The sequence below is a fragment of the Chelon labrosus genome, assembly GCF_963514085.1.
Source record: "Chelon labrosus genome assembly, chromosome: 22".
Taxonomy (NCBI): domain Eukaryota; kingdom Metazoa; phylum Chordata; class Actinopteri; order Mugiliformes; family Mugilidae; genus Chelon; species Chelon labrosus.
Window position 1 is genome coordinate 17641978 of NC_140355.1, and position 127528 is coordinate 17769505.

General features: G+C 42.0%; 4 protein-coding genes across 5 annotated transcripts; all 4 read right to left on the bottom strand.

The window, feature by feature from the left end:
• Nucleotides 1-6060: 6060 nt before the first annotated feature.
• LOC311508235 (carboxyl-terminal PDZ ligand of neuronal nitric oxide synthase protein) lies at nt 6061-59950 on the bottom strand. Its single transcript, XM_084572932.1, has 11 exons — nt 59364-59950; nt 57895-57966; nt 35249-35341; nt 35085-35143; nt 27848-27956; nt 27132-27273; nt 25135-25307; nt 21763-21918; nt 20464-20668; nt 18381-18708; nt 6061-8409 (listed from the first exon to the last, which is right to left on the bottom strand). Exons 1-11 carry the CDS (start codon nt 59466-59468, stop codon nt 7845-7847), a joined length of 2007 nt encoding a protein of 668 aa, XP_084429058.1. The 5' UTR covers nt 59469-59950; the 3' UTR covers nt 6061-7844.
• Nucleotides 59951-62644: 2694 nt separating this feature from the next.
• Nucleotides 62645-70933, bottom strand: cacfd1 (calcium channel flower domain containing 1). 2 transcript variants are annotated; one of them, XM_084572325.1, is made up of 6 exons: nt 70321-70933; nt 70088-70224; nt 67123-67195; nt 66500-66625; nt 66227-66334; nt 62645-65843 (listed from the first exon to the last, which is right to left on the bottom strand). In XM_084572325.1, exons 2-6 carry the CDS (start codon nt 70194-70196, stop codon nt 65765-65767), a joined length of 495 nt encoding a protein of 164 aa, XP_084428451.1. In that variant the 5' UTR covers nt 70197-70224; nt 70321-70933; the 3' UTR covers nt 62645-65764. The 2 variants fall into 2 exon arrangements, with proteins under 2 accessions (XP_084428451.1, XP_084428450.1); XM_084572324.1 differs by having other exon boundaries at nt 70088-70933.
• A 269-nt stretch (nt 70934-71202) lies between these two features.
• Nucleotides 71203-75132, bottom strand: ptcd2 (pentatricopeptide repeat domain 2). Its single transcript, XM_084571802.1, has 10 exons — nt 74973-75132; nt 74472-74564; nt 74251-74380; nt 73654-73771; nt 73480-73558; nt 73297-73388; nt 73075-73188; nt 72907-72981; nt 72693-72806; nt 71203-72009 (listed from the first exon to the last, which is right to left on the bottom strand). Exons 1-10 carry the CDS (start codon nt 75097-75099, stop codon nt 71791-71793), a joined length of 1161 nt encoding a protein of 386 aa, XP_084427928.1. The 5' UTR covers nt 75100-75132; the 3' UTR covers nt 71203-71790.
• Nucleotides 75133-81413: 6281 nt separating this feature from the next.
• On the bottom strand, nt 81414-98713 carry map1b (microtubule-associated protein 1B; the record flags this gene model as incomplete). Its single annotated transcript, XM_084571870.1, has 7 exons — nt 81414-81569; nt 81759-81997; nt 82101-87264; nt 87508-87648; nt 88352-88434; nt 96454-96555; nt 98530-98713. The coding sequence occupies 7 exons, from the start codon at nt 98711-98713 to the stop codon at nt 81414-81416; spliced, it is 6069 nt and encodes a 2022-aa protein (XP_084427996.1).
• Between the last annotated feature and the right edge of the window lie 28815 nt (nt 98714-127528).

Genomic DNA, 127528 nt, shown 5'->3' on the forward strand with positions numbered 1-127528 from the left:
TGACGTGTTAGCTGAGTTGATTAGAGGGAACAGATTAAGTCATATTCCTTTCAGGTTACACCTGCTTACTTCAATTAGAGAGCAATCTAACAAAGAAATCCCAGGTGGAGACATGCAAACAGGTGTGCTGGAGACACATTTAAACACGAGACAAAAGAAATGGAGAAATACTTCAAAGGTAAATGGGGGCAAATTTTAAGAAGAGAAACGAAATGATGAACTACAGATGAGAGAAAGGTTAAGAGAGGACAGGACAAAAAGTAACAGGAAATAAGGAGGAGGATAAACTGGGACAGAAGGACAGTTCTTTATAAATGAGAAGGCAAATGACTCTCCAAGGTCAGGGACAGGCCACAGTTAAAGCACAGCCATCTATCTGAAAGAGCCTGATGGGACGAGGATCCCATCACAGCTGCTGTAACAACTCTGAGGCTCTTCTGCGCTTTAAGACGCCACCATCAGAAAATGATCTGCTGCTGCTGTGGGGTTTGATGCCGGGATGGTGAACGAATGTAGCTGCTACCTGGCAGCACGACCAACTGACTACAATAACACACGGGTCACCCCTTACGATAAAAAAAGGAGGACAAATTAAAAGACATAAATCAGTCACAAATAGATAAATCAATGCTTTGTGTTTATGGCATCATGTGTGTACTTCGTGTGTGTGCGTTTCTGTGTGGGGGGTTGTGTCCTTGCCCGTGCATACTTTCCTTCATGACAAGTGTGAGATTGAGTGCTGCTGTTTTTGCGTTATGTGTTTCTCTGGAGAGCGGCGCACATGCTGCTGCTTCAGCATCATCCAATCGGTTTGCTACTATAGCGTGAATGATCTGATGAATATCTAAAAGGGAGGAATTCGCTGAGCTAAAGTGTGACTGGCGGCGTTGTGTTTTGCCCAAAAACTCCCAAAAAGTGAATGTTTTTGTATGAGCAGAGCAGAAATTATATGTCTTGTTTATGAATTGTTGATTATATTCCGAATTGCACCTCTACCATTCCAGCTTTCCGTGTAGTCAGGGTGATTTAACAGCAATAGGCACAGCCATCACAATCAGAGGATGTCCAGGAGTGAAGCAAAACACAATTTGCATTAAAACATAGAGAAGAAGGGGGCCTTTCGTTTTGTTGATATCATTCTCTCGAAATGATGCTCCTTGTGCAGCAATCAAATTCCATCCCTGCCCGCGATGGGATGAAACAAATTGAGCGTGAAAACGTATCAGATTTGGAGAGAGCTAAAGCAGCACAGCCGAGTGAGCTTATACCGACTGACTCACCGCTCTGTGTCGCAGATATTATTGCTGTCACACACACAAATTAAAACCAGCCACTCTGGGTCTGGTAAGCGACAAGCATCTCATTTAATGAAAAGAGAGACAGGGCAGGAGGGCGGGGGGGTATAAGGGGGTAAAATTGCTGACTCATGCTTTTGTACAGTGTAGTGAGGATGGCATATAGTAACCATTAAACACATAATTTTACAGCCTTGTCAGACTGTTCCCTGCTGGGTAGATGTCTGGAATATTAAATGATTGATTTTGAAAAGCTTCACCACCATATCCTGCTGCTCTATACATACCAATCACAGCTTCTAAAAAAAATCCCCATTACAAAAGAATCCCAAATTCTTTATTTTTTTTTTAAATAAAACTAAATTTTGCCACCAAAATTTAATCAAAGTATCAAAATGAAGTCCTTATGCTGCAGAACAAAATGGCCTTACATGTCACGCTTGTAGCTAAAACGAATTATAACACTTGTTAAAGCAAGTTTTTCCATCTCAACAGCAAAATCGTAAGGACAACGTCATTTGTCAACAAAAATCTACATTGGAAATGTTTTTTACATGATAAATCTATGCTAAGCTACATTGAAATGTTAAAATTACTACTCTGTTATGTTTAGTGCACCCATTTCTTAATGGTTCTAAAGTACTACACAAATGTGTGGTGAAGATTATGGAATATTAAAGGGGAACTACTGTGTTTTTACAACCTGGACCTTATTTCTGGCATAAAATACAATCGTTTACTCACCCATATAACTTTGGTGTTATTTGGTGTCGTTCATCAGATATTTACATCCACATATATCCATATAGTGGGAGTGACTGGGGCACCAAAACGCAGCCTCTAAATAACGCATTATCTGCTGCGAAACTTGTTCATTTCACCAATATTTTGTTATGATATGCTAGTGCTATTCCCCGTTGAGTCCAGAGTTACCTGTTATCATCATCCAAGATCTGTAAATTGACCTACTAACCTCTGACCTGGATGATGTCATCTCTGAGCGCTGCGCACACCCCTAACAGTCGGCTTGTTTACCTGTAATTTGCTACTGCTAGTTTTTTGCAACATGGCTGAATATTTTTCCAATTCTGAGGTTGTGGACAACAACTTTGTTTATGATGGACGTCCTTACCGTTTTGAGCCAGAGTATACGGATGAGGAGCTCATTGAAAGGAGGATGCGGAGGCAGAGAGAGGAACAGCTGGCCAAAGAACAACAAACCGCTGCATGTCCACGAATAGACAACAGCTAACTCCGGACTCAACAGGGAATACCACTAGCGTATCATAACAAAATATTGGTGAAATGAGTTTCATGGCAGATAATATGTTATTTAGAGGCTACATTGCGGTGCCCCAGTCACTCCCACTATATATGGATGTACACGGATCTAAATATCTGACGAATGACTCCAGATAACACCAAAGTTATATGGGTGAGTAAACGATCATATTTTAAGCCAGAAATAAGGTCCAGGTTGTAAAAAACAGTAGTTCCCCTTTAAGAAATGGTGGGCAGCACATTGGTGTGGTGGACCCGTCCATCGACCCCAACCTCCTCCCGGTGTGCACACTGTTGCTCTAAAATTACGTCAGAGTAAAAACGCGCTGCCTGTCGTTTTGAGAAATTTGCTGGTGTAAAAAGTTGGCCCTGCCGTCGTTTCGACGGGGAAGTCACTGAGTGCAAACGAAGAATTTAATCAACATACAATGTTCATTGCAAAAAAACAGTGAGTCACTCTCTCCCGCTGTCCATGTGCATGAAGGCTGAGCTAAGCATTTCGTCCAGATGGCAGATTACAAGCAAGGTCAACCACACAGATAAACACGGTGCGTAACGAAATAATTATTCGCTGCTGGAAAATTGAACGAGGGCATGCTCTTCTAGTATAAGTTCGAGTGCTCTGCTGTTTTCGGAAACCACATGAAAACCTCTGAATTGTCAAAAAATACATTTACAACACAATGGCAAGCACTGGAAAAAAGAGAGTAAAAGTGGTTGCATTTGAGCTGAGGGAGGGAGGCTGTGGAGGTAACGGCTAATGGAGAGCTGATGGAAATGGAACAAGGCATGCTGAAAATGTACGTCTGGCCCCTGAAGGCTACAAGGGGATGTATAAGACCTGAAAAAATTCTTTGAAGAAATGCCAGCCACTTACAGGTTACACACAGTTTTGTGTGCAGTCAAGATAATGTTGAGTTTCATAATATAATTTTGAAAGTACGACATGAGTAAAGAAAAATGCAATATCTATCTGATCCACTGCTGGCTCTCAAGCTTAGTGGTTAGGGCTGTCTTATCTCTTAACTCTATTACAATATCAAGACAAAGAGACCAGGCATAAACCTGGACATAACTGGAGAGATTATTGTAGGTCTTAGTAAAAACATTTAGGACCAGAAACTGTGTTGCAACTTACCCAAAATCTCCATGATTACGTTTAAATAGTGTAATTATTGCAATCTTCTATGCAACACTCACAGGTCTTGCAGTTGCAGTGCAGGTGTCTTTGGGTGGTGCATGGGCACGATTACCTAAATCAACCACACCTGTGGATGTGGAGGTTTTTAAAAAGGCATGGCTGGAAGGAACCTGCACTCTCTTTGCTGCAGAAGCATACCTGGTCTCATTTTGTCCTATTTGCCTTAGCACAGTCTAGAAGAATTTCTTGTTATACTGCCATTTAATAATCAAAGGTTTATACCAAAAACAACTTGAAGGGCCTTTTCTTATCATATTAAAATAATCCACACAATGTTCAGGGTATGAAAACAAACAGGAACTGCAGTCTCCTGTGTTAAAGTACAATGTTTCGACAACCCGTCCATCCACCCATACCCCCTCCCTATAGACTTCATTGCTCTGTAACAGTGTCAACTGATCTTTGCTCCCATCCTGTCGCTACAGCCACTCGAGGGCTTTGTTACTTGAAAGCATATTGTTTTGCAGGTGTCGCTACAGGGACTGATGTTGTTTGGCTGCTAGAGGTTGCACAGACCATCACACGCCGCTTACTTGAACAAATTACGGGATGGCTTTTCATGTGAGGACGGACAGAGGTGCAAATTGTAACATATATACATTTCATTTTGGATATTTTTTGGGAAATCTGTGCTTTTTTTTAGCATAGTAGCTGGTCTTTGTTGCGATGTTGCTGACATCTAAGCCACAATATACCAAGGAGGATCCTTTGATTCCCCGAAAATAAACACCTCTACTCTTGTTGTGTCACCCTACATACACTTGTCCCTGGGATATATTGCAGATACAGTATGTAGTGAAGACGTGGAAGGGATTTAGCAAAATGTATTAAGTATTTTTTGACAAGTTTCCAATGATTTGTCAAATGGCGAAGTCCATTACCAGGAAAACCAATGAACCTGTGGTGGACTACCAGAAGAAAAAGTTGGGACGCAATAATCTTTGGCTTTCATTGAGTCCAACTGAACATTGATGCCAAATTTGGAGTTCCCTAAAGGGAATGGAACGGGATGTATCTGTGGACAGATTGATGGATAATCTGAAAATCTACTGCCCCCATGCTGACAACAGCTGGATAAAACCCAAAGCGAAGCTCTGTTGTATTACCTTTAATCTCCACTGGAAGCTGCTAACACGGCAGGCTTGCTAGGTGAGTTTGTCCCATTATCTGTGAACATCAGCCTCACACACAAAGCTCTGATCACTGACAGGCTCCCCCCTGTCTATACATAGACTAATGACTTTTCAGCAGCATTAATGAGCAGATAAAAGCCGATGGCCACAGATATGTGAAGGTTAACGGTCGGCGTCAACCTGCAAGCTGACTCTCTAAGGCTGGGATGGATTGATTTCCAGATCGCATGCAGTCTGGTATTGAGCAGGTTCACTGGACAGAATAAAAGCCGTGAAGAAGAGAGGAGGGGAAATGCCACACAGACACTCTGCATTATTGATTATCCAGTTGGGGAATTCCACGGTGAAGGAAGGTACCCAGGGAGAAGTGGATTCCTGCGCCACAAATAAAACAACACACTTCAGTTCTCATGTACCACAGCTCGTGTTAGCACTCCTGAGATCAAAGCGGTGCAAGGGGAAATAAAAGTGCTAACACATTAAAACTGAAGGCTTTCCCATTTGCCTCCTTCCTCATAACTGCGCCCCGCTGAGGCCCTGAAGGCATTAAGACTGTCAGTCATTTGTTCCTGCCTCGCAGCGGCCGCGTACGCCGCAGAGGCAAGCTGTGTAGGACCGACGACAACAGGGAGGAAAGCAGCTCACCTTAGAGGAGGCACCTCGGGAGCAGAGTGACAGAAAGTCTCAACGAGCCCTGAGAATGTTAATGCGGAGTTTGAGAGACATGAATTTTTAATGCCAAAAGGAAGTGTAAGGAGAAGTAATTAATGCAGAGAGAAAAAAGCGGCAAAAGAGGAGAGTAGATGGACTAATCTTGTTTCCATTCAAACAGAAGAGACTAGACAAACCACATCCTTTTCTGTCTTTCTATACGGTCTGTGGCTGCCTTATTAGGCTATGATCTGAATTCAGCTGCGAGGTAATGGTCACCACTTCCTCATCGGAACCTGTTTGAATACTAGATCCGTTTAAAGCCTAACCTTCCTAGAATTTAACACGGCCTGCAGAAAAATTAATTGCTCGCTGTGCAGCAGTTGTGTGAAATTCAACCAGAGAAGAAGTTTACCAACAACAGATTAAAATACATGCAATGACAGATTATTTTAGCAACCGAAATATTATCAGTTTCTCCCAACAGCTACGTACATAACATCTTTTCTTTTCTGCCATCGTCCTCAAGGATGCAAGGAACCCTACATTAAATAAAAGTAAATAAAGAGAAGAAACACGGTTAAGTTCTGCAGTTTTCCAACTATTCATCTTTATTATTATTATTATTTTATTTTTTTTTCATCCATGTGTTATTGCTGTTAAGCTCCCTGCCATATGGCGATGCTGAGAAAAGCCTCATTCCTGGGTGTAAAATGTTTGGCCTGCGGGCATTTTACACCTGCACCTTTGCACCCTCTCCGTCACACCTCAGCTTCTTTACCCCTTTATTTTCACTTCTACGCGTCAAAGGTGACGCAAGTTCACTTAATTTAAAACCTTGAACAAAGCAGCGGAATCTCGTTAAGCGTAAATATGTACGGCTCATCCCCCAGGGAGAAAAAATAAGGGATTAATTCATGTAATTTTTTTTATTATCTGATCTATAAAATGTTTTTCAGTTCACTGAATAAGTGAAAATCCATCAAATATTCATATCTGAGAGGAGTTTTCTTGCACTTATCAATATCATATTGACAAAAAGCTGCGTCTTTTTGGTGCAATTAGCAGATGAGCTAATCGATTCATCCAGTCATTTCTGCAACTGCACTGTACACTGGGGTATGACAAAGGAGTTACAACTATTTTCCCGCCATTTTAAGTTCGACTGCATTATACCCAAATGGAAAATAAATGCTGCGTATGTTGCCAAGGCGGCAGCTTATCCTGAGAGCTCTAAGAGAAGAAGATTTGCGGGGTTTTCACAAAGAGAGAGCTTGAGCAGAGAATATCCATCTGCCAAGCCTGTCCTCCTCCAAGGTTTTTCTTCTTATTTCCCCAATTATCATTGCATCGAGTCTCAGGGTGCATTTTTACAACAGACGCTCCTCTCAGACAGGTGCAATCCAAAGCTTTCATGGCTGTTAGCTTGTTATGTCAATGTTTGGGGGTTTGCTTTCTCCCCGTGCTGTGCTCAAAACTAAGATTAATTTAATCCAATGCAGAAATCCCTTTTTTTTGTGTTAGAAAAGTGGCTCCACGCTACATACAGAACCAATGCAATACAGCTATTTCAGTTTTCCTCAGTGCTGCTTTACCGTAAAACCTACACATCTGAAAACCCCAAAATACAAATAAAACCTTCTAAAACAACCCACCTGCCCCTGATAATAAGCATGCAACGCGGCCACAAATGGCTGCACTATATCTGCTCACTTCTATCTAACTCTCTTTTCCCTTTCACTGACTTTCTTGTTCTTTCCTTTCCACCCACGATCCAGTCAGGTGCTCTACAGGCGGTGAGGCTCTTCCCGGCATCGCCGACATTTGCACGATCACTCTGCGGGAAAAGTCTGCAGAAAATGGTGTGTCCACGATAGTTTGCACCACAGTGAAGCATCATACAAAATACCAACGTCTTAAACACGGGCCGCTAGCAAAAATAAAACGTGTTTCCTCACTGGCTTTGACTTCTACGGTTAAATTACGCGTGACTTAAACAGTGCAAGAATTGCTACATGTACTCGGCTTAACATTCTAGTCACTAAAAAGTTAGATCATTAATCTCATTACAAAAATACTAAATCTGTCCATTGGCTAATAATTTACACATTATTTTTTCAGTAGTTTCAGTATATGCTACGTCTGTACTGTGTCACAAATGAATGGAACAATTTAAGGTCCCAAGCTAGAACCCAGTCCAAATATAGAGTCTGATAGATTAAGATTAAAAGTTGATTGAAGAACATAGTGAAATATCTCAACGGGGGACATCTGATCATATTCCTAACTCCGCTGTGGAACATTAGGGTCTTCTTGGTTGCTCTCCAGCAGCTCATCCTCAGAAAAACTGATGTGAAGGCAGGTATCATTCATCAGAGAGGAGAAGGGCAGGGGGTGATCGCAGGTGTCTGAATGCGAGGTGAGGGCCGGGGCGTCGGCAGGATAGGACTCAGACGACGCGAGAACCGCTGCACATCTCTCCTCCAGGGGACTGTCACAGCCGCTGGAGGCTGTTAAAAAAGTCCCTCGGTCCCCAAACAGGTCGTCGTCGTCGCGCAGCGGGGACATCAGGGACTTGGTCTCGGAGCGCACGCCCGAGTCCTCGCTGGCCGAGCAGGAGCTGCTCTCGCCGTTGCTAAGGGAGTGGAAATCACCGGATGACAGGGAGCCGGGGGTGATGTCGGGGAACGAGAGGCTGCTGCTGCGGCTCGGGGCCACATCGTTAGAGGTGACCTCGCCGGGCGTGGGTGCAGCTGTGACTTCTGACCCCGGAGATAATGTCCTGCTAGCCCTCTTGCGGTTCATGGAGGGTGGAGGTGGGTCAAGTTTGGGGATAATCTGTTTACACCTGCCAGAGAGAGACAAAATACACTGGTTAATTTCACCGTGCGTCCAAAAACACATTTTATTCTTTTTGCTAATTCAAGTTCAGCATCATTATCCCAAGTATGGGTAAAAATAATAAGCCGCGAGCCAGTTTTGCTCTTCATCAGTCACACTATACACCATTAACCGGAGTGCACAGTGACGTAAGCTGTTACTACACAAGACAGTAGCTCTCTTTCTTTCTGGCTCCCTGCTGTTTTGGCCGCCTGGGGACTTATCTACATCCCACAGCACCCCTGTTAAGAAAAAAAAAAAAAGGAGGGACAGGGGAAGAAAGGGAGCCAAAGGCTGGGGGGGAGGGAGGTAAGGAGGCGAGGAATGAGCTGCAGGCTTTCCCGCGTCAGACACACCAGAAATAGCTACATCGCAGTCTCTGATTCTGCCACAGTAAAGCTGCGACAAGCACCAGAGCGCGCAACCACACACGATTATAGCCATTCTCTCCTAAAGCGACTCCCGACACACACCAAATAACAAGCACCGCTTCTTCCCCGACTCCTCCCATTTGCATTTTACCGGCGGGTGCTAACTTCGTTCCCCTGTGAAATCCCGTCCGTGGTTGAATCCTGGTCTGGGTAATGAACTTATGTGACCTAATGATGTATTTGCCGTCTCTTCCTCGGCACAAAGACGGTGTTGACAGCTGCAGCAGTAATGACAGACTTGTAATGGTCTATTTCGGCTGCATCTCCAGAGATGATTATCCACCATTTCCTAGACTAACAAATGGAGTAGCACACACAGCACAGCAGGGTCAAAGTGAAGCTGAACTCCAGAGCCAGGAGGACATTGTGGTGGTTCATTAATTGGTTTAACAATTTGCTCCCAAAAAAAAACTACTGAATGGGTTATCAAGAAAGATTGTTTGGTAACTCGTGCCGCTCAACAGAAGCTGACAAGCTTTGAATCCCTGAAATATCTGAAAGTGACAGCATGAGGTTGTTTTATTTTTGTAAATATCTGCAGATCCATCAGAAGGATTGGTATAAAACTTAATCAATTCTCTCTAAGACGGAAATGTAGTGAATTTGGAGACCCACTGATGTTTCCTCTTGCGGTTAACTATGATATATCAACAGATCTAGACGGCAGAATGGTACCACATTTGGTACAAATATTCATTTTTCTCCAAAGAAGAAATGTTATAACTGTCTAGTGCCATTATCAGTTAAATATATGATTTATCCAGGATGCGACAGAGGGCTGGAGTGGCCAAATAATTCCCGTCAAGCAAAAATGAACCCTTATTTACTGTAAATTCTCCCTCTATTCATCCCCAGAAGGATGCAGCCTGACACAGACACACACACAAAAACGCTTTAAAAAAAACATGAAGAACAGCACAAGGTGTTGACCTGGCCTCCAAATTCACTAGATCCCAAACTGATCAAGTATCTGTGGGATGATCCACAGAGGCCCATTCTGTCAACCCGTAGGACCCAAAGGCCCCCCAGACATCACAGGAAACCCTCAGAAGGCCCATGTCCATGGAGGTCATAATGTTATGCCTGATCAGCTTAAAGTACAATAAAAACGCGCCGCTATTTTTTTAATTTGAGCCCTGCCGAGTTGTGGAGATGTTTGCAGGTGGATCAGAGAGCGAGCAGCTTTCTATTCCTCCCTCCCACCTTTCACTCATTATCATAACTTTGACTTAGCGCTCCTCATTTCTGACACTCCTCTCTGCTTCAACGCCCTATCTCCCTCCGCTGTGTGTGTGTTTTCATTCCATTATTCAGACTCTCTTTGTAGGACTCCATCTTTGTTTCTATTCATCTCCCGGCCTCATTCAGCCTAGCTCCACCTCCACCTCCACCTCAGCTGCTGGTGCCTGCTATTTACACTTACTTTGGAAATTCCGTCTTACAAAACTACTATACAAATTGAGAATGATGAACTACTGTCATAGTAGACTCTGTTCATGCATTTTAATAATTTTCACCATATTTCTGATTTATTTTAAAGAGATATTTAAAAGTGTGAGCGGATCACGCATCTATTTGTAAAGGTCATGTAACATGATGTGAAGTGTTTCAATAAACAGATTGATAAAAAAAAAAAAAAGTGTGAGCGGTATAATGCCAAATGTTAAAAAAATGACATAAGAGGAATACTTTTAACAGCTACATTTGGTTTTATTTCTCTTAAACTGGAGCTATGCAGTACTCGACATGTTAAATCATATTGCTTTGGCAAGTACAAATACAGATTTTATATTATAAGACAGGCCGCCGCACTAAAATCCCAATCTATTCCTCTTGTAGGTGCAAAGACTCAAAGGACTTGGGTTGTACTTTTGACAATGACATGTCCCACAGTACTCATATCTTCCAGTGCTCATTATACCATAAGGCTGTAGAACATAAGCTCTCAGACGAAAGGAGATTATTAGCAGCTTACCAAGTCGGAGCTCACATATTGCCGCTGCAAAATATCTGAACGCTTACTTTGGTCTGCACTGTACCATTTGATCAGCCGCTGGTTTCTGTTAAAGGGACAGCTCACACCAAAATCAAATATATCGTTCTCCTGTAGCCTAAATTTCCATTTGTTTTGGTGTGAGTTGCCAAGCTTTGGAGATGTGGAGCCATAGAAAGTTCTGCCTCCTCTGAAACATACAGGGACAATTTTCTCTCTGCATCCCGGAAAAAAGCTAAATGGCAAACATCTGTAGAACTCAGGGTCCTATCGGTTGAGGGGAGGGGCCTCTGTGGATCATCCCACAGATACTTGATCAGTTTATGATCACCTTGTGCTGTTCTTCATGTTTTTTTGAGTTGTTCCTAAACCATTTTTGTGTGTGTGCCTGTGTCAGGCTGCATCCTGCTGGGGATGGCTGCTGTCATCAAGGAGTGTCATTGCTATGGGGTGGGGGTGCCTGGTCTGGTCTAGGTGGGTGCTACATGTCTAAGTAACAGCCACATAAATGCCAGGTCCAAAAGTTTCCCAGCAGAACACTGACTTGTCACGAGATGCTTGATGTTACTGACTTCTCCTGTCTGTGGTTTTAATGTTGTGGCTGATCGGTATATATGCTAATTGAATATAAAACCGTTCTGGCCAGGTTTATGATGCCAATAACTTTTTTATTTCTGTCAGCTATTGCCAGCCACGAACTCAAATGGGTTTGTTTTTGTTTGCTGCTCCTCTGGCTGCGGGTCAAACATGCAGCAGAACGGTATGCGAGACCTCTGATGCCGTATGCCTCAGGATGGGATTATTACATTCCCCATCTGGAAGATGGTTGATTCAGTAAAGCAAAACATGCACGTGACGAAAACACACACTAAAATGTATCAGGAACTCCTCTGCTTTAACGCAGAGAGTGTAGGACAGGCACATAAAAATGTGCGTCTCTTCTGCCTCCGCTCTGACAGTTTAATTGTTTGAGCTCAACCTCCACTGACACAATCATTTAAGAGCATTTGTTTTCTTCTGGCACACATGTCAGACAAAACAGTCAAGCAAAATATGGAAAACAGACAAAGCTGCAGTGCACAAAACCGTGACTCACTGATTACCTCAATGCTAATGTGGTTCTTAATTTGCAGAACCACATCCGCATGTAAATGGGGGTTATTATACAGTCATTAGCAGAGAAATCAGTGGTGAGACCGAGACACGAGCCCACAAACACCCACACTGCGTTCATCCACCACATGCCCAGTCCCATGCTTGTGCCACAGACACCAGTTTCACATGCTGGTTATCATGAGTAATACTCACATAGAGGGAAGAGAAGGGGCAGAGAGGAGAAGAGGAGGAGGAGGAGGAGGAAGAAGAGAAGAGGAAGGGGGCTTAGGCAGTGGCAGAGAGCTCCCCAGGCTCCTAGGGAGAGGCAGGCTGGTGCAGCAAACGATGAGAAGGGCAGGGATGGGTACGGGAGGATGGGACGCATGAGCTGTGGGTTTGTTTGAGCGGAGTGACAGACTGAGCGGGTTGAGGTCTCTTTGGGAAATGAGGCATGGCTAGATGAGGAAGAGGATGAGCAGGAGCGGCTCCTCACACCTGTACCAAAGAGAGGCGACAGTTAGAGTACAGAGGATCAGGGAGCTTTGTAAGGGAGAAAGACTAGTGATTTTAATAGCTACTGAAGTTTTAGCCAAATAGAGCCACCACCTGGTGGATTTGGCAGCATCTAAAAGATACAGGTACAGTACTGCAGGAATGTAGCCATGAGGTGGATGGAGATCCTGGTTTGGAGTATTTTTCTTACACAAGATGGAAACATAGAAGCCGCCTGAATAGATTAACAACAGTATTGTGTTTGTTTCATCAATTCTGGCGCAGCGGCACCATCTCAGGTGTGGACAATTATAGAAAATAAAAGCCTAACCATTTGCAGCATCATTGCAAGGCCTAAAGAAACTTGATTTAAGCTGCCAATTAACAGTAGAGTCTCAGGGTCTCACTTGACATTAGATGAGTTTGGTGAGTGGACTATTTTTTCCTGAAAGGCATCTTGAAAGTCTAAAGGCTCATTTAGAGTACTGCGAGATGTAGATGCACACGTAGCCAACGCCGGTGCGAGCCATTTATACTTGGGCGCTTGTCAGTCTGGCTCGCTCTGTAAAAACTCCACCCAAACGCTAGTTGGCGCTGTGTCTTTTTTTGCCAGTCAGGTTCATTTTTGTTTCCACTTCCTGTTTCACTTACAACAACGACAACTGAAACTTTTGCCGAAATTTTGCTGAAGATGAGTCGTAGAAATGTTTGTGTCTCTGCAACTCCTCAGTTAACCTTTCCTCAATGTGTTCCATTGTTGCTGATCCAAAACAATCAATTCAGCCAGAAATAGGCCCACAGAGGCTAGCTTGCTGTGATCGCGAGGCACAGGTTAAGTTTGGTGAGTTGCCACGGGTAAGTTCTTGGCCTACGTTTGTGACTTCATAATACATGGGCTCATTATCCATTCGAAAAGACCCATTAGCGACCAAGCTTTAACTTCCTGGATGATGTCTTGAGATGTTGCGTGAGATCATGCCACTTAATCTATTTTCTGAAGTGCACCAGTCCTTCCTGCAGCAAAGCACACCCACTACATGATGCTGCCACCCCTGTGCTTCGTGGTTACAGAAGATACTTAAGCTTTACACAAAGTTAGGCAGGTATCAGGAAGATGGCTTTTACATGAAAGGCACACAGAAGCTAGCTTTCTGCGGTAGCGAGGCACTAGTTAAGTTAGGAGAGTTGCCACGGGTAAGTTCTCAGCCTACATTTGTGACTTTATCTTTCAGAGTCATTATACTTGGGCTCATTGTCCATTGGGAAGACCCATTTGCGACCAAGCTTAACCCCCTGGATGATGTCTTGAGATGTTGCCTCAATCATGCTACTTAATCTTCCCTTCTCATTAGAGCTATTTATTTTCTGGAGTGCACCAGTCCTTCCTGCAGCAACAACTGTGACAAGTGTGACTTCCACTGTAAAGGAGTGCAACTGCTGCCTGAAAGGCAAGAGATAGATCTTTGGAAGTTAGGCTGTAATTCAGAAACTTACAGCACAGAACCACTGGCTTGGTCCGTGAAGGTTTGACTTTTTCAACAGCGGAGATTCGTGTCAGGCGATCCACTGCAGGGAACAGTTTATTCTTAGACTAATTAAATGTCAGATGAAAATCAATAGGGAGACCAGAGGAGCAGAGGTGTTTCAGAAGTTAAAACGAATCACCCCACTGTTTCTGAAGTACATATGACTCATAAGCACAGCGTGTTTATTTACTTCACCGTTCGAGAGACAGGAACAAAGCAAGCAATCAACAGAATGGCGTGAACACTGTCTGTGAGAAGAAGCAGCAGGAGCTCTGCAGATCAACAGGCGGCAAAGAGCGCAAGGAGCCGGCGAAACATCTTTCTTGACTCGCGTCTGATCCTTTACTGCTGAGCCTTTTAGACAAATAACAGAACCACAAAACTTCTAAAAAAAAAAAAAAAAGAGCTTAAACTCGGAGAGTGGACACTGGGCCTTTGTAAAAGCATCTTTTATAATACATAACACCTATCTGATGGTGTGAGAGATGTCGGCGTGGGAGGTTTAAGGACGTGGGTGGATGAACGGGAGTCTGCAAAGTGTGGCAGAACTTAAAAATGTATTAATTGTATTTCAAAGCAAAGCCCAGAGCCCTGCCTTACAGAATCCCTCCAGACGTGTATCTCGCAGACTAATTTTCCAACTATCCTGTCCCGCTGCGAGTCTAAAAAAGCACAGAACAACCTCGCTGCAAACCATCAAAAGAAAGGAAGGTATCCATTTCCAAGCAGCGCAATGTAAATCTAGCTGATAGTACACCGGCTCTGCCATTATCCATTACACCCCCCATCACATCCCTGCAATTAAATTACTCCGCTGACGAGATCTGCCGCTGCAGCTCTGACACACAGACCTGGATGTTAATGATGCAGAGGTACAACAAGAGAGGTAGGTGGGTCAGGAAATTCAATTATGCAACATGCAACTGTCAAAGAGAAGAGAGTGGAAGAGAGAACAGTCAATACAATACCAGAGGAAACTATGATTCACCTGTGAGTTATGGTTATGTGTTCACATAAGCTGGACGCCATATGTGTTCGTCTTTGCTCTGTGTGGGCATTGTGCAGGTTTTTGGCTGCAGGCATATTTGTCTTTGGTCTAGACTGAAATATCTCAACAACTATAGAATAGATTGACGTGACATTTTGTGCAGACTTTTGTGGCTCTCACTGAGTTTGGAGATCCTTTGACTCAGTTTTATGCTGTGGCCACAACATGTATTTTAAGCCTACTATAACTTCCCGCTTGAATCCTTCTTTCATCCGTCGGCTTTGGTTGTGCAAAGCGTGACTCACCACACAACATATCCCAAAATATGCAGCCATCGCAAAGTGCTCAAGACAATCGGCGAGCTGGAGAAATCACGTCCGTGCATGCCGTTGGAGGGTAGGCGATATAAAAGGCAGACTTTATTAATGATGTGAAGCGAAGCGCGGACGCAAGGGGGGGGGGGGGGGGGGGTGAGGCAGGATGGCAGTGGAGTGTCTGTCTGCTAGATCGCGTAGGACATAAAATCGCGGGCCACTCAGGCTGTAAACATTGATCCGCTGGGGAAATCCAGAAAACAAAAGCAAATGGAAGCAATAAAAATTGCTGCGCGGCGGGGAGAAGGAGGAGGAGGTAGGAGGAGGGAGGAGGGCAGCAATCTGACTGCACCTAAGGTAATGCAAAGAAAAATCACAAAGGCGTTGAAGTTTCCATTCCTCCTCTTGTTGTTTCCTCCTATTTTTCCAACGCTATTGTGAGATTAAGTGCGTTAAACAGCGAAAAGGTCAAAAATGTGGCTTTGCCAAGTTGCTGCCCAGTTTTATGGTCAGCTTCTGTACAGTTAATAACCTGACTTTTCTTATTCTTTTTTATATAAGACATTTGTGTACAAGCGTAACGTTTTATGATTACTATTAACATAAGGATGAAGTCACTCTCCTCTCGGGAGAGGAGACGAACAGAAGCTGATTAAGGACGAGGGGCAGATAAGGAAAAGCCACTTTACCGAAAGAACATAAACGGTACACTTCTAAGCTGCTTGAACTTTTTTTTTTAAGCCTTTGAGATAGAAAACAGAAAATGTGGTGGGATATAGTAGCTCAGGAGGAAGAGCGAATTGTTGTTATATAATTATAAATAAAGGGAAAATGGGGGTTGTAAGCCTGGCACGCAACGCGCTCCCAGATGAAACCAATATTCGGATGGAAACGTACAGTAACAGGAGGCCTCTTTTTTGGAAGAGATTTGAGGTTTTGTCTTTTTTTTTTCCCCCCTTCTCCTTGGGCTTATGTCAGAAAAATATATACAGACACACGCAGCGGGGTAGAGTTTCAGGTTGTGAAAGGATGGGAGATGGGATTGGCTGGGAGTCCGAGCTGCAGGAAACCACAGGATGTGCGGCTGGACGAGCTGCAGGCACACAAAGATGGCAGCATATCCTCAAATACACACTACTCACTACAATGAGTCAATTCCAGCTTTTTTTCCCCCTCTCTTCCCGTCTGATCTGAAATCAACTTTAACATGCTCTCCGAGAAGATTTCTCTGCGGAGAAACGCATTAAGTGTGAGAAGAAGGAGAGCAGACAGAAGAGGAGTTTGTCCTGCTTGAGAGCTCGGCTTGATTCCATGTTGCAAATGTTTTCTCTTTGTGATGGCTTTAAGGAGATTAAAACCTCATTTAAAAGTTCATTAAAAAGCGATTATATGCTCCATGTATGCGTTCACGGCGAGGGATGTGTGGGTATCACTGAGCCAAAGAATTCAGACACAAAAAAAAAGGTAAAAATGTGCAAGGCAGCGAAAGAATAAAACCTCAAGAATCCCTGAAAAGCATTCATCATAAATTATTCCAAAAAGAGATTGTTTCCATTTACCGTCTTTACTCATTCGACACGTGCTTCTCGAAATGAGTTATTTCGTGAAACCCAAACACTGGCGGGAGCTAAAGCTGATGGAGTTTCCGTGTTTCTCTTAAATCTCATTCGCTCTCGACAGCTGCTCCGATTCCTCCTTTGTTTGTCTAACCCGAACCCTTTTCACCCTGTATTCTGTAATCCCCTGATTACCGTCACACTTTCATTAGCCGGAGGCGGTTTCTGCTGAGTTGAGCAGTTCTCCGCTAATAACACTAAAAGCTACGGGATGTGTATATCGCCGTGTAGCCTGGTTACTCCAAACACAAACTGACTGGTGCTACAATAGAAGTGTGTGTGCACATAAAAAGAACAGTTCAACATTTTGGGAAATATCCAGAGGCTTAGATAACTGATTCTCTTGACATATTCGTAAAATATAAAGCTATACCGGCAAGCACCAAGAGTATAGCTTAGCACAAAGCTATGCTAGTTCTTCAAAGTTTACTAAAAAAGCTATTCAATTCTCAGTTTGTTGTCTTATAGGTCATTATGTGTCTGTGTATTTCTTGCCTGGGAATGGAAACCTCCTTATGGTCTTTATGCTAAGCTAAGCTAAGCTAAGCTAAGCTAACTTTTTGGTATAGCATCTGAACGATACTGTATTTTGGGGCTGAGGGCGATCCCGATTTTAAAAGGGTTAACAACTCCACTATTGCTAAATATCAGGCAATGATTGCTTAGCAACATACGATGAAGACACCACTTGACTCCCCATCACCCGTTTGCTCAGCTGTGACGTTCACTTTGCAACATGTGCTGCACACATTGCCGAGAGTGTAGTAAATGATGGAATCAGGGCGATCTTTGCTGCACAACAAGGTAATTTTTTAAATCGGTGCTTGCAGGATATCATTTATTGGATTAACTGGATACGGTTCAATCTGCGGTAGGTCAATAGCAGCTGATGAAGTTGGCCGACCAATACCTCACATCGGTCAGACCCGGTTTGCGTTAGCTTTACTGTAACTTCTAATTAAACTCAGAAATAATCTAAATTAACATATTTTAAACTTTTCATGATGATTAACAGGGCAAGCACACAGGAAACAACTATCAGCAACTCAGTAATATGCAGCCATTATAGGCAGGAAAACGTTTAGTGATGTGAAGTGGGTGGGTACCAAGTTGAACTAAGCTCAACTTTGTGGCGACAGGACTGATTGACGCCCATTATTAGCGACTGATGCAGTTCCTTGACATATGACGCAAACACAGAGCTGTTAATCACAAGGGAAGCTGCTACCCACGACTTTTGTTCCGACCATCAAAGTCATCATATGATAATGAACTTGGAGCGTTGGGCAAACCCAGATGGAGCGGCAGCATCTGTGCCAATATTTTCAAATGGAGTACATTGGCAACCGGAGCGTGGAATGTCCACTAGCGAGCAACTGTCAGCTACAAAGTGACGGGCAAGGGAATGGCTTTCAATGTGTACACACTATGCCAACTGAGATCATTTTCTCTCTATGCAATAAACATAAAGACAGCAGCCTTACTTCTCATCCATGTTGGCAGAGTTTCTCGACGTGAACGGGACAATCTCGTTGCAGGAGCTCTCCTTGCTGTCCGCGGTGCCGTTGGCCCTGATGAAGGGGTCCAGGTCGCTGACTGGGACCGCTGGCTTGGTGCTGCTCTCCAGGTTGAGCAGGTTGAGGTAGGACTCGGCACTGTCCACCTGGGCGAGGGAGAGGGGGGAGGTTTGGAGCGGCCACGAGGGCGTGGAGGTGATGAGCTGGTCCAGGGTCTGACTGTAGTGATTCTTCAGATTCAGAGTGAGAGACTTAGCTGATGTAGAAACTGAGCTGCATAATGACTGATGGCCATCTGGGACACAGAGAAAAACACAGACAACAAATCAAATAAAGGCCACCGTTAAAAACGACATTAATAACAATGAGAAGAGGCAACCTGCATGTTGACTTTTCTTTAAATCATGATTTGACAGAGAAGCGCTGACTCTCAGTACAGAAGGAGGAGCTGGCACGATGCCAGTCACTGCACTCAGGGCAGCCATGTTTGGGATTAGCAAGATTAGCATCTTCTACTGACAGGCCTAATATGATTAATACAGACATGAAGCGTGATGCGTCAACTTTAAAATGCACACACAATTAATATGTGTACAGATTTCTACTAGATACACACAGCTCTGCTCAGGGAGTGCTTCGTGTCATCATCATTTTTGGCTGGACAGGTCTTTCGTTTAGGCCCGTAAACACAACCCTGCTCCAGATATCCACCTTTGGGATTGAAATGTGTGCATTTGTGTACCAAAATAAACGTTAACACAATCAAAACTCACAACGAAGAACAAAGAACAAAGTCTGTGAGTGTGAGATAATGCTGACAGGATGTGGTTTTAAAGAGTCTAGAGCGTGGTGTGTAATGCAGTGAGAGGATGACCCTGGATTTTAATCGTTAGGATGATATAAAACCGCAAAGATCCCAAAGTAAAATCTCATGTAGAAATATTGACTCTGATCTGATTTCCTGAGGATGGGGTTTCAATCACCTCAGTGGTTAGTATCTGGTTTATGTTTAATCTAACTTTAAATACAATGATCAGCCACAACATTAAAACCACTGACAGGAGAAATAAATAACATTGACTATATTGTGACAATGCAATGTTCTGCTGGGAAACTTTTGGACCTGGCATTTGTGTAACCTTTTAGCTTAGACATATACCACCCACCTAGATCAGACCAGGCACCCCCACCCCATAGCAATGACACTCCTTGATGGCAGCAGGATGCATGACACAGAAATGCTTTAGGAACAACTCAAAAAACATAAAGAACAGCACAACTTGTTGACCTGGCCTCCAGATTCCCCTCCCCTCAACCCATAGGACCCAAAGCCCGACTACAGGACACCCTCAGAAGGCCCATGTCCATTATCTGATGAGTCACAACTACTGTTTTGGAGGCACAAGGGAGACCTACACAATATTAGGCAGGTGGTCATAATGTTGTGCCTGATCTGCATAAATTGTATGACTTTCACCTCAACCTCAGATTTAGTTTGTGTTTACTGCCAGTGTTAGGTAGCTAAGCACTGAGATGAGCTAACGTTTATGTGAGAGTGTCTGATTATAGTCTTTTGGTCTTGTAAATGTAACACAGGCTATATAAACTGCAAACAACTTGTATCTTAGAAACAAATGTAAATATAAGTAACTTTTCAGTGTGATCTGAAATGAGCAGTTTTCTTCCTTATTCTTTACCATTAAATTTGACATGACGTTTTTATACATTAAAAAGCCTAACTACCATCTTCAAGAATGCTTTAAATTGCTTTTCCTCAGCCCTTGAGGACAGTATTTTTTCCTCTCGGCACAGTTAAAAGTGCTAAGGGAAAAGTTCTTGCAGAGCATCATTATCACCGAGCCTAACCGGCAGCATGGGTAAGCAGGAAGTCACTGAGTGATGATGGCTCGTGTTGTGACACTCTACATCATCCAACAGAGGAGTGAGCAGCGACTCGTGTCAGGTGCGCTGCAGTGCTCGCCGCTGCAAGCGCAAGTCTATCTGACCTGACACGAGTTCATCTGAGAGACCACAATGTCCGGTCACTTACTGTGTCCATTAGCCTGGAGCTCCTGCTGCGGCTGCCCCGGTCGCGTTGCTTTTGGGGAGCGGGCCTCCAGCTCTTTCAGCTGCTGCACGAGCAGGGCCAGGTGCTGCAGCAAGTCCCTGTTCTGGAGCAGCAGCTGGTGGACGCGGGCCTGGGCCTCCATGCGAGCGGCGGTCTCTGCCGCCATCTGATCTTTCAGTAGCTGCACCTGAAGCGGGAACAAAGGGCAGGGACTCCGATCTGATATACAGCGTATGCAAATGTCTAGATCCAATATTCATTATAAGTGTAGTTTAAATTATTTTCCTTATCCATGATTGTTTTTTAGTGTTATGAAGTGTTTTAGACTATTCTTGCAAAACTGAAGCTGAAAGAAATTAGGTTTGCTACGAAAGAGTGATGAACAGAATCAGACATTCAATAACGAGGTAAATATAAATATTTTATTGACATTAATAAAGAATGCTTTATATATCCAGAATTACTACTTTTCTAGATGTTTTGTTGCAGTACAGGTTGTGCACTAACTGTCCTTCCATTACTGTGTTAGTGCTGCCCCCTAGTGGAGCAGCCTCAGTATAATAGCACACAGAAATAACACGGTCATCCCATGCAAATCACACGGCTCATACAGTGCGTTTATTTAGGACAAGCGCTATGCAAGGGTAGCTTCTGTTTGTTGCCATTCCGCCGATATTTTTTACCCTCAAACTCTCGGGCTGCGCGCTGGCTGCAAGCCTGGAGTGTCCCATGAGCACTGAAATGTCAATATTACCACAAGCCTGCAGCACAAGTCGTGCACATCTGTCCACGTGTGGAGTTTGTGCAAGAAAGGAAGTCTATTTTTACACGTTACGCCATGCAGAAATTTACAGTTGAAATAAAAATATAAAAATGAATGCCGCGCGGGATGCGTTGAATTCACGACATGGATTTAACTCATCCTGCTTCAGTGAGGCCAGATGGAATTGAAATCGGAGTGAGGGTCAAAGAAGATATATAAGGTAGACAGAAATTACTGATATTGATCAGAGATGTCCTCTCCACGGTGACACAAGTGATTTGTTACTAGCCTGCCCGGGAAGATAGTGGAAAGAGCAAAGAGTCTGACAAAGTGCTGCAACTCTAGAGAGGAACCAGTCTGAGAGCGGATGAACTGATTAGGTGACAAACAGAGAGATAACTGCATTTGGTGATGCATTATTATGCCAAAAAAAAGATTTCTCACTGCAAACTGAAGATGTTTCATAGACTCGTGTCTAAGCTTTACAACCCTTTTGCTGCGTTTGTTGTGTTTCTTACCTGTGCGACGGCCACCTGCGTGTGCTGCTGTTGCTGCTGCAGCTGCTGCTGAAGGAGCTGCAGGTAGTGCTGCGACGCCAGGGGAGTGAGAGACGGAGGGCTGCTGGGAGTGATGCCTTGGGATGTCACAGTGAAGAAGGACCGTCGATCAAAGTCCTGAACCCAGACAAAACCCAAGAAGACAAAAAAAATTAAACCAATACATTTTATTGAAGGAGAGATTACTGTGTTAACTGTGTTGGTCCTCTGAACCCACAGCGCTGACAGTCTTTCACACTAGCTACATAATAGGACCTATTATTAGACCTTGGGCACCACATGGATGTAATTAATGAACCAGTAGGAGAGAAACTTTAGTCCCAGAGCGCAAGACTGCGACTCATTGATCCGGAGCTCCCTGGAGGCCTTCACTAAAGGCTCTCCAGAACTGCAAAAAACTCTTAGCTCTTTACCATATTATATACTCGATCTCCGTCTCTCTGCTTCCAGCCTGCCTCTAAATGTCTCCCAGCGTCTCTCATGCTCATGTCGTTAGATGTTTTTCAAGACGATCTTTGCTCGCACAAATATTTCGGGGAGAAAAAGGACATTTCCTAAGCAACTTTTCACTTCTCTCACTTTCTTACATAAGTTATGTGGTTTTAGTGTGTGTCTCTGTGTGTTAAAAGCTGCAGTGACAAGATATGTTCAGACAAAAACACTGTCTAATCACACCAGGTCCTGCTGCCCTCATGCAAAATGACTTTCTCTGGGTGTAATGCGAACATCCCACCACTAGAGGGCAGACTAGCACACTGTAAAGTACAACACATTCATCTTAATGTACTCTCAGAGTGAATCTTAGCTTAATTTGATTATAATTTCATACTTTAAATTCCATTTTGATAAATGCAGAGACACAGTACAGCTTATCGATCATCGCTGTCAGTTATAAACAACGCAACCCACAGGCCAAACACAAATTAGGGACAGCTGTTGTCACCGTTCTCAATGCTGATACCTGTGATGTGGGATGTTTGTGCAGTAGTTTTAAAATGTTCCGGCTGGAGAAACGTCGCAGTTATTGTTTACTGAGACATCTGGACTGTGTGGGTGTGGTCTGACTCACAGCAATAACTCAAATGCGCCGCACGGTCTTTTCAAGTGAAGCCCCGCCAACGCTAAGAGCTTCGACAAAAACAAATACAAAATTTTAGCTGAATATTTAGCGCTCAGGTCACTGTTAATAACTTAATTTCAGGTGTTTAATTATAGAAATAATAACCACCAGCAGCTTCAATAAAAAGTAATCCAAACTTCAGGTGGTCTCGGAGGTGTTTCTGTTATTATTTTGTACCCAATACAACCCATCACCCCTGTCAATATCTTTATTTTTTCCCCAGTCTTCCTTTCTGTCATCCAGATCTTTCATATTTCTTTTCTCCCTCCCCTCTCTCTTTTCCCTCCTGTGCTTATCTTCGTAGAGCAGATGTTCGCGAACCCCTCGATGGGATTATGGTGGCGTTCCTCAGAAATCAAAGGGAACAGACTTGGGTTTTTGGGATTAGGTGTCCCCCTTACACAGCCTGCAGGAATATTCAGGTTCCCTGCTCCAATGCCGCTCTCTCTCTCTCTCTCTCTCTCTCTCTCTCTCTCTCTCTCTCTCTCTGTTGGTAGCACGGGAATAATGGTTTCTATCCCACACGGACTCCTCTGGTGACAAATTCAAAGAAATGATCATGACACGCCAAAGCCTCCAATGTTTGCATCTTTTCATCCTGTCACTGTCAAAACATTAAGAGACTTCATCAATCTGACAAATCTCAAACAGAAAATAAAGCCTGATGCTTCTACCCAACGCAGGAGTGACCAGGGCGTGTTATATCTGTGGTATCTGCTGCCAAATTGAGGCTGCTTTTAGTCAGGGGGAGCTGCAGCCACTGATCTGGTCAGGTACTGCAGCAGATGACAAAGCACTATTACCGTCCTTCCTCAGTTCTGTGAGCCATTTGGCTGCACCGTGCACAGATAATAGCATCAAAACACCACTAAAGCCAAAGCGATTAATCAGGGAGAGGGGAGTCGGTGTCCTGTAGCTACAAAGACAGACGCAGTCTGGAGCAAAGAAACCAGCGATCATTACAACGTGGATGCTGCTGCCGCTGGCTGACCTCTATTGCCAGTGTCGGTAATAAAAGGGGAAACATCCACTATGATGGGAATAAACTGTCGTACCAAAGCGGTGTTTACGATGAAGCTGCCCTTACAAATGAATCCTGCAGTAAGGTTGCGCTGACCAGCAGGCATGACAGAAAATATTGGCACAATAAAGGGGCTAGATGCTTCAGAAAAAGACTTTTCCAGTTAAAACAGATGGACAAATTGACGCTCATGCCCACGTCATGCAGCAGTGCTCCTTTAAGTTTATTGAGTGCATTGTACATTGCTATTATATTTAAAGCCCCCAAGTGTTTTAAATGACACAGGACTTGTAGGCCAGTAACAAGCCCAACACTCACCTACAAAAAGTTATTTTGTAGGTATTTTGAAGTTTGTCTCTCCCTGGAAAACTATTTTAAAATGTTGATGACTCATCCTGCACTCATGGGTGTATAATATAGGAAATTTCCCACACGTGGGATTAAATAAACGTCTTATAACAGTTTCACCAATGCAAACGGCTCAAAGAATCCTAAAGAGGAGTTTTTGAATGACAAATAAAGACTGCTATAACCTAAATGTGACACAGGCGGACTGCATTGTTCTCTGTGTAACATAACCAGAGAGTAGGGAGTTCAATTTACACCGATCAGCCACAACATTAAAACCACCGACAGGAGAAGTCAGTGACATTGACCATCTTTTGACAATTCAGTGTTCTGCTGGGAAACTTTTGGACGTGGCATTCATTGGTGTGGATGTTACTTAGACATGTAGCACCCACCTAGACCAGACCAGACACCCCCACCCCATAGCAATGACACTCCCCAGCAGGATGCAGCCTGACACAGACACACACACAAAAACACTTTAGGAACAACTAAAAAAAACATGAAGAACAGCACAAGGTGTTGACCTTGCCTCCAAATTCACTAGATCCCAAACTGATCAAGGCCCATGTCCATTCTCTGATGAGTCACAACTGTTTTGGAGGCACAAGGGAGACCTACACAATATTAGGAAGGTGGTCATAATGTTACGCCTGATCAGTGTATGTATTTTTATATAAAAAAAAAGTCATCATTGACTTTCTGATTGGAACTTTTGCGTGTAGGTACTAAAAACAGTTAGGCAGCAGCAGATCCTGAGCTAGAGTTTATTTTGAGACCTAATATTTCAAGCACAAAGCATTGTGCTTACTTCAGTCTTTTCAAGCATCTTGCAGCGTCTCACCATGATAGTCTGTCCGGGTTTGACGACGTTCAGCTCCGCCAGGCTCTGCAGAATTTCGCTGACTGCCTTCTCGCACAGCGAAGCGCCGGCTGAAGGATCTTCTCCTCCTCGTCTTCCCACTCGTTTGCTGTCCTCGTCCTCATCTTCTCGCCCTGCTCCTGTCAGTTTGCGACCTGCGAAAGGCACCGCCACGGTTTACTTTTACTTTTTGCTTGATATGGCTGTGCAGGCTCGGATATGTCCAGCTCCACAGTAAATTACTGAACGAGCATCCATCAAACATACGTGGTCTTAATTTATAACTAAACCCCACATGAATGTTATTTTGAGCAAACACTTGCCGAGTATGCTCTCAATGGATAGTCCTCTGATGCCAGACAACTCTCCATTCACCGTGCAAATTACACTCATTACGGGTAACACAGGCAATCACCCTCTCGCGTCGTCTGGTGAAAGTTGTAATCACAGGAACCTTTCCCACAGCTACCCTCCGTTCTACATGAGAAGCGTCCAGCACGACGCCTCGGAGAACGCCCCACAGATCCACATTATCTTCATGTTGTCCCTTCAGTCTGTTTACAATCCACTGTGAGCAGACATCTGTGCTGATCCTGTTTGACCACTGCAGTAAATTAATGAGCTAGTGAGGTTTGACGCTTCCATTTAGACCGTAAAGAGGCGTGTAATTCAGACTAAACAAGGGTAAAGGCAAGCTTCAGAGGAGGAGAAATGCAAACCTTGGATGAACAAAGTGACAAAAAGAAGCTTAGAAACTCCACTGTTTTCCACATTATCACTGCGCAGGGTAGATGTTGAAGGTAAAATGTGTGTTTTATTTTATCAGAATGTTTCTATGTGAAGAATGGTTGCCATGGTTCTCTGCAAGGTAAACCTTTGTGGGGCTTTTGTGACAGTCATATCTGCAGGGCTGCAAATGTTAAAGTTGAAAAAAACAAGATTTAAAATAAGATTTCATAACGTTCAGATTAAATAAAATTACATCAAACCTAACTTTTGCCTTGGACCTATTTGAGACTTGAATAGCAATGTCCTTGAAAACACATTAAAATCTCTACAACATCATTCATCAAGCAAAAGTTTTCATCTAGCCAGTCCACCACTTTGGTTCAGACTGAAATATCTCAACACTTGCTGAATGAATTGGAATGAAATTTGGTGCAAATGTCCCCAGCGCCCAGAGGATACATCCCGGTTACTTTGGTGATCCCCTACCTTTCGCTTTATCGAACTTTGTCCAAGTTTCTGAAGAAAAACTTGCTGAACTAATGATTTCTAACCAGCCTCATTTATTCTTTCCAAACATCAGATTACTGAGATTATCAGCAGCCAGTAGTGCATCTAAAAGTTGTAATAGTTGAAGGGCATTTCTAGAAAATGCACAAAAGGCTTTAGAAAGTATATTGGCTTTAGAAAAAACAGCTACTTTTCCAGTTCTATTAAACCACTGCTGAAAAAGAGGACAGAGAGAGATGACTTAATTAAAAGATATATATTTTTCTAACTCTACTCCAATTTGCACGTTATATATTTCAAGTTTCTATTTAAGTGCAAATTGAAATGTAGATAAAAAAGAGTTGGATGGCAATGCACCAACTGAATGGATGTGGCTACTGGCACAGTTGCGAAGTCTCGTTTAAACTGAGGAGACAATTTATGCCAAAAGCAGCTTTTGATAGTCTGGCAAATCATTACCAAAGAAGTTTAAAGCTTGCATCTTTTGATTTGTGCCATGTTTTACAAGTTGTGGGCTCAGGTGTCTTATCTGATAGCTCAGACACGTACTGGCGGCATGCATATGCAACTAAATGAATTGTGCAGACTCTGGATCTCAATGTGAGCTTAAATACCTTATGGTAGTACACTGTAATTATTGTGATCATTAAACTCATCCAGTGAACCATGCACAATTAATTGTGCTCTTCAAAGGCAAAATTGTGGACGGCAGATAACGGTAAACCCCATCAGGGGGTCCTCACCATTGCTGCTGGGCTCGTCTGTGGACTTGTCGCTCTCTCCGTCCGCCTGTCCGTCACCGTCCTGCTCGGCGTGCTGCAGGCTGAGCTTATGGCAAACTTCAAACGCCTGACCTACTGTCCGAACAATGCGCATGGCCTGCGTCTGGCATGGGAAAGATTTAGATAAACAGCACAGCAAGGTAATGTATATAATCTCTCAGTAACCGACGGGTTAAGATACTAGTTAATATCACTTATGTGGGACAATTTTCATTTACAGCTGACTGGTACGAGTTACGTACATCTAACGTGCAAAAACTGCTGAGACACACAAAAAGAGCTTAAACTGAGGTGAGGTAAAGAGAAGCCTGTCCGAAATGTGCAGTTGTAATCCTTGTCCTTGGCTGCATCTGCTCTGTATTCCACACAGGCTGTGGGTCTGCTGCGCCACCGAATTTTAACTAAGCCACTGGAAATTGAATTTAAGATCAGATTCTGAACCAAAATCGGTTAACCGGGCCGACGCAGTTGTAAAATGCATTCTCAGATTAAAGGTAAAGGGGGAGGAATAGAGCGGAATACAAACAGCCGCTCTTGATGTGTTAAGAAGGGCAATTTACCTCATTTTCTGCTTCTGTTTTACTGAGCTAATCTAACCATCTGCTCGCTGTGGCTTCATAGTCAGCTTCCACTTTAATAATGCAGATCTGTAGTGCGCTGCACGTGCTGAGACAAACCTTCTTCTTTGATTTGAACACGTTACATCTGAAGGAATTGTTGGAGCCATCTCTTGCAATGTAGCTGAAGATCTTTAAGTCCTGGGAGTCGTGAGACACGTAGAAAATCCTGGAAAAAAGCAAATTTAAATTATGAAAGTTACAGAAAGTTAAATTTTTTAAACATAATCCTCCCTCTTCTTCACCGCTATAACTTATTAAATACACAATTAAGGGCAAAGAAAGATTTTTTTTTTTACAGTATACTGTGTACTCATTGTGTCTTATGTTGTACAAATATCCTGCCCCGTCTGGCTCTGTCACTGCCAGACACCCTACTACACCATCACCCTCTGCAGTGAACTGGCAAGGCAAAGGGTCAGAGCTCCATCTCCATCTGTAGCTCCGCTGGGAACCAGGCAAACAAATTACGAAGGTCTACCCCTGAATCACACACTCGCAAAACCCTGGAACGAACGCAAGGATAAATACATTTATCACGCGCAGTCCCCTGATGAGGTGCAATTTTTCTTTTTCTAAATGAGATCCTCCCACAGATTCATCCATAATTTACAAACACACACACATAGAATCCCCGAGTGCACGCGATGCCGGTTTCCTCAGAGGTTCTAATGCGACGGATACAATCTGGACTCTTTGCGGCTATGTCGCTAGGAGATGCTTTCAAAGTGACTGACGCCTTGGTGTCACGTGATGCTGGCAGCGGAGATGGCAGCTTAGTTGGAGGCTCCGCAGTCGAGTAGCTTATTTTATTTAAGTGAAGGGTTACACGGTACTTCTCTCGACCTCTGAGTGACACATTTTATGTTTGAGAATTCTGAAACTACATTTGTGGAGTTACGATGCCTGGCCAGCAGCAAAAGCCCGCTACACGAAGTCAAGAGACGGCTAGCAAACCCGGCGAAGCTAGCAACGCAGCTAAAGCAGCTAACACCGCGGCTAAAAACATTTCGCCGTCGCCCCCCAAAACGGCCAACCCCCCTCCTCCTCCTCCTAATCAGATGGCCAAGGACATATCGAGCATCTATGCACTTTTAAGAGAAACATCAGAGTCTCAAGAACGCAAGCTGAACTCCATTGAGTCAGCAACTCGTGCTGTGGATGCTACACGCCTGAACAATGTTGAGTCTCGCATAGACTTCCTTGAAGACGCACATCAAGCGCTTGTAACTAATCCCCCTGCCACTCAGTCTGAGGTGGAGATCTTGCGACAGAAGCTGGACGACCTGGAAAATAGGAGCCGGCGGAACAACCTGCGCTTTGTTGGCTTCCCGGAGGGTTGCGAGGGCCCGGACACACTCGCCTTTCTACGCAAAGTTATTCCACAGATGCTGAACATTGACCTTCAGGGAGACCTCGAAATCGACCGCGCACACCGGACCCTTGCCAGACGCAGACCGGACGACCAGCCCCCGCGACCCATCGTCGCTCGCTTCCTGAGATTCCAGGACAAGGAACGGATCGCTGAAGCTGCGCGGAAGATGGGAAAGGTGCACTGGGACAAACATCACATCATGGTCTTCCCTGACTACTCCAAACTGGTCACCGAGAAACGGGCTGCTTTTAACCAATGCAAACGCCTGCTTCACGAGCGTCGGATCAAGTTCTCCGTGAGGTATCCAGCTGTGCTCTCCCTGAGGACGGCGGATGGTAGACGTGAGTTTACAGACCCCAAAAAAGCTCTGGAATTCATTCGTTCTCTGCCCCCGTGAAAGCATACTCATATTTTGCTCTTCAGTCACCTAGAACCATCCAGTTGAACTGTACACGTCTCTCATTTACATCGTTAAATACATTCTAATATGGAAGATATATCTCATTTATTATTTTAGATGGTGACATTATGGGTTCTATTATACCCATCATTTTTGGTTGTGCCCTATATACTAATTCAGATGTTATTGGTCTACTGTGGACATTCGAGTTGCTATAGCAGGGGGAACATATCATCCCCTGAGCTTATACTTTGCTTTATTTTTTTAGAATTTTTTTGTTTTATTTTGCTTTTTACTCACTCCCACCATTTCCATTAGCACTAGTGAACAATCCAGATCTGAAAAGGGCCTAATAGGGAGACGTACACTTCAGATTGACATCACTGGATGGGTAGGTATAGCTACAAACCTGTTCAGGAGTTTTGGTTATATTTTACTGTTTATTACTTACAGCCCTTACACAGTTTTGTACTGATGTGGCCCTTGCTAATTCTCAGCTACATAATTATAGCTGCGTGACTGCCTTCTTTGTGAGCTGTTAGACTGTTCAAAGTCACGGACCAAGTTTTTTGTGTGTTAGGCTTGGTGCTTTTAGTGCACCTACTGGTGACAACAGTTCATGGTCACCATGTAAGTATGTGTATGTATCTTTGTCTTTTTCTCCCATTATATGGTTTTCCTTCTTCTTTTTTCTTTTCCCCCAACTTTTTTGTTGCCCAGGATGTTTGTTGCTCAGCGATGGTGGCTTTAATGATAGGTTACATGGCCTATAAGCAGAGGTTACTAAACCTACTCCAAACTAATGATGCAGGCGGATAAAGGAAGGTCCTTGAAACTAATGACATGGAACGTGCGAGGTCTTAACCACCCTATTAAAAGGAAAAAAGTCATAACATTCATTAAATCAAAAAGATGTGATATAGCATTTCTCCAAGAGACTCACTTATTGACTCAAGAATCTAGAAAGCTTTGCAGAGATTGGGTTGGTCATGTCTCCTCCTCATGCTGGAATAGCCACAGCAGGGGAGTAACTATTCTAGTACACAAACAAATACAATTCAAATGTATTAAGGAAAGTACTGATACTGCTGGAAGAGTTTTGATGCTACTCGCCGAGATACAGGGCCATAAAGTAATTTTAGCTAATGTCTACGCTCCTAATATTGATGATCCCGCTTTCTTTGGGCAACTAGAATGCAAACTCAATGATATGGGAGATTATCCAATTTTGATGGGGGGTGATTTTAATCAGGTTATGGATAGCATATTGGATCGTAGCACCCCGTCACAGCGTCAATGCAAATCAGCCTCCATTATGCACAAAATGTGCAAAGCTTCTGGTCTAGTTGACACCTGGCGGTTATTAAACCCAACCACAAGAGATTATACTTTCTATTCCCCACGCCACAATACATTTTCCAGGATCGATTATTTTTTTGTCTCTGGCTTTGGCATCTCCTCCATAGTATCTACTTCTATCGGCAACATTTTCCTCTCGGACCATGCTCCTGTGTTTCTTTGTGTAACCCCTTTCTGCAGTACCCCCAAGTCTCCCAGATGGAGGCTCAACTCCAGCCTTCTGCTTGACCTGAATTTTAAAGAATATTTAAGGGCTCAAATTAACCTTTTTATAGAAACTAATTTGGAGTCAGCACCATCTGCTGGTGTGGCATGGGAAGCGCTCAAGGCTTTTATTAGAGGTCATATAATACAACATGCCTCTTTCAAAAAGAAATCTAACATAACAAAACAACTTGACTTGGAGAAGAAGATTCACACTGCCGAAGCTGCATTTAAGCAAAATATGACCCCCACTAATCTGACTAATCTGACCAGACTAAAATATGAACTTAATTCCATCTTGACCCAGAAGGCAGAATTCTCCCTCTTCAGAACTAGGCAAAAATACTTTGAAGAGGGGGACAAAGCAGGTAGATTGCTGGCTAGATATATTAAACAAAGAGAGGCCCAGAGCACAATAGCAGCAATTAGGACAGAAAGTGGCGCTGCTACGCGCGACCCCACAGAGATTAATATGGCATTCAGAGAGTTTTATGCAAAGCTTTACTCATCGGAAACGCAAGTCAGCCAGCAAGAGACGCATGCTTTTCTGAATTCCCTCACTCTCCCCACCTTATCAGCGAGCCAGGTAGATCTGCTTGATGCGCCAATCACTAAGGAGGAAATTGTGGATGTTATTAGTGGCCTTCCATCTAGCAAGGCGCCAGGCCCAGATGGCTTCACAGCTGAATTTTTTAAGGCGTATGCTGAGGAACTCTCCCCTCTACTTTTGCAAATGTATAGCGAGGCACTGGATAAGGGCTGCCTGCCCCCCACTCTGTCTGAGGCACTAATTTCTCTCATTCTAAAGAAGGATAAGGATCCACTAGATTGTAAAAGCTATAGACCGATCAGTTTGATTTGCTGTGACAGTAAAATTCTTGCTAAAGTTCTAGCTGTGAGGTTAGATAAGGTGATAACCAACCTGATTCACCCCGACCAAGTTGGCTTTATTCGTACTAGGAGCTCAGCTGACAACATCAGACGTTTGATTGACATCATGTGGACCTCCCAAAACTCACCCTCCCCTGCTGCCGCCCTGTCTTTGGATGCTGAAAAGGCATTTGACAGGGTGGAGTGGCAATATTTGTTCTCCACCCTGGAAGCTTTTGGTTTTGGCAGGATATTTATTAGCTGGGTCAGACTTTTATACACCAACCCTAAGGCCTCAGTGACAACAAATAGCATAATATCACAGTCCTTTGAGCTCCAGAGAGGCACTAGGCAGGGCTGCCCTTTGAGCCCTTTACTTTTTGCACTGGCGCTGGAGCCGTTAGCAGCGGCTATTCGCAAAGACCCTGACTTCCCAGGTATCCAAGTTGGCAATACTAGTCACAAACTGATGCTTTACGCGGATGATGCCTTGGTCCTGATAACAGAGCCAGAGCGCTCTCTCCCTGCTCTGCTCAAAACTATTAAACTGTTTTCTAAATTATCTGGATATAAAGTGAACTGGGCCAAATCAGAGGCTTTACCTCTGACTTCCTACTGTCCCAAGACCCTATTCCAACCTGGTGATTTCACTTGGCCCCAATCAGGTATTAGATGTTTAGGTATCCTTTTCCCCCCGTCATTGAATGAGTTGGTCCAGGTTAATTTTGAGCCCCTTCTGAACAAACTCAAGATTGATATAGAACGGTGGTCTCCACTATTACTTTCCCTCTGGGGCAAGGTCAATGTCATAAAAATGAATTGCACCCCCAAATTTAATTACCTATTACAGGCACTACCAGTGAAGATCCCTCTAAAATACTTTAAGCAATTTGATAGTCTTTGCAACAAATTCCTATGGAACAATAAGCGACCCAGATTGAACTTGAAAAAATTACAGAGGCCAGTGGACCACGGTGGACTGGGGGTTCCAAATTTGCTTTTTTATCATTATGCATTCAGTCTAAGACACTTGGTTCACTGGGCACTGCCTCCTGAAAGAGCACCCCCGTGGTTCAGTCTAGAAAGCCCTTTATGTAGTCCACTCCCCCTTATGCACTACATCACCACTAAGCTTTCATTAGAGGCACAAAGTCACCCTATTATTTCACATTTACAGTGGGTATGGAAAAGAATGGCCTTCATATTTAACTTTGACGCAAACCTCCACTCTGCAGCCTCCATATGGACTAACCCTAAACTCTGCATAGGGAAATCACCCTTTCTCTGGAAATCATGGGTCGACAGGGGAATTCTGACCCTTGACGACCTATATGCTGGGGATACACTCAAGTCGTTCTCTGATATCAAGACACAATTTCACCTGCCCCAGAATCAGTTTTGGAAGTACTTACAACTCAGACATCTGCTACTGCACACATTCGGGTCTCTTTCAACACCCCCCCCCACTGTAAGCTTCCTTACACAAATAATGAAAATTTTTGGTAGAGGCCATGAAGCTTCAGTGTATTATTCAATGGTCTTGAAATGCTCGGATAAAGGTGCATCAAGTCTTAAATCGATTTGGGAAGGAGATCTCTGTGTCTCATTCACAGACAGGGAGTGGAGTAGGATCTTACGAAACATAAAAAAGATGTCCAGGGAACTCAGAACAAGGCTTGTCCAATTCAAGATCCTGAACAGGGTCTATTGGACCCCCTCTAAGCTATATAGAGTTAAGTTGAAACAAAACCCAGACTGCTGGAGATGCCAGAGCGGGGAAGGCACCTTGATTCATATGCTGTGGAGCTGTCAAAAAATACAAGACTATTGGTTTGAGATTCATAATAATGTCACAACGATTATAGGACATGATATTCCCTTCTCCCAGAGGTTGTATATTCTGGGGGACCCATCCCAACTTGATGACATTCCTCCCCACACTGCAGAGTGGGTCCAGGTAGCACTGATGCTGGGGCGCAAACTTATTGTTTCAGAGTGGAAGGCGTCATCGCCCCCCCCTGTCAGCCTCTGGCATACTCACTTAGCCAAACTGGCTGCATTGGAAGGCCTATCATACAGACTAATAAATAGAGTGGAAGGCTTCAACTTGAAATGGGAACGGTACTTGTCCAATATGAAAGACCCTGTGCAAGATATGTGATAACCTACCCGAGTATGACACCTCGCTGAGCATGTAACACAATGCCTTTCCTGTTTGTTTGATTTTTTACCCCCCCCCCCCCTCCCCCCTTTTTTTTTTTTTTTTTTTTTTTTTTCTCTTCTTCATTGCCATTATTATTATCATTATTATTATTATTACTCCTGACTAAATATTTATTTCATTGTATTGCGGTGCTCTGTTTTATCCTTTTTTTTTTTTTTTTTTTTTTTCCTCAGACTGTTCTTGTTTTTCTTTTTTGTTGTTGTTGTTCCTTCTCTCTTTCATAACATAGCTTATTGTTTACTTTCTGTATACAAGTTACAATACTTGTCACAACACTGTTCTATAACCAACACTTTCACAAGTGTACTTGTAATGTATGATTTAAAAAACCCAATAAAATATGAATCATAAAAAAAGTGACTGACGCCTTCACGTTTCTATTGATGACTGGTTGACAGGCTCCATTATCACCGCGCACGCAGCTGACACTTCAATCGCACACACGGCACTGACACATGTGTCTGCAAACTGGACATTAAGAATAAAATCTGAGCGTGGAATACCTCTCTGGAGGAATTACCTTTAAGTGCACAAACATATGCAGTAACTGCATGCACAAGCTATAGATTATTCATCATTAAAGTAACTGCATTTGGCACACACGGGCACATATAGCGCTGTGGAGCACCTAAGTCCGGGGCGGTAAAGAACATGTGAGGACTTGCGAGGCATGACTCGGCTTCATCCACAGGGGCCGAGCTGGAGGATGTGATTTCCACTGAGAGGCTTACGTTATGTATTATGTGCCCCACACTCAGAGTAATTGCTTTTGTTAAAGCTAACGCGGGCATGCGGAGTGCCGACTGGGCTGGATATCAGACAGGTTTATGGGATAGGCTTGCTTCAGATGAGAGATGCAACTCACCTGTATATCGGATCGTGCATGATCAGCATTTTGCTCTCGTCCCACGTCCATTCTTTTCTCTGTGCATGAAACAAATTACCATTAAGCAAAGATAAATACTTTTATTATTACTGGTTATATTGCAGTAGAAAATGGTCATTTTACATTCAGTACTACTGACTTACCTTCTGTTTCTTTCTCAGCATCACCTTGACCCCGTCCACGGACACCACGATGCTGACCTTCTTCTTTTTGATATTCTTAGCCTTGAATTCATACTAGGAAAAAAAGAAGAAAGGAAAAGAAGTAGTTATTTTTGGGCTTTTATGACTTTACTTTGTGTGCTGGCAGTGGAGAGAGGGTGGGCAACATGCAGCAAAGGGTGCAGGCTGCGCCACTGAACCACTTGATTACACATAACTGAAGAAAAGTGTCTGATGAGTGAGTCTCAGTCTTACAAGGGCTTAGAAACAATCTACTTCAACAAAGCATCTCTACATCTCCACAAACTAATGTGATGAAATTTGGAAAATGTGGAAAATGCTCATTTAATATGCTTTTATCTGTGTAACAGTCCATAACGCAAACTGTATATCTTCCCGAGTATCATTGAAGACAAAGAAAAAAGACATGTTAACACTGGAGAGGATGGAATTAGCACATTTGAATCAATTTTCTAATTATTTAAAAAGAAATGCCTTTTTAAATTTTATTTATTGTATTGATCCCCAATGAGGAAATTCTTTCTTGGAACTGAACCCATCCATTTGTCCACACAGCAGCGTGTACACCCAGAGCAGTGGCACAGATGCAGGAACCGATTCGAGGTTTGGGTGCTTCCTCATGGAACCTCAAGCATGGATATAAAGCGGTTGTGATCCTGTGACCAGGCAGTTTAAAATTCTGACAATAGACAAATCTGAGTAACTCACTTCTTGTTTCACCCCTGTGTGCAAACACATGCCCAGACATTTATTCATACTGCAGACACACACTTTCTTTCTCGCTCCAACTCTCATTCTGCCTCTTCATTGTAGTGAGTGATGTCCTTCTTTGGCTTGCAGACAGAACTGAGGGCACGATCTGTCAGATTTAAAACACGATCTGCAGTGCACTTTAACATATCAGCACATTTAAAAGCTTGGCATTGAGGTCTTGCAGTAAGATAAAGTTTGCTGAGTGTTTTTGCCAGAGAAAGGAACCAATAAACCTGACTAGCTTTTAATGTCACAGCTGAGCTGAGCCACTTCCCTGCTTCTCAGAACACAAACTACCTTGCTAAATTAAACAAAATTCATGTTAAAAGGCCCTGATATGGGTTTGCAACCATTCTCTTTGCCGAGTGGTGCACAACAGCTGCGTCTGCACGGAGTGACTAACACGTTTCCACCTCGTCAGCTGGCCGGGCGCTCTGGTGAGGAACTTAGCAAGTCTGGCCTGTCAGCTCAAATCAGTGTCCCTTTTAAACATGAAGCAGCAAGTTCAGCTCTTGTTAGCTTTCCAGATATCAAGGCCCACAGTGGGACTACCAGGCCGCAGCCATCTATCATGTCGCAAAGTGCAAGTGCTTGACTTTTGAGCGATTAACCTCGGTTCACACTGTGGCCCACGCAAGGTCAAATACGAGAGCGACGCAGGGTGCAACTCAGCTGCAGAGGAAAAATCGCAGGTTTAGAAACTTAATTGTTTAGTACACCTTAAAAGTAATAGCTCAGTATTGATTTCACTAATAAAAACAGAAAATGGGCTGCCTGGCTCTGTCTGAACATAAAAAGATCAGTGCCTATAAACTCATCCACATGCTTCATCTTCCTTGTTTAATCTGTGCAAAAACCAAAGTGTAAAAAACAAAGCTGCATGATTCTGAGGCGGAACGGTCCATGAGTCAATATTCTCATCTCAAACTAAGCAAGAGAAGAAATAATTCCTCTAATCTCCTACTATTCAATTAATTTCCTTGACAGAAACATCCATTGAATGGTATCATGTGATTAGTTCATTTTGAATGTGCAACAGCTGATTTATTTAAGCACCAGGAGCGTCTGTGATCGCGCCCGCAGCTTCGGTTCGCGTTGGCGCAGCGGAGTAAATTGCAACCGAGCTGAATGAAGTGGAATGCCCATTATTACAACTGTGCACGGCGATTAATGGATTCACTATGAGCCAGTCAAATGACCGGATCCATCACTCCAGAAACAGCTGTGATAATCGCAGCGACGCGCGATGACGGTTCAACAAATGGAAAGGCTCTTATCTAGGAGGAAACGATACCGTTGTCTGGACGGAGGCAGATGGTGCGGGCGTTTGCCTGACATGTAAAATGACGGCTAGACCCAGAAAACAATCAGTGTCCAGTCATTAACCACAGTAAAACAAAATTAAAGTAAAGGGAATAAGAGGAGGAGAGGATACGGGAAAATCGGATGAAAGAATAAATGCAAATGCAAAATTAATATGCCAGTATGGAGACGACCCTGAAAAATAAAAGAGGGAGGATGGCAGGAAAGGTGAGCAGAAACAAAGAGACAGAAGGAGAGGAGGTGAAGAGACAGCTGCTGTTATGTAAGGACCTCCTGGAAGCTGTGACCTTTTTAATCCAGCCACACAATGCCACCAAAGAACAATTAGCATTATACGGTCCAGACATACCAGATATGATCCTGACATAGATTGGGTTTTATTAGTCACATGTGACGCTCGGATATGTCCGCGCCGTCTGCGAACCCAAGCAGAGTAAATAAACATCATGACCTAATGAGGTCGTTTCTGTCGTCTGTTTCCACGTCGTCGCTCTTTCTTCCGTGATCATTTTCTGCTTGTGTCTGTTTGAGAATGCCCCGCTCTCCATGCCCTGGATCCATGGTGATTAAAGTTTCAGTCTCTAATTATACAGAACTGGGTCCTGAGAGAGCTGATTAAGTAGAGAATAGGTTTAGAGAGAAAGAGGAGGAAGCGAATCCGCAGAGATTGGGAGAGACGCTAGCCGCGGTTTAATGGAAAAAATGATCGTGCAGTAACGTGGAGTAGATGAAAGGAGAGAGCGAAATAAAAAAAACAAAAAAAAAACAAACAACAACAGGTACTGAAATTAATTTGTCTCTACTGCAGTCGGCTTATGAACCCAGTGCGAACACCCACTCATGCTGAGGATAACTTAGGCTGGAACTGGACAAACTGCAAGTACAATCTAATAGGGGCACAAGATTAAAAAAATAAATGAATGAAGGGAACACCAAAGTAATTTCAATTCATCCTGAGGACAAGTAGAATTCATTTTGGTTCAAATTCATCCAATTTCACTGATCAGCCATAACATTAAAACCACCGACAGGAGAAGTGAATAACATCGACCATCTTGTGACAGTACAATGTTCTGCTGGGAAACTTTTGGACCTGGCATTCATTCATGTGTAAGTTACTTAGACATGTAGCACCTATCTAGACCAGACCAGACACCCCCCACCCGATAGCAATGACACTCCTTGATGGCAGCAGCCATCCCCAGCAGGATGCAGCCTGACACAGGCACACACACAAAAACAAAGAACTCAAAAAAAAAAAAAAAAAAACAACCAAAAAAAAAAACAGCACAAGGTATTGACCTGGCCTCCAAATTCACTGGATCCCAAACTGATCAAGTATCCGTGGGATGATCCACAGAGGCCCCTCCACTCAACTCATAGGACCCAAAGATGAGTCACAACTGTTTTGGAGGCAGAAGGGAGACCTGCACAATATTAGGAAGGTGGTCATAATGTTATGCCCGATCGGTGTAAATGCCAATCCATTGGACAGATGTTGAGATATTTCACAAGATAAATAATAAATTGAGGAAGAGTCAGGGAATCACCATTAACTTTCCTCTGGAGACCATTAATTTTATGGCTACTGTCACAATGCACTATTTTAGCCTAAACCTAAGTGGTGGACCAACCAGCTATAGGCCTGACAATGCCGTATCTACCGCAGACACACCTCATTATATGATGATTAGATGTAGATCCGAGTATGTCCAGGGCAGGGTTTTGTCCTGTATGTGTAGAAATGTGTAACAAGCAAATACGAGGAGCTTTCTTCATATATACGACACATACCATGAAAAACTACATTGAAAAATGCAAAAGCATTTGGATGGAAAACTAATTCCAGTTACAGAGCCTCAAATCCAACTGAACTTTCGTCAGGTCTAGAGCGCCAAAGTCACCAAATTAATATAAAAATCTGCAAAAAGAACACCTTTCATACACAGATGGACACACTCTAAGCTTGCACACACTTGCAATAGCTGGCAACTCAACTACCTTTACTTACAGAATGGTGTCAGAACACTCACGCAGCTCTTTTATAATTCACAGGTTACGCCGGCATTCTGGTGAAGCAAAATGGGATTTTGCAACTTCATTGCAAAGTATGAAATTTTTATATTTTCTTTGCTTAAGTGCAAAGTGTTTTGAAATATTTAGGTTTTTAATGCACTTGTATTGTTACGGGTTTTTTTCCTTGGTATCAACAGCGGCACAAACAATTAAAAGCTCATGACGCAGGTTCCCCAGAAGCCCCAGCATGTCAGGACTGAAAACATTCAGCAAGGTATAAAGAAATATTCCAGGCAGGAGCTTAGTTTACTTCAGCCTGCTCAAATGTGAAGGATTCAGAAACTTTCTGAAATACGTTTGAGAAATTTAAGGAGACAGACTTTAGGAATAATACACGACCTGTAATGAAGTGCGAATGACTAATACGTGGATTCAGCAGGAAAGAGAATGACACTGGCTTTAAATTCTGAAACGCCCTCTTCAAAGGTTCCTCTCCCAAACCATAAAACTGTGCTTAACATGCCGACGGTGAGTATTGCGGGGCTACTGGAGTATGCGAGATTAAAGCAAACAGACTCTTTCTCAGTCTGGACGTGTGCATTCAGGCCGTCAGACTCATCAGTCTTCCCAGACAGCGGAACAAATTTCAATCCTCTCTGCAATCTATTATGAACGTGTCAGACAGAATAGTGATGGCCACTGCTATGTGTGCAAAATAAGGAAGGAAGGAAGAACGGGCTCTCAGTAGGACATTTTAACTCAGCTGCTTTAAAGCGGAGACAAACATATTGCTGGAAGGAACCACGAGGGACAAAGCCATTCACATTTTATTAGTAATATCTGAGCGAGCCAAGACAAAAGGATATGGTGTGACGGTTTCAGAGCACTGTCTTTTTGTGTCATGTACAATCAACTGCGAGTGAAGCAACAGTATAATCACTGTTTAACAGCGGGAAATCAACAAGAGCTGGGGGTGACAGCTTCCAGATCAGTTGCTCCTTAAGCTCCTTCATCTTTTCTCCATTTTTGAATAGATGATTACAAGATGCACTGCAATGCATGCAGAGTGATACATTCGGGAAATTATTAATACAACAGAACAAAAGCTATAGTAGTGCACGACCTTTACGTACGTATGGTAGATTCAGTCTCTATTTTGAAATATTAACAAAGTTTTAAGAACAACACCTACGGCAGCATTCCTGCAAAAGCGCACAGGTGAGAATAAGTTTTATATCAACCAGCAACGACTGTTTGCCTGAGATGAAGAGGGAAGCAACTGCAGCGACAGAAACTAGGAGCACGGCGAAGACACTGCAGGAAAACTGGTGGTTACGGATGTAACCCAGGTTCTTTGAATTGACGGCAGACAGGAAAAACAAAACCAGCAAGACGAAGGAACTTCAAATCACACAAACAAATCAACCAGCCAGAAGGGGGAGACATACTTTCAGCACCGTAGTCTTTTGCAAATTACTAAAAATGTCCAGTAGTTAGTCTGTTTATCTTGAACAACTATCAGGTGAAAATCGTAATCAGTTTTTAACCGATATAACACATTAAAAAAAAAATACTTCATTTTGAATCGCTGTACACAAATGTAAATATATTGCGCAAAGCTCCACATGACGTGCAGTATCAAGTGATTACCACAGTCCCGAAGAAAAGCTTCCTTCAGTATCTTTTAAATCTATTAATCCCGTATAATTATCATGAGTAGGTGTAGTTGCGAAATCAATTTAAAGGAATAGTTTCCCAACATTAACTCAAGTTAACAAAGTGTATTTATGTTATTACATACATCTTAGGGCCTTTCGGGTCAAACAAGGCCATTTTTTCTCTGTGCTAATATTTATTCTGAGATGAGATGGGGCTAATACGGATCTTTGCATTTAACTATGGAAGAAAACAAATAAGCTCATCATTTAAATTCCAAATACCCACTTTCAAATAAACTGATTATCTCCAGACTTCAACTAGAAGCTTTACTCATTTCCAGTCGGAGTGTTTCACAATTATGATTTTGAGATGGATTCATAATCTTCCTGCCAGCCCAACACAAGTGGATCTTATTATTCCCAGACTCAAACCAACCAACCGCTTTCCTAGAGGACTGCAGTTCAAGGAACAGGGCCTGCAGTCATTATGTTGAAGTAATTATGCTGCAGATACTGTAAATAAATCCCCTGGCCCTAAATGGTACCTGCCAAAAAAACCTCTAAATGAAAGGCCACTGAGTCCTACTACAGTTAATTGCATTTGCTTCATGCTTGAAAGTCTGGGTTGAACAGAAACTGAAAAGGAAAAGCTGGAAAGGGACACATTTGTTTTTCTACTGCTGCTGAAGGATATTTTTAGAATGAGTAAATGAGGAGGATTTAGATTTAGCTAAACCAAAGTGTGGAATGAGAAATAAAGGGCAACCCCCAGTTTCCATCCAACAATCCTGAAAAGCAGTGGAATGCAGGGTGCATTGTGGGTCATTGATGCTCTCTGTTGTACTACTGAATCCATACAGGAGTCCACAATAGGCCCTATAGATTGCAACCTAGCAACCCCTTCATTATAATTCCCAGGATTTGGGGAGTTCCAAGGAATTTCACTGCCTTTTTCCCCAATTCTGTGCACAAAGAGATGACTGTTGGGAGCAGAACTGAGCTGAGAAACACAACAGCTGCCCAACGGCCAGGCAATTAACGTGAAAACAGATTCCTTGGAAATCAAAGTACTGGGAAATGAATTGAATTAAAGTTTTCAAATCTATTAAATATTACTCAAACTGCAAGTTCGTGTTTTGAGAAGGAAATCAATCGAGCACCTGACTCTAACAATGGTCAACAAAAAAAAAAATGCAGCTTTAATCATTGCTGCTGCTCTCAGAGTGAGTGTTTTTCTTTTTCAGGAAGGCCTCTCGGCTTCTTGGCCAGACAGGGAGGACGGAGTGACTCCCATGACGGCGGAGATGCCTAAACCTCCGGAGTGAACTGGCACGTCTCATCATTAGTCAGCAGGACTGAGTATGAGAGAGCAATTACTCGACAGTCGCTGTGGACAATCACCTTGGCCTAGATCAGGAACTGAGGGGGAGTTTGTTTTGCTGCACACTGTCTGCGTTGCGTGTGAGCCAGATAAAGAGGAAAAATAAAAAAGGAAAGTGTGTCTGTGCCAGCTGCTGACTGTCTGTACCAACGGTTAATGGTTTCTCCCTGCGTTGAAGATATTATGGATTTGTCTCCTGGGCTCTAGCCTGTTGGCAGCTTCCAGTGAGCAGCAGCAGTTGTCTCCTTAGGGAGGGAAGGTGCTAACAGGAAGCGGCCCGCTTAACGGACTGCTTAATGGGGGTTTCTCCGTGACAGCAGGCTTACACGCAAGACTGGAATTTACTGAAGGCTGTAGAAAAAACTGTGGCATTTATCATGAATTATTTTCAGCTAAAGTAGCGTTGAGTGAATAGCTTTATTTCGGTTGTGCTTTTACTGTAGTTTTCTTTTGACCTTTCTCCAATGTGTTATTCTAGACTTTAGTGACAATCTTCTGGTAAACACTTACACTTCAAGTCTGTTTGTAGTGGCTGACAGTCAGAACTGATCAATCATGGTGTGTTAATATGTGGGCACAGAAGCAGAGAAGGAATCAAAGCCCCAAACGCCACACTACGTCGGACACTTGATTGATCACCGCGCTGTCCTTCCATCTCGAATTAAAGCGGCAGGGTCAAGACGAAACCTTGCCACAAATAGAAAACCTTGAGTGCGATGCGGGTACCTTTGGAGAGGTATCAACCACACTTGAAGCAGGTTTGTAAAAGGAAGCTGCTTCGCCCCGGTGCGGGCCCAGGCAGGCTGGCACTTCTCGAGCCTCGGCGCCCTTGCAGTGAGAATGGACCCATGCTTGAGTGAGCCTCTGACATGCACATTGAAAGGACAGTCAGTCCCTGAGCGCTGACGGCAGCTACTCCGGGTTAGTCGCATGGGACATGGAGGAAATACAAAGGTACAACCTGAGCATGCCAAACACTTGCTCTCAATGACAAACAGACAGAAGGTGCAGCAGGAGGGGAGGTTATTTACCTAATTTCTTAACTCAAGAAAATCCCCCACATCCGTAGTGAAGCAACAGTGAAATCTTATATGTGTTCTGGACAAAAGAACTCAGATGGGCATCAACTTGTTTAAAAATAGAGAAATAAGGTGTGTCATGACGATTAAAAAGATGGAAGAAAGCCAGGGATGCACCAACATGTAGAGTCCTGACAGGCGATTGTCATTTCACTGCCTATAACTGCATAAAGAGATGGTGGCAATGTCTCTTATAGACCCAGATCTATATTGACTGCTTCTGTATTGAGTGTAATAATTAGACTTTGTCCAATGGTTTAGCTTTAGCGTTTCTTCAGAGGTACGCATGCTGTAAAAGACTTCACACCACAAAGTGTTAACCGTAAAAGGAACTTTGATTGATGAGGAGAATAATCACAGTCGCAACCCTACGAATGATCATAATTAATAACTCTGTGTCATCTATGTTGACAGTGATGCCTGCCACGGTTTCCTAGAGATTTCAAATGGTTGTATATCATTCATAAAGTGCTTCATTGGCTTGACGTGCCTGATTGATTTAGCCATGGGTAAACACCGATCAGCCATTAAAGCCAATGATGGATGGGGTTAATAACACCGGCCATATTGTTAGAATGCAATTTTCTGCTTGGAAACCTCGGGCATTCCTGTTGTTTTGACACATACCACCTACCGTACCATGGTTGCAGCCCCACAGCCCCGCCACACAGTAAAAATTGATCAGGAACAGCCCAATCAACACAACAAAAGGTCCAAGGCTTTGAACTGCACACCAAATATCCCAGTCTGACTGATCTGATCTGTGGGAAGCGCTGGAACAAGATCAGCTGAGGTCTCACCCACAACCATAGACTGAATACCAAAGGATCTACTGCCTCCGTCCAGTAGAAATGGTTTAGGAACACCTTGTGCTGTTACAACCATGAAGAACAGCACAAGGTGTTGACCTGGCCTCCAAATTCACTAGATCCCAAACTCATCAAGTATCTGTGGGATGCACTGGAACAAGCCTGAGCCAGAGAGGCCCCTCCCCTCAACCAACAGGACCCAAAGGCCCCCACTAACAACATTCTGTTGCCAGACACCACAGGACACCCTCAGAAGGCCCATGTCCATTCTCTGATGAGTCACAACCGTTTTGGAGGCACAAGGGAGACCTACACAATATTAGGCAGGTGGTCATAATGGTATACCTGATTGGTATATATGGTGTATATTGTAGTAAAGAAGTTACTGGGGGTCAAGATCTGAGTGATAACGTTCTAAGGGATATTGTTAGGCACTGGGGCAACAGAGCATCCTGCAGAGAGAGGTTAGAATACAGTAGAGGCCACAGTGATGCAGAGATGCTGAGTGTGCCTCTGTCCAATGCAGTAGTCTGGCAAAGCAGCAATCAGAGTAATAGGATTACTGGGGCGAACGCTGTCAGATCACAAGCCATAAAATCCCCTTAGCACCCAGTGCAGGAGGGGGGCTACATCACCGATCTACATCCATACCGGACACTGTTACAAGGTTTATACTGATACAGTTAACTTCATAAACCCTAATTCAAAGTCGTGATTTTGAGGTTTTAAACGGACACAGGTTGAAAGATAATCAGCCCTACACTGTTGGGTGATACTAATGATTAAGATTAGCTACAGGAAAATGATTTATAATCATTTAACTTCGATACACAAAAACAGATCTGTTAGGAGTGGCCTCTAATTACCTGGACATACAGTGTTGGCGCATAGCGTAGCTGTACATGTCTATCATCACAAAGGGAAACATGAATGGACAAGCCACTGGGGAGGCTGCGTGTACACGATGGCGTGAATTCAGGGAGAACAGACAGTAATAATTAAGTAGGAGACGAACCACTTTATAAAACAACGCCAGGTTTGAGGTCAACGCTTAGCCACATGCTATCCCTATTTTAGGGGGGTAAACGTGGGGTGTGAATCAGGGCCGCCATCTGTGCCTTACAAGAAAAAAACATGTCCCAACCCCCCCAACTTGGAAGAGGCTTTAAGAGTGTGTGAGAGCTTTCATAAAGCTCAAACATGAGTAGCTTAAATCTTTGTCTGAGAGGGCCGAGACAACTCCTCATGCAGCCCACTACACCGACTACAGAAGGTCGGGCAAAGGGCAAAGTGTGCGGTCACATGGCGCTGACTGATGACAGCTCCTCTTCAGTTAATGCCGTCCGCATTTTTATTTCAACCTGCTGCTTCCTCCTACATGTCAAGGTTAATATGCACTCGCACTCAAGTGGGCCGCTTAAATCATGGCACAATTCACACCGTATCTGGAATATAGCGGCAGAGTGAAACGGCAGTGTGTCAAGTGGGAGTCACGGGCGGGCACAGGAAGCTATTGAATCTGGCCCGCGCTGCATTTAATTAAACTAATCAGCGAGCTTATTTTGTGTTTTCATTCGATTGGTCCTCAGAGGCTCTGTGTGATTCTCCATCAGTAAAACACTGCAGCAGATTAGAGGCAATCAAATGAATCAAAAACACTGAATGCCTATTGTGACGAATCAAAGGGCTTTACTGCAGATGAGCAGTGTTCAGTAGGCAGTGTGATAACCAAGATGATCGCTGCATTTGTGTTATTATCCAGATATTATCCAGTTATTATCTATTGCCAAGACTACCAGTCTACAACCATGCCAGTCCAGCTAAATTCAAATGTAAGGTTGCTAAAATGCTAAGTCAATGTCACCATGGTTATTTTCTAATTAACAAGAGAAAGTTGGTCATAAAGGTACAAAACAGACACTTCATGAACAGTAAAACCCTAGATGTCATTCCCATGGTGGTGCTAGAGGGAAAATCAAGAAAGTTCATCCTCTGGGCACAATGAATGGACAGACAGACTCACACTTCAACGTTAGTTTGCATAAAACTGCCGACAACAGCCACCCCTGATTCAGTTCTGTATGTGAACAAGAAGCGCAGACCTCCAGGAATGGTTGGCAGAGGTTTGGCGATGTCTCATGTTCCCTGTAACTGCGACCGAAGGTTGTTGGTGAAGGTCAGGTAAAACAGGATAATGGATGCAGATTAATGGTAACAGGATAATGCTGAACCTCCTGCACTTGTCTGATTTACCTAATGTAGGTGATGGCGACGGAAGAACAGACAGGAACAAAGTCAGAGATCTGAGGGGATCAGGGCTTCATCAAAAAACCCCAAACGCATAAATAAAAGTGAGAAACCAGACCAGTCAAATGCAAAAATAACACTGAAATCCAGTTGGGATCAAATTATTCAGGAAGCGTGAGAAAACATGAGTTTAGGAAACCGAGTTTCCGCTCCAAAAATATGCTAATGCCTCCAGTGCATGTGATTAGACGGCTTACGGGCTGTCTCCTCCCTCATTATCCATTCAGTTTTTCTGCCCTGATGGGTTGATGCGAGAAAAGATAACAAAGGGTGCAGCAAAACAGCTTTGGAAACTTTCACTGCAGAGCTGTTTGTTACACGAATAAAAAGCAAAGGGAATCACACGACATAAAAACACCAATCAATCCACACCAAACACAAAATAGCTCCTATTTCTGTTGAAAAGCTATTCTGTGACAGACATTAATGCGTGGTTTGAGTTTGACGGGCAGGAATATGATCCTCCCTGAGACCAATACGTTGAGTGACAGTCACATTAGCCCTGTCATTTGGACGCGGCTGTCCTGTTGGTGATAGCAGCGGATAGCAGTCACGGGGATGGGCAGCAGCACTTTGCTCTCAGATCATTTTTCAAATTAGGGAATAATAGGGAGCAATCACCGGGCCCTCGACAGGATGAAAGCTAACAAAGCTAATAGAGGCATCCATGAATTACGCATCAGTCAAACTCGACGCATTAAATAAAGTTTTAAGGGGGAGCGTATTTGTTGCACATAGAATATTTTTTCTTCATGAATACTGCATTGGATTCCACACAGACATTGGATCACCGTTCTCATCCAACTCTCGAAATGACAAAAGATGATCAGGAAAGAAGCTGTTCCAACTGCAAAATCACAGTACAGGTAATTGAGTAATGGAGGTTTTGACACCGGGTTGTCAGCAGCGACTTAACATCAACTTGAGCTTAGAGCTTTTAAACCCCAAATGCCTCCTGCATGCCTAAACCAACACAGACCTGACACAGCAGACGAAGAACACACAGTAAAGGTAAGGAAGTGAAACAAAAAGAGAATGAGTGTGTGGGGAGGTTGAACGATTGGAACGAGGGAATGAGACCTTGAGGCTTTCTATGTAGCACACTGGAAGAAGATGAGAGAAAGCATACACACATACACGCATGCACACACATACACACACACACACACACAAAACTCCAAATCACATTTAGAAGTAGGGCAGCCCATCCTGCCAGCTCAAAAGCCTGCAGCACTTTCCTCAATCATTACCCAACAAACGACACCATAATACAATGGGCCCAGTTTATCTGCATTCTCATGCTAAGAAAGAAAGCTGCCAGGCTGAGACGCACAACTTACAAACCTAACACATGTTTATTTTAACAGGGATAATGCACATCCGGTGAAATGCAGCGCTGAATTTGTGTGAATGTGAATCAAGACGTTTAACTTTGTGTGTCTTCCAAAGCCGAAAACCAATTATGGAATGGGAAAAAGTGCTGGTTGTTTGTTTAGGCAAACTTTGAATATAAATGTGGGCAAGAGAATATACATTCATCAGCCACAACATTAAAACCACTGACTGGATAGCTGAATAACGCTGATCATCTTGTGACAATACAGTGTTCTGCTGGGAAATTTCTGGACCTGGCATTCATGTGGATTTTACTTAGACCTGTAGCACCCACTTAGACCAGACCAGGCACCCCCACCTCATAGCAATGACACTCCTCGATGGCAGCAGCCATCCCCAGCAGGATGCAGCCTGACACAGACACACACAAAAACGCTTTAGGAACAACTAAAACAACAACATGAAGAACAGCACAAGGTGTTGACCTGGCCTCCAAATTCACTAGATCCCAAACTGATCAAGTATCTGTGGGACGATCTGCAGAGGTTCCTCCCCTCAACCCACAGACACCACATCCAAAGACACCACCGGACACCATCAGAAGGCCCATGTCTATTCTCTGATGAGTCAGAACTGTTTTGGAGGCACAAGGGAGACCTACACAATATTAGAAAGGTGGTCATAATGTTATGCCTGATTTATCCTTTCATCACATATATTCGTAGAAAACCCCACGTGGCCATAGTTTCTCCAGCCAGGCCCAACTTTCCATCCCAAACCTGAGGATGACTTGAGACAGACACAATTTGGTTTGAGAACGTGTTTCCAAGGAGACCCGAGGGGCAGCCTGACATTTTGCGGTTAATTCAAAGCTGCAGAATAATAGCAAGAGGGAGTGAGAGCACAACAGAGCCATTCATCAAAAGACGCACCAAGCAAGGCAAACCGTGCAGTTGAACAAATCTAATCGCTCCGTTGGGTCAATCCGGACGACCGGGGAAATCACCAAATTCAGACGCAGCAAAAAGAAGAAGAGGACAAACCGTTGCGGCTCTTATCGTACACAGACAGGAACAGACCCCGATGATAAGAAAGAGTTCCCCTTCCTCTTCCACTTTGAAATATACTATGTCAGGACTCTGAAGCTTAACCACAGTGATGCTAATATCTTATTTTAGTATGTTATCATGCTACTATTCAAACACAAAGTACAGCTAAGACTGACATACATCAAAACAAGTCATGTGGTCACGAAGTACTGAGCGAAGAGAGAAATAGGAGAGTTTAAAGACATGGACAACTTTTACAAGGTCCAACTTGTTGAAGCCTGACCTGGACAAGGCTTGTGGAGGACTCCCAGTCAGCAGTTATGAGTGTCTACTAACAATCGTGTGGGGAGGAGGAACAAAATATGACTCTGCAACAGGGCGTTGGGAGATGTACTGCAGAAAGTCTACTCTGCAGTGGCTCCAAAGCACTCTAATTTCAGTCCTGTAGATTTAAAGCTATAGCCAGCAGCCACTTGGTTTGGCTTGGAGACAGGAGTGCACAGCTTGTCTGGCTCTGTCTGAAGGTAACACAGTCTATTTACCAGCATCTCTGAAACTCAACAGTTTTCTTGAGATTATCCTGAGTTTGCCCAACGAAACCTTGAGTTGTTCTCGTATTATACTATACACTGATCAGGCATAACATTATGACCACCTTCCTAATATTGTGTAGGTCTCCCTTGTGCCTAAAAAACAGTTGTGACTCATCAAAGAATGGATATGGGCCTTCTGAGGGTGTCCTGTGGTGTCTGGCAACAGGATGTTGTTAGTGGGGGGCCTTTGGGTCCTATGGGTTGATGGGAGGGGCCTCTGTGGATCATCCCACAGATACTTGATCAGTTTGGGACCTAGTGAATTTGGAGGCCAGGTCAACACCTTGTGCTGTTCTTCATGTTTTTTTTAGTTGTTCCTAAACCTTTTTTGTGTGTGTGCCTGTGTCAGGCTGCATCCTGCTGGGGATGGCTGCTGCCATCAAGGAGTGCCCTTGCTATGGGGTGGGGTTGCCTGGTCTGGTCTAGGTGGGTGGTACATCCACATGCCAGATCCAAGTTTCCCAGCAGAGCACTGAATTGTCACAAGATGGTCAATGTTACTCAATTCTCCTAGTCATAATGTTGTGGCTGATCACCGACTATAGTATGGATGATACTAATGAGTTCACATGACTGCAGATTGTAGGTGCTGGCACACATCCACAAATACACACATGCATGTCAACAAAATCTAGCCAATGCACGCAAACATGCAATGTCGTGCAAGTCTGTCCAGTTCCTGTTGACTTAGTTCTCTGTTTGTTCTTGAGATTAGCTCCAGCAGGCTTTGCAGCAGGCATTAACAGCAGGTTATAGGAGTGCTCAAATGAATTTTCTTTTTGTGATCAACTTTTTATTTTCTTTTTTATACTGAAAAAACTTACAGGTACAAGTCAATAATACAACAATAAATCATAAGCCACGTATTCATATATACCCATACTTATAAACGTACTGTATAGATACATGAAAGTGAACAATAAAACTAAAATAATAATAAAAATAAAATAAAATAAAATAATAATAAATTACATGTGCATGTAATAAGGTCAAAGAAAAAATAACAAAATACATAAATAAAATGATTACCCCAAACACAATCCACCCACCCCCTGGATCCAGATTCCAATAGCCTTAATCACACACTACAGTTAAAGCGCACGGAGGACAGTTAGGAGCGAGTTCCAAGCCTCTATTGCGGATTCTTTGGCTCCGTGTACTCGAGCTGTCGACAACTCTAAATAGACAATGTCCAGGTACGTTAAAATCCATGCTCGGAAGGAAAGTGAGTGAGGAGGTTTCCAGCGTGTGGCAATTAGTTTTTTTGCAGCTGTGATTCCCGCCAGCAAAGCTCTCCTCCCGTCCAGTGTCAGACCCAGCCCTGACAAGTCATTTAAAATTAGTGTGGCAGGCAAACAAGGCAGCCTGATCTTCTCAAATGAATTTTCAAGGGCTCACAGGCATCCTTGCATTGCAACGTAACCACTAGCTTGGACCTGCTGAAATATTAAAATACCCCAAAATAACCATAAAATAGAGTAAAAATAACACCGCCGTATTACAGATGACCTGGTTGAACACATCAGGCCTGATCAGTTCGTGCAAGATCGTGTGACAACACAACACAAGTGTTTTATTTTTAGAAAAAGAGCCCAGAAATACACCCCCGACTTCCCCAACCTTGCGTGCTGAGGCTGCAGAGTGTTACGGTCAGGGAATATCTATAAAGAAAATGCACCTTCAGGCTGTGCAGGAGGATTGAGTTCAAGGCTTCCGAGAGGATGGGGAGTGTTTTAGGCGAGCGTGGGGACATCGGTGGATATAAGACTTGACTAATTGTGGCACCGAAAGCCACGGCATAGCCTCAGGGCAGATGATGAAAGCAGAAGCCTGTGCGTTGGGTGTATGTGTCTGACATGATGCCGGTAGTGGTAGAAGGGGACCACTCACCACCTGCTTGTCCATCCATGTGAGCAAAGACCGGCTGTCCCTTCAGTATATTTATCCACTACACACACCAGTGTCAAAAAATGGCAGCAGCACGGCAGAGAGAACAAATACACTCTTAAATAATATATAACTGGTGCACAGTTATGAAAATGGCTATATATAGAAAACATATAGTAATACAACATATTTTCCAGATAAAGGTGATGAGGAAAAGTGCTCCACAGTAAAAAAAACAACACAGGGCCATAAAATCTCTGGAAGCACATTCTTATAGGTGCTTTTGAATCAGTTGTTGGGAACCACAATATCTGGCCAGATGACCCAAGGCTGCAAGTAGAAGAATGATGCTTTAGCAAAACACCCTAGGAAGCTTGACCACACAGAGTCCTAAACGTCAGCGCAACCAATTAAGAGACGATAAACTGTCTCGTGAGCGTTCCTACTGGATTATGTTTAAGGGTGCTTTGTTGAGAAAAAATTTAAAAAAGTGCATTGCAATCACCAATGGTTCTGGGTAATTCTCAAGCAAATTCTTTGTCAATTTATGTGCCTCCATTAATTGGTTTGGGGAGGATAAAGTTGTCGACAGAAGGTGGCGGTGCGGGGCTGCAGTTGCGATCAGACAAACGCAAAAATAAGTGAATGAGGAAGTAGAAACAAGACGAGTCACGATAGCCATTGCAAGTGAAAAAGGCTTCAGATGGTGCACCAGATTTTTACAGTTTACAGATCTCCAATGTTTATTATCATACGTTATGAAATGGTACAGATAAGCTTGTTTTCCAGACTGTCAATCTGGTGCTGCAACATCCCTTGTTCCTACAATACCTTCCTAGTGTTACTCAACCCACCAGATCACGTACTGACGTAGGGGTTTATTTTGAACTGCCTGTTAAATCAAGAAGAATCTGAGGCCCGTTCCTCTGGGCTTTGGCCAAACAAAGGGTAGCTGCACCCTTTCTGAGCTCCCATCTAATCCACCACACATATAGGTCACCTCCTATGCTCTTGTACATCTGCCATTAAGCTAGCATGAATACAGAGTGAAAACAAAGCCCCCCATTATGGTTCATGCTTCCATAAATACAGGCATATCCCGCATTCACACATGTGCTGACCAACCGCCCCCACTTCGCTATAGATCTGGAGGACCCCCTGGAGTTAAGCTGCGCTCTCATTTCTGCCCTGGTTTTCTGGGACATGCAGGGCGTGTAATTGTTATGCAAAACTGTAATTCACTGATATTTAGGAACTGCTTATGTTGGGTCCTGAGTCATGTTGCCCTGCATGGCTGCATTTGATCTCTCTCTCTCTCTCTGTGTTTTAATCAAACTGTAGATTTCAAATGAAATGACTCATTTATGAATTTCACACACATGGATAGTCTCACGTAATCTCTGTTGTTTTTTTGCGTTTTCAGCTGCCTTCAGGGACTGAAGAATTAGAATTGGCTATGGCTAGCTGCCAAAATTTGTCCATAAAGATTTCACTGGTGGCGGATAACAATTGGAAGGACATTTCCATGTTGCTCTGTGGGAATTATTTATGTTTTGCAGCTGTCAAATCCGTTTACAACGGCCACAGCGATGTACGAATGAGTGACAGTTGAGAAAAATGGCCCGTAACGAACACACGTGCTTTGCAACACTGGCGCCTTAATTGAGTTTGATGATTTGGAAGCTCTCACCGGTGTTTGTTGACAAAATTCCCAGTCCTGATAGAAACTGAGAGATTTAATGCCAGTTTGTACACTGATCAGCCACAACATTATGACCACAGAGAGGAGGAGTAAATAACATTGACCATCTTGTGACAATTCAATGTTCTGCTTACTTAGACATGTAGCACCCACCTAGACCAGACCAGGCACCCCCACTCAATAGTAATGACGCTCCTTGATGGCAGCAGCCATCCAGCAGGATGCAGTCTGACACAGGCACACACACAAAAATGGTTTAGGAACAACTCAACAAACATGAAGAACAGCACAAGGTGTTGATATGGCCTCCAAATTCACTAGGTCCCAAACTGATCAAGTATCTGTGGGATGATCCATAGAGGCCCCTCCCCTCAACCCATAGGACCCAAAGCCCCCCCCACTAACACCATTCTGTTGCCAGACACCACAGGACACCCTCAGAAGGCCCATGTCCATACTCTGATGAGTCACAACTGTTTTGGAGACACAAGGGAGACCTATACAATATTAGGAAGGTGGTCATAATGTTATGCCTGATCATGTATATTTTTACCCACAGTTTCAGAAAAGTCTTAAGTGTAGAAACACTATGTAAAATTTTCTTTTGCATTCTCTGACAGGTTTGGAGTGGTTGTCTTCCCTCAACAGCCAAACATCTGATCCAGACTGACAGATCTGCAAGCTCTCCGTAGACTGGCACGGGCTCAGTGGACCCATACTGAAATGCTAAAAAGACATACGGGTCAGTTTTTCTCTTGCACGCCAGGCAGGTGTCTTCTCATGAGATGTTCCAGACAGACACAGGAACAAATGCAGACAGAAAGAAAGCTGTAGAAATCTGACTCTTGGCAGTGCGAGGAAGGAAGCTGCATCCTGACGGACAAGTGAGGGGAGGCTTAAAATCCCATTAGAGCCGATCAAAATTCAAAGGGAAGCATGCATAGCCTGCCCTCAGCCTAAAATCTATTCCTGTCAGCACTGAGTAGATAGCCAGAGATGGGCTAAATCGAGACGGTCTATTTTGGTCGAAGGAAAGTGAGGGGATAGAAAGAAAACAGCAGTGGGGGAAGGAGGGGTCAGAAACGAGGGAGTAACAGAGAGAGTGAGTGGGATGATAGAAACATAGACAGGGGTGAGGAGGAGAATAGCCTTTAACTTGTTTCCTTTTGTAGAGGGACAGCAGCCTCCTGTAAATAGTACATGTTTGTTTCCAAAGGAATTTCCAGTACATACACACATCCTTTTAGGAGGCAGTGAACCATGCAAGACACAGAATCTTTCCATGTGGATGCAGCAACACCAGCCTTCGGTATTCAGCCTCGTTAATCGATTGTGGAGGTTTCAAGAATGTAAGAGCTCTATTATGAAGCTCTGGAGCTCTCACACACACACACTCACAGACGTGCCTGTGAGCGCACTTGCACACTTTCTATGCCACTGGTCAAACTGAATGAAACAAACTCTTAAAAACCAACACAGTAGGGCCAGTCAGCCATAATGAGAGAACGCTTAACAAAAAACCACGATGAAAAGATCCACAGGATACGAAGTTGTGTCTTTCACTTCCGCGCTGTGGGAATGGCAGGTGTGTGTGAGTTCTGTAAGGCGGCTGAAGACTCGACTCAACTAGCGCAACTCCTCTGCTCTGTCAAACTCAAGACTCACTGTTTATACAGAGATGATCAGGCCTCGTTGTGCGCCCTCCCCGTCTCTCTTTTCACGTTTGCTCCTGATTTCTCTCATCGACTGAGACTAAAGAGATTAGCAGAGTGAGATGAAACGGCCGCGGCGCTGCCAGCCACCACGCAACGCTTCTCGATTCCTGGACTTCCAAGTCTTTCTCCGACTGCCATCAGTTCATTCCTCACTCTCTTTAATCACACTCAGCTCTGCAGAGGATCTGTGGAGGATCTGTGGAGGATCTGCTCAGTCTCTGTGCTTTTAAATTAAAGCAAAGCCCTCTGCTTTTGTGAAGAGATGAGGAGAAAGTCGGGAAGGCCAGTCAATATTCATCCACACAAAGCTAATTACGTTTAACTTGCCAAACAAGGCTAAAAGCGCACACCTGTCCTTACACACTCCCCTATTCAACTTCAAAGGGTGGGAGGGTTCAACCAGAAAAGAAGTAGCTGGCACAAAAATATTTCTCATCTGTGAAACCAAGGTCTGCCCCAGAATGCTAGCATAAAACAAGACTTTAATATATAAGTATGTTAGTGACAACTGTCAATCACTTATGATGTCATATCCTGTATTTTACTCAAACAAAACTTCTCAGACACTTGAACGTGCATTAGCATTATACTAATTACCTAAAATGTCAGAAATCATTTTTTTAAAAATGTATTTGACGCGTACATTAGTGTTTTAGTTTGGCCCAAGTCCCATCCACTAACATGTAGGGAGTGTGGCTTATAACCAATACTGCAGCCAGCCACCAGAGGGGGCTCCGCTTTTTAGGAGCTATCATGACGTGCACTTTTTTTTCAGTCTATGATCTAAACACTGAATATCTCTCTGTTAGACGTAAAGCTACCTTAAGATAAAGCCAACAGAGGTTTAGCATAAACATTAGCATAAAACCAGCAGATTACATTAGCATAAAGCTTAGAATTAAGAAGAAAGAAGGTTAGTATAAGGATTAGCATAAATACAACAGAAGGTTAGCATAAAGGTTACACATATCATATAATGACGAAGAAAACACCATTTCTGAAAACAATTAGTAAACAAGTCACATTTCGTGAACTCGGATTTCCAGTTGCAAAGATGGGAATATCACAAGAGGGGATCAATCACATGAACTAATCTCATAAACATGACCCTATTTGAAGGCAGCATTAGTATAATCTGTACAAAAACCAAAATGGCAAATGGGAATTATTAAAAGAAGAAATCATTTTTGTTCCTGGGCTCAGTGACTACTTTGCTTGACTTGCGGTCAATCCACGGCGGACATGAGTGTCAAAATCCCCGGGATGTACCGCTACAACTGATATTCAGTTCCGCAATTATCGTGCAGTTCCCAATTGTGCCCACAGTGGCCGCTGTTTAGCAAAACTCGTACGCTCTAGCTTTAAAGCTCCAACTGCAAAAGATGACAGTTGAGAAACTAAGCCAAAGTCATCCACCGGTCAGTGTAATATCTTCGGGCTATATATAGAAACATCTCGCCTCTGTCAGAGGAGATTACTTTAAACACACATGGCGAATGAATAAATCAGAGGTTGTATTTTTTTCCGAACCGAAGGACCGAAAGCAGCATTGTGCTTTATTCATCATCTATTGAAAGACAAATACATTCTATACACTCACTCATTCATTATTGATTCAAGGCTTTCTTTGGATCTGGAGGGAAGTTAATATACACAAGCCCTCATGTGAGTTGACGCAGGCATAAATAAGCCGGAATGATGCATTATGTGCATTTTTAAATAGGAACATCATAAATAGATGATGGCAAATCTAATGATCTCACTTTGATGTAAAATCAACAGGTTTTTTTTGGTTTATTTTGCAAGAAATAATCTGTTTTCTTGCACTAATCAAACGCCTCCCCGTACATGCTCCTGTTTTATGTCCTGCCTCAGCCTGCGGCGTATCACCTTGATGATCATGTTCACTTTACAGCCTCATTGATTCACCAGTCCGGTAAACGCAGGAAATAAGAGACCCCCGTCTTGCACACTCAGCCCATTCACGCTGACACACTGGCTCGGAAAACAGTTTGGCTTTGTCTCTGCTCCGTAGACCTACTTTTGTGAATGGGTTTCGTCTCTTTCAAACGCCGGGGTTCTGCTAATTTTAAACGCTCAAAGCGAACACAGCAGTCACCTACAAACCCAATATTTTACACTACAGGTGCCAAAACAATCTTAAAAAAAAAGAACGCGGGAGGATTCCTCTAAATGGCGAAAGAAATGTGCATGTTTTGCTTAAGAACAAATGCATTTTTTAGAGGCTTTTAAGCAAGTTATGAACCTCACATTTCTTTCTTGGATATATTCAGTCTTCGCCTGAGTTAAGAGCCTTTGACGTGTCTGAACCGAGCTAGTCCAGTGAGTCACACTTAGATTACAGAACCGCCCCGGCCGTCTGTTTCGACACCCTGTGTGAGCTACTGAAGGAAACCACAGCCCTTCTGGGATGAGGAGAGGGAACAATGATTACATGATACTCATAGTAACAGTGATACAGCTTTATGGGGGGGGGGGGGGGCAGAACATGATATAATACTGTGAATGGGGAATGCAAGGAAAGGAAATAGAAGGCTGAAAGTAAACAAATCTTTTGCAGCTCAACACGATGCAATAATAATAAGCCAGAGACTGACTTTAATCAAAGGAATGAATCACCGTGCACACACACACACACACACACATATATATATATATATATAAACTGTGACCCCTAAATTTAGAAAGGGCAAAGACAGAAACCAATGAAAGCCACACAATCCGCCTCGCTCTTATTACTTCTCCAAAATTCATCCCTGCGCCCGCTTTCCCACGTCAGAAGTCATGCTCTGCTGTCCAGCCAGTGCATGCGTCACTACATCCTCAGTACAAATGTCATCTGACAGCAGCCCACCCCTTGTATTTTGTGTGCAGATACTCTGTTGTTGTTGTTGTAAAGGTACTCTCTGTCCCCCATCCCGGAGCCAATCGCCGCAGCGCTTCAGGTCCTAAACATGACAAAATGTTTTCATCATTTACCCGAATTCTCCTCATGGCCGCCACGATCTCCATCCGGCTGTTGGGCCTGGGCACGTCGAGGCTCCCCACGTACTGTCGTAAACAAACATGCACAACAACAACAACAAGAGTCAGAGTCAGATATTGCAACGGCTTAATATTTCATGACAAACTCTGCGATATTATGAATCATACTTTTATAGAACTGTGCAGCTTATTCGACTTCAGCACCACTAAATAAACAGCGGCTCCCAAGGCCAAGTCCAGGGGCCTCCGGGGAAGCATATGATGAAACTATGAAACTGTATTTGACTTTTATAAATGCAAAAAAGTGCAGCTGTGAAAGGTATTTCACAGCTAACCTAATATTTGTACTGCAGCATGGCAGCTAGTGCATGTCTATTTGGGATAAAATGTGTAGAGGACAAAGCTATGCCTTATTAATGTGGCTTGCATATATTTGAATTTGCAGATGTGTAAGTAAGGGGCTCAAGGGACAGTGTTGCATCTGATGCTACCATCATTTTCATTACAATACATTTTTTGAGAGTGAAATCTGCAACTTCATTGTTTACTCAGATCATTTTACTTTTTTTGCTTTGTGTTCATTTATTTGCACTTATTCAGCATCTCGCTGTGCATTTATTTGTACAATTCGCAGAATATACGTGAAAAGACGTGCTCCTCTGTGCTGTGTTTTTATTTTAATTAAGACTGCCTCTCCATTAACTAGACTGCGCTACAGATTTAAAACTAAAGCTTGTGCCGACAATATTCCATTGAAATAAAGAAATGGAGGAAGTGGGGCAAACTGAGGCGAGCATGCATCTTCATAAGCAGGCCCAATAAGACAACGGATCCAGAGACTGAACCTTGACCTGGTGACACTCCCTCGTTTTTAACCCTTTCTTCCACAAGTGAAAATCTACACAAACAAATGTAAAGTACTGACTTTATCAACTATTCCTGTTTCTAAAATCTGGGAAGTGTTTTATTTTCAGTTTCATATGGCTGAAAACTGAAGCTCTTCTGGACCCTCTGTTAATCTTACAGCAGTTTATTTTCCACTCTTAGATGTGGAAAATTGTGATTTTTTTTTTAAATCTGTAAAATAATCTGCAATTCTATCAATAAATTAAAGCAACCATTACCATCTATAAAAAGCCTTCCTAAAAACTGAGCTGGCCGCTTCCCTGAAAGGTGAATAATTCAATGACTCTGAAACACCAGAAAATACACTCAGATCACTTACGAGCGTTGGATTTTATGAGTTTGTGTCAATTGTATGTTCATGCGTTTAAAGCAACTGCAAATAAAATTCTAAAACGACATCCTTGCACTGATAAACCACATGTGTTCAAGCTGCCATGTGTTCAAACTTCATGATCCCGGCTGCAGGGCTCCAGTGCACCTGCCACTCCAAGAAGAACAACTCTAAAGCCTGGATGGTTACACAGGGTCAGAAATAAGAAGGAAGAATTTGATTTCACCTTTGCTTGGAAGCAAATCCCATGCTGATAAGCCTCCTCGTTGTGCAGCGGCAGCCTAGAGTCCGCCACATCGTCCACCAGGTTGTACCTGTTCCTCACGGGCATCGCGGGCTCCGACCGATAACCTCCCGGCGCAGAAAACACTGTTTAACAACAAAACTGACAAATTCCGCCTGCGTTGGAGACGCTACAGTCCCCATGTGTTCGCACAGCGCGGCTCCAAGAGTGAGTTCCCGGTGCAGACGCAGCCCATTGTTGTTGCTTCAAAGGTCCTGTCCTCAAGAAGGACAAAACTGCGCGCTCCTTTTTTTTTTTTTTTTTTTTATTTCCCGAGACACAACCACCTAGAGACACTTCAGGATCTCTTTCCTTTCCACACGCAGCGCGCTTCTCCTATAACCCCGGAGGAGGGTGTTTGTTTCCGAAGCCACAGGGGGAAAATCCAGCCTCGTCTCCGCAGGTGATGTGGGTATTTTGGATCCCGTCCTGTTGGTGGAAACGCCGCAGCCGTCTCTCTCCCTCTCTCCCTCCACAAAGCACAAAGCGAGTCCCTCATTGGAGCGAAGTTCCCAAACATGACGCAACCCCGGAGCTGGGAGGAAAGCCAGGCAAACAAGTTAGTCCTGCCCTCAGGATATGAAAATGTGATACACTGAATCCTGGGAACTCAAGGTGGAGTTACTGAAGGGGACACATTTCAGCAGAAATTAAACCACAAAAAAATAAACAAGGAAATAGCAGCTAATAAACATTTCAAATGTCAAAATTGAAATATCTCTGCACGTGGATCCAGGCAAGTGATGCGTTTAAGTGCACACAGTTTGACTATTTAAAAACATTTTACTTTACTGCACGCCTTTGCAGTTACTTTATTTTTTTTCCCAGAATATGATTAAATGCATAAACTATGCATGGATTAAGGTCCACCAAAATATGAATGACATAACACCTTTTGCCACTTTGAATGCAGGGTTTAATGCATTTTAAAGTACTGCATTTATTTCAGTAAATTATCTTGCACTACTGTCTATCTTGCAGAAAGATTTAAATGCGTCTTTTCATAATTAAAAACGAATTATTCGTGGTCTAATGTAGGCTAAATTATTTCTTTCAGCTTCATTAAGTTGCTCTGCAATATCAGATTTATATGTGTGCACAAACCAATAATAAACCTGCAAGTGGAACATCACAGGCTGACTTTCAAAAGCATTATTAATGAAGGGTGTCCTGCCTTTGAACAAGTAGCAGAACAGACACTGAGTCAAATTCTTAAAGGCATGTCACTAAAATAGCACCACAGCGCCCTCTGTCGGTTACTTACCACAAGTTATTGAATCTATCTTGCCTCGTTTCCAGATGTCTTTTAATATTAAATCCACAGTAAAGGTCGTAAATCGTTGACCTCTCACTTCAGATGCAGCAGATTCACTTGTGTGGACCAACCACTTGAAATTAAACGAGCATATTAATGTGTGAACGCGGCCGACAAGCGCCGCAATGAAGTCCCACTAATCTGCGCTCAAAGGGTGATTTATTAAAACTAATAGGCTTTATAAGTGAGAGAAAAATGCCTCCAGCCAACACGAGGGAGTGATAATGCTCACCTAATGCAGTTTTAATTAAAGGCTGATGGGTGGTTATTATTATTAACTTGATTAATTAAGCGCTCCTTTGACCTATCAACGTCCTACACCTGAGGTCAACCTAATGCCTCTCACCGTGGTGTATCTAATGTGTTTGGCTTGCGTGAAGAGAAACAGTCTATCCAAGCTGTCCACATGGAATAATCAGAGAATTATGAGTGCAACCTGCAGGATGTGGTTTTCAAAGGTTTCAAAGACGAGCAGAATGTTAAAGGAACCGTGCAGTGTTAACACGACTTCCATCCAGTTGCAGCAAATCTTATGGAAGTGAATTACAAGGCCTGAGGGAGTTCTGTGAAGACCTAGACTTCCCCCGGATTCAGTTTGCGCTCAACAGAACAGGAAATTGTTGAATATTTTGCCAAGGATGCTTCTTGGCTTTCTGATGGATGGTTATAAGAGAAGATCGATACGCCTCTGTGTGGCAGACTTGGAAGTTTGCAGGCAGCAGGTTAGATTCAGTTTGTTATCTTGCTTGGGACACACCAGAAACAACAAGCTAAACCTTTACAAAAGCTTCCCTTCATTCGTCATTTATAAAGTCGTGTTTCAACCTTTTAACCTGTACAAACTTGTGAAATAATTAATCAGCCGGCTGTTTCTAATTGCTCCATTCTATATGACTTCAAGAGCAGTTGCCAGGCAACCAGCAGGGGCTCCTGATTCCTGAACTTTTAAGTTCAGTGTGTCAACCATGATTAGAAAGATATGAGCTGTTTAAAATTATGCACGTTTTGCACTTACAATATTTTTCAATCGTTATGTACATTTTTCAGTCCATTAAGTGCAGAGTTTCAAGAAGATGGTAATGATGCTCTGTAAAGTTAGTATCTATGGTGATCTAGCCGCTTTCACTCCTCATTTGTGACTAATGGTGTCAGACAGTCATGGTAACGTGCCTGGCTGTCTGTTAGCAGAGCTTAACAAGAGATTCCCCATCTCGGTGTTTCAGCGTCACATTTATCTCTAGCGCAGTGAAATCCATTTGGCTCCTCATCGTCATCTCATCATCTGCAATTTAGCCCAAAACCTCAAAGAAGAACCGACCAGGCTGCGGTGATTCATAGAGTTCGGCTGTTGCTCGGAAAACATCTGGAGACGTTTTATAATAATCACACTGTTCTTTGAGGTGTGAAGAGACAGGAGTACTGAAAAATAACAGGTGCTGGGTGCAGGCCTGCAGTGAAGCATCGTCATATGCTTCGTCAGTTTGGAAAGTTAATATATAATAAGTCTGTTTACAGAGAGCGACAGATACAGAGCTACGTTCGGCCAAATCTGATCAGAAAAACACCAAAAAAGGACGAGTAATGAAGTTTACAACATAACAGTATGTGCACTACATTAAATAAGCATAATACACCGATCAGGTCTGATATTATGACCACCTGATTAATATTGTTGGTACAAGGGCCTTCTGATGGTGTCCCGTGGGGTTAGTGGATCAGACTTATTCCAGTACATCCCACAGATACATGATCAGTTTGGGATCCAGTGAGTTTGGAGGCCAGGTCAACACATTGTCCTGTTCTTCATGTTTTTTCTTTAGTTGTTCCTAAAGTGTCTGTGTCAGGCTGCATCCTGCTGGGGATGGCTGCTGCCATCAAGGAGTGTCGTTGCTATGGGGTGGGGGTGCCTGGTCTGGTCTGGTCTAGGTGGGGGCTACATGTCTAAGTAACATCCACATGAATGAATGCCAGGTCCAAATGTTTCCCAGCAGAACAGTGAATTGTCACACGATGGTCAATGTTATTCACTTTTCCTGTCCTGTCAGTGGTCATAATGTTATGCCTGATCAATATATATAAAGTAATATAAAGTAAATCTGACTGTCTAAATGCCGCAAAAAGACAGAAGATTATTTCCACAGCAATTTAGCTAGGTGTCTGTTTAATGTCACAATGTACCACAGGGAAAAGGTGGGAAGACAAAAAAAAAATGTTGCCGGTACGTCAGATAGACTGATTTCACTTTTAATCTCTAAAGGAATGAGCATCAGAGAACATCTAAAAACAATCATCACATAAACTATACAAACAAAACGTGAAAAATGGCAAGCCTGGGAGATTTAGGATCCGTGCGATGTGACACCGACTCATCGTGAGGTCTTCCCCTGAAAGATGCTCCTCTTTGATCATTAATAAAAGCACAAAAGATTCACGACGCTCTGAAGTACAAAGCTCTAAGATGTTCTGTCCTATATGCGTGACATCAATAGTTCATGTTGGAAAAGAAACATTTCAAATGTCTTATTTAAAACCTTGTGGTTAGTCGCTCCAACAGCAATTCAGCGCGTGTAAACACGGGTCCGGTTTCAAGTGCCATTCATGTCACAAACACCGTTTCATTAACAAAGAGAAGAAAAAAAAATATTAAAAGCTCACTACTGAAAACGGGCTACCTCTGAAGTAGCCTACCCAGCATTTCAAACGCAGCGGGTTGGATTAGGTTGAATGCAAATCAGAAGGATTTAGTCTATGAAAGAAAGATCTAATAATTATGTGTAGTTATGGAGCACTGCAAGACGGATAACCTATCTAAAACAGGTTAAATCAGTTCTCATATCACAATGTTTAAAACATCATTTAAGATCCACTCAAAAAATACAAGCAGCATGTGCAACATCAACTAGTTTGAGGTCATACATGTATTTGAAAATCTGTGTATTTATTCAACTATACAGAAGACGCCAACACCATTGTGATAGTAGCAAGTTTGTTTAATCCACTAATTCAGAATTAGGATCAGGATTCACATCACAACACATCATTAAACACACATCCCTTAAAGCAAAAACACACACTCAACTCCTGCAGGACAAAACTAAATAATAATAATCAGTTCATGATTTTTGGATGGATGTGACGGCAGTAGTAAAATGAAAAGGGGGTAGTAGGTGGATGGCGGCGTGTTAAATCTGTAGTGTTAAACTGTGGCATATCAGTGGTGTGGATGCAGTGTTGGAACACTTGTGGACGCTGGTTGTGCACGTTTTAAATGCTTCAGAGACGCTTTTCCATTGGCTCAGATGTTAATTTCATGCTTATGCTAGCTACCACGTATGTATGCATGAACTACTATGACACTATATGCTGTGCATGGTTAAGTATGGTACCTGAGAGCTGGTGGTAAGGTGTGAAGCAGCTAGTTATAGACGCATAGGTAGTAACAGCTGCAGGAGGTAAGCAAATTAGTCCGAAAGCGTCCTCCTTACCGATGACAAAACAGAGGCAACGCAACAAAACGACACAAATGGTGCATTACTGACCGCTGCATGCCTCATTTGAATGACAAAGGTGAACCCTTGGCTCTGGTGATTGTGTGGGATACCGACCAATTAGTCCCTGAATCAAGACACTTCCCCTCATTAAATTGTGGGTTTTGGTAGAGCGTTATAGTAAAGACTCATAATAAACACGGAACATTAGGCAGATATCAAGTAATAAGACTCTAAAAGAAAGAAAAAGAGTTTTACAAATGAGAGCACATTCCAGTTCTCATTATAACGTACCGCAATGCCACATCTTGGCTACTGTTCGTTCTTTACCATATGTAAACAAGCTGAGCCGTGCACCAAAGCTACCCAAGGTTTAGTGCAGGAATGCTTCAATTGAGCATAGAAGAGAACAAAACATAAATTAAGATGAAAGGTCTTTATCTTTGGGTATACCAGATACATTCCCAGGTGTTAGAAATATCCTTACAAATGCACTCAGGCTACAGTTCAGAGTCGTGTGTGTACAGCGGGCATGATACCGCAATGCTAAATCCGCCGTCCTAAATCCCAGACACTTCAACAGAGTTCAGAAATCCACACAAAGTAATTCACTGGAAAAAACAAAACAAAACATTTTGATACTCATGCTCTGCATAAGTTAAGAAAACACTTGGTGTAGCTGTCATGGCCAATTTAAAAAGCTTCTTTAGATAAAATACACAAGTTTGAAAAACCACAACAAACACACACAGGCCTGTTAATTCATCAAACACGTCTGATGAGTTCAAACAGTTAAGACTCCCAATCATGTGAGAAAATAGAACTTCTTTAGGGCTAGTTTTCACAAGTTTGTCCCAACACTAGTCGACATTCAATGAAAACAACTGAACCTATTCTAGAGTAAATGATCCGACACACAGAGTCAAGCCCGGGCTCTATTTGCCTCATACTTTCTAAGGAGTATTATAATTATCTGGGTGTTGCTGGCATTTTCTACTTCCAGACGCTCTTGTTGCATGGCTATTTAAGTCATGCGGGATATGAAGCCAACACACAGAAAGGTCCAAGTATCATCTGCACTCCCTCTGTCACACAACTCTGAATCACAGCCTCAGAGTCAGACTGAAGTCAATTATGTACATTTTACAATCACATTAATTTCCGCTTTCCTGAAAGGCTTTTGGGCTAAATAGATTTAAGTCAAAAGAAAAAGGAGTTTAGAGCAGCAATGAGGAAGGAACAGACACACACAAAACCCATAAGAAGAACTAAAAACATTCAAAGTAAGGTGTCACATTAATAACTCCTATTACCAAATAGCGGGCTCAGGAATAATCACTTGGTTTGAATGCTATTAAATCAAGACAGGAAAACTGTCGAAGGTAAAGTAAACAAATAAACTCAGTACCAATGTTACGCAGTGTCAGAAACGATGAAAGGAGCATGGAGGGAGAGGTAGGAAGGATGGAGAACAGGGAGAAAAATTCAAGTGTAAGAACCGGAAAAATTGAGAGGAAGAGGAGGGCGGAAAGGCAGACGCCTCACTCTGTGGTTCCCGTCATCTTCTCTTCATCCCCCTGTTTCTGATGCTGCAGTCGGGCGTAAGTCACTGCATCTCCCCTGCAGGAAAAGAAAAGGAAGACAGGAATGGGAGAGAAGGATGGTAATAAAAAGGTTATGCCCGGGGAGAGGTGGGTGGGTGGGAGGAAACAAAGAAGAAGTAGCAGCAGGAATGACAGGAGAGGATAAGAGTGTTTAAGTGCAGGGTTAATACACAACGCACTCTGTCAGAAGTTAATTTACATGAATAAAGAGCTTCATTAGGACTGTTAGAATTTAACAGAGCATAAAGTAAAAATAATCATGTTAACTGATTATAATGCGGCATTTAATGCGGGAGCCTGTTTTAATTTTGGTGTGAGTGAGACATCAAGAGATCAGTTATACAGTCTGTAGTGTGCACATGTTTCTGAACTTTGCTGATCATTAGCAGGACAACTTACTTTTTGCCTAAAGACGCCAGGCCGTACAGAACTCCTGTGGCAAAGGCGATGGCGTTTCCGAACAAGGTTGTAATGGAGAAACTCAGGACCACCGGAAACAGAGCCATCCTGAAAATATGTTGACGGCAAACAAGAGGCAAAGAGTCGGTAAATCATAATACGTACAATGTATACAAAAGAACCACTTTGGCGAAAGTATGTTCGGTAGCTTTTTATGTAGTCAAGCACAGCTTCCAGTGATTTGAACGACGCACAATGCACGGTTATTCTTACCCACAATAGAAGAAGGCTTTCTGCCAGGGTCGGAGTTTATCTGCACGGGCTGCTACTGCATTAGCGAACTCTATGAACTGGCAACAGAACGGGACTTCACAGAGGAACAGCACGCAGGCGTTCAACCTTGAGAGCGGAGGAAAGGACACAAACGCAGCGGTAAATGATTGTGTATCTACTTCCATCTCATACACAGGAATCTAAACACAGTAACTGGGTGGAAAATAACCTTTATGCTGTCATATAGATTCCAAGGACATTTTCACAGTGGTAAAACCAGAAAACAGACCATGGACGGCTTAAATATACTTTAAATCCTCAAAAACATAGTCAAGATGTTCTCCACACCAGCAACACCTGAGCAGCAGGTATGGTGGCTACCTGGCTATATGAGACTACTTCCCATTATTTATACAAATACAATACATATGCACAAGATGCATTTATTAAGGTTAATGGGACACCAGTACTGAATGCCTCCAGAGGGTCTCAAAGATTGAGTTTGTGACTTTCATGTGGTGTTAAGTAAGTCATCATATGCGCATGTCTAGGCTTGTGGAATATAAATGAGCTAATTAAGACATGCTACGTCATAGGAAATTGTGTTTGTGTTGGAGACTTACACCATCCATACGCCTGCGGCAATGTTTAAAGGGTTCACAGTAACACAGTTCCACACTCCTAAGATGGCACAGGCTGCAGGATTTGGACAAAGCAGAACATGATATTATACAGATAAGTGTTAGGCATCAATATTAGCTTTTGTAATATGTATGTAAGATACACAACAGGAGAAGAAAGATGACAAAATTATCTTGTGAACAGCACAGTACAGGTTGCCTAAAACACCCACTTGCCAAAACATTAGGTACAATAGTGACAAACTAATGCATTCCAATATAAAAGTCCTGCACATCCCACCTTCGTAACATTATGTTTATGGTGAAACAGCATCAGAAAGGTGTTAATTCCCAATCATATGTGCATATCTGCAGTGCTAGTTTTCCATCTTTTACATTATTACAAGTTGCCAAAATAATGGGAACATGTGCCGGTACAACGCTGGTACAACACTTTTAAATTCCACAGCTGAATCAGCTCTCTCAGCTATTTCAAACAAATATTGATTATAATAACCGCCACGAAGCTAAGATTTAGAGAAGGACTGTTATATTAGAATGCATTTGTTTTCACTCATGTACCTGATGAGCTGGCAGATAAGTAGAGCTAAGCAGTCTGGAAACATCTGAAAAAGCTCCAGACAAACAGCTTGAATCTGGAGCAGCGATGCAGATAGAAGAGCTATTACAAAACACGCTCGTCCTGAAGATTAATTACCCATATCAGATTTGAATCACTAATTAAAACCGTGTCAAAATCAAAGCGATTTACACTTTTCATGTATGATAATTTAATTTAATGGTAATTCTGGGTGTTTTTTTGTATAACGTCTCTTTTCATCCTCTGCCACGCCTGTGATCTGTTTTGAAGGTTTCATGTCTACGTGATGTGGGGAGTGTTGCTCACAGGGCCCATGGGACCTGCTACATGCTCACTCTCAGAAATACACAACGCAAGTATACCGCACTCACACAAGCTCAGGGTTAATCAGAAAGGAAAGGCTGTCTAGAAAGGCCTGAAATCATCAATTAACAATGTCAATCATAGACCAAAAAAATACATATAATATCAGTTTTGTTCACACTAACAAAATGAAATCAACCATACCCACAAAGGGTGAGTACAGACGCACAGGTGATAAGTCAATTTTTGGGGTTAACTGTTTGTGTGAGGCCTCCATCCAGCATAAACATTTAAATAAATATACAAACTGAGATGTGCAAGATTAATGTTGGCTGCATTCCATTTAAGTGCGTTAGGTGCATATTGTGTTTCTTAATGATTAAACTTCCATTTATTTTCTTGATTTTTTCAGTAAAGGTAAAATATGTCCCCACATTTCTCAAACCAACGATTCAAACAAGGGAAGGACTCACTGTAGAAACAAACAAATATTCAGTTTCCCCAGTAAATACCTAAAATAGTGCGTATGTTTTCACAGCTGAGAACAAAATATGACAACAACAAAGCTCATTATGTACAATTATGTGATACTTAAGAGGAGAAACACGCTTTCATATTCAGCAGAAATGTGCTAAAACATTTACACGACATCAAGTGGTAAGCAGCAACAAAACAGAGCACTTAAACTCGACTGTGCTACTTCAAATTACCGGAACATGCATTTTAATTTTTCTTCTTGCGCCACTTCTTGCCACAACTATTACACAACAACTATTAGTAAGAAGACAGAAGTTGAGAATTTACTTTCCCTCGTCGTCAAGACTTTACACGGTTCCAGCTTCTCAAATGCCAAAACTGCTTTTCCTTATCGTTATTAATATAATTTGAAGGTTTTGATGGTTGATTAGACACTATAAGTGCATTTGTGATGGTTATTTCTCAGTCTTTTCTGAATTTTTACCATCATTTACTTCATTAGGAAAATAATCAGCAGGTAAAGCGGCAATAAAAATTACTAACAGATGCAGCCATGCACAAACTGGTAAAAATTAACACCATACATTTGACTACAACAGTGAAATTCTGCTTACAATGCACCTGTATTTACTACTTTAACTTTAAATACTTTAAAAACTCCTGATAGTACAAAATTATCCCATTTACAATGTGATATCAGCACTTTTACTCAATTAAAGGTTCTGCCCTCTCATCTCAGTATGTACCGCACCTGCTATATATATGGTTGAAATGACAATAAATGACAATACTCTTCGACCTTTGATACAAGTATGAGCTTTTGTTATTGAGTCAACACAACAGTTTCAAGCATGAACTCCAGGGTGAGAAGAGAGGATAAATATGCTTTGTGTCAACGTGAACTGCCGGGGCCAGATGAGCCCACACGCACACACATTCCACTCCTTCAGACCATCCACCCTCCTTAATAATACAGCACCCATTGAATATGCAGTGGTTAATGTGATACAGTCACTGTGACTCTGGTGTCACTGTGAAGGAGAGACAGACGGACGGACGGAGGGAGGGAGAGGAAGGAGGAGGGCTGCAATGCTGCTGGAAAACTGCAAATCCAGCAGTGACAATCACTTGTGCCTCGCTTTAAACTCCTGGTTGCACATACCAGGTTATGTGTGCCCTCGTCACAGCATTAACTTAAGAATAATAGGTTGTTATGAAAATGAGCAAACCACACAAACAGGCGGTGCCCAGCGGTGGCTGCTGCTGCTGCTGCTGCAGTGATGGGGACAATGAGCTGTGACAAGGCTTTTGTTTAGTGGCAGAGCAACTGAAGTGCGGTAAATACACAATCAAAAACGTGTTTTATTTAACTAATCTGATACCTTTTCAATTCTGCTTCTCATCTGAACCTTATATAAAAAACAAAACAAAGGGACTCACACAATAAACAGTGTCAAGTATGGTGACAATAAATTCACCTGTCACAGAAAATGACACTAAACAGTAACATTACACACGTAGCTATGGGCAAATCATTTACTATGTACTTGTGAATTAAAACAAATTAACTTTTTTCCGATTACTTACATATTCCTCCCAAAACCCCAGCTATTTTGCAGAGCCATCTGTACCACCATGTCATGCCATCATCCTCCGGGGCGGTTTTAGTAGGCGCTGCGCTCTCTTCGGTGCTCATTGTGTTTTTCTAGCTACGTTTGCTAAAGCTACCGAAAGCCAATATTTAACAAACGTTAGCCCGACACCGCTCGACAATATATAAATTAAGTTAAAAAAGAAACAACAACCGCTAACTAACTTACTACGAGGCCGGAGTCACTTTCAGAATTAGCATATGTAATTTAAACTTTCGAAGCCCGTTTCCTTTCCTTTGTCCGCCCGTGTTGCGGCCAGCTGCCTGATGTTACCAGCGGCTTTTCACACAGCTCACCCCAGTCAGTCAGTGCCAGCTAAGCGGCTAGCTTGATGCTAAAGAGCACCGCCAACGGCTGCCACTAGGAGCGGGTATCACCGCTGCATATGTCCTCAACTTTCTAATAGTCTTATAAAAGTGAACAAAAACTATTCCCCTGTTGTCGTTTTACTGATTTAAAACGAATATATCCGTTTTGGTTTGGTTTAAATTAGCATAACTGCTATTCCCGTCCGTGATTCCTGAGACGACGCAAGCGGTGCATTGTGGGAGGGACTTGATGTGCGTCATGCTTTGTTTACATGCGGGGAGCGTTCCAATCAGCTGATTTGATTAAATAACATTTTACAACACATGTGTGCTCATCACAAATATAAGGCCCATAGCTTTTAATATTTTAATATTAAAATACTTTTCAGGTGTGTCCTCAGGTCCACATTATGATTCCAGTCACAAGGCTTTTGTTTAAGTAACCATAAATACTGTATTTGCACATTCAATCATAAATCAATTTGTCCCCACATATAGCTTTAATTTTAATGTTTTCTTAGAACCAATCCAGAATTCTTTAATTACCTGGATAAAATAACAAAATAAATATTTTTTACAATGTATGACAGAGACTATTAACATTATATAGATTATATAGATTTTTTTAGAAATAAATCTTGTCTCACTGTGACTCAGATTAACAAGTCCTTACACAAGAGAGGTGCTGACTACCTGTGAGTGGAAAGCTAGACTACATTACAACCCATACACTTTCAAAACTGTATATTGAAGATTGTGCGAAATACCAAGTCAAGAGAGTAAGCATAAAAAAAGCATATGAAGAAAAGAAAAAAAAAAAAAGATTTTCTTTTTAAATATCCGATTAATTTTTAATCGTTCACACACACGTACATATTCACATTCCTCCCAAATCCCTCATGACATTAAAACTTTAAACCCATTTATGACGGTGTTACTTCTGTAATGTTCTCTTTGCAGCTTTCTGTTGAGGTACAGGCAACACGTGGGGCCAAAGTCCCGTCTGCAGAGGGTTTCTGTGTCTGTGTTTAAGGATAGATGGATAACTGGAAACTAATAGGGATGAGGTTTGCCGGTAACAACATTTTCTAAACTGTGTAGTTCAGTAACTTTATTAAAAGACAAATCCGTCTAAGAGCATGTAAAGTTGATTTTGTGACCAGAATGAATGCATGTATTTGTTATTCTATTGATGGTGAGGTCTCTCACAAATGTTAGTGTTGTAGTAGAAAAATAAACTTATTTAAATTTATATTTTCATTTTACATTTTTGCAGATGCAAGATCAATACTATCGGTTATTGTGGGTGCTTAAATGAGCGACTTTGACCTCATTCTGACAGCAAATTAGAGGTCAGAGGCTTCAGAGTCCTCCGGCTGGTCTTCCTCTCGTCTATTTGCACTGTTTTCCTCTTCCCGGTGGGGGTGTGGCACAGCATGTCGTCCATGGTCCGCCAAGTCACCTGACCAGCGTGTTCAAGTTGAGTCACTATTTGCTGTGCTTGCATCATGTGTGGTCTGCCCTCACTCCGCAAAAGGAGCAAATCCACCTGAAACAGGTCAAAAGAGGATGCAGAGTTAACTATTATCTAATTTGAGTGACATTTCCTCAAAGTAATTCTGGTCAATTATTTCAGTAAAGGATACCAAAAATGCTTTATCACAATTATGACACATTAAACTAAGCAAATGGTGTAAATTGGTACCTAAGTCTAAAGTCAGAGTTGTCTTTTGCTTACATTAGATATTTACAGAGCAAGGCGTGTACAAGTGGACAAGAAGTGAGCCGGAGATGAAAACACAAATCTAAAATTTGTTTTGTGGAAAAATGGAAGAACATTTAATATTGTTTAGGCAGAATTATTCTTTTCTTTTTGGAAGAGCTATCGGGGTTGCCAGATCTCTCAAGAGACAAGTCTTGAACAATGTAAATGTTCTCCCTATGCATCTGTCTGAAAAATTACACTTTAGGGTTCATAAGGTATAAAGCAAATGAAAAGGTCGATCTATGCTCATGTTCACTTCTTCCACTGGAGTGAATAGACACATTACGTCCCGCTAGTCTCCTAGAGAGGCAGGGCTGTGGCAAAATCCACATGATGCAAAAAAATTTCATTAAATTCCATAAAAAAAAAAAACAAATTCATCTAAAAATCAGTAATAAAAAGAATCACAATGTATATGCATATATAGATTTTTTTAGAAGTAGAAGTAACATCTGTGTTTCACTCACCACCTCCTGTGAAAATGCAAGCTTTTTCACAAAAGGAGGGCTGTTAGGCAACAGGGCTGCTGATAGGATGGTAATGGCGTCCATCGTTTTTCCTGACATTATCAGTTTTAAAACCTGACACACAGTGGAAAAAAACAAAACAAAAAACAAATGTTATCATGGAACAACAACTGCAAGAAATATAGTATACTACATTTACATTCTGCAGCTTTACCTTCAAGTTTTGGCATAGTCTGCTGTCGGTGTTCATAATTTGTGAATACAATGTGTGTGCCTTTCGGATGTCATTCTGGAACAAAAAAACAAGAAAAAAACCATGACATTTTTCACATCTTCCTTCATGCATGATAGGAACAGACATTGAAGTAAACATATAACTTACCCTTTGAAGTGCTAATGCGACAGCAAAACAGTAAGCGTGTCTGGGGATGAAGTTCCCTTTGGCTTGTTCTTCTTCAATTAGAGCAGTGCAGATCCTGTAGGACTCTGCTGTGTTCTGACCAAAATTAAACGGGACATCAGCTCACAGAACTCCACACATAAATATAGGTCTTGGGCCTGCAATGTTGAATAAAGATGGTGGATTAAATAAGTAAAGTATTACCAGCTTATAGCATGTAGCAGCCACCAGTGTCAATGTGTCTTTGTTGAATTTTAGACCTTGGTTCCTCATGATTCTCAGTATCTCTAAAGCACCTGCAAATAGTGAAAGTTTGGAAATATAACACACCAATGATGACAACTGTAGGAAAAGAACAAAAAAAAGGAGGGCCAAATGGTGACTTACTTTCATAGGAGCCTTTTATGAATAACATGTCTATAGCAATGTTAAAGGAGGTTGTGTCGTTGAAAAATCCCTTCAAACTCTGTTCATACAAGAGAATTATTACATGTCATTAGTCAATTCAGAGAAAAGTACCTGCTGCTTCGTTGTTTGTACTTTGGTTAATGTAATATTGACCTTATCTGAAACTGTTGCAGCAGCCAGGTCCTCCATACCCAGTTCATAGCACAGTCTCATAAAAAGAGGACCAAACTTGAAGTCTCCATACAACATGTTACAGTTCTCTGTGTGATACCTTGTGAGGAGAAATGAAAGGATCAGCTATTAACAATTCAGACATTTGACATGTGTGGTGGGTCACAATGTGATGCTTTTGCTCTGCCAAATGTGTATCAAAAAACTGAAAACTATGAAGACAGAACAAAACTTAACAATACACGGTGCAAATAACATTGCCTTAGTTTTGTTTACATTTAAAAGCAGTTTGAGTCTATTAAAGTATACTGAAATAAGTCACATTGCAAATTAAGATCTGCAGACTAAGATCTGGCCACAAATGTCATGAATATATAATGAAAAAACAGAGGCCCCAAAGTAGAGTCCTGGGGAACTCCCTTCACCAAAACAAGAGTATAAACAACAAGACTAGACCTTTCAAACAACACAGAGTAATAAATATTCACAGTGGATAGTTATTTGTTACACGTGTAATGGACTTTTTTTATATAGTCGACTAGTACAGTGTTGTAATTTGTTGTTGTAATTTTTTTGTACCTGTAGACAGCATCTCTGGCTACCAGCATATCATCTGGTGTCTGGCACAGATGAAGGAGTAGTTTCAGCTCATCTCGCATAATCAGCTCCTTCTTTTGTAGCTTATGCCTGATTTGCTCAATATAATTTCCTGTAAAATTAATTAAAGAAAAAATAAATAAATGCATAAGCTTTTAAGACATGAAACTGCAGTTTTGTGCCAGTGATTACAACTACTCCACCTTTCGATCCAGTGACAAGGTGAGCCACAGCCAGTTTCCTCTGCTGGAAGTCTTGCAGTTTGATAACATCTTCTGACAACAGATGCCTTTTAGCTGCAGAGAAAAAAATGCAGTGCAGTTACAATAAGGAATATTTCATCTATTACTAAGAAGTCACCAAACACGAATGGACAAAAAAAAACCACAGAGTCCCTTATAATCTGACCTGGATGCCTGGGTGGTTAGCTACTGAGCTATATACATCAAATTTTCAAAGATCTTGGCTAAAGGTGTTACAAACTCCACCAGTGAAGCTCATTATCAGGCAGTTTGTGGTTGGCTTATCAGCACAACACACTCATGTTGACTGTTGTTACAGACAGCGTGCGAAGGTTACTTATGTTCACGTGTGGAATATTTACAAGATGCTAGCTTGTCTCTGTCTGTCAACCATGCACGTTTTAGGAGTCACTTTTTATTTTATCAAAAGCGACACACGTTGCCGAGTTTTGTTGTCCTTACCTCCGACGCAGCTTTCAATCCAGCCTGGCTTTAAAACACCACAAAACACTTTAGAGGGCTTATAAAGCAACGACCGACAACATTTACCAAGACTCCCCAGCGCCATGTTGCCCACTGCCTGTACCATTGCAAAACAAACTAAGGGGGATGTCAGTTGACATATAACAAAGTTTAAAAAACACAATTTATCTCACAGAACACTCATATGTTTAATTTAAAATTACATTACAGCAGTTTTGATTAAATTAATTTGAGTTGAACTGCACACTATATCTAGCTAGTTGTTTAAGTTCGGTACCACTCGCTTGTCAGTTGGTATCATCCAATATGGCGCTGCCCTGTCATTCATTTTCAAGTCCACATAATTCACTTGATGATATTTTTTTATGCTCAGCGACAAGACGTTATGTTATTGTTTTTGTGCCACACGTTTTTTTTTTTTTTACCCAGAAATATTACAAGCGATTTATTAATCGCACAGCAGCCAAAACGTCTACTTATTTTAACCTGCGGGTGGTGCTGTTGTATTGAACAACATGTCTGATGACTTCTGCCTGGTTTTGCAGACAGTCTATGGTTCTGCCCAACGATTGTATACAAAAGTAAAAATAATAGAAATTTAAACAATAAATTAATATGACAAAAACAACAATTAGTAGAATAATCGGCATCATAATAATTATAATTTCATTGTTGTATTGTTATTTTTAATCAAAACGTTGGCAGAAATTAATTTCTATACCCTCCTGCTCATTAATTGTTTTATATTTAGTTTTAGGCTTAATATTTACATTACATTAAATTCACTGAATTTTTAAATTGTTACCTTGTTCCAACAAAAGCTGCTGCAGTGTTCAAATTTTGCATTACTGCAATATTAAAGCTCAACAAAGACGGAAAGGAAGCTCCATTACACAAAGAAGTCCCTGTGAATGCTCATAAAGCCTTCCATCTGATTTGTTACCGGTCTCTAATTTTAAAATTAAATATATTTTCCAACCGACTGTAGAGCTAAACTGCATGGAAGAACAAAGCTCTCACGTTGGCTTATAGACAACAGTCTTTTTTCTTTCTTTTTTCTTTCAAAGGGTCAGTAATTTTACATTCTTGAAATGTAAAAGAGTGTATACTGGCTAAACAAAGATTAAATATATGAAAATAACAATAATGTTGCACATTTTTCTTTTGAACGTATCTGATCTTGATTTGCTCAGAGTCACAAAAACAGTCACTGACGAGAAATGATGATGAGAATGTGGGCCTATTATTTTATTTATGCAGTCACTCATCACTTCAGTATAGAAGGCTGCAGTAAGCACCAAATCCTGCCACTAGTCAGTGTACCCGTTGACCCACACAGCATTACATAACCAAGGACCCGTGTCCTTAGTAGAGTTCTTCTGCAGTTTCTCTGTGACGGTCGTGTTGGGTCAAACAACTATTAAAATTAAGTCTTATAACTGTATATAGCGGTAAAAAAAAGTTTTAATATGTTAATTTTCTATTGGAGTAAAAGCCATTGTACATTATTGATTCTTCAAGTTCATTAAAGAACCTTGTTTTTTCATTGCCCTTAATGGTAAGATGTAATTTTCCACTGTAGACAGTTTGCAGACTGTACAGTTCATGGGGCAGACTAAAGTGGAACAGTCGCTAAACCTGCAACCATTTTTAATCAGAAGAAAAGCTCTATGTATGTTCCAAAAAAAAATCATTCCAATGATTAAGGTGCTTCCCAGATAAACTCCAAAGATACAGTAGACAGTCATGCACAGAAAAAAAACAGGGCCGGGACAGGGAGGTTCCCCACTGTTGCCTTGGCAACACGATCTCAGCCCATCCAGCTGAGATTGCTTGCTCAGCCAATCAGACGCAGGGCCTTGGATAATTTATGGTATCCTGCAAGGTGCATGTGTCTCTGTGGAGTTCGGCCTCTCTCTCTCTCTAACTGCGTACAATTTAGTGTGATCATTTAGGCAGCTCATGATAAAGTTTCTCAAATCATTTAGGGGTCAGAAACGAATGTAATGTTTCTATTATGCAATAATAAAAACAAGGAAATACAGCTCTTTTTGCAGGGGTTTCCATTTCAGCACTCAGACTCTGATTTCCCTTGACAAACAGCCAGTTTGTGCTGTCAGGCAGTAGCTCTTAGATCTTCTTTGATTTTTCCCCGTGTGCACTTCCCTTTGGTTTTGGAAAGTGCCTGGGGTGTCCCATCATCATTAATAAATGTCCCCACTGAAAGCGTTTTGGAACAGTACAAAAAAAAAAAGAAAAGAAACAGCTGGTAGTGATTGCTATGACAGTCTGCCTGTGCCTCAGCTATAAAGCCACTGTCCTTGAAAGACAATTAAATAGGTTACCTTTCATCTGCAGCAAGACTTATAGTGTCCATTCGTGTGGGTGCTTATTCACCCTCTGACAGATTTTCTAATAAATCATAAAGCCCGTGGCTGCTCCTTGAGTTTGGATAAATAGCAGGCATGCACTCTCATTTGCATAACTTATTTATAGACATAAATGTATATGAATCTGCTTTATATTTACTGAGATAGCTCTGAGAGAGTATGAGCTCAGTATTCACTTGCTGAAATACATCAAACATGTAGAGCTGTGGCCCCCCACTGTACCACAAAAGGTTTCTGAACTGTGGAGACAAGTCTTATTATCTTGATTTACTGTGTTCCTGCATGGACTGATTTCTCGGTCAGTGTCCCTGAGGTATCTGATCTAGCATTGCCGACCACTGCAGGCATTTCCTCCTGGATACAACAAAGCGTGCACATATTATGCATTAAGGTACTGTTCTTATCATCGAGCTGCTCCACAGGCACTGAGTTGTGGCTGCTCCTAAAAAGGCAAATGACAGGTGACAAATTTAACCATGATGTTTCCCCCCCCCCCCCTGATTTAAATTCATACAACTCTGTAATGTTTTGAGTTTCAGGTATTCCCACATGCTTACACACTCATGCTAACAATGGTAACAACCATGCATGAGTAACTTTCTAATTTTACTATTATTTACTATTAGGCACTAAATACAAATTTTAATATTGGCAGAAATTCATCCTGAGGGGAAATGTCTATACATCTTCACCCACAGGTCGCTAAAAGCCAATAGTGCGTGGCACTAGACAAAAGGTCAGAGCTTCATCAGTAGGATAAATGATCTATGGACCGTGCATGTCTGGACAGATTTGTAAAGCAATCTATCGCGATAATTCAGCCTTGACCAAAGTAGTGGACCTGTCGAGCAGCAGCGCCATCAGCAGAGCCACAAAATACTAATACTGTGCCCATAGAATAACTGCATACCAGAATAATTAACACAAACCTGCAACATCAGACAAATATCCTGGCTTACTGGAGAGGTCCATGTTGAAACAATCACACAGATACTGTTTTTTGGCTTTGATAATGAGCCTCCAGTCTCTGTCTGCAGCTCTATCTGAGGACATAAATCCCTCCTCGGTCCTGTCTGGCTTTCAGGGACACTTGTCACCACCAGTGAGGTCAAGCAATTCCCCTCCTGGGCCACAATGTCACTTACAGCCAATCATCTGTGAGTACACAACTTTAACATGGCAGCCACTATTATGCTGTCTGTCACTATGTGTACGTAGCCAGTTTGGGATTTCTGCTACTGAGCATAGATTTAGGTTTAACTCAGTAAGGTTAAAGTACAGGCAGGTAAAAAAATAAAAATAAATACAAAAAAATAAATATAATATATACTACTTTGGAGGGCTGGAGCCTATCCCAGCTGTCATTGGGCAAGAGGCGGGGTACACCCTGGACAGGTCACCGGTCTATCTCAGGGCTAACACAGAGAGACAGACAACCATTCACACTCACATGCACACCTACGGGCAATTTTAGAATCACCAATGAACCTAACGAGCATGTCTTTGGATGGTGGGAGGAAGCTGGAGTACCCGGGTAGAACCCATGCAGACACAGGGAGAACATGCAAACTCCACACACAAAATAACTGTATTAACATTGACATTGACATTATAAGACTGACATTCATGGTCCCCAGAGGATAAAACCAGCAGACACTGGTGAACAACTGAATTTGTCTTTGGTCGGTATCTTCCACTTTTCAGTTTTTATAAAATGTCTCTACAGCTATTGAATGGATTAGCTTGAATTTATAGAGATTCATGGTCCTCAGAGGGTGAATCCTAATTACCTTAATGATCCAATAAAAACTTCTTATAGTGCCACCAGACCGGCTGTATCCTGTAAAATATCTTAATATTCACTGATTGGCGTATCTTAATTATTTTTGTGATCCACTGACTTTTCATGCAGTGTCCCCAGAAGGGTGTATGTATGTTTTTTATATATAAAGAAAAAGAAAAGACAAACACTCCAATCGTTATTTTTCACAACAGATTTTTATTGTGGTTGTTTTTGAATGTTTGTTCTTTAGTAGTGGTTCCTCTTACATTAGCTTTGCCATATGGGTGGAGCAAATATTGCACACAAACATCAGAAAGCACTAAGGAATATTTCCACTTGAAACTAATTGCTATAGGTTACATATGAGTTTGGAGGTGGGAGGGGGGAAGGGCGGAGAGGATGCGCAATCACGAGACAAATATACCGCACAAATGCAGACAAACCTTATTAAAGTTCTCCCGAGAGAAAGATAAGGAGAAAAGGCAGATAAATAGATGGAGAGAGAAATAGAAGAAGTGTAGAGAAAGAAGAGAAATGTCAGTTCAAGAGAAATGTCAGTTTCAAGAGTCTTGTTGGTATATGATGCTTGATTGACGGTAAGGTTGTGGTGTTAGTCGGAGGTTCTCCTGCAGGAAAACTGGTCAATAGTGCTATCATGAACACCTGACAGAAATATCTGGTGACCTGTAGTCATGGTTTGTTGAATGTTTCTCCAGAAGCTGGCCTGTCAAAGTTGATCTGTGGCCTCTGTACTGTTAGTTTGGTATGTGTCGTTTTCTTGTGTTTAAAGTGTCTAGCTTTTGTTACTTTCATTTAAGATACACTCACTCTCGTCTCTGTGTGCCGCCCCTCTCAATGACTCAACGATTCCCTTTCATTCTGGCTAAAGCTTTTTAGCCTCCCTTAAAGCTCATATCATCCTGGAACTCTAAGATGTGCTGCACCCAGAATCAGGTTTTATATCCATACAGTGCCACTGGTTATCACTGTAGTTAGTGGAGTATATTTAAGTCATGGCACAACTTGCAAAGCCTTGCACAGCATACATAGCCCTGATGTTCTTCATGTTCTTAAGCCTAAGCAAAATCCCCATTAAAAAAAGAGAAAAATCCTAACGTATCATGCGCGTCTTCCCACACCATTAGCCACAAAGCTATTTATAATTATAGTACAAAGCTTTAGAAAAACAAGACATTTTAAGGTTTATGAAAATATCCTGCTTCACCAGCTTTACAACGGGAAAGGGCTAGCTCCCCCTCCGCTTGCTGATTACATAAAAAACAGGCATAAGAAATAAGATCAGCTATTCTCTTCTGGAAACAACTTAAAATCTGTAAATAAAACAGACAATCTCAAATAAAAGGCAATCTTCTGAAAAGAATTTTTTTTTCTTTTTACAGGACATTGTGAAGCAACTCCCTTGTTGCACAGTTTCAAACGCCGTCTGGACAATCAAGCACAACAATTTAACATGATAAATTAGTACTCAGCAGCAACATAACCAGGCCAAAAAATATATATATTAAATAATAAATAAATAAATTAAACAAAATAAAATAAATACAGCCAAATTAAAAACACGCAGTTTCATCGTGATAAATAAGAAGTCAACCATCATATTAATCAGTGTTGAGTGTCCTTTCAAGTTCATTTATATTTACCATCATTCAACTCTCACACCGTTAAACAGTCATTTTTTCGGGATCGACCTTTGTCACTTAGAGTTGCCCGTCTAATCTTAGGCTAGTCGTGCCAGTTCTAATACATTCATTTTGATCCCTCCCTAAGGCAATAACTGAAAAAGTGTTGTTTTATCCTTTGGTGTGGATAACAGCCATTATTTCAGAACATACCAGTTACAGTGAAGTTTTGTTCCCATTAATTAAAAGCACGTATTTTGATCTGGGGATGCAGAAGAAACGCAATGCATCATTATGTGAACTATACTTGAATTGGAATAATTGGACAGTCGTGGCTAGACTGGTTTAGTTGTTTCTGATCTCCCACCAATTCAGTGCATTTATATCTTAAATGTAAGGATTTCAGGGATTATTTTATGTAGAAACCCCTGTCCTCCTCATGAACCCCCTCAAAGCTATTTTGTGTGTCTTAATCCTCACCGCAGATCCCCATTTCGTTCTTAAGTATACGTTTTGAAATGTCTTCTTGTGATTTATGCTACATGGATTGGTTTTCTTCCTTAAAACAATGATCTCTCCAACTCTCCTGATCCCTTGCGGAACAGGTCTACATCTCGATCTTACAAGCTGGGAAGGACTCGTCCTGCATGACGACAGTGCTGCTGCTGGCCAGGACCATGATGTTCAGCTCCTGCTGCTTGTCGTGAGTCTCCTGGTACCACTCCCTCATCACGTCTGTGTCGTGGGTTGGAATCAGAGTGACCTGTGACCAGACAAAGAGAAGGATCATCCTTACGAAACTAAATCTGGTGCTATTTCTTTCTTCTTCCACCCCTTCCTCCAGCCACCCAATGTGCTGATCAAGAGTATTAAATACCAAATGCTGGTTAAGTCTGTTTAATTGTTTACATCTTTAACAAATAAAATGGTTATAACAATACTTAAAACTTACTTGCGCATTGTTTCCCCACTGGGCCTTTCCTTCCAGCAAAGCGTCAAGAACAGCCCGACTGGGTTCCTGAGCTGTCTGGTCATTGCCACTGACCACATAGTAAGAGGACCTCACACGCTTAAAGAACTCAGCGTCCACATTTTTGGCACTGCAGTGATTGGGGATGTAAACCAAATCCATGTACATGGGAGGACAGGCGGGCAGAGATGCTCCACCAGATGCCTTTCCACTGCCTGTACCTGCAAAGACAGACCTTTCTATCAAATAATCTCCCAACAATATGAGAAAATAATGTGCAGTCTCGAAAAGACATAATGACAGTTATGACTAAAAAGTACTCACCTGCTGTGGCACTTTTTACACCTCTAGATGCAGAGGTATTAGTTGCATTTTTGGCATCTTTCCCTTCTCCAACACCCTTCTTAGGAGAGGCAGTCTTTGAGTCTTTCACTTTTGACAGACCACTCTTCCTAGCTGGTGAAGATGTCTTTTTAGTGAGCTTTTTCTTGCCAGTCTTTTCTCCTCCATCTGTATTAGCATTGTGGAGGTTTTCTTCAGCCTTCAGAGCTTCTGGGTCCACCATGCAGACATCGTGATGGCCTGAAGATGGAGCAGAGTCCCTGAGTGCCACCGGAGGAGGATCAGCATGCCTGTAGGTCAGGGTTCTGTCAGTAGGTAGGGTCTCAGAGTCATCTTCAGAGTCAATGTTTGCATCTGCTGTAATGGAGGGGCATTCTTCTGTCCCTGGTGGAACATCTGAATCGGTCTGGGAGGGGACAGATTCACTAATGGATGTGGGTGGGGTCTCGTCACATTGCTTGGCGGACAGTTTTCCTCCTGGTGGTGGGGGCCCTCCTCCTGATTTGGCCAGAGGCTTCTCCTCAGGCAAAGCATTCCCTTCACTGATAAAGTACTCCAATACGTTTGGGTTGATGAAAGATGGGGATAGTTCAGTCTTGGGGTGACGGTATTCGCATGAAGTGACCAGGCAGAGGTCGACATCTGTCTTAGATGGAGCACAGGGGCTCCTCTTACTTGTGTCTGGATCCCTGGAGCCACAGGCAGAATTATAATCAGAGGAGAGAGGTAGATATGATGGGGAAGGAATTTTTGGACTCACAGGGGATTTTTTCTCAAGAGTAGCATCCTCACATTTAAAAGGATTAGTCTCTTTTGCCGGGGAAATTGTCTCATCTTTTGAAAGGGCAAAAGAAGAGCATGGGGAAGTAGCCTTTGGAGGTGAAGGTGACTTGTCGTATGTCTGCTGCATCTCGGAATGAGCTATGTCCTCCACAGATGGTGAAACTGGACTGGTGCTGTCTTTAGCCGGGGAACCTGCAAGAACAGGTGAAGCCTCACTGGAATGGGGAGAATGGGTAAGAGAGGATGCCTTTGGTGTGACTGGAGACTTATCTGTTTGCACAATGACAGCATGTGACATATCTGCCATTTGGCAAGGCGTTGTAACAGAGGGAGTGGACTGAGACGCATCTGATGGGGTTGCAGAAGCAGGACGGACCAAATCGCTCTCTTCGAAAAGCAATGCGTTTTCCACTGTAGATTTAGGCTCTCCAGATGCTCTTACATCCACTCCATCTGAAGGGCTGTAGTCGACCTCAGTCGGGCCGTTCTCCGTAGCACGGGAGCTGCTGCCCACGGATAGGTGCTCTGGAGATTGCTTGCTAAAGTCCAAAGCTAAGGAATGGTCAGGGGACTCCTGGCCAAACTCTATTGACATGGTAGAGTGCTCTGGGGATTTGGAGTCTTGCATCTGTGACCTGCTTTTTGCCTTTGGTGAGATGTCTGGGGAAATAGACATAGGCCTCGGGCTGTCTTCCTTAGATGGAGATCCCTCAGCCTCGTGGAAGGTGGTTGGGGTTTGAACCACAGAGACGGACAAAGAGTCGTCTACTTCAGTTGAGTGAGGAGAGCCCACCTCAGCATGAAGGGAAGGCGAGTCAGTGGTTGGTTCTGGCAAGGAACTGGTGGCAAGGGAGGCTGTAGATGCTGAAGCTAAATGTGAAAATGTGTCTTCTGCTACAACTTCCTCCAAGGGAGTTTCAGACTTGTCTGATGTGGTGCCTTCTGAAATAGACATTTTACTCTCTTCTTTGAAAGCTGTGAAAGGATTGGTGTCTAAATCCTGTTTTGTCAATGGTGCTGAGGACAAGACAGAGGGGCTGCTTTCTCCAATTGTCTTAGGTTCTACATCAAAGTGTGACTTTTCCTTATTTGTCGCTGAATCTGACTCAGGTGAAGGTGGGCTCTTTGGAGAGGACTCCGCCCTCTCTATCGGGGAAGGACTTTCCGGCTCTGGCTCATCAGGCTCTGGGGTATGTCTGCTGGAGGAATCTTCTTTATCACTTGTGACCTCTACAATTACTGGACCCGGTTCTGATGCTGGCGGTACGATTCCCACTTTTTCGTCCACTGGTGACTGATAATAAGGTGTGTGACCAGAAGACTGAGGCGAATTAGCTCCTTCCATTGTCTTGTCATCTGGGCTGATGGAATCTGCTGGTGCTCTGGTACTCCCTGCCAGTGTGGTGGACAGCTCTATTGGAGCAGCAAACAGTGATGGAGCAGCAAATGTATCCTTGCGATCCACTGAGGGAGAACGTACAAGGGGTGATGTTGTGGATAGTGAACTGAGTCTCGCTGAGTCAGCGTCAAACTTGTTAGATGGCTCTTGAGCAGTGGCAAACTCATCAGGTTTCCCTGCCGAGGAAAACTCCTTACAGAATTTATCCTCTTCCAGTGATGAAGGTGGAGATATTGTAGAAGCAGAATGGGTGTAGTCCTGGCCCTCTGTGGCGTCACTCTGAGAGTGATCTGACCCTGGCATATCCTGAAGTGGAGAGAGCTTCTTTCTGTCAAACTCTCCAAATGCTAATGTCTCAAACCTACCAACATCCTGTGGTGGAGATTCAGTCTCATCATTGGTGGCTTCGTCGCTCATAATGTCCCTCGGAGTCAACATCTCATCCATAGGAGTAGGCAAGCTAGAGATTTCCATGGTAGACTGAGTGTGGCCAGATGTGACAGTGAAATCCTCTGGGGGTTCATCTCTGTTCTCATCGTCGGAGGCTGTTGAGCTCTCAAAGCCAACTGGAAGCATTTCATCGTGGATAGATGCCGCTGGAGAAACTGGCGAGGACACTTTGGGTGATGCTGATGCAAACAGATTCTGTTTATCTGATTCTTTCTGAATTACAGGCTCTTCCTCTATGTTTTTATTAGTCACATCATCATTGTCCTCAACTCTTTTTTCTTGCTTCATTTCCTCTTCTTTGGATTGGTGGGCATCTATGCAGGGAGATGACATATTCTTATCCAATTCCACTGCCTGAGGTTCATAAACTTCTTCTGTCTCAGCTTTCTCTTCATAGTCTCCTCCCTCAGATGTCTCCTCCATTACAGTGCCCTCGTCTTCAAACTTCTCAGATACACTGCCATTGAGTTTTCCCTTGAGAACTTGTTCGTCTGGAGTCTCACCATTATCTCCTTCTGCCTCTGTTGTCGTTATACCCTCGTCCACAGACTCTAATGCCTCCGGAGACTCTTTGGTCTGTAAAATTTCTTCATGGTGGACCACCACAGCCTCTTTTTCCTCAGTTTGTTGCACAGTTGCATCATCCTCCACCAACTCTTCAGCTTTGAGCTCCTCAAAGTCCTTTGTGAGATCTTCTGGTGTGGACATCAGAGATCTTTCTGCTTCTGGATCCTCTGCAACAGCAGCAGCACTAACTGCCAGTTTGCTACTATCCACCTTTGTCTCCTTCTTTGTCACCTTTGGCTTTCCTTTCTCTTTTAACTTTGATGGAACTCCTGTGTCTTTCTTTGAAGTGTCATCTTTTTTAAGGGGCTTTGGTTTTAGATTTTTTTCTTCGCCGGCAGTGGATGTCTTTTTTGTGTCTTTAGTGGGCCTTTTGATGTCTTTCTTCTGCTCTTTCTTTTCTTCTTTCTTCTCCTTCATGGGTGAATCTCTTCTGATATCCCTTTTTATAACTTTCTTTACCTTTTCTTCTTTTTTAACTTCTTGTTTGGGGGTATCATCTTTTTTCGCGACTTCTTTTTTAACCTCCTTTTTCTTTTCCACAGATGCCTTGGCTTCCTTTTTAACCACCTTTTCCTTTTCAACCTTGGGTTTTATTTCAGACTTCTTCTTTTCAGGCGTTTCATTTTGGGCTGTTTGTTCCGGTTTTGCTTTTGATTCTTTCTCAGGTGCCTTTGCCTTTTCCTTTTTCAGTGGGACTTTTTTCTCCACCTTCTGTGTTTTTTCTTGAGCTGAATCTGCATCTGTCTTTGCCTTTTCAGGCATTTCCTCCTTTGAGTCCTTCCTGAGGTTTTTGCTTGGTGATGGCTTTGGGGTAGACTTCAGGCTCTCTTTGCTGTCGGTTCTGTGTTTCATCTTAGCTTGCTTTAGCGTTGGTGTTGACGGCATATTAGAAGATATCACTTTCTGTGTGACAACTGGCTGCTTCAGGAACTCCAGGTGCTTTAGCTTTTCTAAACCATCAAAGATGTGATGTTGGGTGGCATTTCCAGGAAAGAGAACACGCACAACCTTATCTGAGAGATTTGCAGGGTGCCACACAATGAGTGAAGAGATAGATGTCAAGTAAGAGAGAGGAAACTCAGATTCCTTTCCGTTTGGAAGTAGAATGGAAGTGGTGTCTTTTTCACTACCTGTCCACTGCTTCATAAAGTGCTGCATCTCCTTGCCGTTCTTTGATGGGTTGAGGACATACATCTCAAGCTTCCCGACACCCATTTTCTGGAAAAGAATGATTGGCTCTATAGCGTTTCCTACAGGCCTTAGCAAAGGCTCGATTCTCAAATTTAGCTTTGTGAGGAACTGCTGAGTGACTGCTGCCTCTTCAACGTTCCTGCGCACTCTGTAATTAGGTTCAGGGTTTTCCAGGTTCTCAGGAAGGTTCACAAACACAACACCAATATCTGGAGAAATCATGTTCTTCACCCAGTCACTGTTAGCTGTCGAGCCCTGTGACTGTTCCTCCTCAAGCTCTGCAATTTTCCTCTGCAGCATGCTATTGATGCCTGGCAGATTGTCGTCGCCAATGTGGGTCAGGAGGATGGAGTCCACCCGGTCTAGGTGTCTCACCAGCTTCCAGAAGCATGACTTCCTGTCCGAACCACCGTTAATGAGCATGTTGAAGCCGTTGACAGCAAAGAGAGCGGAGTCACCGTGGCCACCGGGGAAAATGTAGCAGCATGGTTTGGAGAGCTTCAGGAACCCACCTGAGTTTGGTGGTTCTAACATGTCGAAAGGAGACGGGATCTCTACTGACTCCGATAAATACTCTGTGAATTCTGAGAGGCCCTCCATTTCAGGGAGGATGAGAGTGGAGTTTAGTTTCATGTTAATGAAGTCCTGCAGGTTGTGTTTGTCCAAGTTGGAGTTTTTCCAGTCGCCTTGTTCAGGACAGGAGAGTGTAAGGTTGGCTTTGTTTGCAGGGTGAATGGTGCTGAGCAATTCACCAATCTGGCCAAGAGGAAAGATTAAGTGGCTATTAATATTTAACATGCTGGAGTCAACAATTAAATTAATGCAATGTAGATTAAATATGTGTCAGCATTTTAATACTCAGTTTTCATGTTCTGAGACCGTGTAACGACCTTAAACCATAAAAAAAGTAAGGTTTGTCCGTGAACGTGTACACTTAATGCTGAATATGACATTTGGAGAATTTAATCATTGCAAGAAAACCTCCTCCTTCTGCCTCACCTCTTGGTCAGTGAATATGTCTATGAAGTTGAAGAAAGAGAAAGATCCAGATTGAAGAATCAGCTCCCCTGTGTTTTCAGAGCATTGCCCGGAGAGGACCAAAAGTTTGTGTCTGGCAGTGTCTGAGATCATCAAACGGACCTGAAAATTTAAAGTAGAAAACAACCTTTGTCTTCATCAGTGATTTGAATAATTACACGACATACAAGAAAAGCACTTATGCGACATTAAAGAAACAAGTACTTATTCACAGAAAAGCAAGAAACGGTAAACAGGGAAATACAAAACCTTCCTGCAGCAGCAATCAACTTAATGATTGCATGTGAAAGATGACCAATTTCTTTTGACTCAGATCCATTAGCTAATTAGCTGACTAATTCTCCTGCTGTCCACTCTCTTCAAGTTTACTTTCATCCCTCTTTTTCTCCCTGCCTCTTTTTTGCCTTTATGCTGGTCTTCAGCCACATCAGCTGCTCTGGGCGGCAGGCCAGGCCAATCCTGCTGTGCTGTGAGATATTATTAATGCACAGTTGAGCTGCAGACATGGCTAGAGGGTGTGGAGGCAACACTGAAAAGGAGCAGTGACACAAGAAAAATCGCGTGTCATCTATGCACCTGACCCTCCCATCGCTTTCTTCCCAGAAAGAAGCCGCAAAAGCTGTACTGGTAAAAGAAAACGCAAAAAGGCTTCTCTTGTTACTTAAACAGGAAATGAAGCAGAATTTTGTTGCTGTTGTTGTTGTTAATGGATCTGTGAAACGTCCTCTTGATATGAGGACAGAAATAATAAAGCGGAGGTCATAATAATACGACGGATTATCACTGACAAATAAATGAATTTTACCTCAGTACTGACTGCATCATCTGAAGGGTTGATAAGCACCACCGTCTCCAGGATATTACTTTTGTGGTGAAGAATTCTCTGCCCTGCGTATAAAAGGAACACATCAGCAGATAGAAAGAAATAATTTCATCATACCAAGAAATACAGCTTTTTTCCTTTTTTTATTATTCTACGCCTGCATGTTATTATGTTATGGTGCAGCTAAAGACTACTAAATTCCCAGTAATTGTGCACAATAGAGCTGGATGGATTCATCAATGTGGATCAACAGATAATAAAAAATGCATAACGCATTAGCTTCAGTTTTTCAGTAATGAGGATTTGCTGTGTTATCCTGTTTTATGTGATATAATTCTTTGTTGCAGCGCTTATCAAAATGTGCTTGAATACAATTCTCTATGGCACTATTATACATACTGGACTACTTCAGATGATGAATAATTGCTTTTAGTCAGTCTGTGCTATAATTTGCATGAAAAACGCAATGAAAGGTCTTCTAAGTGAAACTAACAGGAGTACAGGGGCAAAAAATCATCTGGTTAAATGTCTCCTTCTAATCCAAAAAGACAAAACAACATATAGTCCTGTCTCTTTTTAGACTTGTGACTAATATTTCCACTATTATTTGTCCTTGTCTACATTATAATGAGATAAAACGATAATTACAAAGCCCCAATCAATCTCCGCTCCTCTGGTTGTAGTGAGGGGCAGCACTCAGCAAATTTATCAGCCAATTCGTCAAACACGGATGATGTGGCAGCTGCAATATGGCTGTGTAAATGTTAATGGTCTCTACAGGGTAAAGCTCTTCATCATTAAGATGGATGAAATCTCTGGAGACTAAAAGTACAACGCGGCCCCGAATCCCACTCCTTGACATTGAAACCTATTAAATTCCTCCTCCATCATCCCGCGTTGTAAGACACATCCTCTGGCTCTTCACCATTTTGCTCTGCATTTTGGGAAATGATAGTCCAGTTTTTACTAGATTAGAGATTTCCTGTGCACTCAAATGAATGAGTATTATGTGACTGGCTCAGGACAAAACAATCGAATTAATCAAACAGTAAATTAAATCTGCAACGACTGATTGTTTTGTTGATTAGGTTTTGATTCTGGATAGGTCTATATACAGAGCTTTTTAACATTAAACCGCAGTCAGATGATCATTTTAAATTCTAAAATATCAACTATATCAGTTTTAAAATAGTGATGCTGGAAGATATATTACTTTAAGCATTGTTAGAAAACAAAACAACCATGGATATTACTTTTATAAATATGCATGCTTTACAATAAGGTTAGAGAAAATTGTCAAAAACTAATAAACTTGGACTCAGACCCAAATAACAGGGTTGCAGACAGGATATATATATGAGTTTATATGAGAATACAATGTTGTTACAGAACCACAAAAATATACATCAAATATTCGTCACAAGTCATCAATATAAGTGTTTAAACACGGGGCAATATGACTCAGGTAAAGCCTCCACAGCTGGATGTGCATGTCATTTAGAACTGATTCGAATCCATTTAGTGAGACCAAGTGATTCCAAGCAGAGGGAGCTGCATACTTAAACAGCCTCATTCCCAGTTCGGTAACGACTTCAGGGACAGACAACAGGGACACGTACCGGAAGCAAAGACAAATATCTTAGTGGATCTTTGTCGAGATTGAATTAGACCAGGAGTAGCCTTATGAATCACAGTGTACTAATGGGTAAGGTATAGACCCGTCAGACCCGGATATAGGAGCAATGGTGAGCTGAGGCTATAAAATCTGCAATAAACCTCCGTGATTGACATTACCCAGCGTGTCTAAGAGTTGTAAAGAGGCGTCCGTGTAAATAACATCTAAGTAATCTAGCTCAGGCATAGATGTGGTGTCAACAAGTCTTCTTTGGGCCTCCAGCTTAAAACGTCTGCAACATTATCTAGTTTACTTATTGCCAATTAAGCTCTCATAAAGTAAAAAATGTCCAACGCAATTACATCAAATTGACCACGATGCTTTCTCATGGATAGTTTTGTTTAGCCAATACAGTCATGACAAAAATCATTACTTGCCTAAGACCCACTAATCTTTTAGTCTCTGCACAACGGGGACTAAAAATAGTTTCGGCTGCTGCCTGTTTTCCGATTGCACTCCCAAGACACAGAGCTGTCTCCCAGGAGACGGACGGCGGGGTGTGACAGGCTCATAATCAATCACTGTAGGTTTTGGATGATTGATTATGATAATGATTTTGATCCCAGTATGTTTGGGTGGGGTGGTTCTTCTGCCCCAGCTGAGGAGACATGAACACGGCATCATTATTCACCCACAGCACGCCCAGTTCCACTCAATCAACCCCTCTATCTCTCTTTGTTTCTCCTCCTTGTTATCCTATTTATTTTTAAAAGCATGAATCAATAAATTCCCACTCAGCTTATTGTAAAAGGCGGGTCATGAATTGTTAATTTAGAACAATATCCTCCAGATAAAAAAGAAAGAAGAAATGCTGCATTGACTGAATAAGACAATAATTTTGTCTGCGTGAGGTCAGCGAGGTGTTGCTTGGAGCTTTAAATTCAGCAGCCTGGTGCTGAAGGCAGAAGAGCGTGCCTCGTCTCCAGAGACGTGACACCGCAGCAGCTATCTGCCCGGGCCGGTTCCTCCATACATATTTCATATATCATCGTGGAACACCCAGCCATTAACGCCATCTCTTCCTCCCCAGAGGGCTGTCACTCCACATATGAAGGAACTCTTGCATTCTCCCGCGGCTGTGGATCGTGCACAGTATATACCCATTAACTTCTAATAATGCGGGGGGGTTCAGAGAAGGAGGAAATAACGAGGTTTTGCTATTTCCAAAGGCGCTTGTCGACCCTTTAGCGGTTTCAATACTGCACTATACTGTTTGTTTTATGTAGTTAGGTGTCTGGAGGGGAAGATATTTCAAGTATGACTTTAATTTTGAGCTCTCGTATAAATTCAGCATTGTAGCAGATGCTAAGAAGGGCTGTGCTTTCAAATCTAGCTCTGTGGGATTTTCAGTATCTCGATGTATATAAAATAAAAGTTAAATCTAATCTGTAAAATTCAGGTAAAGTGAAGGTAAATTGGCTTTGTTTACTTCAGGTTCAAAGAACTGAAATCTGACTCTAGCAGACATTTGAAGGACAAGACAAGTCACTGCAAAATATAAGACGACATTACATGGACGCAAATAACCACAATAGTCCAGTGAGAACAAAAACGCCTCAAGTAAGTTTTAATGGACTGGCCCAATCAGACTGAGTGGTTGCACACTTGCACCCAGTGTGGCCAGGTATACGATAATTGTCGTATTTTTACGATAGCGCCAGGGCCTATACGACATTCATTCATTTTCATCGCTTTTCTTCTGGGGGATCATGGGGGGAGCAGTTTATAATCACCAATGAACCTAACCACCATGTCTTTGGACAATGGAAGGAAGCCAGAGTACCCGGAGAGAACCCACGCAGACACAGGGAGAACATGCAAACTCCACACAGAAAGGCCCCAGATGGAATCAAACCCAGAACCTTCTTGCTGTGAGGCATCAGTGCTAACCATCTGACTTCCATTTGACAAGTCTCTCTGTGTTTATTCCTTAGATTATTGCAGTTCCATGCTTGGATTTTAAAAGCACTGTATTAGTGTGTGATTTTTTTCAACTTGTTTTAATACGTACGATGGTTTGGGATAAAACACTATAATTTTAAAGCGACAGAGAGAGTTAAAGCATGTTAGATACTCCGCTAGAAGCGAGATATTTCTTCTTTTCCCATCTGGAAAGTTGTTTTAGTGCGTACGATGGTTTGGGAAAAAATACTATAATTTTAAAGCGACAGTGCAATATTTCTTCTTTACCCATGTGGGAACAGTGCTTGCCCTGCCAATGCAAGGCCAGCGGGAGTGCAGAAGGACGTTAAAGACTGTTACATACTCCGCTAGAAGCGAGATATTTCTTCTTTTCCCATCTGGCAACTTGTTTTAGTGCGTACGATGGTTTGGGATAAAATACTATAATTTTAAAGCGACGGTACGATATTTCTTCTTTTCCCATCTGGCAACACTGCTTGCGCTGCCAATGCAAGGCCAGCGGGACGTTAAAGGCTGTTACATACTCCACGAGAAGCGAGAAGTTTGTTCTCGCAGACCTCGTTTGAGAATTCTCGCAGCTTGTTCTTGACACATCAACCGGGCAGAACTTTTTTACTTTTTTTTGGAAGAGGGCGTGGTTAAAACTGGCATGTAAACACAGACTGTACATATGATTGGATTATAGATCATGTCCATGTAAAGAGTTACGTTAGAATCTCTAATCAACATGATTTTTGTCCATGTAAACGTAGCCGGTGTCATAATACTTGCTTTTCAGAGTAAAATTTTACGCATGCATGTACAGCAGTTATACATGTGAACACGTATTTATTAATTTGCCGTAATGAGTAATGCATTTCTAATCTGATCATTGCTCTTTTATGAGTTTTCACATTCCTTGAGAAGTGACTGTCCTGTTTATTTCTCCAGCTCCTTGTGGAAAGTTGGTTCCTTTGTGCATTTTACTGGCAGCTTGATATTTTCATGATAGCAGGTACAAGACTGACACAAATCTCTCCCTCAGTCGACTGCTCCAAAGAGAGATTCAATCTGAAGAGGCAGTGTCATCTCAAACTGATGACCAGAACTCCTCTTGGAGCAATCAAGAAAATGCTTTTCAGTGGTCTGTGAAATGAGAAGGCGATCAATCCCCGGAGTCTATTTTCTATCCTGCTCATTTTACCGTACACAGGCCACGTCTGTAACTGCTAATGTAATAAAACAAGAAAGCTTCTTGTTTTTCTTTGTCTCTCTTCGATGGTCATGCCCCGCCCGCCGGCCTTCTTTACGTGATGAGACGGAGAACACAGAAGTTGTCGCAATGCTAAAGAATACATCAAAGGTAGAGACTGTCACAGCCACCGTCGCCCTGCGCCTGAGTTCACTCATCAAAAAATGACAGCATCAGAGCTTGCTTGACCCTGACAATTACCTTGATCGATATAAAAATCCTTAACGCCCAGCGTGGTTATGTGTCAGCGGGGGGGCGAGGTAATGTGACATGCACCGCCGAGCATTCTCCTCCGGGCTGAATAGAAAGTGCAAGACTGGTATAGCCTGCCTGCCACAGACTGAACCAGACGGGAACATCAATGCGGATGGCACCGCACCAAAAATAGATCAGTGGAACAACTAGATCCTGCCTCCTTCCTTTTGCTTTTAAAAAAAAAGCCTTTGCATGCATTTTTTTTTGGAATTGTATCTCCTCAGGTGAATCCCCTGATTGTGTCAGCATCCTTCGTTGCTTCTTCTCTTCCATATATAACCTTTCAGCAGGATGGATGAACTCCCCGGGGGATAATTCTCACTTGTTCCTGCGTCCTCACTCAACTGGGTTAAAGGAGACCAGCATATGCAACACGTCTGGACATGGAGCTAATGGCACAGCCACTGCTATTGAACTGTCTGACTCACAGAACACTCAATCACCTGTCCCACGGTATTGACGCCTATCAGTCCAAGCTCATCTAAGCTCCTTTAGAGAATATTTAGGATTCATCCAAATGACAACCTTGAAGGAAAAATACTTTTTTCTATCACAGTTCTTCCAGCTGGGAATATGAGTGGATACGTGGCATAACTGATGCATAACTGTTCAATCAGTACGCTGATTTATAGCTACAGAACCGACCAGTCAGGAGCTACCGTTTGCGAGAAACAAAAATTGTGACAAATGTTGACGGCAACTTCAAACTCATTAATGAACGTCAACACGGTTTTTAATTATTATTGATCTCAAACTGCTGTGTTGACTTCAACAATCTCCTAAGCAAAGGTCCTTTAATGGATTTGTGGTTCAGAGCTTGCTTTTTAGGCTTCGGTGTTGTCTTCACCAGAGGAAAAGTGCTGGAAAATCTATACGTAAGCAGGGGTATAATATATCCATCAGAGACAGACAGGGGGTCTCCTGTTTAGTTCTCGTCTTCACCTCTTTCCCACTGCAGTGTGGGGTCCAGGCAGGCTTCTTGTGCACAAATACAATGTGATGGATGTCCTCTATCAAGCAGACGGATAATTAAATTAAATTGCCCTCCTGCGCCTGATACCATTTACAAACCCTGATCCCTAAACAATGAACTGACCATGAGACAGAGGTAAACCTGAAAAACATAAAAAAAAAATTTGTATTTCTTTTATTCTTCTTTATTACAGCCAATAGTTCAAAGATAATTCTGCTTTTATGTTGGAATATAGTGATCTATGATTTTACTTTGTATTTATTTTCTAGGTATCTATGATCAGCGTTGGTTGATTACAACGGGAGAGCTGTAATTTTCGTGTTTTTTATGGATGAATAAATTCTAAGCTTTGATCGTTTGAATCAAACAAGTGTCTTGCGATAGAGAACAAAGCTATTATTTTTTTTGCACCGCGCTGCAAACATGTTCATTTCTGCTGTTAAGTTTGTCACGTTAGCATCGAGGTCTACGGGGATTGACTCGCTTTTGGCGCGAGCCTCAAGTGGCCATTCGGGGAACTGCAATTTGTCATACTCTCCTGGAGGTCACCGTCTGCTCTGTGCATAAAATTGTCTTCGTCAAGGTAGCTGATGTGTTACTTCCCTTGTGAAAGACATAAAAAAAAAACCAAGGCATAACATATAAGAGACTATAATAACTCAAATTTTACTGCTAAAGTATCACTGTCTCTTAAAATCTCTTCTTTATTTTACTACCTTTCTGTTTGCGAGGCTTCTCTCATTTATCACTCCGATCCGTCTTCAGCCTGTTGTTTCCAACTGTATTTTTTCCTCCTTCTAGTTCATCCTCCCCCCTGCCTCCCCCCATTGCTCCCTTGTTTGCTTGTCCCTCCTCCTTTTTTCTTTTCTTTTTGGAGCAAATCCCCTCACCCTCTCAGTTCCCCTCCCTTCTTTATTGTCAGGGGCAGACACTAGCCACTGGGGATCCTACACAGCTAATTACTCCCGAATCAACTGCGCATCTAGTTGCAAGGCAACCGCACACCAGAGGAAGAAAAGGGAGATAAAAATGGAGGACGGGAGCGCTGTAAAAACAAGCCGAGATGAAAGGAAGTGTGACACTGAGAGTCCCTTTGGATGCCGTTATTGATCAGTCATCCCGTTTTATCTCCCCACAACCTTCGGTCCCACGTAGCCAATTCTGGGACTTGATTCTGAATATAAATGCACTTAAAAAATATCGTTTTCAGCAGTGTTTGCAGTCTGGATTGGTCTATTATAAGTTCAACCGCATATGAATTCCTGCTGATCAGCCAAGCAGAGGCTTTAAACTGCTGCTGCTGCTGACCGTCAAGACCATATACTGGCACGCCACACATCCCGCCACACTGGATCTGTTCCATCTTGATGGAGCCGCTCCTTCACCTTGCAAACGATACCTACATATAAAAGTGCCACGCAACAAAATGCAGAGAGGGCGTATCCCGGGACCAGTAATAAAACCTGCGTGCTTAGTGTACTGCAAGGAATATTTATAGCTGACTGATGCGACAGAGTCCACCGCTGAGAAATGCATGGGTAGAATGTACTGTACTTTGCCATAATAAATATATAACTAATATACGAATGAATATCACACTTATTCTTAATTTTAGTGCCATAACACGCCTTGTTTCAAGATACATTCATTTCTAGAACATTTTTAAACCCTTAAATCCAAGAAAAAGTTATTTAGACTGCACAGTAAAATAGTAAAGTATCATTAATCTTAAGAAAATGCTTTTTTTTTTTTAAAAAAAACTGTAAAAGGGGCAATTCTACGTAAAAGTAGTTTTAGTTTTAATATTTGAAGTATGTTGTTTGGCTAGTAACATCAAGGTACCTTTACTGAAAACATTGTTTGCAAGAGTATTTTAATATTGTAGTATTTATACTACTTTTTATAGTACTATATACTGTATAGTATTTTACATGGCGTTCCGTCGTTAGAAAAGTGCATGCTTTTATTTTTGAGTACGACCCAGTGGAAGCTGTCAGGGACCTTTTTTAATGTTACTTCCAGTTTACCTCTGACGTCCGCAGAGAAACGAGCCGAGTGTCTGGACACGAACAGCTTGAGCTCCTGGTCCAGGTTGCAGTCAATAAGGTTGGTGTCCCATGAGCGGATACCTGCAACACAAACCAAAAGCAGACACACACACGCACACACACACACACACACACACACACAAAATGAATAAGACATTTGTTTTTAAAAATACCCAAGGAGAAGGAAAGACGCCAGCGAAGAAAAACCATATGCTATCTCTGCTGCCTGAAAAATGAATCAGTGCACTCAGCTGTCATTAAACGGGGCTTGGCACAGGTCTCGCAAATTGGAAAAGTCTCACCACCAACCGCGCGGCTATTACGCCGATCCTCTGCCTCCAGTTCATTGGAAAATCTTGGAGTGTCCAAGTTGATTTGGCAAGAGAACAGAAATCTATAATAGGAAATATCTATAGCCCCATTTCTTTTTTTTTTTCTTTTTTTCTCTTTTGCCATGGGCCACATGCGGTGTCGGCCTCCGCTGTGCTGACTCATGGTGGTATCCTGCCATAATTATGCACAGTCAGGGCCTGATGGAGGCCTCTGTATACAAATAGGTGCTTCGAAAGGTGAAATTAAGTGTAAATTTCGCAACATTTTTTACATAAAAGTTTATTTCACTCGTTGTATGGGAGAAACTTAAAAGTTCTGACTGCTGTAACAGGAAATATGGTGCTAAGACACAATCTATGGCACTGAGACGAGACCATTTATTATTTAAATTGGGGAGAAAAATGTAAAAATGTGTCTAGATTTTTTCTCCCAAGGTCAAGTATGAACATTAAGTCTAAAGACTTCTTGTTAATGACACAGTACGCAATAAATATTAATTTAAAGAGAAAAACAGTGATCTGAGACTCCAACAGATTTTGACTCAGTTTGATATCATCCTAAAACCAGAAGAAAACTTCTACCTAATTATTGTTTTCTTTATTTAGCAGCGTAGTTAACTAATAACAATAAACCTCATCTAATCTGTGCTTTTTTGTGATTGGAGCAAAGTGCAGGAACAATATAAAAGTCCACATTTCCTTTTTTTTAAGAGCTTTCCTTTCTGTCTGTGTGTGACCACAACTCGATTTCACACCCACGCAGTTGTTGCTGCGCCATGTTCTCCTCCTCTCCCCTCTCACACAAACAGCGCACTGTGCCCAGGCGTTCAGGCCTCTACAGCAGCTGTAGCATTTCTAAAAACGCCCTGCTCAGGATGAAGATAGGCCCTTGTGGCTTTCCGTAGGGACCGCAGTGCGGACAGAGCCACGCCCACAAGCCGGTGCGGGATGAGAGAGCTGGATGCGGGATAATGATGATGGAGAAAATGTCCCAATAGGATGAATTAACGTACTAGCTGTTCAGTAATGAATGCAGTCTCACAAACACATTCGGATGGGCAGACAAGCTTTGCTACACAACACAAACCAAAGAGAGAGAGAGAGAGAGAGAGAGAGAGCAGCTTTAAAGCCGCCGTTGTCTCTGAACTGTGGACTCTGAAACAAAAGCCTGACGCACCTGAATAAAACCGAGCGCTGCGGGAGAAAACACGCACAGAAACGCGATACGCTGCGTTATTGACGCGCAGTGCAAATTTCCTGCTGAATCACTGCTGTCAGCTTTGTTAAGAGATCCTGGCCCACGTGTGTGGATGGAAACAACAACTGGGCCTCTTGATATTAATGTGACAGGGGGTAAAAAAAGAGGAATCAAACTGGTATAAAACACATCGGGTGGTTGCAAGGCGAGGAAAAGCACCTGTGGGTTGTGAGACGCGGGGCTATTTGTGACTATTTACCGACTGCTTGCGGTGAGATTACTGGGAGGGGCTGCACATTAGGACTACGATTAGCATCATGTGAAATAGTTACCCGATAAATAAGGATCAGATGGTGTCATTTACTCGTTAATGCGCATAATCCGCGTAATCGCACTGCGCGTAAAGTCAGATCCTGCGATGGCTACTGAAAACGCAGCGAGACGAAACTCCCTGCCCGAGTTGTACAGAAGGCGTCAAGTTCAGCTCTCGGTGGCCTCCACCCACCTCACAAAATCCCGTCTTACCTTTCTCAATGTCCGCAATGGCACACTTCAAGTGATCCTCTGATACGATCTCCCCGATAACCACCAGCAGGTAAAATTTGCTGTCATTGAAGTGGTGCGAGGGGCTGGAGGACGTCGGGGATGCCCCGGTGTTGCTTTGGCCGCCCAAAGTCTCCATTTCTGCGGATTCTACCAGAGTGGCCATCCTCTATCCTCTGTCTGTGTGTAGCTGTCTCTCCAGTGCGCGTTTAGGATCCCAGCAGCAGCAGAAGCAGCAGCAGTAGTAGCAGCCTCCACCCCCTTTATTCGCTGCAGAGTGCCGGAGTGGTCTCCAGACATACAAGTGGAGGCTCGATAGGAGTGGCCCTAGCTTTTTATACCAGCAGACACTGTGTCATTTTCGGTAACCGGGGAGAGAAGAGGGCGCCGGCGTTGTTTTATTTTTTTTTCGCACACTCACTCCACAGCTGATGTCATCCGTAACGAATCAAACGCCTCCGGAAGTCAGTGAGATTTGATGCTTTTCACTCTACATTTTCACCAGTTGTCACCCGTGTATAAATACTGTATTGGCAAAGTGTTAAGCAATTGTCAACTTTAACATTTGCTCAACCAAAGAAACAAACAAACTTGATTTTAGATTAATTTAAGCTCTGATCAGGAAAGGCTTCGTGGATAAATCAATGACTCAAACACAAACAACTGGTGAGGATTGAAAATCACTGAAAATAAGATTTTCTTTGTGGATTTTTAAAGCAAATCTGGTGCTGTCCGCCAACTCGGATGGGAGAATTTGAAAGATATGCTCATGGATCTGGTTGCATTATTAGAAAATTAATGTCCCCACCGTTTTTTTTTTTTACACTCGCAGGAGGCAATAAAATCAGAATATTGAGTTGTCTGTGGCTTCAGTTTTGGCTACTGCTTTTAAACCAATCTCTTAAACTCAAAGTGCTCTAGAAAAAATAAGTGCTTTGCATGTTTCTACCCTGTATGCGAAGATCCTTAGTCATCCAGGTGGGGGTACATCCGACAGAAAGCTAAAACAGAGGCAACGTGATATCTTTTGAGGACATTTCACGATATGATAAAAGATACGATACGATACAAGATGATACGATGCGATACAATAAAAGATACAATACGATACAATACAATAAGATAAAAGATACGATAAAAGATACGATATGATACGATACAAGATACGATACGATATGATACGATAAAAGATACGATACAATATGATACGATACGATGTGATGCAAGATGTATGATACAATACAATACAATGCAATGTGATATGCTAAAAGATAAGATAAAATCAAATCAGATCAGAAAATAAAATCAGAATATTGAGTTGTCTATGGCTTCAGTTTTGGCTACTGCTTTTAAACCAATCTCTTAAACTCAAAAAGCTCTAGAAAAAAATCGGTGCTTTGCGTGTTTCTACCCTGTATGAGAAGATCCTTAGTCATCCAGGCCGGGGTACATCCGACACAAAGCTAAAAGGGAGGCAACGTGACATTTTTTGAGGACATTTCACTCCTTATCCAAGTAGATTATACTGTATACTGTCAGTACCACATGTGCTAAAAACTTTAAATACCTTTTGAATACGTAGACACACACAGATTCTCCCAGCATTGCCACTAGACTAAACCATTTACAGTTTATCGTAGCCTCTGTGGAGTAATATGTAAGCTCAAACACACTGAAGAATATGAATGAAATGTTTTGGCATCCCACCCCAAAAGCATCCGTCACGTGGATCTGGGCACGGTAGCCATCTTTGACCTCCCCTTTGAGACGTTCAACTGGAGAAAACTTTGATCGTGAAAAGCTTCTGTCTAAAAAAAGAACCAGTCTTCATATGAAAGAAACATCAGATCAGACGGAGGGCTAAAGACGGACGACTACAAATGAATAGCAAATGAAAAGAGTGGAGATCACAGGATACAAGCCAGTCGAGTTTCATTAGCAGGAAACTCCCTGCGCATGTTGATGTTAAATGCAGTTGGCAACGAATAATAAGGCATTCTGTCTTTTGTTTGGTTTTACTGCAGAAACGTTGCCCTCTGTAAAAGACGACGGATTTCAGAACTATAGTCGAGTTCTAGTGTAGGCACAAAAGGATGCGCGAAAGGACACACACAAATCCTGACTTTGGCCCTTGATTCACCTCTGGCAAGCCTCATTGATGTGATTCAGTGTAGATGGGGGTCACTGCAGGTGTGTTATTGACTTAAGCATGCTATCGGAACAGGAGTCCACCCAGCAGCTCTTGGATGTGAATATTTCAGGGCCTTTGTGGCCCGGTGGGCTGGGTTTGGTCATATTCTCCTCAAGCCATGGGAGGTCATATCAAACATTCATTATACACAGCTGGGAAAGAAGGGAGGCATTAAAAATACAACAGGGTGTCACTGAAAGTCTCCCAGATACAGACAGGGATGAAATAGATGTCTGTGTGTGTGTGTGTTGGGTGGGGTGGGGGCTGTTTCTGGATGGCGGTATGATGGACAGGGCTGGGGGTGGTTTTTGCATTTGTGTCAGTGTGCAGAAGGGCAATCTAAAGATGAACATGGGAGGATTTTAATAATTCAGAAACCTTAAATTCTTAAGGGTGCTGACAAAACATCACACCCTGTGATGCCCCGGGGTTACTTCTAAAGAAAAAAAAATAACAAAAGAAATGAGATGCACAGTGTGATGCATTCACTAGGCCTGGAAACCAAAGAAATAAAAAGATGTGCACAATAAAGAAATATCTCTCATGTAGCGGATTGTATACCTGATCAGAACTGAAGTCCATGACATTTTGAATAACCTTGCAGTTTTTAACTCAGTCTGAGCTGCCTCTTTCAGCTGACCAATGCTGCAGCATTGTTAAATATGTGTTTAAGAGCTGGACGGAGCAGAATTCTCAGCAGATCGATGAATGAAAATCATTTCATTAGCCACCACTGTTAATTATTACAATCGAGCTAAATAAACAAGTATCAGAGTCATGCTGCCATGTTACCTTCAGCCTTTGAAACTACTTTTTTTTTTTTTCCCAAAATAAGCATTCCTTTCCCCTTGCCTTTGCAATTTTCTTTCTTACAGCTTTCCATCGGTATTTTGCAGCAAGATGTTGTTAATATTCTTACGGTTTTGCTGGTTATCTTATTAAACTCTTAATCCCATGAGAGTAACAGCGCTGCCAAATAGAACTTCTTTTGCTTTGTTGGTTGAATCCTTTCTGTTTGTACCTCTTAGTTTTGGGGCTCCACGACTGAGACTTAGAAAAAAATAAATCACATTGAAAGCCAAGCTGTTCTGGTTTTGTAATATGATACGATAAAAGTTATGATAAAAGATACAATACGATACAATACGATAAAAGATACGTTACGTTACGTTATGATACGATACACGATACGATAAAAGATACGATATGATACAAGATGATACGATGCAATACAATAAAAGATACAATACGATACAATACAATAAGATAAAAGATACGATACGATATGATACAAGATACGACACGATACGATACAAGATACGATACAATATGATACAACATGATACGATACGATACGATGCGATGTGATAAGGTACGATAAAAGATATACGATACAATACAATACAATGCGATGTGATATGATATGCTAAAAGATAAGATGCAACAATACAAGACAAGATCCAATGCGATCCCACAGTGGGGAAATTTGCCATGTTACAGCAGCACATGTTTAAGGACAGTGCACAAGTCAAGGAAAAGGTAAAACATTAAATAAATACAAAAACAGTAAATGTAAATAGAACAGTAGTTATATGTTTGTGGTCCTTGAATATATATCATACATCATTATCGTTAAAATATCATCCATGCTTTTTATATTGCCAGTAAGTGAGAAACACATAACCCTAAATCAGAATAATTAAGAAATGATAACATATATGTATATGGATTTTTTTGTTTTGTTTAAGGTTTATGGTTTTGTATTTTCATGTTTTCTTGGCACGTGGACAGCCATCTGCCCTGACTTGGCGTGGGGCCACAGTTAAGACTTTAAGTAGGAGTGGGTTTGCGGGCAGAATCCCACTGGCTTCTCCCGTGCAGAGTTGGCACATAATGTTCACAAAGAAACAAGATCATTACTACGACACTGTAAGTGCCTTTTTACTGTTACAAGCTCAAATTCCTATGAAATCATTAACATAGCAGGAAAAGCACCGGTTTAACGGAAAACATTGTACTTATTTGTCCTCGCATGTCATGTAAGTAACCAGCAGACAACACAAAGACCCCAGCGTGTGACACAGCCAACAGGCGCCATGTGTTTGACAAGAACAAAACTGCTCACCTTGAGAAAGGTCAGCAGCCGGTGTGTCTCTTCATATCACAGAAATCATACGGGTGTTTGGTTAAATCTCAGGAACAAATTCATTCATTATTTGGTGTTTTATTTGTAACTGTATGCTACGTTGTGGAGGGGAAATACCGCACAACATTGTAACACAACACTAACCTTTCCAACTCCGAACAAGCAAAATTCAGCAACAAATATAGTAGGATCAAATCAACCAGAGTGTGCACATCTCTGTGAAAACAAGAAAATGAAGTACTAGCTAGTGTTCGATGGTAGGAGCTGCATTAATAATAAATGCTGGTCTTCCAGTAAGGACAAAATCTTTATCTTGGAGACGGACACACAGGTTCATAGACTGCGCTCCATCACTGAGGAGTCCCCTGCTCTGCCCTGCTCTCGCTCTCTCTCTCTCTGGCATTTCCGTGGGCCAGTCGGCACCCCGCTGAGCTGACAAACCCAATGTGTCACTCCAGCGCGACTGTACGAGAGTGTCTGAACATGCAGTTGGCTAATAAACAGGAACAGACCGGAGAGATGATGGGGAGTTCAATCAATGAAGTTCATAAGAGCAGTTTTTGACGTCTAGTTATGATACCCTGTATAGTAGCTGCACACACTGTGTTCATTATATCGGAAATATCGGTTTACCTTTCATTATTTCCTGGTGCTATTATGAACAAAATCTAATGATTTAATAATGCCAAGCAGAAAATAATCCAGTTGACCTGTTTTTTTTTTTGTTTGTTTGTTTCTTTTTTTTTCCTGCACAGACAAAGACAAGCGAACTGTGTGGACAGACGTGGTGTGTCTGCATGTGTGTGTGTGTGCTGAACCCGCTGAACCCTGTTGTGTGTGTGCTGGATGACTGCTGTGCAGAGAACATGGCTGCCTAATTTCTAGACCGCCTAACTGATAAGCATGAGTAATAAAGTGAAATATCTATATAATAAGCATGGAGAGTTCAGACTTTTATGCTTCCCATGCATTATGTCACTTTAGTGATCCCTTCACTTATTCTCAAGTGCATTAAAATGCTAATGAATGAGACACATTCATTGTACTCAGCACAAGTATTGTGCAGACGTTCAAGTTAATACTGTTTATACTGTTTCATTTTCACCCCAACCTCAGCTTCACTTTGTGTTGAGTCTAAGGCAGCTAATGCTAGCATGCTAACAATAATACATGATAAACATTTGACAGGCTAAACCTCCGCGCGTGTTAGCACTTAGCTCAAAATCCAACTGTGCCTGCATGCTGACTCACAAAGCTGCTAGCCTTTGTCTGTAAAAATTCAATCAATGAAGCATGCAGCAAATCAAATCTTAGCGTCGTTTTGGTCTCCACCTGCAGACACATTCCACAGGTGGGCGTCATCTTTCAGAACTACTTGAGATAGGAAATGCGATTAATATACTGAGCACAGAAACCACATTTTATTTCAAAATACAGTTGCATATTGACAAAAAAAGATATATTAATTTTTAATAAAGTATGTCGCTAGTAAGTAAGTAGCTAAAGTGATAAACTGGATTTGTTGTATTATTAAGTATTATGTGCTCAAAGATAGATACAAAAAAATATAAAACATTAAAAGGGAGTGGGAAAATAAAATCATGCAGTGAACTCGGAAAACATTAATTCTCTTTTTTTTTGTGAACTTGTTTCAGGACAAAAGTATCCACCAAAAGTATTTCTAACAAATATTTTAAAATTGCAAAGTGAAAACTTGTTATTAGAAATATTCTGTCAGAGTCGTGGTCAGATGCATCGTGTTTGCTTTAAACGTTTATGAGACCTCAGAGGAAGGTGAAAGGAGACCGCTTTGGCAGCTTGAAAAAGGATTGAACATAATTTAGAAACACTTGTGTTTACACAGTGCAACAGTTCAGCCTGAAACGGGATCTAAATAAATTCCTTGCTAAAAATTCCCACATGGAAACATTGGCCAGTGTTCTGTCACGCGAGTCAAAATCTGCAGTAAACACAAAAAACTGTTGTTAATGCTACATTAGTTATAGCATGTGCAGAAAACTTACTTAAAGCTTTCGAGTCAGTACACGTTAAAAGAAGAACTCGTTTTTTTTTTCTGTGCATTTGCCACTACACACTTTTCCTTTTGTTGTTTCTTTTTTTAGTTCAGAATATAGTCACGTATTTTAGGCTGGCACTCACATCAGGTGGAGAGACAGAGACAGAGTCCCTGCAAAGTCAAACAGCCTCCCTCCGAGGGCCTTTAATCTGCACTTCACTAAGTGGTCTCCTGCCGAGACTGAGAAAGGAAAGGTATTATCGGCTGCAGCCATGCAAAATGGCTTTTTGGTATCGATCCCAGGAGGCATTAGTTCTGATTTAAGGAGGCAGCGTAATATCCAGATGACACGGAGGCGTCCAAAAAACATATTATTGTAATAATGATCAGCATTTGTAGTGTTAAAGGATGGTGCAGTGTTACAGTGCAATGCCGGGATGACAGAGCAGAAGAGCAGGCAGTAATGACTCATTTTGTCAATATGTAAAAGATTGTTTTTGGGTTAGACTACAGTGGCAGCTGTGTTTTAGCAGGATGTCTCAGATGACAAAGCAGGAAAGGCTTCATTATAATTAGACTGACAGCTCCCTCTGGTGGTGACACACAAGAATAAATCAGTTACTACTATTTGAGAAGAATTTACTCAACAAACCTACCTATCAAGGTGAATACAGTTCTTTTTTTTAATATTAATATTTGTATCATACTTTCACTGAAGCTACAACGGTGCCACTTTTGCATTTTTGGGTCCTTTCTTCTTGTAGAACTTATTTTGCCTTGTTGTCTGAATCTTTTGTGTTTGTACCTCTTAGTTTTGGGGCGCCACGACTGAAAATTAGAAAAAAAATAAATCACCTCGAAAGCCAGGTTTTAACATTTTACAAGGCATTTAAGCTGTTCGGATTTTATTGTTGCACGATACGATAGGATAGGATACGATACGATACGATAGTCCTTTAATCCCACAGTGGGGAAACTTGCCATGTTGCAGCAGCATATGGTTAATTAAAGTGCACAAAACAAGGAAAAGGTAAAACATTAAATAACTACAAAAATAACTATTTAAGTATAAAATAAACGCCTTGATATATATCATACATCGTTATTATTATTAAACTATCATCCATGCTTTCTATACTGGCTGTAAGTGAGAAACACATAATCCTAATTCAGAATAATTAATGAAAAATATCTATAAAACAACTCGGTAACCTGTATAAAGGTTTTTATTTTGATGGTTTCTTGGCACGTGGAAAGACATCAGCCCGTACTTTAACTGAAGCAACAACGGTGCCATTTTGGTCCCTAAATCTGATGTGTTGACTTTAACTCAAAAGTACAAAATTACGGTAAGTAATTCTGTAATTTTGCATTTTTTTGGGTGCTGTCTTCTTGTAGATGACAAAAGTCCAAGAGGCATTCATGTAACTATGATTAAGTGTCTGAACAAGTTTTAAAAACAGACACAAAGTTGGAAGATGATTCATCTACAGAAAGGCCCCAGTTGGCCGACGGATTCAAACTCAGGACCTTCTTGCTGTGAGGCATCAGCGCTAACCACCACACCACTGTGCCGCCCTAGAAAGAGGATGGAGAGTGGAGGTGGTGTTTCTGGGTGTTGTTCATATACAGTTTTCGCTTTGCGCGGTAGAATTTTAATTTGCACATGCTGATGTAGCGTCGAACCGCGTTGACTGACAATGGTTTTGCAAAGTGTTCCTAAGCCCACCTGGTCACATCCTTGCCTAACGGGAATTTAATGTTGGTTTTCAGCCTTGCCGCTTAGGTGCAGAGATTTTTCCTAGATTCTCTGAATCCCTAAATTCTTGGCAATTTCTTAACTGATGGACCATCTGCTCTGCCAGGTAATCTCAATCATCTGAAGGCACAGATCATGATGACTAAACCTTGTGTAACTGAACTATCATTGTTGTTAAAGAAGCTTCCTGTTGGTCCTGCCCGTCACAGACGGCTGCGTGTTTCACCTGCTTTCTACTGCTCCACTTACTATCTCCAACCTTGATCTCTCTGAGTCAACATTACATCATCACCTTGACCCTGATGAAACCTTGATCATTACACCACGTATTTCCTCCCTGATTCTCACTTTAACCACACAAATCTGTCATTACTTGAAATTGGTGGGAGTAGGGGGTTTCGGCAACAACTTCTCCGTCGTGAGTTGTTTCTCTATGAGAATTCTGTGAGGTCTTTCATCATCAGCCAAATGTGTTTCAGCACCTTTTTTGTTTTTTTGTTTTTTTTTTTCTTACAGGAGCAGTTTAGGGGAGGCTAAAAGCAGCGTCTGCCTGCTTGTTATCTGAATCTCCGTAGTGGGTCATAGCTTATAATTAAAGCACAGCCAGAGAGTGGAGCTGTGGTGCCACAACAGGACATTACACCTGCAGAAGGACAGCTTTATCCTGGGAGAGTATAGTCTTTCCCAGTCCCCGTAATTATAAAGACATCCGCAATTATTCTTGACTTTATAGTGACAATCAGATGTATAAAAAAGCACATTCAACATCTGCGGAGTCCAATTAATAAAGCAAATACATACAGGATAGTCCTGTTTAACAACCTGAATGGTGAATGGCATCTGTTTTGTGTCGCACCGTCATTATGCGTATTAATCTTATCAGCCAGGAGGTCCTGCTTTAACTTCATTAACGTCATAAAACTAGCCTTCAGTTTGCCATCTGGACCGGTTAGAGTGTTGCAGCACTCTGTGGTGAAGCTCAAAATTGTAAAAGTGTCCATCAAATGTGAGACAAGTGTGCTGTGTGGTGGTGTGTTTCAAATGTGGCTGTTGCGAAAGAGCTTTTGTTTCTGTATGTGTCCAAGTGAGGAGTAATTTGACATTTATAGAGGAACGATTAAGGAAGGATATGTCAAGTTAGTCTTTCTTCAGCTCACGCCCATTTCAGTATTTTAGATGAGAGATAAGGTAATCCTTTATTTATCCCACGGTGGGGAAGTTGGCCATGTTGCATACAGTTTAAGGACAATGCACAAACAAGAGACAGCAAATTAAACATTAAATAAGTACCAAAAACTTGTTTTGGTTTTAAGAGTGATAGGAATGGTTTGGGGCAATTTTGGCACAAGTGATGTATTTTGCCTTTTTGCTGAGAGTTAAATAAGAAGAGCAAGACTATCGTGTGTGTAGTAAATATGAAATACATCAGTAAACTTCGTATGAACTGCGGCCCACTCTTGCAGTATTCAGAATCTCATCCAAAGTCCAAGTTCCGCCATTTCTGAAAAAGTGTTTGCCGACGATAAGATAATATATTGTAATTTAGCAATATAGCCTTTTCTTTGTTTTTGACAATATGAATTTTACTGTTGCATTGGCTACAATCCGGTGCCTGCGAGCAGTGTCCTTGTTACGATCACTTGGACAACAAACATTTTGAGTAGTACTCAACTTCGCACAAACTCATGAGTTCTATTCGAAGGAAGCAGTAGCCAGCGGCAGGTTAGCTTAGCACAAAGCAAGCTAGCTTAGCAAACAGAAGAAATAGCTAACCTGGTAATGTCTACAAGCAACCAAATGTTTCGAAAGCTATCTTAGCAAGCTAGCTTACCTAACAGAAGAAATAGATATTATTTAGTACGGTATCATCGTGTTGTAGTTTGTTTTGTATAGAAAATAAGGGTAACAACAACAGTTCTCACAGGGATAAATGTGAATCAAGGCTACAGGAAGTCAAGAAATTACCAACTTGACACCTACCACCTTCATTTGAAGAGTAAATATGAGTCAGCAGTTAGCATAGCTCAACAGAATATGCAAACACAGCTATGGTGCTTTCATCCAAAGGTAACGAACTCTGATTAGCGCAAAGTTTCATTTTTGGGATTTTGTGGGGCTAGGTATTAGCTTCATGGCCTATTTACTCATTCAGATGCAAGAGTTGATTTAACGTGTCTAAAAACTTAGTTGTTTGAGTTAAAAAGCCAGTAATTTAGCACTGTACATGTAATTTGGGCTCAGCAGTTGGGAGTCTAATGTGTAGTAGCCATTTACCATGTGTGTGTGTGTGTGTTTTGACATCTTGGTCTTCTTTATCTGCCAAGTGTTTCCATTTCATCTCGGACATTAAGACAACACTGGGTTAGATTCAGTCCACCGGCACCATTTAGCGGAAATACTTGGCATCTGCAGTATCGCACACATTGGCAGTACTCTTCCCGACATCTCGAGTGTCTTGGAGGGGCTAACAGAGCTGCTTAGTGATGTGGGCTAAATAAACCAAAGGAAAACACTGCGACTGTAATGTTTCCTGACCAACACTACAACGAAGCATATACAGAAAATATAGTCACCGTTGATCTTAGCTGAATGCCATCAAACTTGCGGATGCAGTATACCATCCTGTTTGCCTTTTATGAGTGTAAATAGGGGAAATTATTACCACCACTGTTCAGTGTTACATTTTAATTGTCTCTTATGGACCTAATAAATCAGGTTTGGAAATGGAAACATCTCCCTGCTGAGCTATGACTGAAAATCAAAGGCTTCCCATTTATCTGCACAGTCCTTCCTTTGGCAGGCACTGTACTTCCTCAGCCTCAGTTTTTAAGGTTACAACATGTTGTTCTGTGCTGATCAGTACAGCAGGAAACTCTCACATACCCATGTGCTGTCCTCCTCTCTGTAGGTCTTTGTCCTGGTTCCTGTCAATTTAAAGGCTCAGCCATGTCTTATCTGACTCGTTGGCTGTACCGCCAGCGGGCTGACTGATGTTCATCCAAAGCACATGAGCCCAATCGCAAACCTGAATTCCTTTGGGTGACTCCATTTTGACCTATGAAGCAGTTGAGATTGGTATCATTTGGATCGGTAAACCGCTAATGGTCGCCAGTTCACATATGTTAAACGTTCTTCACTGCTTGCCAAACCCATCCTGATGTTTTTCACGTTGTTCACTCCATTCTTGTCAGTGTGGAAAGACTAGAAAAACCTCCCTACATTTAATTATAATCCTGACAGTTGTGTGTAAATTGGTTTTTGGACTGGAATTAATATCAATGCAAAACTGAGACTCTTCCGCGTAATTTATCAGTGGAACTCTGACTTTTTCAAGAATGAAAATTATAGTTTATGTAACAAATCTATTGTCCTCTTGGTCCCTGTTTAGGATTTATCGTGGCAACTTCAAGGAGACACTATGGTCTGTCAGAAGTGCTTGTCAGACGTCCTAGCATCACCTCATATCATGCACTCTTATCTTCCTCCTCCACCTCCCTTCTCTTCTGTCCCTTTCTGTCTGCCTCAAATAGCTGGGCCACTCACATGAGCTCCTTAAAGTCTTCCACTTAGCTTAGCTTAGCATAGAGGAAGCTAGCTTTAGAAACAGAAGAAAAGAAGAACGTACAAAAAAATAAAGATAAAAACACGTAACGTGATGGCTTCCACTCAGTGACTCAAAGTTTCTTCATGGTAAAAGTAAGCTTTTACTTGCCACCATCTCCTTCATGCTTGGGACTTTTCAGGCTCTGGATTCTGTAAAGTGCCTGGAGACAGTTTTGATGGGTATTGATGCTATATAAAGAAAATTGAATTGAAGGTAGATTAACTTCAGACACCTTCTAGACCCCCCATCTTTACGATGTTGGATTATCAAGGGAGCCATGTCTGATCTATTGATCAGCTGAGCAGAGGTGTGAAGGAAGTTAGGTTTAGGCCCTTTATCTCTTTGTTTATTACTCTTTACACAACCACTTGGACAACTTTTTAAACAAATAGCCAAGAGATGAAATATGAATGCTTTCCAATCTGCACACTTACTCTCAACAATAATATTATCCCTCTCAGTTATAGTCAGCTAAACCCAACTTCTGATGTTTTTTTTGGTTCCTTTCCTTCACCAAAAAAGGGAAAATGTTCACAATTGGATAAATTGCTTCTCAATTTATAAAATACATTTTTACCCACTGGTCAAAGGAGCTGCTAGCTCAGTCTAATGACTTGATTTCGCTCTCTGTATTGCAGCAAAGCCAAGGCAATACAGACTCCATATTTTTCTCATTGACACACTCAGAAAGGATTAGTTATTTATGCAGACACTACACACTGGCTAGGGTGCCTGGAACCCTACTGCTGTGTTGCTAGCTGTGTGGAGCTTCTCTGGAAATGAAGCTCCACATTTCCAGAAATTACTTTTACTGGAAATTTAAAAACACCCTCATTCAACAGTAGACAAACAATTATATACAGCTACATCTTGCGGTTTGATGGCCCAAATACACAGTGATAAATACCTAAAAAGAAACACAGATACAACAATACTCAGATGGTGAAATCTGATGATTCCTTGCCGTGACTTGGAAGATGGGAGACAGGTGGAGAAAAGTAGCCATTTACCCTATTTCCTTTAATCAGACCCAGGGCTTTAAACTGTATGTACACATAGAAAGTAGAACTTAAAACCAGTCCAGACCCAACATTGATGAAGTCCTGCTTTTATCAAGTCTGGCAATGTATTAAAAAAAAATTGATGGTAACAGTCTTGTTGGTTTTTTGTTGTAGCTTTTATTCTGTGTGTTTATTCTTTGCTTTTATTTAAATTGAAGCCACTGTTTAGCATTTGCATATAGTACATTAAAAGTTAATGAACTCTTTTTAATATATTTGTCTATGAACTATAACTCCTCCCATGAAGCAGCTGGTTAATAAATGATCAATAAGACACCATCACATAACCGGGGATACCAGGTCGGGCGGTTTCTTGACCAATTGGCAGGTTTTGAATTTTATTTATGCAGGTAAAAATAGAAATGAACAAAAAATGTGTTGGAAATTTGAAAAAAAAATACTAATTTTATTACTTTTTAATGTTGCTTTGAAACTTGTTTTTATTAAGTTGCAAATTTTTCATGCAATACTATTGTTGGGACTTTTTTTGTTGTTGTATGGGCCTTTTTGTTGGTCTCTGACACTTCTTTAAGGTTCAATACCCGTCAAGTTTTGGGTTTAGGGTAAAGATTATAGTAAGGTCATGGGTTGGTGTTTGCGTGTGAGCGCACTGAATGTCGTTCTTGAGCAAAGAGGAAGATGCCTATAGTTTTGTCATAAGTTTGTCCTCAGATGACAAGCAGTGTTTGGTACAGATGTTTGAGAAATCGCTTTCCAAAGAGAAGCGCCACATAAGCCCATCAGTAGACTATATAGCTAGATGCGAGTTGCTGCTATACAACGTCTATTCTTGAAGTTACATAGTGTAAGAAATCTGGGTGGTTAGTACACGCCTTGTACTAAACAAAACCTAAATTTAAAATTTTGGTCGGTTTTTGAACTTATGTGCTGGAAATCATCTGCTGTATTTGGCATCACTGAACATAACTCATCACTCTTGCTCGACAGGGTCATTTCATGAGCAAACAAAACCAATATGTCACATAAATACAGAAATTTGGCTCTAACTGCCCTATATTAAACCGTCGTACTATGTTTAGCAGTCGCCAAAATCAGTGAATATAAACTTGGTGATAACTTCATGTTTAGGCTGTAAAGCCAGACTCGGTGTTATTGAGTCTAGACTTCACTGACCAGATTGATTTTCTCACTGTCTTTCAGTGTTTTCACTTTCTTTTTCCCAGAGGAACAAAGATGGAGCGCTCCTAATTTCTTTTTTCCTTTGCACGAGACAAGAGGAGCAGATGTTTGAACTTTATAACTCTGTTCAAGTGTTTTCACTGTCATTAGGAAAATGTAACTGTTAGCGTTGTGAGTCATCTCCAGGGTCTCGGCCAAGCAGCCGCTACTCTTCTTGAAAAATCAAAGAAATGTTCCTCCAGCTGTTTTTTTCCACCCCAATTATTAATTGATATATATTGTTCTTTTTATTAAGTCATATAAGTAATGTGCTTTTTAATGTCAAACTTCATTAACTTGTTCCGGCCGCATGAGGTAAGCAGACACGGACTGTCTGCAGCAACGATATATCACGACCTTATAAAGCAGCGATGTTATAGCAATTATTGCTTATTAATCATTAGAGGAGATGTTAGGAGATGTGATTTCTCGACATCCAAGAGTCTAATATTTCACCTTTATTTTAGTTCTGTTTTGGTCACTACCAACCCAACACCTTACCACGGACCATGAATTTTTAACTAGTAAATAATGTTGTCATCCGCTGAGCAGGGGGAGGGTTTATCAGAGCTCAAAACAGCAGTAATGGTGGAGTGTTGAGAGGAAAACCAATCGTTAAAACTGCCGGCAAGAAATCAAAACTGGGTTCTCTCCGGGTACTCCAGCTTCCTTCCACCGTGCAAAGACATGCTCGTTAGGTTAACTGGTGATTCTAACTTGGCCGTAGGTGTGATTGTGAATGGTTGTCTGTCTCTCTGTGTTAGCCCTGCGACAGACTGGTGACCACTCCAGGTTGTACCCCGCCTTTCGCCCAATGACAGCTGGGATAGGCTCCAACGACCCCCCCACGACCCTTTACAGGACAAGCAGTTACAGAAGATGAATGAAAATCGAAACCATGTGCAAAAATAAAGGGAAGTAAAGGGTAATGGTGCACCTTGATTTATTGCCATGAATATGAGTTTGAACACGAGCATTTTGGAAAAAGTCTTAGCAGATGTGAACTGATGCAAACTGTTACGAGAAACGCAAAGCATAAAGTTGAGTTGTGTTGTACTTTGCAACATGCCCAAGTTTTTAACCTGTATTTGTTTATCGTTGAATGTACTGACAACTATCTATAAATTATTTTAAAACCGCAAAATTGTACCATTCTTACTATTCCAATTCCTGGCCCATTGGTTCTGTTGTTATATGCCGTGACTGGCCCTGATTCTGAATTAAAGCATGCATGTTTAGCTCTGTTTAAAATTGCATCTTGGTGTTATTAATACGCACGAGTTTAACGATAAATGTTTTACTGTCTCATATAGCCTTCAGGTCTGTTAACATTTACATTATTTAAATGTCAAAGGTCAGCCTCCGTGTCTGTCTGTGTTCTCTCTCGTTTCTCCTTTTCCAGCACCTCAACACAACCTGAACTGGACCTGCGGCGTCTGGCTAGCGTATCTGGTCTGTGTGACAGCAGTGGTCAGGCCTGGCCTGCATTATTGTCCTCCGCCAAGGGGGATGCCAGCTAGTTACTATACTCATCTCACTTCCAAGCTCCCAGTGTTTTTTTCGGGGCAGTGTTTACGAAAACCAAGTGAGGCCAGCTTTTAAAATGCCAAGAGAGAGGCAACCTTGGGAAGTGGGTTTCTTGAAAAATTGAACACACGCACTATGGCCAGTTGGAAGAAAGCAGACTCCTTTGTGTAGCTTGTGAAGTCGATCCTCAAAAAGAGCAACCAAATATCTTGATGTCACTTCTCGTATCATCTAAATTTTAAGGAAAAAACATGCAGCCGCAAAGCGAATTAATCTCTTAGGAGTTTATGACAAATAGCATTTTTGTCCTGTGGTTAACGTGACCAAAAATGTTTGAAGACGACCATTATTTCTTTGGCAAGAAACAACATTTCAATAACAAGATGTACTTTTGGATAAAGACCAACTATGAAAAATAGAGATCTTTCAGATTTCTCATCTGAGAAACTCACTGTCTGGAAAGCTCACAGAGTTAATGTTTTTACTATACAGAGTGTGCACACGTTGAATAGAATGAAGTTTCTTTTTTTTGAGATGTGAGGGTGCAACGATACAGCTGTCTCCTGATCAGCAAAGGAAAGTGAGACAAGGATTAGAGGATTAACAGCTCTTGACAACTGCAAAGATGGAACAAAAAGCTCACCAAACAATCTCACACAGATGTCCCCGCCTGTAACACTCAGGGGCGCTGCTATGCCAATGAAGAACAAATAAATCAGAAGACCATTATCGGAAATGATCACAAACATGTGGCATTAGAGGAGCTTTAAATGTCCCAGCGCTCTCTGGGAAAGCACTTGTCTTCAACAGATCACACACATTGAGATATTTGGCCAAGAGTCCCTGGTCATGAGGGGACACCAGAGCGTGCGTCTTGATCGCAGACATCTAGCTAAAGGTCATGCAAAGTGCTGAGCAGCTCTGACTCTGTTCCCACAGAAACGAGAAACAGTAGCTCAAAAAACGACAATCTGCTGCAAGATTTCGCAATCATGGTATCATATGAGAAGGGTGACTCAAAGGGCTGTGGGTATTTTAGCCCATCTGGTATGAGCACTATGCACCAGAAATGTCTCATGTCAAACAGTTTACTCTTTATCAAGATGAAGGAAGCTCAGTATAAATCCTGTTTAAAACGTTAAGACACTGATCAATATCTTAGAGATAGTTTGAAAGGTGTCTGTTCAAAAGGGGGAAACTCTAGGGAGTAGTGCGTCAAAGAGCTCTTGCACGTGTTGTGACATTGCTGATAGTTTGGAAATACACTTTCTGGAGCAAGTTAGCCAGTTAGCTTAGCTTAGGAGAGAAACAACATCCAACACAGCTACTGTGATTCTGTCCAAATGTGAAAGAAAATAATCCCAGCGGCGCCTCCAAGTATTTCCCCCAGGTTTGTACAAAGATTCATATGTGTCACATTCCATATGTACAATACATCATATTTTCCTTTTTGATGTTAGCGATATCTCCTGGATAAAATAGTTTAATTAAATCTTGAAACATTGAATATGCTGCAAAGTTGGACTGATTGAATTTTACTTTTGTTCCATGCAGATGTTTTCATTGCGGATCAGTGAAAAATCTGAAAAGTTATACGTCACAGGTTATAGGTTGTATGTGTCCAGTTTAGTAGAAAGGGAGGCCGGAACCAAATGCAAGACACTTAAGGGAGGTAGGAGTAGGAACTGAAAGTAAAAAAAAAAAAGAAAAACATGCTGAGGACCAAAACCGAGACTAGAACACAAGAATCATGAGGAAACACACAGTAAGACAAACGGGGTATGGTCACAGACGACTTGACAGAAAACAGTGGTAAAGGCAGGGCTATATATATACACACATGGGCAGGGGGATTAACAGACACAGGTGAAACTAATGAGGGGGAGGGGCACGCAAGGAGAAACCAATCTAACAATCGGGGCATGTTTGTCCTCAAATGCTTGTCATGTGAGGACAAACTTATGACAAAACTATAGGCATCTTCCTCTTTGCTCAAGAACAACACATTCAGTGCGCTCACACGCAGACACAAACCCGTGACCTTACTATAATCTTTACCCTAAACCCAAAACTTGACAGGTATTTAACTTTAAAAAAGTGGTGGAGACTAACAAAAAGGCCCCCACAACAACAAAAAAAACGTCCTAACAATAGTATTGCATGAAAAATTTGCAACTTAATAAAAACAAGTTTCAAACTAACCACAACGGCATTAGAAAGGGAACTCACAGCAGGTACAAAAACTTTGCTTAGGTTGTGGTTTTTATATCATGCAGGTTACATGCTGTACTATTGCTAATCTAACTGGCTAGCTACATCACCCTAAGAACAACTTTGTCTCTGTTTTGGCATCTGTTTAGAAACATCATTATTGTGTTAGAGCATGCTTATATTAACTCATATTTAAATTATTTCAGAGTTAATGGTCCCTAATCAAATAACACATCTACCCAAATGGTAATGCAATAACAAGCGGCTTTAAATAATTTCCCAGACAAGCCTCTGCGCATTTATGCGTCAGTGATATTGCCTTGTTGCGTATTAGTCTGAAAAACGTGATCCCCATCTATGAAACTCGCCAAAACACAACCACGTAAATTACAGCCATTGTGAAAAAAAACAAACAAATCATGAAGCCAGATACAATCTTAAAAAGCAGTTAAGCAGTGAAATCGTCATCCCTTGGCAAATGTGTCCACATTTACAGGAAGTCAACGGTCATTGCAATTGGCGATTGAGAAGTACTGGCTCAGGCCTTCAAATGAAATTCGCATTCCTTTGTGATTGTGTAATTGATTAGAATGAAGCGGACAGAAGGATGATATTGTGACTGATCGACGTGAGGCGGGTCCTTCTTGGCGCAAAATGGAAAGTTTTGATACTGTTTGCTTCGGTGGCTTCAGTGCTGTTGCTAACGAGTGACGTTACCACTTAAATCTAAAGTGTTTGGTGTACACAACTCCCCGTGTTCCAACCACAGCCTCTCCAGTTGTTTCAGTTGAACTGTAGTGCTGTATCAACATGCTCTCAAACCAACCAGCAGGAGACCAACGTTTCAAAAAATATGCTTAAAATGAACAATAAGGGAAGAAATGACTTTGCCTCTTCCCTCTTTTTTTTTTTCATGGCTCTTTTAATATCTTATCTTTTATCTTTTCAGCACATTCCTTTATGCGGATCCTAAAGGAACATACCTTTCTGAGTCATTACTTTGACACATGAATCTTGTAAGGTATACATTCCCTTTCATGTCTCAACTGGCGATAATGTTGAAAGACTATGAAACGTAGCCTGGAAACACACTGATTTTTTCGCCCCATTGAGATCCCGCCAGACTATCGAAGAATTTTATCATCTCACCAGCAATTAGCGAACTTAATGAGTTCAACAGAAAAGTCAGCTACGGTGCCGATAGTCTCCTCGTTACTCTGGAAAGAAAACAAGAACGTTTCCAGAGGAATCTGACTGCAGATTAACCGTCTTATTTTTTATTTTTTTTATGTTCGGCTGTCAGACAATATAATGTCCACTTCCAAGAGGCCAATCATCTGTGCATTTGTTTCTTATCTTTCTCTGGCACTTAAAACATCCTCTTCTCCTTTTTTACAAGGAAATCTATTCCCACTCGTTTTATCTTTCTTGTTAATACAAGCTGCAGCTGTTGAAAATATATTTCATATCAGCAGCGTACTGGGTCACCTGTGACATTCAGTTCCTTGGCAAGTCTGCATGGTCTGGGTCAAGAAGAAAAAGTTTCTGCTCTACTAATTACCTTGTGTACAAGACTGTCTGTCTACAATGATATTCAGCAGATGTGGCCACTACATAATTGGCCTTTTGACCTATACAGGCTCAGTTATTTATAATTAACTAAATTAAATTAAATTAGCATTTATTACTCACTACAAGAGGGTCGACAGGGAACTGTAACAGCAGCAGTTATTTTCATTTTTTCACTCATAAAGAACATTTTCAAATTGAACGTATGACACAGCAAGTTTCGGAACCACTGCAGTGCAATGCTAAATTGTTTATCTATCACAAAGTCTTTCAAACACTCTTCGTCGTGGATGTTCAGGAACGGATCACAACATAATTTGTAGATAAACTGTGCAAACAAACCATTACGTTCACATGCTTGTAGCCTTTCTAAAGTTGGGCTTATCAATTAATCTGTTTCAAGCCCTGCTGGGGTGCAGTACTTTCCATCCCACTATTGCTAATAAACAAGCACATTCCACATGATTCAGTTAATGGCACAATGGTGTGGGTGGTCGTATGCCTTTGCAGCAGCAGCAGCAGCAATAAAACTGAAGTTGTGATGTGTCAAGAGTAAACTGGCTTTGAATCACCAGTCTTGCACTAGATCTGTGATTTGTCACAGATTCACTCACTTTGTGCCACTGTGGGGAAACTATATACAGTTTCACAGATTTAGGCCCTGTCCACATATCAAGGATACCCATCACATTGTGGCCTACAGCTGGTCGGCCAGTGGACGTTCCAGGCTCTGGTTGCATAAGTAACCCTCTTGTACTTTACTCGCCATATGTGAGTGTAACAAGCAGAATATAAAAACGTTGCTAGTGTGTGAATGAAGCAAGCTCCTCTTGCTGTCACCGGTCTTTGCTGCTTCAGGTAGGTTCACTCACTATCAGCATGGTGAATGTGGTGGAACCAGATTTACGGACGGCGTTTGCCTCCTAAATATTTGGGGCGCTTTGTTATTGCATTATACGGTATGTCAATCAGCAATATCAGACAGTCTCATTGGTTGTCACCTCAATCACCTCTTGGCATTGTCAAGACCTCATTGTACCATATAATTCCAACAGATCTCTTCTCTTACTTGTGTTTCAAAAAGTAGAATGGGCGGAAGAGCCGTCAGCTACCAGCCGCCTCCCAAATTGGGTTCTGGAGGCAGACACCCTCTCTATTTTTACCGTTAGAGTTAAGACTTTCCTTTTTGATAAAGTTTATAGTTAGGGCTGGTTTAAGTGACACTGAACCATACCTCAGTTTTGCTTCTATAGGCCTTGATTGATGGGAGATGGTGCACTGAGCACTTGTCCTCTACTCTCTTCTCTCTTGCATCGAGCTCCTGTCCTCTTTTTTTTTCTTCTGGCACCGTGCTCATATCCTCTAATTGCTCTTCTCTGGCACCGAGCTCCTATCCTCTAATTGCTTTCCTCTGGCACCATGCTCATATCCTCTAATTGCTTTCCTCTGGCACCGTGCTCATATCCTCTAATTGCTTTACTCTGGCACCGTGCTCATATCCTCTAATTGCTTTACTCTGGCACCGTGCTCATATCCTCTAATTTCTTTTCTCTGGCATCAAGCTCCTTTCCTCTAATTTCTTATTTATTTCTTCTTTATTACTACTTATGCATTTATGTGCTACTACTGTATGGCGTGTTAATGGGTCCCGTTCCCTCCCCTCGCTGCAATAGAGCCTAAAGGAGTTTCTCTTTTTGTATAATCCAGATGGTCTCTACTTATTTTCTTGTGCAGTTTAGTTAGAAATTTGATGATCCTTATGTTATGATTTCAAGCCCAGGTTTAGATTATGGTTCCAGTTGGCCATAGATCAGGAGAGGAGCTCATAGGTGATCACTCTTGGATAAAAAAAAACTAAATAGTGAGAGAACGATTAAGACAACAAGCTCGAAAAGAATTGTCTGCAATGTGTATCTGCAAACAGCTGCGCTAGGCTAAGCACAAACCCATTACATACAGTATATTTCTAAAAGGGCACAACTCTAGTGATTCTATTTTCTTTTGTAAACAATGTCATTTTTTTGTAAACGATCAGTCAGTTTTTAAAAAAAAAAAATCCTGGTTGAAACCTATTCCCAGGCCACACAGTTATATCTGAGTGCCCTGGAATGTACCACATCTCGAAAATGCCAGGAAATGATAGTTGTGGCAGAGTCTACAGTCTCTCTCTTGCGAGATTTACTGGTGATACAGAAAGTAGAGCATGGGAAAGTTTGCAAGGTGCCATTTACCTTGCGATGACCTTGTTTTAGTCCATCATGTCTTACTACAACGACGCGAGGGCCCTGCACGAATACACCCGAGCAATAATTTACAAAGGGGAAATCAGAGGGAAGAGAATAAAGTTGACAAACACAGACAGACTTTCCAGAAACTGCCGTGAGTTGTGATCATTCCTCGGTTTCTTGCGTATGAGGGACCACAAGTGACATGAGGAAATAAATAAATAAAATAAATAGGCTAGGATAATACTGCATTACATGCTGCATTAGTTTAATTCTCTGTATTAGTATCCATGTTTCACAATCTGCTTGCATTCTTATATTTTAATGGCTAATTTAACATTAAAGCCTTGGTTTAGCACTTGAATATTTCCTTTTCTTTTGTATTATGGTTAAATTAATTAAATAAATTAAATTTATACAAGGTGTGAGTGTTAAAAAAATGTACTTAACGTTAGTTTGATTTGATAGCTACCTTGTACAGTGTATGAGGATTAAGAATTAAAGTGGAAAAACATATTTAAATAAACACATGTGGAAATAAATGAATTATTTCTGCACTTTTTATATGCTGTTGGAAACTACAATTTCCCCATTGCAGAACAAATGAAGGTTTTTCTTATTATTACGCGCCTATTAATAATTTATCTCTCTCATTTCACATTATTTTCAGTGATCTTTTCTGTCCCCATAGCTGGGATTAGTGCATGTGTCTAATTATAACCCCATACAAATACCTTTCAATACCATAATTATATTACACAGTGTGTGTAATAATAATGTCTTCACCTACACACAGTTTCCTGTTCCATCACATCCAATGACGTCTATTGACATTTTTTACATAAATCTACACTGTTTGTTTAACATGTGATGGGAGTATCTGCGGGGGAAGCCAGGTGGACAGATCAAGGTCATTTATGACGCGCAGCCAGAACAGGCCTTAGCACAAACAAAACCTGCAGGGATCAATACGGCAGAGCAGATTTTGTGACCCTGACAAATGATTTACTGCGAATTACAGGATATAGTTTACTGGAGAAAATAAATAAATAAAAGCCCAACACATCTTGGCATTAATTCATCCCAGCAGGTGGCCTGATGAGTAACCTCTATTTCCTCTCTCCTCTAATAAGTGGCAATAAAAATGCCTCTCAGTTCAAGACAAACACTTGAACGGTCATAATATAATACGGATGAAAGGTTAGATGGCTCGTCCAAGTGATGAGGCTCAACAGCTTGTGAGATAAGACGCCTTTATTTTCTCATTCCTGATGGAAATCTCGTCTGAGTGGATAGACAACAACTGCTGTTGTTGCTGGAACCAGACGTCTAATTTAATGCGTATGTTTCTTTATTTGCCTTTTACGTGCTATTCATGCAATGTTTTATCAACAACCGTAACTCAGGCTGTGTTTTAAGACCGTGTGAAAAAGACTGGCTTTAAAGGCTGGCTCTGATCGACCAGATGGTGTTGTAGGCAACAATTGGCATTTTTTAATTAGTCACTCGGTTGTTTTATTTACATGTGTAAATTGGTTCTGCCGGCTGTGAAGTGTTAAGTCTGCCCGAATTACAAAAAAAATTATAGTACTTTTCTCAACGTTTTTATTGACTACGCTAAATTCAGTTAATAAAAGCAAATGACGAAGACTAATTGTTCTTTAACAACTCGACCCACACCGATTCAACACTGACTTTCAACAACAAATCACTGTGTTGTTACCTCCAGTTGTTTCTGTCACTCCCGGAAACTCACCACCTCACCTTCCCCTAATACTATTCTGATAATTAGTGGAATACTAGCGTCCGTATGAACGAATGAGAAAGGCTTCATTGTGATCCTGACAGTGGAAAAGCAGAAATCCATCTATCCATCTATTCAACTGTTTTTTTTTACGTCCCTTAAACTTATTAACTTGAGCTGCAATTTCTTTGCCTCAGTTGTAACAAAGCTCACTACTGCTTACTGGGTAATGTGTTTGACAATTAAAAATTGACTTTTATGTGGTAATGTAAGCGTTGCAAAGTTAATGTGTTAAATTTTACCTTCTTCTTTGCCTCATTGTATAATCTGACGGTCACCAGCTGTGTGGTAACTTTAAACAAACCTGTCTCACACCGTTGGATTTTAACTCCAACGGTGTGAGAACGAGCAGGTGGGCTCTGCAGACGTTCGTGCCAGAGGGGGAGTTCGGCTACGGGCCAGTGCATTTTTTATGATTTGCCAAAAACTGCATGTACAGGTCACAGTTGGAAGACTTGCCTGCATGTTCAAAGATCCCAGAAAAAAATAAAAAATTAGTCTCATCATCATAATGTTGCAACAATAACCAAGAGAGGGGGAGCTGTGTTTTAATAGAGAATCTTGATGGACCGTGAAGGGGCATTGCTCAGCCACCCTGTCACACGGTCGTCTTTCACCGAGGCAAACCCCGACACTCCTTGTACTATCATGAATCTATTGTTTGTTGTTTCTAACAACAGCTCTGTGATGAAGACTGATGACATTATGCCAGAACTTTCGAGACCAACCTGGCTGAACCGCTCCGACACTCAGGAAGCCGCCTGTGCGAGCGTTTGTGCCTCGAACAGGAAGTGCGGTGTTTTTCTCTGCAAATGTTTCATCGCTGCGCCTGCAGGCTCCAACGTCCCCTCTGGTATTCTCAAAAAAAGCACATGAAAATGCACACATCTGCTTTATGCGACGCAATCTGCCTTTCAGGGGCCGTGGCCTGTTCTCTAATCACTCTTCCACTGGTCACCTTTTTTTCACCTTCCACAGTAAGCGTCATGATCGAACTCTGGGAGGACATTGTTTCTTCACTCCGCCATGTATGAGCGCATATTGCATAACGTTGTGATTATAAGGAATCAGATCTGTGTCAGTGAGTCAGAAATGACTGCAATTCGTTTATTCCTTCGTTCCCGGCAACGCACCTGCATTGAGCAACAGCCTTGACACGTGGTTGATATAACTCAAGCTATTAAACACTCAAGATAAGAGGTGATTATGTAGCATGTCATGGGTATTAACATTAACAGTCCTTTGAGTACATTTTATTTAGCGTGACGCGTAAAATCTTACATTCCACTCGTGAAATATAATCCACTAAAGACGGCTACACCGGAGACGCCTTTATTGTCTTTGAGGCTGCAACAGGGATTTTTTCTTTTTTTTCCACATAACACTTGATAGGCGTCACTTGCGGGAGTGAAATTCATACTGTAGAAAATGATCACCTCCGCTTCTCCTTTAGCTTTTTCACTTCACTGTTTTAGTTTTGGAACAGTGACGTGATGGTTAGCACTGATGTCATGTGAGGCATCAGTCGGCCTGGTTCGAATCCAGGCCAACTGGGGCCTTTCTGTGTGGAGTTTGCATGTTCTCCCTGCGTCTGCGTGGGTTCTCTCCGGGTACTCCAGCTTCCTCCCACCGTCCAAAGACATGCTCATTAGGTTAATTGGTGATTCTAAATTGGCCGTAGGTGTGAGTGTGAATGGTCGTCTGTCTCTCTTTGTTAGCCCTGTGATAGACTGGAGACCTGTCCAGGGTGTACCCCTGAATGTTTTGGTTTACCGGCCTGCAGCAGCTGGTTGATTCACTTCTTCCAGTTTTTCAGCATAAACGTTAAGCCTACTTGCACATTCGTTAGCTTTACCAATTATGGCTGCAAAAGTCAAAAAATATTATGAAGATTGATGGAGGTGCATATTTTTGAAAGGCTGCACTTTAAAGGGTCACATATTAAAACATTATAGTATGAATAGGATCCCCAGCCTTTTAAGGAAACCCACTGCGGCGTGTGGTTGGTGAAAATACATAACTGCCTAGCTACATTCTTCCGTGACACAATTATTTCTGCTGTCTTTTCCTGCAAAGCGCGGCTAAATTCTGACAAACGCATGAAGATAGTAATCCGTCTTTCGCCTGCTTGGGTTTCTACTCCATCCATCTCCTCCTCCCCGGTTCTTTTTACCCACGCTTTCCACTGATAATGTCCACAGATGTGACATACTAGGCAATAAAACTGAATAATCCCTATTTAGCTACAGTATCAATCTCATCTCGGCAACAGCAAAGACTGCTAGAGCTGTGATAGATAAGGAAGTATTTTAATGTGATGGAAGGCAATGAATAAAGAAAACTAATTCAGTCAGTTATCAGAGGGAGCCTGAGCGATTGGCAGGGTAGTGTACCCCACAGAACACAATGTTCTCCTTAGTCTTCACCCATATCCTTTTTCCTCCTCTTTGACGTGGTGTCAGTGATGAATGTCTGTCCAGTGGACCACAGTTGCAGACAGATAGACAGGAATCAAACCTGTGTGTCAGGATGTGAGGGTCGGAGAGTCAAAGAAAGCAACAGAACTTTCCTCCTCTGTCGAACAACCTATCTATCCAGGCAGGGCAAAACTCTCCATACAGACATATCCTGTTGGCAGGTCACCATGTCATAGCAAACCCAAACACAGCAGTATGAAGTCCACACTCATTTCACACAAGCCGCAATAATGCCCAACATTACAACCACCAAATAGTAGCTAAGTAGTGCCACCAATAGCCCAATCAGAGCAATAATTTAACTTATCTCTATCACAACAGACGGAAGGAATTCTCAATCAGATGGAGGGATTGAGAGGCAAAATATTTGTCCCCGATAACCTACTTGACCTGACTCTTTGGGCAGGACATTGCCCAAAGCATCACCCTGCCTCTGCCAGCTTTGCCTTCTTCCTGTTGTACATCCTGTTGGGCGCTGTGTGTTTCCCAGGTAACCCATAACACCAAGCAGTCCACAAAATGTGAGAAAACATAAGCTTCTTCCGTTGCGCCATGTCCATTTGTGGTGCGTCTGGCAGAGGACGGGGCTCGGCAGAAGAGCTACGGTGGCTCGCCTGATGGATCAGACTAGCCTTCACTCCCCACGTACATCGGTGAGCCTTTTCTCTGGACAACTTTTCATAGGTATTGACCACTACAGGTCTAGAACTCCACACAAGAGCTGTAGTTTTGGAGATGCCTTGATGTGTGCCCTTGTCAGAGTTGCTCAAATCCTTCCACCTGCCCATTTTTCCTGACACTAACAAACCATGAGGTCAAAATATTCACTTACTGCAAAATACACCGACCGGCCACAATATTAAAACCACTGACTGGAGAAGTAAAACATTGATCATCTTGTGACAATACAATTTTCTGCTGGGAAACTTTTGGACCTGGGATTCATTCATGTGGATGTTACTTAGACATGTAGCACCCACCTAGACCAGACCAGACACCCCCACCCCATAGCAATGACACTCCTTGATGGCAGCAGCCATCCCTAGCAGGATGCAGCCTGACACAGGCACTCACACAAAAACAATTTAGGAACAACTCAGAAAAAACATGAAGAACAGCACAAGGTGTTGACCTGGCCTCCAAATTCGCTAGATCCCAAACTGATCAAGTATCTGTGGGATGATCCACAGAGGCTCCTCCCCTCAACCCGTAGGACCCAAAGGCCCCCATTAACAACATATTGCCGCCAGACACCACAGGACACCCTCAGAAGGCCCATGTCCATTCTCTGATGAGTCACAACAGAGGCAAAAGGGAGACCTACACAATATTAGTCATAATGTTATGCCTAATCGGTCCCAACAACTGACAGGTTTCTTGATAATGAGATAATCAGTGTTATTCTCTTCACCCGTCAGTGGTCATAATGTTAGTGCTGATTATGGCTGAGGTTAACATGTAAACGTAGCCTCTGATTTTATAAGAGACATATTTTTATTTGTGGCTTCATGACTGTGTAAGAAATCAAGTGCCTGCAGAACTGCAGAGAAGATAAATTAAAGTGATTATTTTTATAGTATAGCTGCCAATCAGATGAGCCTGAGTACCAGTTTATTTAGACAAAGGCTCCTTTGTGTCCTGGTACGTAGTAGCAGTTATTATATTTTGTTTTGAAACCTCTAGGATGCCCTAGGGAGAAAGTGGTGGATAGCACCAATGAGAACGTTTTCACACTTGTTAACAAGTGAGACAAAGACAGAGACCGAGAGCGAGAGCGAAGTCGTAACCCAATGTTTATCTTAATCTCATCAAATGAAACTACATTGCAGGAGAATATTAAACCAAACAAACACACACAAATTCACACCTCGGGATGTCTACCTGGCATGTAGAGCGCGTTTATTGCGAAGGAATGCAGAAGAGGACAGGTGTGGCACTGTGGTATCATAACAGATGCCAGCACCCACTGCTCAAGACTAATGACTGTCTCATTAAATTCTGCCATGAAACACAAGCAAGTAAATCTTTCATTCTCTTCTTGGAAGAAACATCTGTTGTTCGACTTTGAGGAAAAATACAACGTAAAATATAACCACAGGCGGCTGTTTCTAATGATTTTATCCAAAGTTAATATCCATAAACATTACGTCCATACACGTAAATTAGGAATGACGCATTAAGTGGAACACGACATGACAATTTAAAAAACTTTTTAGAATATTTTTAGATATGATTATCCTTGAAGATGCACCTGCATGCCTCTTAAGAACATGACTGTTGTTAAAAACTTAGGTTTTAGGGTGTATGTGATTGTGATGCCCTTCAACAATGAGCCTCCTCAGCAAATACAAAAACAACTTTATATTTTGTGAGCCAAAGAAAGACGTCCGTGAGCCATATCTTGGGTCAAGCAATGAATGTGCAAGCACACAATAAACCTGAGCATAAAACATTTTAATAAAGCAGCTGTTGTCTCAGAGATACATTATGCTCCGGACGTCCTTTGCAACAGTGTCGTTGTACACTGGGTTCGAAATGAATAGGTGTTAACCCCCCCATGGCAACATTAGGAGAAGAAGATTCTTTATTGTCCTTATGCTTTACACTCTGGTAAATTTGGCCTCCGCATTTACTCGTACATTTGTGCACACACATAGTAGGCAGCAAACTCAGAGCAGAGGTGGGTGTCAGTAGACGGTCATATGCAGTGCCCGGGGATCTCGGGGGTTAACCCTCCAATCCCTCCAAAAGAAAACTTCTGGAGGGTAACTCAAACTCTCCGGCCGGATCTGGAATAATACTGTTGGAAGATGACTATGCCCTGGCAAAGCGATCAGATCATTTGAGCGACCTTCATGCAGAGATGTACAGAAGAGTAACGTTCATCACGTCATGTGAGCCCTGTGGAGTTGAATTTGGCTGCAACACAACGGCTCCAATTTCTCGAAATGACTATCCACTTGCATGCAGAGGAGATGCATGGGTAAATGCAGAGGTACATATTTTATTTCATGGCCTTGTGTCATTTCATATATCTGCAGGTGGGATAACATTGTAGTGTAGTTTGTGGAATAAGAGCGGGTTCCAATGTCTGGAACTGTCGGTGGGCAAATAAGAGGAGGCACTAAAGAAAAGCACTAGTAAATTTTTTTCTAAACTCATTTTAATCTGTGTGAAATAGACGTTGTACCGACTAGTCGACTTCACTGCT

Excerpts from the sequence above, each read along its gene's own strand:
- LOC311508235 (XM_084572932.1), bottom strand. The coding sequence starts at position 59,468 with ATGCCCGTGAGGAACAGGTACAACCTGGTGGACGATGTGGCGGACTCT. Across the intron at positions 27,957-35,084 it reads ATGCACGATCCGATATACAG|GATTTTCTACGTGTCTCACG; the intron begins GTGAGTTGCATC and ends GCTTTTTTCCAG. Across the intron at positions 18,709-20,463 it reads GCTCCAGGCTAATGGACACA|ATGGCCATCAGTCATTATGC; the intron begins GTAAGTGACCGG and ends TCTGTGTCCCAG.
- cacfd1 (XM_084572325.1), bottom strand. The coding sequence starts at position 70,196 with ATGAGCACCGAAGAGAGCGCAGCGCCTACTAAAACCGCCCCGGAGGAT. Across the intron at positions 67,196-70,087 it reads TGGGGTTTTGGGAGGAATAT|CCTGTGCCATCTTAGGAGTG; the intron begins GTAAGTAATCGG and ends CAAATCCTGCAG. Across the intron at positions 66,626-67,122 it reads GCCGCAGGCGTATGGATGGT|GTTGAACGCCTGCGTGCTGT; the intron begins GTAAGTCTCCAA and ends TCCGCTCTCAAG.
- ptcd2 (XM_084571802.1), bottom strand. The coding sequence starts at position 75,099 with ATGGTACAGGCAGTGGGCAACATGGCGCTGGGGAGTCTTGGTAAATGT. Across the intron at positions 73,559-73,653 it reads CTGCAACAGTTTCAGATAAG|AGTTTGAAGGGATTTTTCAA; the intron begins GTCAATATTACA and ends TTGTATGAACAG. Across the intron at positions 72,010-72,692 it reads TTGCATTTTCACAGGAGGTG|GTGGATTTGCTCCTTTTGCG; the intron begins GTGAGTGAAACA and ends GACCTGTTTCAG.